Consider the following 144,179-nt stretch of genomic DNA (forward strand, 5'->3'; position numbering starts at 1 on the left):
CACAAGCACATCTTCTACCTGATAAGGGGTTAATAGCCAAACACACAAGGAACTCATGCAAATCTGTAGCAGAAAAACAGACTGTTCCACTTTTTTAAAAGAACAGAAGAACCGAATAGATATTTTTCCATAAAAGACAATTAAATGGCCCATAGATACATGAATGGTTCTCCACATCAGGAAAATGAAAACCAAAACCACAATCACATCGCTTTGCACCTGTTACAATGGCTACCATCAAAAAAACAAAAATAATAAGAAGTGGTGAGGGAACATTTCTGCATAGTTGGTGGGAATGGAAATTGGGGCAGCCACTATGAAAAGTCATATGGAAGTCCCTCAGAAAATTAAAACTGCAACGGCTGTTGTATCCAGCAAACAACTTCTAGGTACACGTCCAAAGGAAATGAAATCAGGATGTCTAAGAGATATGTAATCTCCCAAATTCATTGCAGGAGTATTTCCAATAGCCAAGCTATGAAAACAACATAAGGGTCCAAACAGATGAGTGGATAATTATGCTGTGGCATACATATCTCAGGGAATGTTATTCATCCAGGAGAAGGAATGATGGAATATTACTCAGCCATAAGAACAACATCTTCCATTTCTTTTTTTTTTTTTTTTTTGCCAATTTATTTATTTATTTATTATTTTTTTTTTTTGAGGTAGCTGAAGACTGGATTTTATTTTATTTTTTTTTTCAAATAGTTTATTGTCAAATTAGTTTCTACATAACACTCAGTGCTCATCCCCAAAGTGCCCTCCTTCATGCCCATCCCCCCCTTCCCCCCACATCCATCAGTCCTCAGTTTTTGTCAGCATTCAAGAGTCTCTCATGGTTTGCCTCTCTCCCTTTCCCCCACCATTTCCGCCCTTCTTCTCCCCCTTGGTCCTCCGTCAAGTTCCTCCTAATCCTCCTATACGTGCAAACATATGGTATTTGTCCTTCTCTGCCTGACTTATTTCGCTCAGCATAACACCCTCAAGGTCCATCCATGTTGCTACACATGGCCAGATTTCATTGTTTCTCATTGCCATGTAGTATTCCATGGTATAGATAAACCACATCTTCTTGATCCATTCATCTGTTGATGGACACTTAGGCTCTTTCCATGTTTTAGCTATTGTGGAGAGTGCTGCTATGAACATTGGGGTACATGTGCTCCTATGCCTCAGCATTTCTGTATCCCTTGGGTAAATTCCTAGCAGTGCTATTGCTGGGTCATAAGGGAGTTCTATTGTTAGTTTCCTGAGGAACCTCCACACTGTTTTCCAGAGGGGCTGTACCAGTTTACATTCCCACCAACAGTGCAGGAGGGTGCCCGTTTCTCCACATCCTCGCCAGCATCTAGAGTTCTCTGATTTGCTCATTTTAGCCACTCTGACTGGCGTGAGGTGGTATCTCAGTGTGGTTTTGATTTGTATTTCCCTGCAACATCTTCCATTTCAATGACATGGGTGGAGCTAGAGTGTATTATGCAAAGCAAATATAAGTCAGTCAGAGAAAGACCAATTTCACTCATATGTGGAATTTAAGAAACAAAACAAACTAGCGAAGTAAAACAGAGAGAGACAAACCAAGAAACAGACTCTTAACAATAGACAACACACTGATGGTCACCAGAGGGGCGGTGGCGGGGTGGTGAACTAGGTGATGGGCATTAAGGAAGGCACTGAGGTCATGAGCACTGGCTGATGTATGAAAGTGTTGAATCCCTAAATGGTACACTTGAAACCAACATTACCCTGTATGTTAACTATAATGAAAATAAACACTTAATTGTAAAAGCTAAAATAAGATACATAAAACAATTTCAAACAACAAAAAAAAATTAAAACGAGAAATTGTGTTTCATGTGAGTCTGACTGACATTTTGGTCTCTGCAATCACTCATTACCTGAGCTACGGTGCGCACCCTGTGTCCCTCAGAAGGCGTAAGTCCTGGAAGAATCCAGGAATCGCTCCTGAGCATAATGACAGCTCCGAGATCCAGATATAAAGACAGATGGAACAAAATAATTTAGCCAAGCCTTGGGCATAATCCCTACAACCATGCCACAGTAGTTGGTGAAAATTTAGTAGGAAACAGTCCAAATACTACTGGTGGCAATTCACACGACCCTATAGTCTGTTACAGACAAGCATGGAGAGCTTGGGGAGGCAGGTGCCAAACATTAGAAAAGTGTTACTAACAATTGTGAACTTGTGTTTGATCTCTTAAGTGATTTCTTTTTTATTTAGCAAGAATCTGAGAGATTTTTGTTACCTGTAATTTATTCCCATGTAATATAAACATCCAAATGCCATCCCAATATTCACTTAAAGGAAATAAATCTGCTCTGCTCCAGGGGTCTGTGTGTCCTTAAGAGCAGACAAGGAGCTGCTCAGCCAGAACAATAGGTCGTGTGGCTTTATAAGAACTTGAAGGATTCTGGACCAGAGAAATTTCACTTGAGGAATTTTTAATAAGACTTTCTCTTGAGAGAGGGGGGAGAGAATGAGAGTGTGTCAACAGGGGAAAGGGACAGAGCGGGGAGAGAGACAGAGTCCCAAGCACGCTCCATGCTAGGCACAGAGTCTGACACGGGGCTGTCCCACACCTGGGATCATTACCTGAGCTGAAATCAAGGTAAAAGCTCAACTGACTGAGCCACCCAAGTGCCCCTCAGGTGAGGAGTTACAAAGTGACTGTCTGGGTATAACTGTCAGGATATGGTTGAAAACTAATGGAGAGTGGGAAATTTGCCACCATTGAAGATAAAACGCATTATGAAACTGTTTTGGTACTCATATACATTCAGCATTATAAAGGTGTCAAAATATATCTCAAGTGTTGATTTCACTGTGGATACTCTTACACTGTTAGGGATGCAGACAGAACCCTGACCATGTGAGAATCTCCCCGAGCTGTCATTTCCAGCCTGCCTAATGCCGTCTCGGCTCTAAGATCACTTGTCACGGGCATGGGCAGCTCAGGGGGTTCAAGACCCAAGAGGATGCCCGTTAGCTGTCAGGAGAGAGAACAGTGTGATTGCTATGGATGTGTGTCCAGTCAAAGACACAAATACATTTACTTGCACTGAGCTACACATTGGGAAAACCTACCAAAAATCATAATCATTTCTACAGTGACGGCATTATCAAAGCTCCAAGCTCCGTAGGAAAACACAATATTCATGACAATAATTTTATAGAAAAATCTGGATCCAGACCCCAAAATACATTTATATGCAAACTGAGCTAGAGTGAAGATTTAAGGGCTAGAATGTCAGATTCAGTTGTTCTGGGATATATACAGAACTCATTCAGAATTGTATGACAGCTATTTCATAGTGAGATGGCTACATGTAAAGATAAGGCATATAGAAATTTCTAATAATCATACCAACTTTATTTTTTGTTTAAGTTTCCTCCTGACAGATCTGAGCAATGTGCTCAGAACATGGGAATCCTGGGAAACAGTGTAATAAGTCACTGCATTCCAAAATATGAGGCCCTCGGAGGATGTGAGATAATCAAGTCTTGATCAGTTGAAGCCTGAATAAAAGAATTTGTAAAATGGTATGAAGAGAGGATCCAAATACGTTTTACCCATTGGAAGTTTTGTTGCATTACTGTAGGTTAAGTAGGTAAAGTATAAAATAGTACTTGGGTCATGTACTGTTCCTATATGATAATGTCCCTAAAAGTCATTTTAATGAACAGCCTGGCTCACAAACTGTAACTCAGAACGTGCATACGTCACATTGGTGTTTCTCTGGCTTCACACAAAACTACACATAAGCACAGCCTGGCATGTTACCAGCTCATGTTCCCAATGTCACTGGCAGATATGCATCAGGCCCTCCCCCTCTGTGACGTGAAGGCTACATAAAAGCACTGTCACACCTGTGAGGTCACGCTAGGGCCTGATATCTGAATGGCTTTATCAGCACTGACATTGGTAGGGGTTTTATCTATAAAATTTGTTTTTCACAATGTTGCCCAACATGCTTCTGTGAAAAACCTTTGATATAGTCAACATATGGACCATGTAATAGAGCCATGATCAAAATATAAGAAAAATTGATATGCCTCCAGCAATTTCTAGAAAATACTGAAATAATAATATTTCTGCAGTGTCTGAGTGGCTCAGTCAGTTAGGCATCCAACTCTTGATTTCGGCACAAGTCATGTTCTTACAGTTTGGGAGTTTGAGATCCATGTCAGGCTCTCTGCTGGCAGCTCAGAGCTTGCTTGGCATTCTTTCTCTCTCTCCCTCTCTCTCTGCCCATTGCTCACTCATTCCTCTCTGAAAATAAGTAAGTAAACATTAAAGCAAATTTAATATACTAATATTTCTGACACTCTCAGTGGTTCATATTCTTATTTTACTGTGCTTTCATCCTATATACATAAATGTCTTTTTGCAATTAGAAATGGAATAGTGTTCTCCAAAGGGAGTGAAATAAGAAAATCCTCTGAGATTGTAGAAATAGTGATATGACTCAGATGCTCTAGAAGCATAAACTCAGCATCTCTAGAGGTTGTAATGAACCCATAAACCCAGAGCTTGAAACTCACTTGCATAAAAGAATGAATTAAAGAAATTCCCTTGAGAGCTGTCAGGGGAAATGTTGGATGACATGTGCAGGATACTAAATCTTGAAGGCTCTGACATTCAAAGGCTTTCATTAAATGGTCTTGACCCCAGTCATCTGGAGTCGTAGCCCCAACAGAACACCTTCTTCATTGCACCCATCACATCCTTGTTTCGCAGGGTATAGATGACGGGGTTAGACATGGGGATGATGATGGGATAGACGAGAGCAATGAACTTGTTCTGATCCCGGGAGTAATTGCTGCTGGGCTGCAGGTAAGTGTAGATGGCTGTGCCATAGAAAAGAGAGACCACCGTGAGGTGGGACCCACATGTCCCAAATGCTTTCTTCTGCCCTGTAGCTGACTTTATTCTTAACACTGCCCTGATAATCTGACCATAGGAGAATGTGATTAATGCCACAGGAATGAAGAGAATAATGACACCGACAAAGAAGATCTCAGACTCATACACAGTGGTGTCAACACAGGCAAGCTTGAGCAGTGGGGGGACATCACAAAAAAAGTGATCTATTTTATTTCTCCCACAAAGTGGTACAAGGAAAATGAGCACCGTCTGCAATGAGGAGTTGGCAAAACCAATGAACCACGATGCAGAAGCCATCAGGGCACAGAGACGAGGGTACATGATCACCGTGTAGTGCAGGGGCCTGCAGACGGCTGCGTAGCGGTCAAATGCCATCACCCCTAAGAGGATGCATTCTGTGCCTCCCAAACTTAGAACAAGGAACAGCTGAGCTACACAGCCAAAAAAGGTGATAGACTTGTCTGCTCTCCTGAGATGAACCAGGAGCTGAGGAACAGTGCTGGTCGTGTAACACAGGTCCAGAAAGCTTAGGTTGGAGAGGAAAAAGTACATGGGAGTGTGAAGGTGTGGGTCCAGGCGGGACAGTGCAATGATGGTCGTGTTTCCCAGCAGGGTGAGCAGATAGAAGATCAGAAGAACCACAAAGAGGACTCGCTCGAGTTGAGGCCAGTCAGAGAAGCCCAGCAGGATAAACCCAGTGAAGGAACTTCCATTTTTCGGTTCCATCCTTTCTTACCACATGTTTCCTGTCAAGACCAAGTATTTAGGAATTCTTTTTAAAAATATTCAAAACACAGAAGTTGGAAGCCTGTGGATATATCATGTTAAAGACAGGGAATTAGGATTTTATTACTAAGTATTTGAATAAATGATGTACTCACTGAAATTGTCATAGTTTATACCAATTTAGTTCCACATTTACACAAAAAGTCAATCACTGATATTTAATATAAGGAAAATCACATAATGGACATGTGTCTGCCTTGGTCATAGGTACAAAAGGCCTTTCTTTCTCAGCTCATTAGGCTTCAAAGACTGTAAAATGTGTGTACACTTCAGAGAAAATGGGAATGAGGGAAAAGAAGGAGAGGAACCAGAAAGAATCAGAGATTTAGAGAGAGGGAGACACATTATAAATGTGTATGTCAGGATTCTACACATCTGGATTTGTACACACCTCAGAAGCAATAGAATATAATACAACATTAACTTGAAAATGCATTCAGATATAGGAATAGGACCTAAAATGTACCTAGAGAAAAATTTCAATTACATTCTAAATACAGGTTCTGTGTATATACACTTTGGAAGAACTGCCTCTCTAAATAATTGTTATATTTGTGAAAGCTTCACCAGCTGCTTCTGTGTATGGCCAAACAATTAAATACTCAATCCGGGGGGAGTCCGGGTGGCTCAGTTGCTTACGTGTCTGACTTCGGCTCAGGTCATGATCTCGCAGTTCGTGAGTTCAGGCCCCACATCAGGCTGTGTGCTGACAGCTCAGAGCCTGGAGCTGCTTCAGATGCAGTGTCTCTCTCTCTCCCACTCTCTCTATCCCCGCCTCGCTCACGTTCTGTCTCTCTTTCTCTCAAAAATAAACATTGGAGGAGGAGAGGTGTGATGGGCATGGAGGAAGGCACTTGTGAGGATGAGCACTGGGTGTTATATGGAAACCAACTTGACAATAAACTATTAAAAAAATAAGCATTAATTTTTTAAAAAATTTAAATACTCAATTAGAACATGTGAATACTGCCATTCAGTTACAATGCTTAACTTTTCCCAAGTAGATGCTGAAAACCACCTTATCAATTCAACAGGAACTCTGAAAATTCCTTGGCTGTGCAGAGTCAGTTGGAATAAGAACTCTAAAATCCAGTGGCCAACAAGTTCCTCTTCCTTCTACAGATCTTGGATCCACACATTACACCCACTAGAGTTCATTAAATTCCTAAAAGAGGTAGGGCTACTCACTATCACCATTCTAATCAGAATAAATATTTAATGTTATCCAACTGTGTAATCTATGTACAGACTGCAAGGCTTTACACCACTCCCTATGATAAAATCAGTAAATAGATAAATACATAAAGACAGATTCTCAAAGGCAATGGCAGGTCAAAGTGCTATAATAGAAACCTTAAAGTAGTACAAGGAGGGGCAAAAAGAAAAGGATATTTTGATATTATACAAAATATCAGACAGCCATCTACATTAGGGGAAGCTACCTTTCTGGAAGCTACCCTGCAGAGTTAGTGACACTGGGTCAAACACACTGCCAGGTAAAAGGCAAGCCTGACGACTGTTTCCATCCAGCCACTTAGGACAGAGCACGCACAGTCATACACCGGCATGTATGAAACAAAACTAAACGATCATCCCACATCTCTCACGTTCAAACGGTTAGCCTATGGTACATTTCTTATTGTCCTAAGACGTTAGAAATCTAGCATCCAAAAATTCACAACAGGGGCACCTGGGTGGCTCAGTAATCGGTTGAGTGCCCGCCTTCGGCTCAGGTCATGATCTCCCTCATGGGTTCGAGCCCCGCGTTGGGCTCTGTGCTGACAGCTCAGAGCCTGAAGCCTGCTTCGGATTCTGTGTTCCCTCTCTCTCTGACCCTTCCCTGTTCTCTCTCTCTCCCTCACAGAAATAAATAAAACATTAAAAAATTAATTAATAATTAATTAATAACAGAGTTAATTAAAAAGATATTTGAGACAGTCCAATGTACAACAACAGGGAAGATCCTCTGACTCACACCTGCTCAGAAGAGCAAATAGAAACAAACCAGGCTTCGGGTGTCTGGGTGGCTCAGTTGGCTATACGGCCGACTCCTGCTCAGGGCTTGATCTCGCAGTTTGTTCCTTTGAGCCCATCTGAGGTCTGTGCTAGCAGCACAGAGACTACCTGGGATCCTCATTCTCCCCCTCTCTCTGCCCCTCCCCCACTTGTTCTCTCTTGCTGTCACAAATAAACAAGAAAAAAAGAGACCATGCTTCAGTCTCATGCACATATGCGCAAATATAGATACACATATGAAAGAAATTGCCGGCAAATTTTTAAATGTGCCTGATAAAGGAACCACTCACCAAAGTGAAGGAGGGCAAAATTAAAATGCTAAATCATTCCAAAAAAAAAAAAAAAACAAGAAACAACCCAGTATACTAATGCACCATTAGAATAAAATAAAGATATGTTTTCATATTATCACATCAATAAGGACTAAGACAGTGAGAAAAGGTAAAATCATCGTGAGATATATTTATACAAATGATTTGCTAGCTTACAAGGTTATACGTGTGTGTGTGTGTGTGTGTGTGTGTGTGTGTGTGTGTGTAAAAGAATACATACTGGTTATGTACCTGACAGGTATAAAAAAGATTATGATTTTCAGTTGAAAAATAGAATATCAGACAAAGAAGATGCACAGTAAAGCAGACACAAGACTGTCGTCCCTGTATGTTACTGTTGAGTCCAGGGTCTCATGGGAGAGCACAGGGGGAGGGAACTATGGTACTCATGTCATAGTCCATCATCTTACTGCTATTGTTTTTCTCATTACAATTCAGGAATATTATTATCCTTAGTAACACTGGGTAAGGGAGGGATCGGGCTGCGAAATGTATTCTCCCTTCGACTCTCAAGAGTATGATCTGCTGATCTGGGTCACTCTGTTCCTTCCTCCTGCCTTTCTCCGGATCCACCCCCCTTAAAGCTTGTGCACCACACAGAGCAATCTTCCAAGAGAAAGGATATCTTTCAACTGAGGTTAATTGGAAATTCCATTTCATTTCCTTCCCACCACATTTAAACACTGGTAAAATTAGACAAAGAACCATTATCTATGTTTGGTAAGCATCAAATGACTGAATGCAATAAGAGAGATGGATTCCGCTGAGACCAATTATGTAAATAATACTGGCTGGAAATATTGAACACATCCATTAGGTAAGGGAGCAAAGAATGGTGTGCCTGCAACTATAAGTCCAGTTATTAACTACACATAAATTATTATATTGCATGCAAAAAAATAAATACTGGAATAATCACATATATATAATTAGAGAGAGAAAAGGGAGAGGGAAACAGACAGAAATTTTATTAGGTAAAATAAAAATCACATATATATATTAGCTGTGATTACATATATATATGAGAGACAGACAGAGGGAGAGGGAAAGAGAGAGAAATCTTATTAGGTAAAATAAAAATAAATAGATTGTACAAAAAATGGTATTCAGTGTAATGATTACCATTAAAAAAAGGATATAATGAGAAATGAGAGCTCACAAGAACACAATTTTACAATAAGTAAGAGAACAGGCATCAAATGAAAGAGGTGAAATGCTTACTACTGACACATATAAAGTGATAGAGCAATTACCGTGTTCAATGCGACATATAACTAAAAATTTTAGAGCAAGAATCCATATTTCCACACAATTAGATGCTCAGTATGCACACTACACATTTTAAAGACAAAAGATCTCAAGATAATGACTCTATTTAAGATATTTCAAATATTTGACATTCACTGATACACTGACACACACACGCTGCCCTGTCCAGTTCCTGAATGAATCCTGAGAAAGTGCGGGCAAGATTTCCACAGCCTCAGTGCTAGGACAGAACCGCTACTGCTTTCATGATGCTTCCGTCTCATAGGTCTGAGCTGACCTCACATACAGGAGAACAGACCCCCGGTGACAATGGAGAACGAGCAAATGAGGGGTGCAGCCATCAGTAGACAGGAAATGAGAGCTGATGGACACTGACACTGCAGGTTCTAAGGACGAAGAGGGTGAAGTAGGAATTCCACTGCGTGTTGTTTATTCGGGGAATGCTCTCGGGATAAACAGGGCCAGGGAAGGAAAACAGAGAAGAGAATGTTGCTAAACAAGTATGTGGTCTCGAGTGGAACAGAGCATGAGCCTGATCCCATGAGAAGCTGGACAGAACTCTCCAGTAGAACCATCCAAGTGGGATGGTAGAAATACTGTGTCCTCACTACCAATACTGTACCCACTCTCCACCTGTCATCTCTGAGCAATTAAATGTCCTAGCTAAGAAACTGAATTTTGCCTTTTTTAAAATTTTAATGAATTTAAATGTAAATAGCTTCCTATGACTACTTACTAAAGCACTAGACAGCCCGGCTCTGGAGCATGAATTGCATCAGGTTCTGTCCTGCCTTGGCAGTGACAGCCTTTTGTGCATCCCATCAGTCTGTCACTGGCTGTGAGCTGCCCCCACCATGATCCCAGACCAACTGGCAACGTGGCTCCTTTCAGCTGAGGGCAATTCTCTCAAGAAGGGAATGGCTGTGAAGCTCAGAGCCCAACTCTTAACAAATCGTGTTTGCATTGGAGCACCAGCAGGTAAAGAGCGTCTGAGCAGGTCACCAGCAGCGTTCAGACAAGGGTCCATTCATGATCGTGTGCAAGGATGGAAGGACGGGACCTAGTGTACTTTATACATCACCTCAGTGCAGTCACACACACACACACACACAAACACACACAACTTGCCATTTGCTTAATTCATCAATTAAATAAACATTCAGGTTTCTTATTACTTTTCTCTTCATCATATTGCTATTTGTACTCACTTGAAGGATCTGTTTTTCTTATTAACCATAAAGTCAAAATGTAGATGAACTGACACAGTATTCTAAAAATGGAACTTCCCTGATGTAATTTTCAACATAGTATTTTTAGAACTCCATGCATATTTTAGACACGTTGGTAATTGGTAAGGAGAAAGTAAATATTCAAAATGAGAAATACTGACATAATTTTAGGAAAGAGAGGAAATATTCTCTAATTTCAGAGACATTATAGAACAAAGGAAATACAGGAGCATGTAGGCTGATAGTTTTATACATGTTCATACTCTCTTATTCTATTACTAAAGGCATAAGTTATTCCCACTAAACATGCTTATTTAATTATTTCCACATGTGTATACAGAGGTGTGATGCATGTACTACATAGAATCAAATGTCAAGGAATGACTTGGTGGCAGCCAGAATGAACAGTTACATTTAGTTCTTATATTTGGTGAACATCCACACTCTCTTATTTCAGATAATTGATCATACATGCAATCCATTTAGCTTTTTTTGTTGTTGTTTTAAGAGCAATTGCAACTGGAAATAAACTAACTTGCCAATTCCTAGAGCAACATGAGACCAAGTTATATTTCACTCACCTTTATTCACCTTCTCTGTGGATTCAAAGCTACTACCCTACTTCGTTCCAAGTTACTGCCTAAATACAGGTCTGGGGAAAGGACGAGGACACTTAGAATCAGTGTTAGCAGTAAACGCAAAGGTTGACTATACCAGCACTGACCCATCCGTACATTTTTCTTAAGCAAAAAGATACTTTCTCAGGATGACTTTGCAGGTCTTCACGTAGCACCAGAGATCTGCACTTTGCCTCTAGGAGGTGGAAGGTGAAGGCAGTCACAAACTCTCAGTACGGTTTCCTGAGTACTTGACCTGCCTGTGTGACAGTGAGACCCTAATGACCAGGCAAGAGGGTGTTGTGACTCTCAGCTGTGGCTGAGCTGGCACAGAGAAGAACCAAGTCCCTTCCCCTGCTGACGTCTCTGGGGAACAGATGTCCCACACTCTTAACAAGCCATGTCACTGAGCTGCCCGCACATGGCAGTCCTCAGGGACAATGACTATGGAGGACAATGCCAGAGGAGACCTAATCTGTCTCTTCTATTGGTTCACATATCGGAGAGATGACAAATAAGTCCAGAGACCTCCCCAGCTACACTAGTTCCCATCGGTGAACGACCTAAATGTTTTACAAAACACTTAAGATTTTTCTCTCACAATTGCCCAATACATTCATATATAAATATGTAAGGAAGAATCCATTCACTTACTTAAATTTAAATGTAAATATGTAAATACAGTCTTTATTTAATTTCATTCATAACCAATTATATAGAATCACAGAGCTAGTAACTAGGCACATTCTAATCTTTAGGTGTATATGTAAGAGGGCCACCAAGCTCTACCAATCTTCTAATGTGTCTAAGGAGGAAATTCTCAAATCCTCTAAAACACTGCAGAGTTTATAGCCTTTGGTTTTAATGGTGTACTCAAATAATTTCAAAAATCACCTGTGTTTTTAACAAAATGTACATGGCTTATTTGAAATCAGCTAGTCTTTTCATTTAAGTTCAAATTGATTTTATCAGGAGACTTATAACTTAATCAATTTAAAAAAGGAAGAAAATTGATGGGTGCTTTGTGGCTCTTTCTTGAAGATCTTTAACTTCCAGTTTCATTTATCATGTTTTGCCCAAGGAGATAAACTACCTCTTGCTAAAAATTTTCTTAGACTGGAATTTTATTCCCATACCAGGTAGATCCCATCCTGATAGTTATGTGGAGAACTGACAAAGACGCTACACTCTGGGTGTCCTGGAGAAGGAGGGAATTACAGACCTGTTACTATGATTTTCTTCCTGGGCCTCACTCAAGAGGCAAGAAAAGTCCCACATCCACAATCTAACCTTACACCTAAAGAAGGTAGAAAAGGAACAGCATAAAGCCTAAGGCCAGTACAAGAAGGAAAATAATAAAGATTAGAGCAGAAATAAATGATATAGAAACAAACAAACAAAAAACAGCCAAACAGTTCATTGAAACTAAGAGCTCCTTCTTTGGAAGAATAAACAAAGTTGATAAACCTCTAGCCAGGCTTATCAAAAAGAAGAGAGGGGAATCAAATAAAGAAATCATGAATCAAAGAGAAATCACAGCCAGCTTTGTAGAAATACAAACAATTATAACAGAATACTATGAAAAATTATATGCCAACAAACTGGCCATCTGAGATCTACTGACAAATTCCTAGAAATTCACAAACTACCAAAACAGAAACAGGAAGACATAGAAAATTTGACAGACCCATAACCAGTAAGAAATAGAATTTGTAATCACAACTCTCCCAACAAACAAGAGTCCTGGCTCAGATGGCTTCCCAGGGGAATTCTACCAGACATTTAAAGAGTTAATACCTATTCTCAAACTGTTGCGAGAAATAGAAATGGAAGGAGGGCTTCCAGTCTCATCCTATGAAGCCAGCATTACTTTGATTCCAAAAGTAAAGACCCCACTAAAAAGGAGAATTACAGGCCAGTATCTTGATGTACCTGGATGCAAAAAATCTCAACCAGATATAGCATATCGAATCCAACAGTACATTAAAGGAATTATTCACCAAGATTAAATGTGATTTACTTCTGGGCTGCAGGGCTGATTCACTATTTGCATATCAATCCACTATTCACATATCAGACAACGTGATATACTACATTAATTGAAGAAAGGATAAGAACCATATGATCCCGTCAATAGACGCAGAAAACTCATTAGACAAAATACAGCATCCATTCTTTTTTGGACATGGAGGAGGAAAACTATATTTTATTTATTTTTAGTTCTAAATTTTAATTGTAGCATGACTAACATACAGTGCTATAATACTTTAACGTATACAATATTACTGATTCAACAATTCTGTACTTTACTCAGAGTTCATCATGATAAATGTAATCTGAATCCCCTTCACCTATGTCACCCTCCCCCCACCCACCTTCCCTCTGATAGCCATCAGTTTGTTCTTTATATTTAAGTCTGGGGGGTTTGTCTCTTTTTATTTTGTTCTTTTGTTTATTAAATTCCACATATGAATGAAATCATATGACTTATGTCTTTCTCAGATGTATTTATTTCACTTAGCATTATACATTCTAGATCCATCCACGTTGTTTTCTTTAAATTTTAGTTAGTTAACATGCAGTGCAATACTGGTTTCAGGAATAGAATTCAGTGATTCATCACTCTCATATAACACCCACTGCTCATCACAACAAGTACCCTCCTTAGTACCCATCTCCATCTAGCCCGTCTCCCATCCATCTCCCTCCATCAACCCTCAATTTGATCTCTATCACTAAGGGTCTCTTGTGGTTTGCCTCCCTCCCTCTCTGTTTGTAGCTACTTTTCCCCTTCCTCTCTCCCATGGTCTTCTGTTAATTTCTCAACTTCCTCATATGAGTAAAAACATGATATCTGTCTTTGTCTGACTGACTTATTTCACTTAGCATAATACCTTCTAGTTCCATCCACGTTGCTGCAAATGGCAGGATTTCATTCTTTCTCATTGCCAAGTACTATTCCATTGTATATATAAACCACATCCTCTTTATCCATTCATCAGTTGATGGACATTAGGCTCTTTCCATATTTTGGCTATTGTTGAAAGCACCAGCATCCATTCTCAATAAAAACCACCAACCACATAGGAATAGATGGGGCACACCTCAACATTATGAAGGCCGTATATGAAAGACCCATAGCTAATGTCACCCTCAATGCGGTAAAACTGAGAGCCCTTCCCCTATGGTCAGGAATAAGACAAGGATGCCCAGTCTCACCATTCCTAAGACAGGACAGGAAGTTTTAGCCTCAACGACATACATCAAAAAGGGATAAAGGAATACACATGGGCTAGGGAGGAGTCAAACGTTCCCTGTCTGCAGATGACATGATACTCTATGTAGAAACCCAAAAGATTCCACCAAGAACTTGCTGGAACTAATACATGAATTCAGCGAAGTCGCAGGTTGCGAAATCAACATACAAAACTCTGTTGCATTTTTATACACCAACAAGAAAGCAGCTGAAAAAGAAGTCAAGGAATGGATCCCATTTACAATTGCACCAAAAACCATAAGATAACCTAGGAATAAAACTAACTAAAGAGGTAAAAGATCTGTACCCTGAAAACTGTAGAACACATATGAAGGAAACTAAAGAGGACACAAAGAAAGAGAACAATGTTCCATGCTCATGGATTGGAAGAACAAATATTGTTAAATATCTATAACACCAAAAGCAACTGACACATTTAATGCAAGCCTGATCAAAATAGCACCAACGTTTTTCACAGAGCTAGAACAAACAATCGTAAAATTTCTACGGAACCATAAAGACCCAGAAGTGCCAAAGCAACCCTGAGAAAGAAAAGCAAGGCCGGAGGTATCATGATTCTGGACTCAAGCTATTTTACAAAGTTGTAGTCATCAAGACAGTATGGTACTGCCATAATAAACAGACATGTAGATCATTGGAACAGAATAGAAAACCCAGAAATGGACCCACAAGAGTATGGCCAACTAATCTTTGACACAGCAGGAAAGAATATCCAATGGGAAAAGACATTCTCTTCAACGAATGGTGATGGGAAAACTGACAGCGATATGCGGAAGAATGAACCTGGACCACTTTCTTACACCAGACACAACAATAAATTTGAAATGGAGGAAACACCAAAATGTAAGGCAGAAAACCATCAAAATCCTAGAGGAGAACACAGACAACAACTTCTTTGACCCCGGCAGGAGCAACTTCTTACTAGACACGTCTCTGGCGTCAGGGGAAACAAAAGCGAAAATGAGAGGCTCCTGGGTGGCTCCGTCAGTTAAGTGTCTGACTCCTGATTTCAGCTCAGGTCATGATCTCATGGTTTGTGAGGTCCAGCCCCACATCAGGCTCTGCTCTGGAAGCATGGGGCCTGCTTGGGATTCTCTCTCTCCCTCTCTCTCTTTCTCTGACACTATTCTGCTCACACTGTGGCTGTCTCTCTCAAAATAAATGAGTAAACTTAAAAAAATAAAAAATGAGCTATTCAGGCTTCACCAAGATAAAAGTCTTCTGCACAGCAAAGGAAATAATCAAGAAAACTACAAGGCTTCTGACAAACAGAAGAGATACTTGAAAATGACATATTAGACAAAGGAATCGTATCCAAAATTTTTCAAGAACTTAACAAACTCAAATAATAATAATAAAAAAAAAAAAACACAAAAACAAAAACAAAAAAACCCCAAATAATCCAGGGGAAAAGTTGGCAGAAGACATGAATAGACATTTTTCCAAAGAAGACATCCAGATGAGTAAGAGACACATGAAAAGATGCTCAACATCACATCAAGGAAATACAAATCCAAGCCACAATGAGATACCACCTCACACTTGTCAGACTGGCTAAAATGAACAACTCTGGGGCTGCCAGGGAACTGTGACCACTTCCTGCCTCCTCAGTGAGCCTGGTCAGAGCAGGACTCTGGCAAACATTAGGGGCAAAATGTGCAGACTTGGAGACACAGGAGTTTCTTACAGGGGTGACTGCACTCTGATGACAGATCCAGTAGTGAGTGAGCAAGAGGTATAGGGTTTACTCACAGTGCAGTAACCCACACTATACACACTGTCGTTATGCAAACACACAACAGCCCTCAGACCAGAACAAGGTAGAGACACATAAAGTGAGGAACCCCATAACTTCTCTGTGCTGACATGGACCACACAGAAGACCCCACATTGGAGAAACAAAATGCTGTCCATTGTGGTGAGGGGGACCCCGGAGTTTGTCTGGCAGGTCTAGGGCTTCCAGGATACAGCATGTGCCTTCAGTATTTTGAAAAATCTTCTAGTTAGTAATAAATTTTCTGCTTGTTAAGAATTATGTTTCAGGGTAAGTCAGGCAGAGGACAAATATCATATGTTTGCACGTATAGGAGGATTAGGAGGAACTTAACGGAGGACCATGGAGGAGAAGGGTGGAAATGGTGGGGGAGAGGAGAGATGCAAACCATGAGAGACTTTTGAATGCTGAGAAACAAACTGAGGACTGATGGGGTGGAGGGAGGAGAGAGATGGGAATGGAGGGCAGCACTTATGGGGATGAGCACTGGGTGTTATATGGAAACCAACCTGACAATAAACTATTTGTAAAAATAAATAAATAAATAAATAGATAAATAAATAGATAAGTAAATAAATAAAATTAATTAAGCTCATCAAAAAAAAAGAAGAATTATGTTTCAGGGGCACCTGGGTGGCTCAGTCCCTTAAGTGTCTGATCTGATCACGATTTCAGCTCAGGTCATGATCTCACATCATAAGATGAGTCCCATTTGGGCTCTAGGCTGACAGCACGTAGCCTGCTTGCATTTCTCTTTCTTTGTCTCTCTGTCTCTGTCTCTCTGTCTCTGTCTCTCTTTCTAAAAAATAAATACATAAACTTAAAAAAAAAAGAATTGTGTTTCATGTGAGTTGGACTGACACTTCGTGTCTCTCCAATGTTTCATTACCTGAGCTATGGTGTATACCATGCCCCTCAGAAGGTAAGACCTAGAAGAATCCATGACCTGCTCTAGAGCAAAATGATAATCTGAAACTCCAAGTGCTAGAGACAGAAGGAATAAAATAATTTAGCCAAGACTTGGGCACAGTCCCTCTAGTCATGCCAGAGTTATTGGTGAAACTTCAAAGGAAACGTTTCAAATAATACTGGTGGTAATTTACACAACCCAGTAGCCTGTTATACACAAAGGACAGAGACCATCGGGAGGCACGTTCCCAATATTAGAAAAATGTTACAGGACAATACGGTTTGGTCTTAAGCGATTTCTTTTTTATTTAGCATGGACCTACAGATCTTTACTATCTGCAATTTATTTGCATGTAACATAAATATACAAATGCCATCAAACATTCACTTAGAGGAAATAAATCTGTTTCCAGAGGGTTCCCTGTGTCCTTAATCACAGAGAAGCAGTTGCTTAGCTAGAACATAAGGTTGTGTGGTTTCAAGAGATTTTGAGGGTTTTTACATCATGGAAAGTTCATTTGAGGGATTTTGAAGTGACCATTTGGTATAACTGTCAAGATGTGGTTGAAACATAATGGAGAGTGGGAAATTTATCAGCATCAGGAATAAACAGTATGACAAAAGTGTTTCTGTACTGGTGTTCATTCAGGATTACCATTACCATGGTGTCAAAATATACCCAAGTGTGGATACTCTTACCCTGTTAGGGATGAAGACAGACCCATGACTATGTGAGAATCTCCCCGAGCTGTCATTTCCAGCCTGCCTAATGCCGTCTCTGCTCCAAGATCACTTGTCACAAGCATGGGCAGCTCAGGGGGTTCAAGACCCAGGAGGATGCCCGTTAGCTGTCAGGAGAGGGAACAGTGTGATTAATATGGGTATGTGTCCAGTCAAAGACCAAATACATTTACCTGAGCTACACGTTGGGAAAATCTACCAAAAAAAAACAAAAAAAAAACACATTTCTTTGATGGTGGCATTGTCAAAACATCAAGCTCCACGAGAAAATGTACTGTTCATAACGATAAATATATACAAAAACCCAGATCCATACCCCCAAACATATTTATATGCAAACTGAGCTTGAGTTAAGATCTAAGGGCTACAATGTCACATTCACTTGTTATGGGATGTTTACATTTATAGCTCATAATTCAGAATTTATGACAGTTATTTCATAATGAGATGGCTATATGTAAAGCTTAGACATATTGAGATTTTTAATAATTAATATATGTTTTATTTCTTCCTTAAATTTTCTCCTGGTGAACCTAAATGAGCTCTATAGAACATGGAATTTTCTGGAAAATGGAAGTCGTTTTTCATATTTTTATAATATATCCCTGCTTTCAAATTGTATGGACTCCTTGGCAGATGTAATATACAAAAGCCTTGATCACTTCATGCCTGGATCAAAGAATTTATAAATTGGTATGAAGAAAGGATCAAAATATATTTTATCCTTGAAACATTTTCTGCTTACTGTATGTAAAAAAAAAAAACACGTTAAATATAAAATAGGACTTGTGTCATTCAAGGTACTCAAAAGTCATTTTTTAAAAATGTTTATTCATTTCACAAGTCATTTTTAATGAATGGGGTGGCTCATAAATTTAAGCGAGTGTCACACCTCACATGTGCAAGATACATATAAGCATCAGCTGCTTCACTGCTACCTGATGCTCCCACTGTTCCTGGGATGAGTGATCATGCCACCTCCCTCTGTGACATGAAGGCTACATAGAATTACTGTCACCCTGGGATGGTCACCTGGGGCCTAACATCTAAAAGCCTTTGTCAGGATTGTTCTTCCCAGAATTTTCTCTGAGCTAAATTTTGTCTTTCCCACAGTTACCAACTAATTCTGTGAAGAAGCTGTGATACAGTCAACTTACGGACCTTCTAACACAGCCATGATCAAAATGCAAGAATAAGTGATACGCTTCCAGAAGTCACTAGAAAGACTAAAATGTTAAACATTTCTTACACTGTTTTAGTGGTTCCTATTCTTATTTTGACTGTGCCTTTTTCGTATGTACATAAATGTCTTTTTGCAATTAGAACAGTATTCCCAAAGGGGGATGAAATAAGAAAAACCTGTGAAGATTTTTAAAATATTGATATGATACAGATACACTAGGACACTAAACCAGCCTCTCTGGAGGTTGCAATGAATCCATGAACTTAGATTTTGAATACTCATTGTATAAAAGAATGAGGTATGGGGGCACCTGGGTAGCTAAATCAGTTAAGCATCCAACACTTGATTTTGGCTCTGATCATGGTCTCACAGTTCGTGAGATTGAGCCCTGCATCAGGTTTCCTGGTAACAGTGCAGAGCCTTCTTAGAATTCTGTCTCTTTCCCTCTGTGATGATTCTTTCTCTCTCTCCCTATCTCTCTGTCCCTCCCCTATTCACTCTTGTTCTCTCTCTCTCAATAAATAAATAAACTTTTTTAAAGTTTAAAAAAAATGCTACTTGAAAAAAATGAACGAGGTAAGGAAATTCCCTTGAGAGTCGTCAGGGAAAATGTTGGAAGACACATGCAGGACACAAAATCTTAAAGGCTCTCACATTCAAAGTCTTCCGTCATCTGACACCCTAGTCATCTGGAGTCATAGCCCCGACAGAACACATTCTTCATTGCGCCCATCACATCCTTGTTCCGCAGGGTATAGATGAAGGGGTTGGCCATAGGGGTGACAATGGTATAGAAGAGAGAAATGAACTTGCCCTGATCCTGAGAATAGTTGTTGCTGGGTTGGAGGTAAGCACAGATGGCCGTGCCATAGAACAGGGAGACCACCGTGAAGTGGGACCCACATGTCCCAAACACTTTCCTCTGCCCTGCAGTTGACTTTATTCTTAACACTGCCCTGACAATCTGACCATACGAGAATGTGATCAATGCCACAGGTATGAAAAGAAAGATAATGCTGAAAAATAAGATCTCTGACTCAATCACAGTGGTGTCAACACAGGCAAGCTTGAGCAGTGGGGGAACCTCACAAAAGAAGTGATCTATTTTATTTCTCCCACAAAGTGGTACAAGGAAAATGAGCACCGTCTCCATTGAGGAGTTGGCAAAACCAGTGAACCATGACACAGATGCCATCAGGGCACAGAGACGAGGGTGCATGATCACCGTGTAGTGCAGGGGCCTGCAGACGGCTGCGTAGCGGTCAAATGCCATCACCCCTAAAAGGAAGCATTCTGTGCATCCCAACCCTAAAGAGAAGAACAGCTGAGCTACACAGCCGCCATAGGAGATAGACTTGTCTGCTCCCCTGAGATGAACCAGGAGCTGAGGAACAGTGCTGGTCGTGTAACACAGGTCCAGAAAGCTTAGGTTGGAGAGGAAAAAGTACATGGGAGTGTGAAGGTGTGGGTCCAGGCGGGACAGTGCAATGATGGTCGTGTTTCCCAGCAGGGTGAGCAGATAGAAGATCAGAAGAACCACAAAGAGGACTCGCTCGAGTTGAGGCCGGTCAGAGAAGCCCAGCAGGATAAACCCAGTGAAGGAACTTCCATTTTTCTGCTCCATCCTTTCTTACCACATGTTTCCTGTCAAGACCAAGTATTTAGCAATTTTTTAAAGAAATGTTAAAGAAACAAATGGCACAGGGTGGATATATCATGTTAAAAGACATGGCCATGGAATTTTGTCAGTAACTATTTGATAAATGGTGTACTTGTTGAAATTGACATAGCTTATGCCAATTTACTTCCACATTTTCAAAAAAGTAAATCATTAATATTTAATATAAGAAAAAGCAAATAATGGACCTTGTATTTGCATGAGTCATAGGTACAAAAGTTCTTTCAGTCTGATGGTAAAAGGACTGAAACTACTATGAAAATGTAGAGAAAATAGAGATGAATGACAAAGAGGGAGAACAATCAGAAAGAATCGGAATGAGATGCAGACAGAGGGAGATTCATTATTTTAAATATGTATCTCATAATTCCAGACAACTAGATTTGCAAACACCTCAGAGGCAGCACTTTATAATACAACATGATCTCATCAAACTGCATCCAGATATAGGAATTTATGACCTAAGTATACTTACACAAAAAAATTCAATTACATTCAAAATATCACTACTAGATCTGTATATAAACACACATTTGGGGGCTTCTTCCCCATGATAATAAAACAATTAAAGAACCAGAGAAGACCAGAAAATACCACCATTCAATTACAGTGCTTAACTTTTGTCCTAATGGTACTTAAAATTAGCATACCAATTTAACGAAACTCCAAAAATTCATTGGTGAAGAGAGTTTGTTGGTATCAGAACTCTAAAATCCAGTGCCCAACACTTTCCTCTTCCTTCTGCAGATTTGTTTCACACATTATACCAATTAGACTCTGTAAAATTCCTCAAAGATGTAGGATTATTCAGTATCAACATTCTAATCAGAATAAATATGTAAAAGTTATCCAACCATGTAATTATGTACAGACTGTAATGCTTTAAATCACTCCCTATAATTAAGTAAGTAAATAGATAAATACGTGGATACAAGGACAGAAACATTCTCAAAGCAATGACAGGTCAAGCACTATAATGTAAAACTTAATGTATATAAGGAAAGGCATAAACAAAATGTTATTTTGGTATTATACAAAATCCCAGACATCCATCCATATTAGGTTAATTATCACCTTTCTGGAAGTACCTTGCAGAGTTAGTGATACTGGACCAAATACATTGCCAAATATAAGGCTAGGTGATGACCATTTTCACCCAATGCTTACTACTGAAGAAGATGAACAGTTATACACTGACCAAAGAGGCATCGGAAAATGAATATTTCAGTTCTATCATATTCAAATTGTTGGGCATATAGTACATTTTTGTATTCTTCTAAGACTTTTAAAATCCAAATCGTGATTTGGGGTAGATCCACTGAGGGGTGAAAGAAATTGGTACAAAACTGGCATAAAATAAATGTCCATAAATTTTGAAAAAAGGATGTGGCATTTCACACTCTTTTATACCTCCTTTTCCTATAAGGATGTGATCAGTGATATCAGTGTTGTTTGTTTATCAGTGATAACAAAATCTATCCACATGGACCTTGAGGGTGTTATGCTGAGCGAAATAAGTCAGGCAGAGAAAGACAAATACCATATGATTGCACGTATAGGAGGAACTTAACGGAGGACCATGGGGGAGAAGAAGGGGGGAAATAGTGGGGGAGAGGGAGAGAGGCAAACCATGAGAGACTCTTGAATACTGAGAACAAACAGAGGACTGATGGGTGTGGGGGGGGAGAGATGGGCATGGATGAGGGCACTTGTGGGGATGAGCACTGGGTGTTTTATGGAAACCAACGTGACAATAAACTATTTGTAAAAAAAACAAAAACAAAAACAAAAAATTAAAAAATTAAAAGAAAATCTATCCACAAAAAATGTCTTAATAGAATTAATTACACAGGTGTTTGTGACAGCCTAAATGTGTGACACAAGACAATCACCTGACGCACACCTGCTCAGGAGACCAACAAAACCAAAAATGGTTGAGGGGCACCTGGGTGGCTCAGTCGGTTAAGCCTCCAACTCAGCTCAGGTCATGATCTTACGGTTCGTGGGTTCAAGCCCCGGGTCCGGCTCTGTGCTTACAGCTAGCTCAGAGCCTGGAACCTGTTTCAGGTTCTGTATCTCCCTCCCTCTCTGACACTTCCCTGCTCATGCTGTCTCTCTCAGAAATATAAAAAAAAACATTAAAAATTTTTTAATTAAAAAACTAAAGAATGTGGATGAACCTATCATGATATGATACAAGAAAGTCCATTTATAAAAATCATACCTAAATTTTTACTTCACATAAAAATAAATACTTGAAAAAAGCATGTGTGTGTGTGTGTGTGTGTATTAGGTAAAATAAAATAAAAATAACTAGATTTTACAAAACAAAAACAATGCCTTTATATATAATAATTTCCATCAAAACAGGATATAATGGGAAATGATATCTTGCAAGAACACAATTTTACAATAAAAATTAAGAAATAGGCATATGTAATGAAAGAGATTAAATGCTTACTACTGACACAAATAAGGAGATAGAGCAATTATCATAAGTGTTCAAAGCTGACACAAAACTCTTAAAATTGTAGTGGATGAATATATATTTCCAAAATCTAGACGCTCAGTATGAACACTACACATTCTAAAGATAAAATACAAGATAATGTCTCTATCTAAGAGGTTTCAAATAAACAACTTTCACTGATATACTGACACACACACGCTGTCCTGTCCAGTTCCAGAATGAATCCTGAGAAAGTGCGGGCAAGATTTCCACAGCCACAGTGCTACAACTGAACCGCTACTGCTCTCATGATGCTTCCGTCTCACAGGTCTGAGCTGACCTCACATATAGGAGAACAGACCCCCGGTGACAATGGAGGACGAGCAAGTGAGGGGCTGCAGCCATCACTAGACAGGAAATGAGAGCTGATGGACACTGACGCTGCCGTAGGGCAGGTTCTATGGACGATGAGGGTGAAGTAGGAATTCCACTGCGTGTTGTTTATTCAGGATATGCTCTCAGGATAAACGGGGTGAGGGAAGGAAAACAGAGCAGAGAATGCCGCTAAGCGAGGATGTGGTCTCGCGTGGAACAGAGCATGAGCCTGATCCCATGAGAAGCTGGACAGAATTCTCCAGTAGAACCATCCGTGATGATAGAAATACTGTGTCGTCACTCCCAATACTAGACCCACTCTCCACCTGTCATCCCTGAGCAAGTAAAATGTCCTAGCTAAGAAACTGAATTTTGCCTTTTATTTAATTTTAATGAATTTAAATTTAAATAGCTTCCTGTGACTACTTACTAAAGCACTAGACAGCCCGGCTCTGGAGCATGAATTGCATCAGATTCTGTCCTGCCTTGGCAGTGGCAGCCTTTTGTACACCCCTGAGTCTGTCACTGGCTGTGAGCTGCCCCCACCATGATCCGCAGACTTCCTGACAACGTGGCTCCTTTCAGCTGAGGGCAATTCTCTCAAGAAGGGAATGGCTGGGAAGCTCAGAGCCCATACTCGTAACAAATCGTGTTTGCATTGGAGCACCAGCAGGTAAAGAGCGTCTGAGCAGGTCACCAGCAGCGTTCAGACAAGAGTCCATTCATGATAGTGTGCAAGGATGGAAGGACGGGACCTAGTGTACTTTATACATCACCTCAGCGCGCGCACGCACACACACAGATACACACACACGCACTAGTCATTTGCCTAATCCACCAATTAAGTAAGTATTCAGGGGTACCTGGTGGCTTAGTCAGTTAAGCGTTCAACTTCAGCTCAGGTCATGATCTCACGTTCTGTGAGCTCAAGCCTGGCACAGGGCTCTCTGACAGCTCAGAGACCGGTGACTACTTCACATTCTGTGTGTGTCTCTCTCTCTGCCCCTCCCCTGCTCACACTCTGCCTCTCTCTCTCTAAAATAAGTAAACATTAAAAATGTAAATTTTTAAAAAGTAAGTATTCAGATTTCCTACGTTTGTCTTCTTCATGTTGGTATTTGTAGTCACAAGATCATCACTTCTTGTTAATGATAAAGTTAGAAACAAGATGCATTGACACTATATTCACAAATGGAACTTCCTTGTAATTTTCATGATAGTATTTTTAAAACTCCATACATATTTTAGATATTTTAAAATAATGGAGAAAGTGAGCATTTAGAAACTATAAATACTGATGAGTTTCTAAAAGGACAACAAACATTATCTCATTTCACAGACAATAAGGAACAAAAGGTGCAGCATGGAAATATGTAATCTAATACTTTTACACATATGCATAGATAGCATATTTTATTATCACCAAACATGCTATTTAAATTGTTTTCCACGTGTGCATACGGAAGTATAATAAACTCACTACACAGAAGGAAGTCTAGGAACGACGTGTTGATATCTATAAAAATTAAGTTTAGTTCTTCTATTTAGTAAACTTTCATAGTCTGTTCCTTTAAACAATTCACCACATATGCAAACCAATACAACTTTTTTATTTCGAGAACAACTGCAACGGAAAATAATTTAACTTCCCAATTCTTAAAGCAACACAGAGACTTAGTTCCTTTCACTCACCTTTACTCACCTACTCAGTTGGATCTAAGCTATTCCCCTGCCTCATTTCCAAGTTACTGCCTAAATACACTTCTGGTGATAGAAACATGGACATATAGAATCAGTGTTTGCAGTAAACGGAAAGGTTGACTATACCAGCACTGGGTCATCCATACATTTTTCTTAAGCAAAAGGACGCTTTCTCACAATGACTTCACAGGTCTTCATGTGATACCAGAAATCTACACTTTGCCTTCAGGAGATGGAAGATGAAGGCAGTCACAAACTCTCAGTATGGTTTCCTGAGTACAGTGACCTGCCTGTGTGACAGGGAGACCCTTATGAGCAGGTGAGAAAGTGCCATGACTCTGAGCTCTAGCTGTGCTGGCACATAGAACCAAGCCCCGACCCCTGCTGACATCTCTGGGGAACAGATGCTCCACACTCTTAATGAGCCCATGTCACTGAGCTGTATAGAGATGGCAATCCTCTGGGACAATGACTATGGAGGACAATGCCAGAGGAGACCTAATCTGTTTCTTTATTAGTTCACATATCTCACAGAGGACAATAACTCCCTAGACCTTCCCAGCCATCTTAGCTCCCATCTGTGAATGACGTACATGTTTTGCAAAACACTTAAGGTTTTTTTCCTCACAGTTGCCCAAACTATTTACATATAAGTATATAAGGAAGATTCTGTTCAGTTACTTAATTCTAAATATAAATATATGAGTGAATTCCTCATTTAAATTCATTCATTCATAACCAAGCAATATAGGATGACAGAGCTAATAATTAGGCATATTCTAATCTTTTTTTTTTTTTTTTTTTTTTTTTTTTTTTTTTTTTTTTTTTTTTTTTTTTTTTTTTTTGCACATTCTAATCTTTGGCTTGAATATAAAGGAGAGCAACCTAATTCCACCAAACTTCTAATGTGGCTGGGCGGGGGGAAGAGGGGGATCTCAAGTCCTCTAATACACTGTACAGTTTATATCCATAGGTTTTAATGGGTACTCAATTTTAAAAAAACTATCTATCCCTTCATAAAAATGTACATGGTTTATTTAAATTCAACTAGTCTTTGCATTTAAGGTTCAAGTGATTTTGAGTTACCAGGAGAGTTAAAATAATCACTAATAAAAATGGAAAGAAGTTGATGGGTGGTTTGTGGCTCTTTCTCCTAGATCCATACTTCAAATTTAATTTATCATGTTTACCCTTAAGAGATAAACTCTCCTGCTAAGATCATTCTTAGATTTCAACTTTCTCAGCTATTCCCATACCAGTTAGATCCCATCCTGATAGTTATTGGGAAACTGTACTTATATCAACAAAGTAGACTTTAAAACAAAGACTGTAACAGGAGATGACGTAGGGCGTAATATCATAAATAAGAGGTCTATCCATCAAGAAGAGCTAACAATTATACATATTTATGCCTCCAACATGGAACACCAAATGTATAAATCAATTAATAACAAACATAAGAAAACTTATTGATAATAATACCATAATTGTAGGACAATTATACCACTTACAGCAATGGACAGATTGTTTTAGCAGAAAATCAGCAGGGAAACAACCCTGGATGACACACTGGAACAGAGGGACTTAACAGATATATGCAAAACATTTCATCCTACAGCAGCAGAATACATATTCTTCTCAAGTACACATAGAATATTCTCTGGAATAGATCACATGGTGGGTCACAAATCAGCCTTCAAAAGGTACAAAAAGACTGAGATCATACCATGCGTATTTTCACATCACAATGCTATGATACATGGGACCAACCACAACAAAAGATTCCAGAAGCCCTCAGATACATGACGGTTAAAGAACATCTTACTAAAGAATGAATGAGTTAACTAGGAAATTAAAGAAGAAATTTAAAATTCACGGAAGCAAATGAAAATGAAAACACAAAAGTCAAAACCCGTTGGGGTGCAGCAAATGCAGCCCAAAGAGGAAAATACATGGCAATTCAAGGTTATCTCAAGAAGCAAGAAAGACCCCAAATACACAACCTAACCTTACACGTAAAGAGCTAGAAAAGGAGCAGCAAATAAAGCCAAGTCAGGAGAAGAATGTAAATAATAAAGAGTTGAGCAGAAATAAATGATAAGGAATTAAAAAAAACCCTCAGTGGAACAGATCAATGAAATTAAGTGTTCATTTTTTGAAAAAATAAACAAAATTGATAAACTCCTAGCCATACTTCTCAAAAAGAAAAGAAGGAGGACCCAAATAGATAAAATCACAAATGAAAGAGGACAGATCACAACCAACACCACAGAAATACAAACAATTATTAGAGAACACTATGAAAAATTATATAACAAACTGGACAATCTGGAAGAAATAGACAAATTCTTAGACACACACACTACTAAAACTCAAACATGAAGAAAGAGAAAATTTGAAGAAGCCCATAACCAGCAAAGAAATTGAATCAGTTATCAAAATTCTCCCAAGAAATAAGAACCCTGGGCCATATGGTTTCCCAGGGGAATTCTACCAGACATTTAAAGCAGAGATAATGCCTATTCTTCTCAAACTGTTCCCCACAAATAGAAATGGAAGGACAGCTTCCAAACTCACTTTATGGGGCCAGCATTACCTTGATTCCAAAACCAGGGGCGTCTGGGAGGCTCAGTCGGTTAAGCGTCCGACTTCGGCTCAGGTCACGATCTCACGGTTCCTGAGTTCAAGCCCCGTGTTGGGCTCTGTGCTGACAGCTCAGAGCCTGGAGCCTACTTCCGATTCTGTGTCTACCCCTCTCTCTGACCCTCCCCTGCTCATGCTGTCTCTCTCAGAAATAAACATTTAAAAAAAATTCAAAACCAAAGACCCCTCTAAAAAAGAAAACTACAGACCAATATCCCTGCAGAACATGGATGCAAAAATTCTCAAGAAGATAACAGCAAATCTAATTCAACAGTACATTAAAAGAATTATTCACCATGATCAAGCAGGACTGATTGCTCAGCTTCAGCGTTGGTTGAATATTCACAAATCAATCAACATGACACACCACATTAATAAAAGAAAAAATAAGATCCATATGATCCTTTCAATAGTTGCAGAAAAAGCATTAGACAAAATTCATAATCTTTCTTGATAAAACCCGCAAGAAAATCAGGATAGAAGAAACATACCTCAACATCATAAAAGCCATATATGAAAAGCCTACAGCTAATATCATCTTCAATGGCGACAAACTGAGAGCTTTCCCCCTGATATCAAGAACATGACAGGGATATCCACTCTCACCACTGTGGTTCAACATAGTACCGGAAGTCCTAGCCTCAGCAGTTAGAAAACAAAAAGAAATAAAAAGTATACAAATTGGCAAAGAATAAGTCAAACTCTCCCTCTTCACAGATGACATAATACACTATATGGAAAACTCAAAGACTCCACCAAAAAACCGCTAGAGCTGACGCATGAATTCAGCAAAATCGCAGGATATAAAATCAACATATAAAAATCATTTGTATTTCTATACCAATAATGAAACAGCGGAAAGGGAAATCAAGGAATTGATCCTATTTACAATTGCACCAAAAACCCTAAGATACCTAGGAATAAACCTTACCAAAGAGGTAAAAGATCTGTATGCTGAAAACTATAGAAGGCTGATGAAAGACATTGAAGAAAACAAAGAAATAGAAAAACATTCCATGCTCATGGATTGGAAGAACAAATATTGTTAAAATGTCCATACTATCCAATGCAATCTACATATTCAATGCAATCCCTATCAAAATAACACCAGCATTAGGGGCGGTTAAGCATCCAACTTCAGCTCAGGTCATGACTTCGCGGTCCATGAATTCGAGCCCCTAGTCAGGCTCTGTGCTGACAGCTCAGACCCTGGAGCCTGCTTCAGATTCTATGTCTCTCTCTCACTCTCTCTCTCTGCCCCTCCCACACTCACGCTTTGTCTCTGTCTCTGAAAAATAAACCTTAAAAATTAAAAAAATAAATAACACCAGCATTTTTCACAAAGCTACACCAATTAAGTCTAAAATTTGTATGGAAATACAAAAGACTTCTGATAGTAATGTTAAAACAAGAAAAGCAAAGCTGGATGCATCACACTTCCAGACTTCATGCAGTACTACAAAGCTGATATCATCAAGACAGTATGATATTGGGACAAAAACAGACACATAGATCAATGGAACAAAATAGAGAACCCGGAAATGGACACCAAAATGTGTGGTCAACTAATCTTAGACAAAGCAAAAAGAGTATCCCGTGGGGGGATAAACAGTCTCCTTAGCAAATGGCGCTGGGAAAACTGGACAGTGACAGGCAGAAGAATGAACCTGGACCACTTTCTTAAACCTGACACAAAAATCATTTCAAAATGAATAAAAGACCTAAATGTGAGACAGGAAACCATCAAATCCTAGAGGAGAAAGCAGGCAACAATCTCTTTCACCTTAACCATAGCAATTTCTTAGTTGACATGTCTCCAGAGGCAAGGGAAACAAAAGCAATAATGAACCATTGGGACCTTATCAAGATAAAAATCTTCTGTACAGCAAGGAAACAATCAGCAAACCTTAAAGGCAACCAACAGAATGGGAGAAAATATTTGCAAATGACATATCAGATAAAAGTAATCAAAAATCTATAAAAAACTTGCCAAACTCAACACCTGAAAAACTAAATAATCCAGTAAAGAAATGGGCAGAAGACATGAATAGACACTTTTCCAAAGAAGACATCCAGATGGCTAACAGACACATGAAAAGATACCCAACATCATTCATCATCAGGGGAATACAAATCAAAACCACAATAAAATACCACCTCACTCCTGTCAGAATGGCTAAAATTAACAACTCAGGAAACAAAAGTTGTTGCAGCAAAAGGAGAACCCTTTTGCACTGTTGGTGGGAATGCAAACTGGTGCAGCCATTCTGGAAAATACCGTGGAGGGTCCTCAAAAATTTTAAAACAGAAGTAGCCTACGACCCAGCAATTGCACTAGTAGGTATTTATCCAAAGGATACAAAAATGATTATTCGAAGGGGCACATGCACCCCAATGTTTACAGAAGCTCTGTCAACAGTGCCAAATTATGAAGAGAGCCCAAATGTCCATTGATCAATTAAAGGATAAAGAAGATGTGGGGCGCCTGGGTGGCTTAGTCGGTTAAGCATCAGACTTTCGCTTGGGTCATGATCTCGTGGTTCGTGGGTTCGAGGCCCGCGTCGGGCTCTGTGCTGACTGCCAGCTCGGAGCCTGGAGCCTGTTTCAGTCTGTGACTCCCTCTCTCTCTGACCCTCCCCTGCTCTCTCTCTCTCTCTCCTAGAAACAAATAAAACATTTAAAAAAAAAGGATAAAAAAGATGTACATATATATATATATACACAATGGAATTTTTTAAATGTTCATATTATTTTTGAGAGAGAAAGAGAAACAGAGCGCAAGCAGGGGAGGGGCAAAGAGAGAGGGAGACACAGAATCTGAAGCAGGCTCCAGGCTCTGAGCTGTGAGCACAGAGCCTGATGCGGGGCTCAAATCCACAAGCTGTGAGATCATGACCTGAGCCAAAGTCAGACCCTTAACCGACTGAGCCACTCTAGTGCCCCTACATACAATGGAATATTATTCAGCTACCAAAGAGAATGAAATAATGCCATTTGCAACACCATGGGTGGAACTAAAGAGTATTATGCTAAGTAAAATAAGTCACTTAGAGAAAAACAAATATCATATGATTTCACTCCTAGTGGAATTTAAGAAGCAAAACAGATTAACACAGGGGAAGGAAGTTAAAATAAGAAAAACAGAGAGGGACACAAACCATAAGAGACTCTTAAATACAGAGAACAAGTTAAGGGTTGCTGGTGGCGATGGGTTAAATGAGTGATGGGCACTAAGGAGGGAACTTCTTAGGATGAGCACTGGGTGTTATATGTAAAGGATGAATCACTAAATTCTGCTCCTGAAACCATTACTGCACTATATGTTAACTAACTTGATTTTCAATAAAATAACGATAGGGGCTCCTGGGTGGCTCAGTTGGTTAAGCATCCGACTTCAGCTCAGGTCATGATCTCCCGTTTCGTGAGTTTGAGCCCTGCGTCAGGCTCTGTGCTGACAGCTTGGAGCCTGCTGCAGATTCTGTGTCTCCTTCTCTCTCTGCCCCTCCCCTGCTCTCACTCTGTCTCTCTCTCAAAAATAAACAAACATTTAAAAAATTAATAAAATAATAATAATAATAAAGGTTTCTGCATAAGTACTTAGTGCAGAATGTGATTCAGATACAGCATCAGGAGTAAAAGAAGGGGAACACAGCATGGAAGAAAAGTAGGCTTGTCATCAAGTTTGCCACCAACGTAAGTGGCTGGGTGCTCAATCACATGTGTCCCCCTAAAGTATGTACTAGGAGATATTCCAAGGAGAAATAAAAGAGAAATAGCTACCCATCAGTCCCAATTCCCCATTGGTCAAATTTTCACTCCCTGAGGTCCTACCTGCCCCATGAGCGCTAAGCAGCCTCCTCACCCGCTTCCTGGGACTTGGTCGTAGCCTTAGAGAAGCTGTGGTGCAGAGGCACAGGCTGACTCCCTGGAAGGTGGCACGAACTACAGACAGAGCTCACAGCACTAACTACTGCAGCGGTGGCTGAAATAAGAACGAGGGGCCCCAGCGATCTGAGGTGGTGTTCAAGAGACTTCTGAGACGTTAAGATCCTTTAGTATCCAAGCAAACACGGAGTCCACTGCCAAGTGCCTGGCAGCACAACCTCTCTAAGATCTCAATGCAAGAGATTTAGTGGGGCGACCAGCTGGCTCAGGCAGTGTTGCATGCCACTCTTGGTATTGGTGTTGTGGTTTTGAGCCCCATGTTGGGTGTAGAGATTACTTAAAAATAAAATCTAAGCAAACAAACAAAAAGATTAGTAAAAAAATGCTACAATCTCACTGCTGCAAGCTGTTTAGAAGCTTGGGACCAAAAGTAGATTTCATTTCTCCTCAGCTGCCACCTTAGCTAGCCTGTGTTGTTTGCCTGGAAGCGTGATCCAGAAATTTATCCTCGAGGGAACTGCACCATTACTTGCCCCACTCTTGTGTGGTTATGGTTGCTGTGACTACACATTCACCCCCAGGATCCAGATATACTCCTTCCTTACCTTATGCTTACCATCCGCATGATCTACACAATCATCTACATGATAACCAAGGTCAATCACCCTCCACCAGAATAGTAACCCCTTTCTTCGCTTGCTGGTCCAGTGGCATGAGAAACCCAGAGTGGCCATGAGGTAGTCATAGCTTTGAGTTCACTAAAACCACTCCTGTGTTCCCTGATGGAATCACTCTCTTCCTTAGAACCAAATCTGGCTCATCTATGGGCATAGGGATCAAAAACACAAATCCCAAAAGCATATTGGTTGGATAAACGGTAAAAAATATATATATATGTTTTATTTATAGTTATCTATTTATATTTATATAATTTATATTTATATTTACAATGTATAATATAATTTAAATATATTAATTTTATTTATATTTACATATTTATATATGCAAATTTACTGTATGTAAATATAAATAAATATATATATCGTACTTCCATCCTTGGTTGATTGCACAACTGCCCACAATTTTTCACTCCTCCCTGAATCTATGTCTTTTTGGGTGTTTTATTTGTGTTTTTTTTATTTTACACATAGTTTATTATCAAGTTGGTTTCCATATAACACCCAATGCTCATCCCCACAAGTGCCCTCCTCCATGCCCATCTCCCCCTCCCCTCCCCACACCCATCAGTCCTTAGTTTGTTCTCAGCATTCAAGAGTCTCTCATAGTTTGCCTCTCTCCCTTTCCCCCACCATTTCCCCTCTTCTTCTCCACCACAGTCCTCCGTTACGTTCCTCCTAATCCTCCTTTATGTGCAAACATACGGTATTGGTCCTTCTTTGCCTGACTTATTTCGCTCAGCATAACACCCTCAAGGTCCATCCATGTTGCTACACATGGCCAGATTTCATTCTTTCTCATTATCATGTAGTATTCCATCATATAGATAAACCACATCTTCTTGATCCATTCGTTCGTTGATGAACACTTAGGCTCTTTCCATGTTTTGGCTATTGTTGAGAATCTATGTCTTTTTGAAATGTGACTTTGAAGCTCCTCCCAAGGGGTAGAGTCTTTCCCCATATTTTGAAACTGGGCTGGTCTCATGACTTGCATTGGCCAACAGAATACAGGAAAAGTGATGCTGTGCCACTTTTAAGCCTCAACTTCAGAGGCTTTTCATGGTTCTACTCTTCCTACCCACCTCCCTGCCTACACCGCATGAACAACTCAGGCTATCCTTCTGGAGGATGAGAGATCACATCCAGCACAAAGGAGTCATCCCAGCTGTGGCCGTTCTAGAACAGTGAGGCCTAAATGAACCCAGTAGCTAACTGCAGGGATTTGAATGAGTCTAGCCAAGACCAGAAGAGCTACCCATCTGAGCCTAGCGTAAATTGCTGACTCACATAAGTGTGAGATAAATAAATGTTTCGTGTTTAGGCTTCTAAGTTTTAGAGTCATTTGTTATATACAAAAAGCTAACAGTTATATACCCTTTGGCATCTAGACACATAGGTTGGCACTGGGGGCATACTACCATATATGGTCATTTTCCCATTTGCATATTCTGCATCCTGGAGCACAGCATCCCAAACTTTGGGTGGTGTCCCCAAGCTGACATATTAGCTGAAGCTTTAGGAGGCCATTTCACTGCTGTACCAGGCTGAGCACTTTGTGGAGTTAAGGTACATGACAAAACCAGTGAATCTTGATCATGTGCCCATTGTCTCAACTCCTTTGCCAAAAATGGACCTTCTTATCTCAGGCAATATTGATAAATCAACCATTTGTAAACCCAAAGGTGGTGTGGTTGACAGAGTAGTACAGTCAGGGAAGACAAATCCTATATTTAGAGAGCTAAGTCAGCTCACTCTGGAAAAGGTTATTTGTTATTGGTGTAATGTTCAATATTTGATGTTTGGGAGCCTCTTGGAAGGGGAAGGGGGAGACGTGTTACAATCCTTCCTGGGAGACTGAACAATTTCCAGACCTTTTAATTCCTTGAGTTTCCCTGGAGGATTATCTGCCAGATACATTATCCCTAGGGTTGCAATTGGGAAACCCACAAAGGGGATAAAGTAATTGTTACTCGAATTGAGGAAGCTTGGCAAGATTGGGTTTAGGTACTGCAAAGAAGCTGTAAACTCCAGAGCTGGGGAGTCCTGAGGTCATTCCAGCCCTCACTACACCAAATACACCTTCCCCCAGAAGTATCCCATCCCTCATCCTTGTACATCCTGGAGGAGGGGCAACAATCTCCTCCATTTTTTTTTTTTCCATTTTTCCCATTACCCTTGAGATGTAGAAGCTAAAGTCTCTTCTCAGAAGATTCTTGATATGAGCATCTGGTAAGTGTTGTGCAGATCTGAGAAAAAATGGAGGAAGCATGTCTTTACTTAGAGATAAGTAAAACAAGTTCAGGTTCTACTCAAGGTCACCAGGCATTGTCTAATATACAGTAGTGCCTAATACTATTTGTGGACTGGATGAATGAATTGATTAATAAATGGGAAACCTTCCTGTGAAGGTGTAAAATCTGAGACTTAGTAGGGGCTTAGTAAAAAGTTGACTAGATTTCAAATCAACTAACTCAGATACTGGCTCTACTAACACTCAGTGTCTATCTAATGAGGATATGTGACTTATATTATAGAGGTATTATGAGGATTAGCAAACTATGAAACATTTAGTGTGACATAGAGTATTTGATAGTGGTAAGCCTTGTCTTTATAGTTTTTCTATCTTTATGGAAATTGTATTATTTTTACACAATTATAGAATTTAGTCAGCTGATTTCCCGTGCTTTTCATTGTTTTATGATGTTTCCAAGAGTGAAAACATTTGGTCCTATAGAAAAGAGGAGGGGTGGGGTTTTCAACATTATCTGCCACTGCTGCTCCACCTTCATGCAAGGATGAAATCAATAAAATCTATGGTTATGCATCCAGGGTATATTTTCATATACCCATAACTCCTTCTTTATGTCTCCTATATATTATTGAAAAGCTCTTTCTGCTACCTCCAGAATATTTGTTTTCTGGAATATTCTTTGCATATTTTCTGCAAAGGAATGTTTCAATATTCAGATCAGTTCTTTATCAGAATCATAGAAGGAGCTTAGGATAACAGTTAACAATAGGCTTGGGTCAAAATGAAAGAATACTAGAAAAATATATACCTACGGTTGAAAGAGTTGGGTAAATGAGGACCAAAATACCAATGGGTATGAGCTTGGCCAAAGGTAGAAACAAAAAAGCAGGAATCTGTGTCTTCAGAACTGAGTTTAGGAAGAATTACTAGGTCTGGAAGGTCAAAGGTGCAAAGGTGGAAGGGAAAACAAATGACACCCTTTTATTTTATTTTTTTTTAAAAGATTTTTATTTTTTTTTTGAACATCACAATGGCTTTTATTTTTTTATTTATTTTTTTTTTACAAATAGTTTATTGTCAAATTAGTTTCCACATAACACTCAGTGCTCATCCCCAAAGTGCCCTCCTCCATGCCCATCCCCCCCCCCCCCCCACATCCATCAGTCCTCAGTTTTTGTCAGCATTCAAGAGTCTCTCATGGTTTGCCTCTCTCCCTTTCCCCCACCATTTCCACCCTTCTTCTCCCCCTTGTTCCTCCGTCAAGTTCCTCCTAATCCTCCTATATGTGCAAACATATGAAACGGGCACCCTCCTACACTGTTGGTGGGAATGTAAATTGGTACAGCCCCTCTGGAAAACAGTGTGGAGGTTCCTCAGGAAACTAACAATAGAACTCCCTTATGACCCAGCTATAGCACTGCTAGGAATTTACCCAAGGGATCCAGAAATGCTGAGGCATAGGAGCACATGTACCCCAATGTTCATAGCAGCACTCTCCACAATAGCTAAAACATGGAAAGAGCCTAAGTGTCCATCAACAGATGAATGGATCAAGAAGATGTGGTTTATCTATACCATGGAATACTACATGGCAATGAGAAACAATGAAATCTGGCCATGTGTAGCAACATGGATGGACCTTGAGGGTGTTATGCTGAGCGAAATAAGTCAGGCAGAGAAATGACACCCTTTTAGAAGGTCATTAAGAAATAAGTCAGGCAGAGAAGGACAAATATCATATGTTTGCACATATAGGAGGATTAGGAGGAACTTAACTGAGGAACAAGGGGGAGAAGAAGGGGGGAAATGGTGGGGGAAAGGGAGAGGCAAACCATGAGAGACTCTTGAATGCTAACAAAAACTGAGGACTGATGGATGTAGGAGGGAGGGGAGGATGGGCATGGAGGAGGGCACTCGTGGGGATGAGCACTGGGTGTTACGTGGAAACTAATTAGACAATAAACTATTTGTAAAAAAAAAAATTTCCATTCTGTTAATAAGAAAAAAAAAGAAAAGAAATGAGTCATTAAGAAATTTAGAAGCAATTAAGAAATGAGTCAGAGTTGAAGTAGAGCAAGCACTATGTGACTCTCCCCCTTTTTCTGAAAATCTACTTTATTCTTCTCTCTCTGCAGGCAGGTTTCCTTTGTTATTCAGTCCACATAGCATAAAGTGGCGATAGCCCAAATTCTAAATTTTTATATCTCTTCTATCCAAGAACTAAGTCACTTCACCTGGCCATTCCTCCACAATCTCCATGCTACTGAAGTGACAGGACAGAGACTTCAATGGAAGAAGAGAAGAGATTACAGGGGCCATTTTCTCATTCTCTTGTGAGTTTCTCTTTGGGTAGAAATGAAGGATCTACACACTAGTAGTAATTGTCGAGGCAGAGAGGCATTCTAAAACTTATGGGTAAAGTGGAGAAAGGCACTGGATTCAGAGAACCCAGAGCTCATTCACATTAGTGTGTAGAATGCCTTTCTCTTCCACTGAGTTTCACACTTCTCTTATTTGGTCATGAGAAAAGTAGTCCAACAGAGTTCCTTCATTTTCTTTTGTTTCTTCCACCAGACTCTCTACCGCTTTGGCTAAGATGCAAGACAACAGGGCTAGGTGAAGAAGCAAGAATAGAACCCCAGATGGTGTTGTCCTGCATCCTCTGGCATGTAGTTCATTCCACCTAAAAAAAGTCAGTCTGTCTTCACAGGGAAATATAAATCATTGTTCATAAAACTGGGTTTCCCTATGCAAAGGTGAATAAGATTCATTCTTGCTCCATGTTTTCATTAGTCCATGTGCTTTCCAAAATAAGTTGTAAGCTTATTTCCAAAATAAGCAAAACAAAAACTAATATATAAATATTTCTATCTATGTATGTATTCCTAAATGCTATATGGACTAGAAAAATAGTCACTATAAAGTGTACACTAAAACATACACACCTGAGTCTTTCATAGGTATATTCATGTCTTCGTCCAATACATATTTGATCTGTATATCTGATGTATTGTCAGGCAGTATTCTACACATACAGTGGTTTAAAAACAAGAGAAGTTTCCTGCTCTTATGGACCTTACATTTTATTGATAAAGATTAGAAAATAAATAAATTACGTTTTAGGAAACAAGAAAACTCCAGGTGATGGGAGTGATATGAATACAAAAAAAAAAAAAAAAAAAAACCCAACCAGAACAATGCAATAGAGAATGTCTTAAGGGAAACTTTAGGTATGGTGGTCAGAAGATTTCAAAGTGAGAAAAGCCAAAGAGACATAAAGTTTCAGTTGTCAGGAAATTCTAAGGGTGGGAAATTAGTCACAGCAAGAGATAAGACTAAATGGTAAGAAAGGGGTAATGAAGAAACTTGTGTGCCATGATAACTGGGAATTAGAGTTAAGGGCAGTTGAAAGCCACTGGAAATTTTTAAGAAGGGAAGGAGGAAAATTCTTGTTCTGCAAGAATAATTCTTTAAGAATTGTGAAGGAGAACTGAAAGGGGAAGATTGTAGGAAGACCAATTTGAGGGTTATTGCAAGTATCGAAAAAGGACATGATGAGAGTCTGATATGGGCATTATAATTAGGAACAAAGAAAAGCAGCATGGGTGTGACAAAAGTCAGAATCAACAGAGCTTGGTCATGAACTGGATGAGTCAAGAATAACTCTAAAGTTTCTGGCTTGGTTTAAAGCTCCTCAAGGGTAGGGATCATGTCTCTCTTATTCATTGTCCCCAATGCCTAGAACAGTGCTTTCAATGTGATTGATTTTAAAAATCTATTTGTTTAATAATAATACTCTGACTCCCAGAAAATGACATTGGTAGAGTTTAACGATTGGATGGATGTACAGGTAAACAGGTAAAGGAGAGGGAGAAACCTTGGGCTGACTCCCAAGTTTTCTTTTCTTGAACAATTGGATAAATTGTGGTGCTGTTTATTGATAAAGGGCACATGGAGGGATGAATGGTCTTTGAGCCAGGAGGAGAATGTGATGGATCCACTTCGGGAAGCAGTAGAGTAAGATGTCTGTGACATCCAAGTAGAAACATCCAGAGAGCACCAGGAATGAGTCTAGAGAAATAATTTAGGAGAGATTTGCATACAGATTGTATGAAAGCCATGGGAGTGAATAGAAACATTCAGGAACATGTGTAGGATGAAAACAATGTTTGGGGTGGCTCAGTTGGTTACACATCTAGCTGGCTGGGATCATGATACCAGGTTTGTGGGTTCAAGCCCCACATCAGGCTCTCTGCTAGGTCATTATCTCAGTTTGTGAATTTGAGCTCCACATTGAGCTGTCTGCTGCCAGCACGGAGTCTGCTTCAGATCCTCTGTCCTCTACTCTGTCTGTCCCTGCCCATTGGCACTCTTTCTCATAAATAAATAAGTAAACAGACAAATATTTAAAAAGAAAGCATAAGACAAAAACAACAATTAAAACAAACACAAAACAGAGAAATGCCAACATTTAACAGGCTGTCAAAGGAAGTGCATTTTGCAGAGGCAACTGTAAAGAAAAGGCCAGATGTGAGGAAATCCGAAAATAAATCCAAGGAAAAGACTTTCTCAAGGAAAGAATTCTAGGAAGTCAAAAACATAAGGATTGAGAAATGAACATTGGGTTTTTCAAGACTCCAAAGAACAATTCATTGGAGTGGCTGAGACAACAGAAAATTGGCATCTGGGTGTGAGGAAATGAAGTCTGTGAGGGGTTGGGCAGTGGGGAGACAATCACAGGGATGGCCAGAGGTAGACATGGACGTGGAAAGGGAAGCCAAAGGTAGGAGAGACGTCAGCTCAAAGTCGAGATCCAACAGAGCAGGAAAACATTTAAGTTACAGAAAGGAGGAGCTGGGGACACCTGGCTGGCTCAGTCCAAAGAGCATGCAACTCTTGATCTTGGAGTTGTGGGTCTGAGCCCCACATTGAGGGTAGACTTTACCTATTAAAAAAAAAAGGAGCAGCTGAGGCTCTGGAGAAGTGGGGGAAAGAAGGAAGGATGAGTGGAGATCCAGGTAAGTTTCCTGCATTGGTGGGAGAAGGTCGGACACGTCCATCAAACCCTGGTCCTACTTTCTCTATGAAAATAAGGGAAGTGATATGAAAGTACACACTGGACATTCGAGAAGGGAAGGTTTAAAACAGCCACTGTGGAGACTGAGGAAGAAACCTGACCTACTCAGTTCTGGCCTGATCACTGACAGCTTGCATTTATTGAGTAACCATTATTTGCTGAGTTTTGCACACATTAACTCATTTCATATTCACAATAGCCTTTAAGGCAGGTGCTATTATTTTCTTTTTCTTTTTAAATATAATTTATTGTCAAACTGGCTTACATACAACACCCAGTGCTCATCCCAACAAGTGCCCTCCTCCATGCCCATCACCCATTTCTCCCTCTCCCTTGACCCTCACCCTCCATCAATCCTCAGAATGTTCTCTGTATTTAAGAGTCTCTTATGGTTTGTCACCCTCCCTCTCTGTTTGAAACTATTTTCCCCCTTCTCTTCTCCCACGGTCTTCTGTTAAGTTTCTCAATATCCAAATATGAATGAAAACATATGATATCTGTCTTTCCCTGACTGACTTACTTCACTTAGCATAATATGCTCCAGTTCCATCCACGTTGTTGCAAATGGAAGGGTTCCATTCTTTCTCACTGCCATTGTATATATTCCATTGTATTTATTCCATTGTATATATAAACTACATCTTCTTGATCCATTCATCAGTTGATGGACATATGGGGTCTTTCCATAATTTCACTGTTGTTGATACTGCTGCTAAAACATTGTGCATGTGCCCCTATAAATCTGCACTCCTATATCCTTTGGATACATTCCTACTTATGCTTTTGCTAGGTCATAGGGTAATTCTATTTTTAATTTTGGGGGAACCTCCACACTGTTTTCCAGAGAAGCTACAACAGTTTGCATTCCCACCAACGGTGTAAGAGGGTTCCCATCTCTCCACATCCTCGCCAACATTTGGTGTTTCCTGAGTTGTTAATTTTAGCCACTCTGACCGGTGTGAGGTGTTACCTAAATGTGGTTTGGCTTGTATTCCCCTGATGATGAGAGATGTTGAGCACCTTTTCATGTGTCTGTTGATCATCTGGATGTCTTCTTTTTATTTTTAACTTTTTAAATGTTTTATTTATTTATTTATTTACTTACTTACTTACTTATTTTGAGAGAGAGAGACAGTGAGAGCAGGGGAGGGTCAGAGAGAGAGCGAGACACAGAATCCGAAGACAAGCTCCAGGCTCTGAGCTAGCTGTCAGCACAGAATCCGACACTGGGCTCGAACCCATGAAGCATGAGATCATGACCTGAGCTGAAGTTGGACGCTTAGCCAACTGAGCCACCCAGGCGCCCCTGGATGTCTTCTTTGAAAAAGTGTCTATTCATGTCGTCTGCCCATTTCTTCACTGGATTACTTGTTTTTCAGGTGTTGAGTTTGGTAAGTTCTTTATAGATTTTGGATACAAACTCTTTACCTGATATGTTATTTACAATTATCTTCTCCCATTCCGTCAGTTGCCTTTTAGTTTTCTTCATTGTTTCTTTCCTATTGCAGAAGTTTTTGTCTTGATGAGGTCCCAATAGTTCATTTTTTACCTTTTAATTCACTTGTCTTCAGGGACAGGTCGAACAAGAAATTGCTGCACCTGAGGTCCAAAGAGGTTTTTGCCTATTTTCTCCTCTAGGATTTTGATGGTTTCCTGTCTCACATTTGGGTCTTTCATCCATTTTGAATTTATCTTTGTGTATGGTGTAAGAAAGTGGCCCAGATTCATTCTTCTACAGGTTGCTGTCCAGTTTTCCCAGCACTATTTGCTAGAAAGACTGTCTTTTTGCCATTGGGTACTGTTTTCTGCTTTGTCAGATTAGTTGGCCATACATTTGTGGATCCAATTCTGGCTTCTCTGTTCTATTGCATTGGTCTATGTGCTTGTTTTTGTGCTAATACCATACTATCCTAGTTGATTAAAGCTTTGTAGTAGAGGCTAAAGTCTGGGATTGTTATGCCTCCCGCTTTGGTTTTCGTTTTCAACATTACTATGGGTATTCGGGGCCTTTTCTGGTTCCATATAAATTTGGGGATTGTTTGTTCTAGCTCTGAGAAGAATGCTGGTGCAATTTTGATTGGGATTGCATTGAATATGCAGATTGCTTTGGGTAGTATTGACATTTTAACAATATTTGTTCTTCCAATCCATGAGCATAGAATGTTTTTCCATATCTTTCTGTCTTCTTTAATTTCCTTCCTAACTTTCTATAGTTTTCAGCATACAGATATTTTACTCCTTTGGTTGGGTTTATTCCTAGGTTCTTGGTGCAATTGTAAATGGGATCAATTTCTTGATTTCTCTATTACCTCATTATTGGTGTATAGAAATGCAACTGATTTCTGTACATTGATTTTATATCCTGCAACTTTGCTGAATTCATGGATCACTTCTAGCAGCTTTTTGGTGGAGTCTTTCAGGTTTTCCATGTAGAGTATCATGTCCTCTATGAAAAGTGAAAGTTGACTTCTTCATTTCCAATTTAGATACCTTTTATTTCTTTTGTTGTCTGATTGCTGAGGCTAGGACATCCAACATTATGTTAAACAACATAGGTGGGAGTGGACATCCTTGTCATGTTCCTGATCTCAGGGGAAAAGCTCTCAGTTTTCCCCCATCGAGCATGATATTAGCCATGGGCTTTTCATATATGGCTTTTATGATGTTTAGGTATGTTCCTTCTATCCTGACTTTCTTCCTTTTTTTATCAAGAAAGGATGCTGTATTTTGTCAAATGCTTTTTCTATATCCATTGACAGGATCATATGGTTCTTATCCTTTCTTTTATTGATGTGATGTATCACATGGATTGATTTGTGAATATCGAGCCAGCCCTGCAGGCCAGGAAGGAATCCCACTTCGTCATGGTGAACAATACTTTTAATACGCTGTTGAATTTGATTTGCTAGTATTTTGTTGAGAATTTTTGCATCCATGTTCACCAGGGACATTGGCATGTAATTCTCCTTTTTTGTAGGGTCCCTGTCTGGCTTGGGAATCGGTAATGCTGGCTTTATAGAATGAGTCTGGAAGCTGTCCTTCCATTTCTATTTTTTGGAAGACGTTGAGAAGAAGAGGTATTAATTCTGCTTTAAATGCCTGGTAGAATTCCCCTGGGAAGCCATCTGACCCAGGACTCTTATGAGAGATTTTTGATAACTGATTCAATTTCTTCACTAGTAATGGGTCTGTTCAAATTTTCTATTTCTTCTTGTTTGAGTTTTGGTAGTGTGTGGGTATCTAAGAATTTGTCTATTTCTTCCAGGTTGTCCAGTTTTTTGGCATATAATTTTTCATAATATTCTCTAATAATTGCTGTATTTATGCAGTGTTGGTTGTGATCCCTACTCTTTCATTTGTTAATTTATATAGCTGAGTTCTCTCTCTTTTCTTTTTGAGAAGTCTGGCTGGGGGGTTACCAATTTTTTTTTCAAAAAAATTTTTTTTTTCTTAGAATCATTGATCTCTTCTACTGGTTTTTTTATTCTATATTGTTTATTTCTGCTCTAGTCTTTATTACTTCTCTTCTTCTCCTGGCTTTGAGGTTTCTTTGCTACTCTGCTTCTGGTTCCTTAAGGTGTACTGTTAGATTTTGTATTTGAGATTTTTCTTGTTTCTTGAGATAGGTTGCAATAGACTAAGGGAGGTGCTATTATTATACAGGGGAGAACTAAGATTTGGGGTGGCTAAGTACTCCAGCCTACAAGTGATGGGGTCTGCTTCCATCTGAGCCAACCAGATCCCACACTCTCCAAGACCTTTTTATGTCTCCCAGGGAGCCGCCCATGTCTGTGCAACTATCTCATCTGTGTATGTGAATGTTGGTATTATTCTTTTTAAATTTATTTATATGAGAGAGAGAGCACACGAGAGAGAGTGCTCACCTATGGGCGGTGGAGGGACAGAGAGAAAGGAAGAGAGAGAATCCTAAGTGGGTCTCTGTGCTACAACACATGACCTGAGCCAAAATCAGGAGTTGGATTCTCAACCAACTGAGCCATCCAGGCACCTCTAAATGTTTGCCTTCTTAATTGTTTTCCAGGATAGTATTTTTGGTCTACACCCGGATCCAAGTTTCAGGAATCCTTCCATTGCGTTATGTTTTCTACAACTCCAAGACAAGCAAGACCCAAAGTAATCATAATACCTTATAAAGGTCAACCCCCCCCCTTTTTTTTGTTTTGGTTAGAATAACACAAAACCATTAAAAGGACTCTTTTAATCCTTTCCTGTATTTTGACATAACTTTTTCTCTGTTCTCTTTTAGTTTTTTTTTAATGGTTATTTATTCTTGATAGACAGAGAGAGACAGAGCACAAGCCAGGGAAGGGCAGAGAGAGAGGGAGACACAGAATACGAAGCAGGCTCCAGGCTTCAAGCTGTCAGCATGAAGCCAGACGTGGGACTCGAACACACAAACCGCAAGATCATGACCTGAGTCGAAGTCAGACGCTCAACCCACTGAGGCACCCAGGTGCCCCTCTTTTAGTTTTATCAGCTTATATTATATAACTACATGTGTTATAGAACTTTTACCTTATTTGTAAATATTTTGCTATGTTGCCCGTAGTCTTCATGTAAACTATTTTGAGGAGGGTTGATGTTTTACACCGGTCAAGCATGTTACTGCATTTTTCTTTTGAATCTTAAAAAGATAGGATGGTTTATCTTCTCCTTATAAATTCTAAGTATTAACGTATAACTAGTTTCCAGGCGGGATGGTTCATAGGATGTTGGATAAGTATCTGGAAATTTTTTCTCATAAAATCTCAAAGTTTGGCACAGAGTTACTTAGTGTGTCAGACTCACGGATGTATTCCAACACACAACAGGCATCCAGGAAGGATGGTCAGATGCCCTAAAGAGAAAATATTTAGTAAACGGGACTAGGTGAATAGATAAAATATAAAAAGGGAAATTTTTTATGTCAAAAATATCTCATCCTCTGGGTCTTTACACAGAGATATCCAAGCAATGGAACAAGGAAACCAAACCAGTGCCTCTGAATTTCTCCTCTTGGGCTTTTCAAGTCGGCCAGAGTGGCAAGCTCTCCTCTTTGTACTTTTCCTGTGTCTCTACTTAACAGGGCTGCTTGGAAACTTGCTCTTCTTGCTGGCGATTGTCTCAGACCGCCGCCTCCACACACCTATGTATTTCCTCCTTGCCAATCTGTCTGTGGTAGACCTCTGCCTGCCTTCATCTACGGTCCCCAAGATGCTGCTGAACATCCAGGCACAGACTCAGACCATCTCCTATCCTGGATGCCTGGCTCAGATGTATTTCTGTATGATGTTTGCCAACATGGACAATTTCCTTCTCACGGTGATGGCATATGACCGTTACGTAGCCATCTGTCACCCTTTGCGCTACTCCACCATCATGACCCAGTGCCTTTGTGCCTCTCTGGTGGCTGTGCCATGGATCCTTGCCACTTTGAATCCTCTCTTGCACACCCTTATGCTGGCCCGTCTGCACTTCTGCTCTAACAACATCATCCACCATTTCTTCTGTGATATCAATTCTCTCCTCCCCCTCTCCTGTTCTGACACCAGTCTCAATCAGTTCATAGTTCTGGCTGCGGTAGGGCTGATCTTTGTGGTGCCCTCGGGGTGTATCCTGGCATCCTACAGCCTCATCATCTCTGCTGTGATGAAAATCCCTTCTGCCCAAGGAAAACTCAAAGCTTTCTCCACCTGTGGATCTCATCTTGCCTTGGTCGTTCTTTTCTATGGAGCAATCACAGGGGTCTATATGAGTCCCTCATCTAACCATTCAACTGAAAAAGACTCGGCTGCATCAGTGGTCTTCATGGTCATAGTCCCTATATTGAATCCCTTCATATACAGTCTAAGGAACAGTGAGCTGAAGGGAGCGTTAAAGAAGGTTGTGAGCCAGACCAAAACCTTCTCCCAGTAACTTGTACTGAATGAAAGACATTCAACAGGAGGCAAGTCCTCATTGGATCATTGTCATTCCAGTCACAGTTACAAAGCTGTCATCAAATATCTAATTAAACTTGGCAACGACCTAAATTTGTTACCTAATCACAGACCTTATCTATTTGAGCTCCCAAAGGTATTACTGTTGTTAGCAAACATGCAGACGATAAAGGCCCTGAAAACCACAGTGAAAATATGAAATCAACATTCAAATGCATCGATAAGAACTCCCGGATGGCTCAGATCAACACGGAAACGTACATGGGGAGTTGGGAATAGAGAACCTCCCTCCAGGGCTGCCTTCTTGGAGTACATAGAAGGGATGTACCCACATAACCACAACCACTGTTGTGCATGAAAAACAGTAGAGAATAAAATTACGATGTAATAAACGTTTCAAATCATAACTGCAATGAGAAGTTAAAGACAAAAGATAGTGATGAGGCTATAAGAGGTCAGGTAAACTTCAAGGAAAAAAAAAGCCACACATGATCTGGGTCCTAGACATAGGTGATTTTTACATACAAAGAATGAGAATATGCCAAATCCATGAGGAAGGCTTGTAGGTAGGAAGGAGCATGGTGTATGTGAGTAAATGTATTGAATAAATTAATCTGGATGAAGGGTCCATAAGAGCGATTACAGGGAATGAGGGATGAGTTGTTATTTCTTACTCTAATATTTTTATAGTCATATTTTATGACTGTATCATACGAATTCTCTATAACCTGTTTTTATCCCTTGTGTTTAAAGCAGCATTTATATCATCCTTGTGTAAATCTATAGAAATCTTCATGATGATCTACAGAGTATTGCCTGGAAGAGTACTGATCACAATTTTTAAACTTAAAACTCTGTACTATTATTTAGAGTTGTCTGTGGGAGAAGTGACCACACTAGCAATTCATAGCATATGCCTTTGAGATCTTTGATTTGGAACTCATAATTTATGTAACAGATCGTTTTCTGTGTCCATGGTGTCGCCCAGAGACCATATGACATATGTCCCATATATTAAGTCATACTATCCAAAACATCTCTTCAAAGTTAGTAGAAAAGTAAATAAAATGCTCAATCACTTTTATATATGTAATAATTGACAGGCAGAAATAAGGATAAAAAGAGTTTTTCTTAAACTTTGCTATAAATATTTTGTTTATGATGAGAAGACCTTCTATAAGTTACCCTTGATTTTACTTTTCTCCTATGAGATAGAGATCAGAAAATTTTGCTGGAGCTGATAAGGACCAATGCAAGTAACATTGGGTGGGTGAGAGAAGCAATGGTAATAATGGACCAATCAAATCCCAAATCTCTATCTCTTGAAAAATCATTATATGCATCAGATATCTTGGCTGAAAAGAAATACAAATCAATTCTGCTTCATTAAGCAGAAATAGAATTTAATAAAAGACAATTGGGTAGCTCACAAAATTACTAAAAAGCCTGGAGAACCAGACTCGGAGGCTCCCAACAAGACCACAACCAAACTAACATGCATAACCATCCTATAAGTTGACCAACATCACTGTCATTAAACATCAGATATTCAGCCTGACCACTGATGCTGCCCACCACAGGCACTGGCCACAGACACTGGCCTCCTCTGCTACTGACCTCAAAACTGGACATTTCTGCTACTGCCTCTGGATTGTGTATCACTAACTTTGATTCACTTGCAGGGAGGCTGTATCTGACTCATCAAACCTATCTGCACTTGCCCTAAGTACAAAGAAGATTGAGACAGAGAATATCTCAGAGTTCCCCCTGTACTGAACACTAGGCTATGCCTCCTTTACCCCCTTTCTGTACTAACAGACTAATTCTCCCAGTTGCTGGTAGTGTGCTGGCTGGTAGCCCTCAACCCCCTCCAGAAATTGCTCTCAGGTGGAAAGAAGAGCTGCGTCTAGGGTCATGACCCCTCACTAGGGGCCGGGTGCATCCTATGACTGGTCTCCTGAGAGGGTTTAAAAACCTTACCCCTCAGCCCAACTCAGGGCAACTCTGAAGGGCCACTGTTGTTCCTTAGTTGTCTGTCCATCACAACGCAACTTCTGCCACTCACAGGTGTCACTCCCTCACAGGTGTTATTCCCAAGATCGCTACATACAAGTTTCCTGCATACCATCCTGTATCTCAGAGTATGATTCTCTTGGAAGTCAACCTCTGACACCACTTATAACAACACAGTTAAAGCAATATTCTCTGAATGTCATTGAATAAAACTAAGTATTAATGACACGTTCAGAAACAGAAAAGTTCTCCACTTGGAATGTTTTAATTCTCTCTTAGGTAATGAGAGGTTCAAGGGGTAAATGTAAATACTTGAGAATATCTGGAATAATCAAAGATCATCAAAGCACTACATGTGAGCAAGTATGGGAATGACAGCCATGTGCACAGAGAATTCTTAGCCATAAACATGTAAATGGAACATAGAGAAATCTCATTAATTAATGATCCAACTGAGGGGCACCTTAATGACTCAGTCGGTTAAGCTTCCAGCTCTTGGTTTCAGCTCAGGTCATAATCTCACAATTCTTGAGCTCCAGCCCCATGTCAGGTTCTGTGCTGACAGTGCAGAGCCTGCTTGGGATTCTCTCCCCCCCCCCCCACCATGTTCCTCTAGTACTCACTCTCTCTCTCAAAATAAATAAATAAATAAACTTTAAAGATCCAACTGAAAAGTTAGAAAAGGAGAGCAGAGCAAAATAAATTGAAGGATTGCAACAGAAACCAATTATTTAGATAACAGGGGAAAAATCTTAAAAAATAAATCCAACTCCCTTCAGACATAAGAATCAATCTTCTGCACAACATATGATAGTGAAACTGGCAAATTACAAAGATAAAGAGAGAATTCTGAAAGCAGCCAGGGATAAACGGGACTTAACTTACAAGGGTAGACACATAAGTGTAGTAGCAGATCTGTCCACTGAAACTTGGCAAGCCCGAGGGAGTGGCAGGAAATATTCAATGTGCTGAATAGGAAAAATATGCACCCAAGAATCCTTTACCCAGCAAGGCTGTCATTCGAAATAGGAGAAAAAAATCTTTCCCAGACAAACAAAAAATGAAGGAGTTCATGACCACTAAACCAGCTCTGCAAGAGATCCTAAGGGGGACTCTGTGAGTGGATTTCTGCAAAGACTACAAGGACCAGAGACATCACCACAAGCATGCAGCCTACAGAAAACACAATGACTCTAAATCCATATCTTTCAATAATAAAGCTAAATGCAGATGAACTAAATTCTCCAATCGAAAGACACAGGGTATCAGAATGGATAAAAAAAAAAAAAAAAAACCCAAGGTCCATCTATATGCTATCTACAAGAGACTCATTTTAGATCTGAGGACACCTTCAGATTGAAAGTGAGGGGATGGAGAAACATCTATCGTGCTACTAGAAGTCAAAGGAAAGCTGGAATAGTTATACTTATAACATACAAATTAGATTCTAAATTAACAAGAGATGAAGAAGGGCATTATATCATAATTATGCAGTCTGCTCATCAAGAGGAGCTAACAGTTACAAATGTTTACACGCCCAATTTGAGTGCACCCAAATATACAAATGAATTAATCACAAATATAAGTAATCTTATTGATAAGAATACAGTAAGTACAGGTGACTTTAATACTCCACTTACAGCAATAGACAGATTATCTAGGCATAAAATCAATAAAGAAACAATGGCCCTAAATGTTATATTGGACCATATGGACTTGGCAGATATATTCAAAACTTTTCATCCAAAAGCAGCAGAATACACATTCTTCTCAAGTGCACATGGAACATTCTCCAAGATAGATCACATAACGAAACAACCTTCAATAAATTTAAAAGAACTGAGATCATGCCATGCATATTTTCAGATCACAATGCTATGAAGCTTGACATCAACCACAAGAAAAACTTCCAAATGCATAGAGGTTAAAGAACATCCTACTGAAGAATAATGCGTCAACCAGACAGTAAAAGAAGAAATTTAAAAATATATGGAAGCAAATGAAAATGAAAACAACAGTCCAAACCCTTTGGGATGTAGCAAAGGCAGTCCTAAGAGGAAAATACATTGCAATCCAGGCCTATCTCAATAAACAAGAAAATCCCACATACAAAATCTAACAGCACACCTAAAGGAACTAGAAGCAGAGCAGCAAAGAAACCCCAAAGCCAGCAGAGGAAGGGAAGTAATAAAGATTAGAGCAGAAATAAATAATATAAAATAAAAATACATAGAATATAGAATTTAAAAAACAGATTAATGAATCCAAGAGCTAATTTCTTAAAGGAATAAACAAAATTGATTACTCCCTAGCCAGACATCTCAAAAAGAGGCAGAACCCAAGTAGGTAAAATCACAAATGAAAAAGGACAGATCTCAATCATAAAAATACAAACAATTTTTAAAGAATCCTATGAAAAATTATATGGCAACAAACTTGACAATTTGGAAGTAATGGACAAATTCCTAGACACGCACACATTACCAAAACTCAAACAAGAAGAAATAGAAATTTTAAACAGACCCATAACTAGTGAAGAAATTGAATCAATTATTAAAAAACTCCCAACAAAAAAAGAGTCCTAGGCCAGATGGCTTCCCAGGGGAATTCTACCAGGCATTTAAAGCAGAGTTGATACCTATTCTTCTCAACCTCTTCCAAAAAATAGAAATGGAAGGACGGCTTCCAGACTCATTCTATAAAGCCAGCATTGGAGGGGGCAAGATGGCGGAGAAGCAAGGATTCCGTACTTGCACTCGCGCCCATACCTCACACGGAAAAGACCTGAAGCCATTGGAAACCTTACAAAACCTGAGAGATTGGGAGAAAAAAGATGCAGAATCCACTGAGAAAGGCTTCTAACGTGAGTGCGAACCGGGGAAGATAAAATCGGGCCGAGATCGTAGACTCCAGGGTGGGAGGCGATCCCCCTCTGCCCTCTACGGGGAGTGAGAGGGGAAAAGGAGAGAGTCGGAGACAGAAAAACCACTGCTGGGCGGGGGGTGGGGGGAGGACCTCCACTTGGGGCATAGAAAGACCATACTTGCCAAATACCTGCACACCAGGTCCATCGCGCCAACTGGTCCCGGGGGGCTGAGCGCACAGACTGGCTTTGTGCTGCTCCCGGCGGCTGGACGTCAGAGCAGCGGCGCGCCTGCCGCCATCGTCCTCCCGGGCGGCTGGGGCCCCTGGAAGAGCCGCGCGGACACCGGCGTCCGCCCTCCTGGCTGCCTGGGGCTCTGGAGGGAAGGCAGAGAGCTAAAAACTGGGAGATTTGCCTGTGAGTTCGTGTTTAGGGTGACGAGCATAGAGGGACCTGGTTTTCCTCACTCCAGCGGACTCGGCGCCCCCGGAAGGCAAGCCCCGCGCATGCGCGCCAGCCCGACCCAGAGAAGGAAGCAGCGATTCTGACTCCGCCCCCAGAGCTCGGCAGGGGGCCTGGAATTGCCCGAGGGGGTTGCCTGGGAAGCTGTGTCTACGGCAACTTCAGCGGGGCGCGCGGACTGGGATCTGGAGACTGGGACTGGCCTGGGTTGAAGAGCGCAAACAACCTTAACTGCGCCCCCAGTACAGGTAGTTTACACGCCCAAAAAAGCGAGGTGCAGCGCTTGGTTCAAGAAGGGACTGGAGCACCGTCACTCTCCTCCCCACAACCGCCAAGGCAGAGCTCCTGCCCGGGGCATTGGATCACGCCACGCCAATCCCTGCCTGAAAGCTGCCCTCATCCCCCTTTTTATGTTTTTTCCTTTTTCTTCTTCTTTCTCTTTTCTCTCTTTTTTCCCCAGAACACTGACCTGATTAACTGTGGTCGCCAGCTTGCTTCAACAATCACAACGAGTCCATTCTGTAAAAGTAAATTCTACAGCTACCGACATTTTCATCTCTTTCTCTCAGGAGTAATTAGATTATACAGTTTCTCTGGATAATACCACCATCCTTCTCTCACCTATCCAATCATATTCTACCCTTTACCTCTTTGAAAAAATCTTATCCCTTCTGCCTGTTCAATCTATTTCCAATTTTGCCTCATCCCGCCCTGCCTTCTCTCTCTTTCTCTATGCTCTTCAACCAGCACTACATACACGCGGCTATTTAACTGTAGCTGGGAAATCCAGTTATATGCTTTAAACTGTTCTTTGTCCATCGGTTTTCTTCTTTTTTCCTTTTGCCCTGTTTGACCCTTTTATGTATTTTATACTCCCTATTATTCGCCCTCCCTCCTCCATCTTTTCTCTTAACTTTTTTGTTTTCCCTCTCGCTTTGCATGAAAGTTGAATAAGACTGTGCGTTAGAGTGATCCTGCAAACTGTGTGTTTGTCTATCTGTTTTCTTTTCCAGGGCTACCTCAAGAAACAAGCCAGAGTACACAAGGTGGAGAGTCCCAAATATCACTACGAATAGGAAAATAAAATAACCAAGGTCCCAACAAGAGAGACCAAGAGATACCACTCAAAAAACACTCTCTGAAAGGATATGCCCTGGAAAGTCTAAAGGGTTCTTGGATATAGCAGCGCTATAGGTAGAGAGCATAACAGGTCTTTAAAACCAACAAGAGCCGGAAAGCTAACTAAAATGATGAAACGAAAGAGCTCTCCTTCAAAGAAACACCAAGAAGAAATGACAGCTAATGAACTGCTCAAAACAGATATCAGCAGCATAACTGAACAAGATTTTAGAATAATAATGGTAAAATTAATAGCTGGGCTTGAAAAAAACATAGGGGACATCAAAGAAACAATGGCTACAGACAGAATGGAAAATAAAAATAGGCATGAAGAATTAAAAAATGCCATAAATGAGATACATAATAAATTAGAGGCCTCCAATGCACAGATTGAAGAGGCAGAAAGGAGAATAAGTGATCTAGAAGACAACATTATAGAAAAACAAGAAGCTGACAAAAAAAGAGACAAACTGATCCAGGAACAGGAAAGAAGAATTCGAGAGCTCAGCGATACGGTCAAACCCAACAATATCCGTATCATAGGAATCCCAGAAGACGAAGAGAGAGGGAAAGGTGCTGAAGGAGTCCTGGAACAAATTATAGCAGAGAACTTCCCCGACCTGGGGAAGGAAGTGAATGTGGAAATACAAGAGTCTCAGAGGACTCCCCTCAGATGTAACTTGATTCGATCTTCTGCACGACATATCGTAGTAAAAATGGTAAAATACAGGGACAAAGAGAGAATTTTGAAAGCAGCTAGGGAGAAAAGGGCCCTAACATACATAGGGAAACCTATCAGAGTGGTAACAGACCTATCTACTGAAACTCGGCAGGCCAGAAAGGAATGTCAGGAGATCTTCAATGTGATGAACAGTAAAAATATGCAGCCAAGAATCCTCTATCCAGCAAGCCTGTCATTCAAAATAGAAGGAGAGATAAAAAGCTTTCCAAATAAACAGAAATCGAAATATTTGCCACCACTAAGCCAGCCCTACAAGAAATCCTGAGGGGGATGCTCTGAAGGAAAGGTTGCAAGGAACAAAATACTAGACCACCACCACAAACATGAACTCTACAAAAGATACAAAGACTCTAAACCCACATATTTCAATAATAACACTGAATGTAAATGGGCTGAATGCTCCAATCAAAAGACATAGGGTAGCAGAATGGATAAAAAACCAAAACCCATCTATAGGCTGTCTACAAGAAACTCATTTTAGACTGGAAGATACCTTCAGATTAAAAGTAAGAGGATGGAGAAATATATATCATGCTACAGGAAATCAAAAGAAAGCCAGAGTAGCTATACTTATATCAGACAAACTGGACTTTAAATTAAAGACAAATCACAAGAGATGAAGAAGGGCACTACATAATAATTACAGGATCCATCCATCAGGAAGTACTAACAATCATAAATGTATACGCACCGAATATGAGAGCACCTAAATATCTAAAACAATTAATCACAAACAGAAACAAGCTTATAGATAAGAATGTGCTAATAGCAGGGGACTTTAATACTCCGCTTACAGCAATGGATAGGTCAACCAGACAGAAAATCACTAAAGAAGAAATGGACTTGAAAGACACATTGGACCAGATGGATCTGATGGATATATTTAGAACTTTACATCCTGAGGCCAGGGAATTTACTTTCTTCTCAAGTGCGCACGGCACATTCTCCCAGATAGATCACATACTGGGACATAAAGCAGCCCTCAATTAAAAAGAAGAATAGAGATCATAGCATGCACACTGTCAGATCATAATGCTTTGAACCTTGAAATCAATTACAGGAAGAACTCTGGAAAATCTCCAAAAACATGGAGGTTAAAGAACACCCTTCTAAAGAATGAATGGGCCAATCAGGCAATTAGAGATGAAATTAAAAAATATATGGAAACAGGGGCGCCTGGGTGGCTTAGTCGGTTAAGCGTCCGACTTTCGCTTAGGTCATGATCTCGCGGTTCGTGTTCGAGCCCCGCGTCGGGCTCTGTGCTGACTGCCAGCTCGGAGCCTGGAGCCTGTTTCAGTCTGTGACTCCCTCTCTCTCTGACCCTCCCCTGCTCTCGCTGTCTCTCTCTCTCTCTCTCTCTCTCCTGGAAATAAATAAAACATTTAAAAAAAAATATATATGGAAACAAATGAAAATGAAAACACAACAATTCAAAATCTATGGGATGCGGCCAAGGCAGTCCTAAGAGGAAAGTACATTGCTCTCCAGGCCTATTTCAAGAAATTAGAAAAAGCACAAGTCCAAAATCTAACAGCTCACCTAAAGGAACTAGAGGCAGAGGAACAAGAATGCCCTAAACCCAGTAGAAGAAGAGAAATAGTAAAAATTAGAGCAGAAATAAACAACATAGAGACCAAAGAAACCATTGAACAGATCAATGAAACCAAGAGTTGGCTTTTAGAAAAAGTAAACAAAATTGACAAACCTCTAGCCAGACTTATCAAAAAGAAAAGAGAGAGCACCCAAATAGACAAAATGATGAATGAAAATGGACTTACTACAACCAACCCCTCAGAAATACAAGCCATTATCAGGGAATACTATGAAAAATTATATGCCAACAAATTGGACAACTGAGAAGAAATGGACAAATTCCTAAACACACACTCACTACCAAAATTCACACGGGAAGAAATAGAACCCCTGAACAGACCCATAATGAGTGAAGAAATTGAATCAGTGATCAAAAATCTCCCAACAAATAAAAGCCCTGGACCTGATGGCTTCCCTGGGGAATTCTACCAGACATTTAAAACAGAATGAATCCCAATTCTCCTCAAGCTATTCCAAAAAATAGAAATCGAAGGAAAATTCTCGGACTCATGTTATGAAGCCAGCATCACACTGATTCCCAAGCCAGACAGAGATCCAGCAAAAAAAGAGAACTATAGGCCAATATCCTTGATGAATACGGATGCAAAAATTCTCAACAAGATCCTTGCAAATCGAATCCAGCAGCATATAAAAAGAATCATCCACCAAAATCAAGTGGGATTCATTCCTGGGTTACAGGGTGGTTCAACATTCGCAAATCAATCAATGTGATACATCATATCAATAAAAGAAAAGATGAAAACCATGTGATCCTATCAATAGATGCAGAAAAAGCATTTGACAAAATACAGCATCCCTTCTTAATAAAGACTCTCGAGAAAGTTGCGATAGAAGGAACCTACTTAAACATCATCAAAGCCATCTATGAGAATCCTTCCGCTAACATCATCCTCAATGGGGAAAAACTGAGAGCTTTCCCCCTGAGATCAGGAACACGACAGGGATGTCCACTCTCACCACTGTTGTTTAACATAGTGCTGGAAGTCCTAGCATCAGCCATCAGACAACAAAAGGAAATCAAAGGCATCAGAATTGGCAAAGAGGAAGTCAAACGTTCACTCTTCGCAGATGACATGATACTCTACATAGAAAACCCGACAGACTCCACCAGAAGCCTACTAGAACTGATCCAAGAATTCAGCCAAGTTGCAGGGTACAAAATCAACGTACAGAAATCGGTTGCATTTTTATACACCAATAATGAAGCAACAGAAAGAGAAATCAAGAAACTGATCCCATTCACAATTGCACAAAAAACCATAAAATACCTCGGAATAAACCTAACCAAGGATACAAGAGATCTGTATGATGAAAACTATAGAAAACTTATGAAGGAAATTGAAGAAGACACAAAGAAATGGAAAAACATTCCATGCTCATGGATAGGAAGAATAAATATAGTTAAGATGTCATTACTACCTAAAGCACTCTACACATTCAATGCAATTCCAATCAAAATTGCACCAGCATACTTCTCAAAACTAGAACAAACTATCCAAAAATTTGTATGGAACCACAAAAGACCCCGAATAGCCAAAGTAATACTGAAAAATAAAACCAAAACGGGAGGTATCACCATCCCAGACTTCAGCCTCTACTACAAAGCTGTCATCCTCAAGACAGTATGGTATTGGCACAAAAACAGACACATAGACCAATGGAACAGAATTGAGAACTCAGAAGTGGACCCAAAAGTATACAGCCAACTGATCTTTGACAAAGCAGGAAAGAATATCCAATGGAAAAAAGACAGCCTTTTTAACAGATGGTGTTGGGAGAACTGGACAGCAACATGCAGAAGAATGAAACTAGATCATTTTCTCACACCATGCACAAAAATCAACTCAAAATGGATAAAGGACCTGAACGTGAGACAGGAAACTATCAACACCCTAGAGGAGAAAGCAGGAAACAACCTCCTTGACCTCCACCGCAGCAACTTCTTACTTGACACATCCCCAAAAGCAAGGGAATCAAGAGCAAAAATAAACTGTTGGGACCTCATCAAGATTAAAAGCTTCTGCACAGCCAAGGAAACAACCCAGAAAATTAATAGGCAACCAACGGAATGGGAAAAGATAGTTGCAAATGACATATCAGATAAAGGGTTAATATCCAGAATCTATAAGGAACTCACCAAACTACACGCCCGAAAAACAAACAACCCAGTGAAGAAATGGGCAGAAGACATGAACAGACACTTCTCCAAAGAGGACATCCAGATGGCCAACAGACACATGAAACGATGCTCAGCATCCCTCCTCATCAGGGAAATACAAATCAAAACCACACTGAGATACCACCTCACGCCAGTCAGAGTGGCTAAAATGAGCAAATCAGAGAACTCTAGATGCTGGCGAGGATGTGGAGAAACGGGCACCCTCCTACACTGTTGGTGGGAATGTAAACTGGTACAGCCCCTCTGGAAAACAGTGTGGAGGTTCCTCAGGAAACTAACAATAGAACTCCCTTATGACCCAGCAATAGCACTGCTAGGAATTTACCCAAGGGATACAGAAATGCTGAGGCATAGGAGCACATGTACCCCAATGTTCATAGCAGCACTCTCCACAATAGCTAAAACATGGAAAGAGCCTAAGTGTCCATCAATGGATGAATGGGTCAAGAAGATGTGGTTTATCTATACCATGGAATACTACATGGCAATGAGAAACAATGAAATCTGGCCATGTGTAGCAACATGGATGGACTTTGAGGATGTTATGCTGAGTGAAATAAGTCAGGCAGAGAAGGACAATTATCATATGTTTGCACGTATAGGAGGATTAGGAGGAACTTGACGGAGGAACAAGGGGAAGAAGAAGGGTGGAAATGGTGGGGGAAAGGGAGAGAGGCAAACCATGAGAGACTCTTGAATGCTGACAAAAACTGAGGGCTGATGGATGTGGGGGGGAGGAGGGATGGGCATGGAGAAGGGCACTTGTGAGGATGAGCACTGATGTTATATGGAAAGTAATTTGACAATAAACTATTTGTAAAAAAAAAAAAAAAAAAAAAAGCCAGCATTACCCTGATTCCCAAGCCAGACAGGGACCCTACAAAAAAGGAGAATTACATGCCAATGTCCCTGGTGAACATGGATGCAAAAATTCTCAACAAGATACTAGCAAGTCAAATTCAACAGCATGTGAAAAGTATTGTTCACCATGACGAAGTGGGATTCAATCCTGGCCAGCAGGGCTGGCTCGATATTCACAAATCAATCCATGTGATACATCACATCAATAAAAGAAAGGATAAGAACCATATGGTCCTGTCAATGGATGTAGAAAAAGCGTTTGACAAAATACAGCATCCTTTCTTAATAAAAACCCTCAAGAAAGTCGGGAAAGAAGGAACATACCTAAACTTCATAAAAGCCATATATGAAAAGCCCACGGCTAATATCATGCTCAATGGGGGAAAACTGAGAGCTTTTCCCCTGAGATCAGGAACATGACAAGGATGTCCACTGCCACCACTGTTGTTTAACATAGTGTTGGAAGTCCTAGCCTCAGCAATCAGACAACAAAATAAATAAAAGGCATCCAAATTGGCAAAGAAGTCAAACTTTCACTTTTTACAGAGGACATGGTATTCTACATGGAAAACCTGGAAGACTCCACCAGAAAGCTGCTAGAACTGATCCATGAATTCAACAAAGTTGCAGGATACAAAATCAATGTACAGAAATCAGTTGCATTTCTATACACCAATAATGAAGTAACAGAAATAGAAATCAAGAAATTGATCCCATTTACAATTGCACCAAGAACCATAAAATACCTAGGAATAAACCTAACCATAGAAGTAAAAGATCTGTATGCTGAAAACTATAGAAAACTTAGGAAGGAAATTAAAGAAGACAGAAAGATATGGAAAAATATTCTATGTTCATGGATTGGAAGAACAAATATTGTTAAAATGTCAATACTACCCAAAGCAATCTGCACATTCAATGCAATCCCAATCAAAATTGCACCAGCATTCTTCTCAGAGCTAGAACAAACAATCCCCAAATTTATATGGAACCAGAAAAGGCCCCGAATACCCATAGTAATGATGAAAAAGAAAACCAAAGCGGGAGGCATAACAATCCCAGACTTTAGCCTCTACTACAAAGCTGTAATCATGAACACAGTATGGTATTGGCACAAAAACAGACATATAGACCAATGCAATAGAACAGAGAAGCCAGAATTGGATCCACAAATGTATGGCCAACTAATCTTTGACAAAGCAGGAAACAGTACCCAATGGAAAAAAGACAGTCTTTCTAGCAAATGGTGCTGGGAGAACTGGACAGCAACATGCAGAAGAATGGAACTAGGCCACTTCCTTACACCATACTCAATAATAAACTCAAAATGGATGAAAGACCTAAATGTGAGACAGGAAACCACCAAAATCCTAGAAGAGAAAATAGTCAAAAACCTCTTTGACCTCGGGTGCAGCAATTTCTTGCTCGACCTGTCCTTGAAGGCAAACAAATTAAAAGCAAAAATGGACTATTGTGACCTCATCAAGACAAAAAGCTTCTGCAATACAAAAGAAACAATCAAGAAAACTAAAAGGCAGCTGACAGAATGGGAGAAGATATTTGCTAATGACGTATCAGATAAAGGTTAGTATCCAAAATCTATAAAGAACTTACCAAACTCAACACCTGAAAAACAAGTAATCGAGTGAAGAATAGGGCAGAATACACGAATAGACACTTTTCGAAAGAAGACATTCAGATGACAACAGTCACATGAAACAATGCTCAACATCACTCATCATCAGGGAAATACAAATCAAAACCACACTGAGATACCACCTCATACCAGTCAGAGTGGCTAAAATAGATGCTGGCGAGGATGTGGAGAAATGGGACCTCTCTTGCACTATTGATGGGAATGCAAACTGGTGCAGCTGCTCTGGAAAACAGTGTAGAGGTTCCTCAAAAGATTAAAAATAGACCTGTGCTATGACCCAGCAAGAGCACTACTAGGAATTTACCCAAGGGATACAGGAGCCTGATTCATAGGGGCACATGTACCCCAATGTTTATAGCAGCACTTTCAATAATAGCCAAATTATGGAAAGAGCCTAAATGTCCATCAACTGATGAATGGATAAAGAAGATGTGGTTTATATATACAATTGAATACTACTTGCTAATGAGAAAGAATGAAATCCTGCCATTTGCAACAATGTGGATGGAACCGGAGGGTATTATGCTAAGTGAAATAAGTCAGTCAGACAAGGACAGATATCCTATGTTTTCACTCATATGTGGATCTTGAGAAACTTAACAGAAGACCAGGGGGAGAGGAAGGGGGAAAATAGTTACAGAGAGAGAGGGAGGCAAACCATAAGAGACTCCTAAATACAGAGAACAAACTGAGAGTTGATGGAGGAAGGGTTGGGGGAGGGAGAAATGGGTGATGGCCATTGAGGAGGGCACTTGTTGGGATGCATACTGGGTGTGGTATGTAAGTGATGAATGACAAGAATCTACCCCAAAAACCAAAGGAACATTGTATATACTGTATGTTAGCCAACTTGACAATAAATTATACTTAAAAAATAATTTTAAAAAGACCAAAAAACTAAATAAATAAAATATCTGCTAATATAACTTGCCATAACACCAAAGAAATATATGACAGATAAATATATATTTATCCAAGATAAATATGAAGAAAATTTTAAACCACAACCGATGGAAACAAAGACTTGAATGAAAAATACAGCTCCATAAAAATGGTCAATTCTCCCTTAATAATTTATCAATTTAATGTAGTTCCCAAAATTACCAAGTTTTTTTTTTTAACTAGAAACAGGTACTAAAAATTTACAAGGAGAAAATACACAAATAAGCAGGTCAATAAGAGGGAAGCAGATGTATCATTTTTATTTTTTAAAAGTTTTTAATGTTTTTTCTTTCTTTCTGAGAGAGAGAGAGAGAGACAGCGTGAGCAGGGGAGTGTCAGAGAGTGAGATGCAGAATCGGAAACAGGCTCCAGGCTCTGAGCTAGCTGTCAGCACAGAGCTCGCCATGGGGCTTAAACCCACGAACTGTGAGATCATGACCTGAGCCGCAGTCAGACACTTAACCGACTGAGCCACCCAGGCGCTCCCCAGATGTATCATTTTTAAAATATTGCATGGAGGGGGGAGGCGTCTGGGTAGTTCAGTCGGCTAAGTGTCGGACTTCAGCTCAGGTCATGATCTCACGGTTCATGGGTTCAAGCCCCCCATCGGGCTCTGTGCTGACTGCTAGCCCAGAGCCTGGAGCCTGCGTCCGATTCGGTGTCTCCCTCCCTCTCTGACCCTCCCCTGCTCACACTGCCTCTCTCTCAGAAATAAATAAAACATTTTTAAAAAAGAAATAAATAAAATATTGCACTGGGGCCCCTGGCTGGCTCAGTCAGTAAGGCGTGCGACTCTTGATCTCAAGGTTTCATGTTCGAGCCCATGCTTTGTGTAGACATTACTTAAAAAAATAAAAAAATAAAAATAAACAAAATAAAATATTGCACAGCAGCAATAATTGTTTAACACTGATATTTGGCAAAACGTCAAAACCAAAGAACAGAATAGAAACTCTAGGAATCAAGCAACTATAAACAGGAAGGAGTTTACTGTAAATGTAAAAATATGGCAAATGATAAAAAGGGAAAATGTGCTCTTTAATAAGTGGCATAGGAATCTATTTGAAAAACGGAAATGGAATCTATTACTTACAGCTTTTGCCATGACAAAGAATAAGTGAATCAAAGATTTAAATGTAAAAAAGATGAAATAAGTGTACAATGACAAAACATAAGAGAATTCCTTTATCTTCAAAATCCAGAAGCCATAAAAGGAAAAGTTATATATTCAACTACGTAAGTTCTTTAAAAAAAAAAAAAAAGAAAGAAAGAAAAGAAAAGAAAAAAAGTAAAAATCACTGGGGCACCTGAGTGGCTCAGTCAGTTAAATGTCCAACTCTTAATTTCAGCTCAGATTATGATCTCACAGTTTATGAGTTCATGCCCGTGTCAGGCTCAGTGGTGACTGACAGTGCAGAGCCTGCTTGAGATTCTCCACCTCTCTCTCCCCCTTCCCAACTCGCACACTCTCCCTCTCTCTCTCTTAAAATAAATAAGCTTTTTAAAAATTAAAATAAAATAAAATAAAAACAACTTCTACATGTCAAAGATATCAAAAGGATTATCAAAAATGCAAAATATTTGCAACTCATCAAAGACAAAAAGCTAAGGTAAAGAGCTTCTAGAAGCAGATAAGGAAGAGACTAACACCTACTAGAAAAACGGCAAAGATATTAGTGGGTAATTCAAAGAAAAGAAAATGCAAATGACTCCTAAACACATGAATACTCAGTATCACTTATAAAAAGTAAAGCAAATTAAAATCGCAGTGAAATGTCTGCAGTGTCTTTTAAAATCATGAAATTATGTACTCTCTGTTAGTGCGACAATGGTCAAGAGGACACACAAGATATTATCATCCTAGTGTAAACTTGTACAATTACTATTATTGAAAATTGGCAGATGACAGACAGATAAACTGATAAATTGTAAATATAAGTGCATACATCCTTTGACTCAACAAGCTCACTTTTGAGAATTTACTCTTCAAATATAATTGGCTGTGAATGGAGGGGCACCTGGGTGACTCGGTTGGTTATGTGTCCGACTTCGGTTCAGGTCATGATCTTGGGGTTCATGAGTTTGAGCCCTACATTAGGTTCTGTGCGGACAGCTCAGAGCCTGGAGCCTGCTTGGATTCTGTGTCTCCCTAGCTCTCTGCCTTCCCCGGCTCGCGCGTGCCCTTTCTCTCTCTCCCAAAAGAAATAAACATTTAAAACAGTTTATATGATTAAAATGACTTGCAGATCAGTAGGAAACTTACATAGGCTTTTTCATAAGTACTACTAGAACAATCCGCATGTAAAATATATAAAATTGTATCTCTACATTTTACCACACACACACACCACACAAAATCTGCCCAGATAGATTCAGGTCCTAAATGTGAAAATCAAAACTTTAAAAATATGGAAGGATGTTCCAAATTTTTTTGTAAAAAAAAATTCTTTGTAAAATCAACTTACATGATTTAGTAAACAGTATCATTTTACACACATTAGATGGTAAAAATTAATAACCGAAAGAATCAAGTGTTGCTTGAGATATGGAATAATTGTAACTCTTACATGCAGCTAATGGGAGTGCCAGTTGATACACCTTTTGAGAACAATTTGGCAATATTATTAATGTTGAAGGTATTAATACTCTAAAATTTAATTTCTAGGTATATGTTCTAGAGAAATTCTCAGATATAAAGAAGATTCACAGCAGATTGTTTGTGTGGTCCAAAACTGAAGCATAATTTAATGTCTATTGCCAGTAACATAGATAAACTTATGATGTTAGAGTGTATTATTCCACATGTAGTAAAAGGCGAAAGATTTATGCTATCTGAAGAAGATGTAAAGTAATACTATTCTACAGATGGCAAATATTAGAAGCATAATTTTGACCTAGATCTTTTTCTCCTATGTATGTTCTCTCCTGTGTATATTCTCTGTATTCTCTTCTATACATACATATACTCTAGCAAAAAAAAAAAAAAAAAAAGGAGAGTGTATGTGTGTTAAATGTACACCATCAGGAAAACGGATTAACAGGGTAACTACATATTGGTGTATTAATATAATGAAATATTCTACTGTATTTAAAATGAATGAACTGGGTGCCTGCGTGGCTCAATCTGTTAAGTAGTCAAATCGTGAATTTGTCTTGGGTCATGATCTCACCATTCAGGAGATCCAGATCCACTTGGGATTCTCTCTCTCTCCCTCTGTCTCTCTGCCCCATACCTCACCTGCTTGTGCACTTCTGTCTCTCCCTCAAAAATAAATAAATAAAATTTTAAAAAACGAATGAATGAACAACATATAGATAGAAAAGTTTAAACATTTCAAAAATATAATGGTGAATGAAAAATCAAGTGTGAAAGAAAGTTGCAGTCCAGTTTCATTTAGATAGTTGTTAAAAACCCACAAAACACAACTACTTATGGCAAAATGAATACATATCAAAACTAGAATGTTAAACAGTGAATATATGTTGGGAGGGAGTTAAGGGGATGGAAGGCAGAAATGCAGAGAGGAGCTCACCTGCATCTATAATGTACACTTATTTTAAAAATAAAATACCTATCTAAGACAAATTGGGTATTGTGTTAAAAGTGGAAGAAGGTAGGTGTTGTGTACATGGAGTTTGTTATTATTTATTCTTGTCAATATATTTGAATCCAGTCACAACTTTTAGAAAACTGAAAAGAAGAAAAAAGGAGAAAATGTAAAGATCATGTAAAAAAAATATTTTGGGAAAATTTCCAGACCTGAATTCATGAATTATCAGACTGAGAGGTTCTACTGACTATGGTACTGTGAATGAACAAAAGACCTGCACCAGGACATATTACTGTGAAATCTGAGAACACTAAAAATAAAAGATTGTAAAAAGCTTCCAAAATGAATAGATTGTATTTTACATACAATGGATCTGGAATCAGAACGGCATTAGACTTGTTAACACAGAGCACCAGGAATTAAAATACAACAAAGAAATACCATAATACTTTTGAAGTAAATAATTTCAAATCTAGGATTCTTTACTCAGGCAAATATCAATTAAGTGTGAGAGCATGATAAGGACAACTTAACACCTGTAAGATCTCAAAAAATTTACCTTTCATGCATTCCTTGCTGAGAAACTTCTGGAACATGTTGTTCAGGGGTACCTGGGTGGCTCAGTAGGCTGAATGTCTTACTCTTGATCTCTGCTCAGGTCATGATCTCATGGTTCATGGGACTGAGCCCTGCATGGGGCTCTGCACTTGCAGCATGGAGCGTTGGGATTCTCTCTCCTGTCTCTCTCTGCCTCTCTACCACTCGTTCTTGTGTGCTAAATAAATAAACAAAAAATAAATGAAAATGTTCTCCAACAAACCAGTGAGTAAACCAAGACACAGATCGAAAAAATAGGGAATTCAGTACAGAAGTAGATGCCAACAGATTTTGGACTAACTAGTCTAAGCTCGCCATGGAAAAATACAAACAGGGGCCAATACACAAGGGCCATCTTTAACCCATTTTTATTTTTTATTTTTTACTGTTTTTTTTTTTTATTTTATTTCTAGGAGAGAGAGAGAGAGACAGCATGAGCAGGGGAGGGTCAGAGAGAGAGGGAGTCACAGACTGAAACAGGCTCCAGGCTCTGAGCTGGCAGTCAGCACAGAGCCCGACACGGGGCTCGAACCCACGAACCACGAGATCATGACCTAAGCGAAAGTCGGACGCTTAACCGACTAAGCCACCCAGGGGCCCCTAACCCATTTTTAATACAATATCCTGTTTCCAACCTGGCTGTGGAAACTTTCATTGTCACAATTTTAATAAATAGCATATTACTAGATGTTCTTTTTTAACCTTAATTTCTGAAAATCTCTTTTAATAAGAAGAATTTAACTCATGAATATTTATTTAAATTATTACATTACTGCCATATTATGGTTTTTGTTTGCTATGTTTTCTAGTTTTGTTTGTTTTATCTTCTTTATTGCTACATAGATAGACTATATGTGCTCAAAAATAAGGGGAAGCATTTTCCCTAAATCATCCCTTAGAAAATTAACCCTCAGAAAAGGGTAATTACCACTTATTAATTACCCTTATTAATTACCCTTACTAAACTCTTTACAAAGCCTCTCATGTTCCTGAATGCTCTGTCAATTATTTAATAACATATAAAGAGATATGTGTAGAATTCAAACTGGCCAAATCACTAAAAGAAAAAAGAAAAACAATGTACAGACATTTATTGGTTATTCTTAGGAATGTGATCTTATAAAGCATATTTCAGATATCAATGAAAAACTAATTTTAAACATATCTCTAAATATCTTAACATATATATTTTAACATATAAATATGTACTTGTGGTTGGATAAAATTTCCATATATCAGAACTGAATTCAAACTACACTATTCTCCAACATCTTAGGCAGAAATAAAGATGATGGAATTTTCTCTGAATATTTTGCTCTGAAATTAAATGAAAAGACTTTAAAAGCAGTTGCATGGAACACACAACACTGAGATCAAAGATGTACATGAAATGCACTTCAAACTTACAATGTCAATTATATCTCAAAAAAGATGTATATGAAAAATTATATTTATTTCATGAAATGTGAATAAAAAAGCTCATCTCTAAACTGATGCTAGTTTTACAATACATGATTTTAAATAAGTATATTTAAATATAAGTAAATATTGCAAGTAGGCATTTGACTGTTTCATATACATATTGAAAAGCTGTTATATTGTAGTTGACATATTATTCATCTTTTTCATTAGAAAAATGAGAAATTGCCTATAGTTATAGCCAAAATAAATTTAGGATAATAGTCATTTCTGCTACTATTTTCCTACAGTGACTAGTAAATTCTTCGTCCTGTTACTATGTTTCCTAATTATTCTTACATATGCATGAATACATTAGGGTTAATTAATATTTATGTCCTTCCCCAAAGAGAACAAGAAACTTAATATAGCTTTACTTATTTCCTCTCCCTCCCCGCTAAAAATTTCCATTTTAAGGTTGAAATTCAGATTTTTATTTCCCGATTACTATCAGTATAACTTTCTGATACAGTATAACAAGTATTATTTGCTTGTCTCCAAATGTCAGCTAACTTCCCAAAGGGAAGATAGATCAGGTTTGCAGCAGACCTATCCACAGAAATTTGGCAGGCCAGAAACGAGGGGCAGGATATATTCAATGTGCTGAATCAGAAAAATATGCAGCCAAAAATTCTTTATATAGCAAGGCTGTCATTAAAAATAGAAGGAGAGATCAAAAATTTCCCAGGAAAAAAAAAAGTTAAAGGAGTTCCTAAGCACTAACCCAGCCTTGCAAGAAATTTTAAGGGGGACTCCCTGAGGGGAGAAGAAAACGGAAAAAAGCAAAGCAAAGCAAAACAAAACAAAAAGATCAAAAGAAACAAAGACTAGGAAGGACCAGAGAACACCACCAGAAACTCCAATTCTACAGGCAACATCATGGCAATAAATTAATATCTTTCAGTACCCACTCTAAATGCTCCAATCAAAAGACATAGAGTAACAGAATGGGTAACAAAACAATACTCGTCTATATGCTGTTTACAAGAGACCCATTTTAGACCTAAAGTCACCTTCAGATTGGAAGTAAGAGAGTGGAGAACCATCTGTCATGCTAATGGTCGCCAAAAGAGAGTTGGAGTAGCCATACTTATATCAGAGACAGTTAAGATTTTAAAATAAAGACTGTAACAAGAGATCAAGCAGGGCATTATATTATAATTAAGTGATCTGTCCACCAAGAAGATCTAACAATTGTAAACATCTATGATCCAAACGTGAAAGCACCCAAATATATAAATCAGTTAATCACAAACATAAAGAAACTCATTGATAATAATGCCATAATATTAGGGGACTTCAATATCCCACTAACAGCAATGGACAGATCATCTAAACAGAAAATCAACACGGAAACAGTGGCTTTGAATGAAATACTGGACTGGTGGACTTAACAGAGAACATTTCATCCTAAAGCAGCAGAATACACATTCTTCTCCAGTGCACATGGAACATTCTCCAGAAGAGATCACATAGTGGACACAAATAAGCCCTCAACAAGTACAAAAGATCAAGATCATATCGTGCATAGTTTCAGACCACAACACTATGAAACTCAAAATCAACCACAAGAAAAAATGTGGAAAGATAACAAATACTTGGAGACTAAAGAACATCCTTCTAAAGAATGAATGGGCTAACCAGGAAGTTAAAGAGAAAATTAAAAAGTACATGGAAGCCAATGAAAATGATAACACCACAGCCCAAAACCTCTGGGACACAGCAAAAGTGGTCATAAGAAAGAATTATATAGCAACCCAGGGCTTCCTGGAAGCAAGAAAGGTCTCAGATACACAACCTAACCTTACACCTTAAGGAGATGGAAAAAGAACAGCAAATAAAACCCAAAACGAGTGGAAGACAGAAAAAATAAATTTTAGAGCAGAAATCAGTACTATTGAAACAAACGAACAAACAAAATAGAACAGATCAATGAAACTAAGAGCTGATTATTTGTAAGAATAAACAAAATTGATAAACTCCTAGCTAGTTTGGTCAAAAAGAAAAGGAAAGGACCCAAATAAATAAAATCAAGAATGAAAGAGGAGAGATCACAACCAACATAGCAGAAATACAAACAATAATAAGAGAACATTATGAGCAATTATATGCCGATAAAATGGGCAATATGGAAGACATGGACAAATTCCTAGAAATATATAAACTACCAAAACTGAAATAAGAAAAAATAGAAAATTTGAACAGACCCATAACCAGCAAAAAAAATCAAATTAGTAATTTTAAAAATCTCCCAAAAAACAAGAGTCCAGGGCTGAATCACTTTCTAGGGGAATTCTAACAGACATTTAAAGAGGAGTTAACACCGATTCTTTTGAAGCTGTTCCAAAAAATACGCATGGAAGGAAAATTCCAAACTCATTCTATGAAATCACTATTACCTTGATTCCAAAACCAGACAAAGATGGTATTAAAAAGGGAACTACAGACCAATTTCCCTGATGAACATAGATGCAAAAATCCTCAACAAGATACTAGCCACACCATGACCAAGTGGGATTTATACCTGGGAGGCAGGTTCAATATCCACAAATCAATCAATGTGATACATCACATCAATAGTAGAAAGGACAAGAACCACATGATCCTCTCAATAGAGGCAGAGAAAGCATTTGACAAAATACAGCATCCTTTCTTTATTAACACCCTCAGGAAAGTAGGGAAAGAAGGATCGTGCCTCATGATCATAAAAGCCATATATGAAAGACTCACCACTAATATCATCCTCAATGGGGAAAAACTGAGAGCTTTCCCCCTAAGGTCAGGAACATAACAGGGATGCCCACGCTCACCACTGTTATTCAACATAGTATTCAAAGTCTAGGCTCAGCAATCAGACAACACAAAGGAATAAAAGGCATCCAAATTGGCAAGGAGGAAGCCAAACTTTCACTCTTCACAAATGAAATGATACTCTATACTGAAAACCAAAAGATTCTCCAAAAAGCCTGCTAGAATTGATCCATGAATTAAGCAAAGTTGCCGGATATAAAATCAATGTACAGAAATTGATTGCATTCTTATATACTAATAATGAAGTAACAGAAAGAGAAATCAAGGAATTGGTCCCATTTACATTTGCACCAAAAACCATCATAAAATGCCTACATAGAAACCTAACCAAAGGGGCGCCTGGGTGGCTTAGTCGGTTAAGCGTCCGACTTTCGCTTAGGTCATGATCTCGCGGCTCGTGGGTTCGAGCCCCGCGTCGGGCTCTGTGCTGACTGCCAGCTCAGAGCCTGGAGCCTGTTTCAGTCTGTGACTCCTCTCTCTCTGACCCTCCCCTGCTCACGCTGTCTCTCTCTCTCTCCTAGAAATAAATAAAAATATTAAAAAAAAAAAAAGAAACCTAACCAAAGATGTGAAAAATCTATACACTGAAAACTATAGAAAGTTTATGAAAGAAATTGAAGACCAAAAAAATGGAAAAATATTCCATACTCCTGGATTGGAAGAACAAACATTGTTAAAATGTCAATACTACCCAAAGCAATCTACATAGTCAATGCACGTTCTATCAAAATAACACCAGCATTCTTCACAGAGCTAGAACAAACAATCCTAAAATTTGTATGGAACCAGAAAAGATCTCAAATAGCCAAAGCAATCTTGAAAAAGGAAACTGAACCTGGAAGCATCACAATCCTGGACTTCAACATATATTACAAAGCTGTAATCATCAACACAGTACGGTACTGGCACAAAAATAGACACTCAGATCAAGGGAACAGAATAGAGAACACAGACATGGACCCACAAACATATAGCCAACTGATCTTTGACAAAGCAGGAAACAGTATCCAATGGAAAAAAAGTCTCCTCAGGAAATGGTGCTGGGAAAACTGGACAGCAACATGCAGAAAAATGAACCTGGGCCACTTTCTTACACCATACACAAAGATAAGCTCAAAATGGATGAAAGACCTACATGTGAGACAGGAAACCATCAAAATCCTAGAGGAGAAAACAGGCAAAAACCTCTTTTACCTCAGTCACAGCAACTCCTTACTCCACACGTCTCTGGAGGCAACAGAAATAAAGGCAAAAATGAACTTTTGGGACCCCATCAAGATAAAAAGCTTCAGCACAGCAAACAAAACATCAGCAAAACTAAATAGCAACTGACAGAATGGGAGAAGATATTTGCAAATGACTTAAGAAATAAAGTGTTAGTATCCAAAACCTATAAAGAACTTCTCAAACTCAACACCCCCCAAAAAAAAAAACAAAAAACAAATACTCCAGTGAAGAAAAGGGCTAAAGAATAGACACTTCTCCAAAGAAGACATCCAGGTGGCTAACAGACACATGAAAAAATGCTCAACATCACTCACCATCAGGGAAATACAAATCAAAACCGCAATGAGGTACCACCTCACACCCATCAGAATGGCTAACATTAACAACTCAGGCAACAACAGATGCTGGCGAGGATGCAGAGAAAGAGGATCTCTTTTGCACTGCTGGTGGGAATGCAAACTGGTGCAGTCATTCTAGAAAACAGTGTGGAGGTTCCTCAAAAAGTTAAACATACAACTACCCTATGAGCCAGCAATTGCACTACTAGGTATTTATCCAACAAACATAGGTGTGCTGTTCAAAGGGGCACATGCACTCCAATGTTTATAGCAGCACTATCGACAGTAGCCAAAGTATGAAAAGAACCCAAATGTCCATCAAAGAAGTGGTATAAAGAATCAAACGAATGAAATCTTGCCATTTGCATCTATGTGGATGGAACTGTAGGGTATTATGCTACACGAGATTAGTCAGAAAAAGACAAATATTATATGACTTCACTCATATGAGGACTTTAAAATACAAAACAGATGAACATAAGGAAAGGGAAGCAAAAATAATATAAAAATAGGGAGGGGGACAAAACATAAGATACTCTTAAATACATAGAACAAACAGGGTTGCTGGAGGTGTTGTGGGAAGGGGGATGGGGTAAATGGATAAAGGGGATTCAGGAAATCTACTCCTGAAATCATTGCTGTACTCTATGCTAACTAACTTGGACATAAATTTTCAAATTAATTAAAATAAGTAAATAAAAATTAATAATTTTTAAAAAATTTTTAAAGGGGAGCCACTCCACAGTATGGACTGTTACCAGTCCCTTACTGATGGACTTTTGGGTTGTTTCTATTTTTTTTAATCATAAATGCTGCAGTTAATTATCTTATACATGCAATATGTTGAAAGTATTCAAATATATCTGCAGGAAATTTTCCCCAAATCTAATTGCTGGGTGAATGGACAAATTGAAAATATATTATCAAATAGACTTCCACAAAACGATACCAATTCCTGCATACTAATAACTTTAATGGCCTTGTTTTTCCATAGGAACTCTCACTAATGACAGTTTTATTTGAAACTTGGGGAAAAGATTGCTGATGATTGTCCTTCCTATGATTTACCTTTTTCTGTATGAAGACATTTCACAGTCCTTGACTTTTCCAAACTTTAATCTTTGTTGCAGTTTCTATGAGAATCTTCCTGATATTGCTGACATGGGATTTTGTTTATTCATAGAATTCCTGTTTAAGGAATGATCAATGATCCCCAGCCTTAAAATTTAAAACAATGGAAAATATAAACCTCAAATGTCCTGAGAGAAATAAAATTGCTTAAAAAAGGAATATTAAAAATAAGCAACACATTTTTTATTTAACTTTTTATTTCAGAATAGTTTTAGATTTATAGAATTACAAAGACTTCTTTTATATCAGTTCCCCTATTACTAGCATCTTACATAGTATGGTACATTTGTTGTAGTTGATGAATCAACACTAATACATTATTATTAAATAAAGTCTATACTTGACTCAGAGTCCCTGGGTTTTTGCAAAACATTTTTTTTTTTATTGTTCCAGGACCCCATCCAGGATACCACATTAGGCTCCCTAGGCTCCTCTTGATTGTGACAGTTTCTCAGACATTCCTTGTTTTTGTTTTGAGGAGTAATACGCAGGTGTTTCATAGAATGTCCATCTACTGGGATTTATATCATGTGGGTTTTTTTCATGATTAGAATGGAGCTATGGTGTTTTGGGGGGAAGACCACAGAGGTAAAGTGCCATCCTCACCACATTCTTTAAAGGGCATGTAATATCATGACAACATCACTTTGGTCTTAACTTTGATCAGATGGCTTAAATAGTGTTTGTCAAATTTCTCCATTGTAAAGGTACTCTTTTACTCCCTTTTCATATTGTACTTATGCACAGGAAGTCTTTACACACAGCCACATCTAAGGAGGGCACAGTATCTGCATAAATTAATTATTGTGCACAAGACATTTGCCTATCTTCTGCCATTTATTTATTCAATCATTTTTTGTATCAGTATGTGTTCATGGATATTTATCTTTTGGCTTATAATTCAAAACTACTTAGTTTTTTTTGCTCAAATTATGCAGGTTTGGCCACTGGATGCTCTTTCTCTTGGCTCCTGAGTACCTTTGATGTATCTCATCATTTTGGTTTTATCTGCTTGTTTTGTTTGTTTTTAAACTACTTATTTCTGAAACCATAAGATGCTCCTGGACTCATCTTTTATATTTCCTGTCAGCCCTAGAATAAGCCGTTTATCAATTACAGAGTCATGTTAGAAAACAAGATCTAGACACAAGGTGTGCTGGTTGCTACTGCACTGTAACTGCTTTAGACCATTTCATCTGACAGAGCAAGAAAATATATGTGTATACCAACCTGTGCATGTATACTTAACTATCCCTATTACCATGTGTTATCTGTATTAAGATAATCATAAGTTTATATTGACTCTACCTTTTTTTTCCTCACCTGATTGTCACCTCCTACTCCAACGGTGAGATACCTACCTCCCACTATCTGCCATCTATTTATTTAATCATTCAACTCTACCATAAATATGTGATGGTTTCAGAACTGCTAACCCACACTCCCACGAGAAACAACTGTATCAGCTAGAATGCTGTTAAGTACAGTTCCTTTTGTATTTATCATTACAGACTCTACTAATTTCCAATGTTATTTACATCAGTATCTTTTGGCTGTATCCCTACAGTGAGGTTGTTTTATGCATTTGTAACATGGTTAGGTAGTTTTGTCACATTCCACATTCCACCTTGGGATCCTTCAACCTCCTAAAACATGTTTTTAATTTGCATATATCGAGGTTCATTTTTTTGTCTTCTAACATTCAGTGGGGTTTGACAAGTAGCATCATGTATGCACCAGTACAGTAGCACACAGAGTAATTTTATTGCCAAAAGAATCCCCTGTGCTTCACTTGCTTAGCTCTCCTTGACCCCAGAACCCTAGCAACCACTGATCTGCTTACTTTGATTTGTCTTTTCCAGAACATCATATAAATGGAATCATGCAGTGTGTATCCTTTTTAGAACAGTTTCTTTCACTTAGCAGTATGTATTTGATTCATCCATGTTTTCATGTGGTTTGATAATTCATTATTGCTGAGTAATATTCCAGTGTATGGATGTATCACAATTTCTTAATTTATTTACAAGTTGAAGGACACCTGCGTTGCTTACACTTTTTGACAATTAAGAAGAAGCTGCTAGAAATATTCACCTGCAGGATTTTTTTCTTTTTTCTTTTTTTAGTAACTATATATTTTCAAAGTTGGTAAATACCTAAGAGTATGATTCCTGGACTGTATGGTAAGACTATGTTTAGCTTTGTAAGAACTGTCCAACCATCTGCCAAAGTGCCTGTACCTTTTTGCATTCCCATCAGCAATGAATAGAGTTCTTGGTCTGCATCCTCACCAACAATTGGTATTGTCAATTTTGTTTTTTTTTTAATTGAGGTATAATTGACATATAACATTATTTTAGTTTCAGGTGTACAACAGGATTTTATACTTGAATATAATACAAAATGACCAACTCAATAAATCTAGTTAATACTCACTGCCAGATATAGTTGCAAATCCTTTTTTCTTATGAAAAGTTTTAAGATCCACTCTCTTAGCAACTTTGAAATAAACATGCTATTACCAATTTTGCAAATGTTAGCCACTGATATGAACGTATGAATGTAGTGGTATTTCCTTCTTTTGACTTGCATTTTCCTGCTGCCAAATGATGTTGAATATCTTTTCATATGCTTTTCAGTCCACAGACATGGATTTTCCATCTGTAAATCTTTTTTTGGTGAAGAATCTGTTCATATATTTTGGCCTTTTTTCAGTTAAATTGTTCGTTTTCTTATTGTTGAATCTTAAGAGTTTCTTGCATATTTTCATATGTCTTTCCAAAGAAATGTGTTTGCATATACCTACTCCCATTCTGTGGTTTATCTTTTCATTCTTATGTCTTTCATAGAGAAAATGTTTTTATATTTAATAAATTCCAATTTATTTTTTCATGGATCACAGTTTGGGTTGGGTCATGTAGAATTCCTCCATGTTTTCTTCTAAAGGTTTTATAATTTTGGATTTTACATTTAGGTCTATTAGCCACTTTGAGTTAAGTCTGTGAAAGGCATATGATTTTCTTGCATATAAACATCTAATTGTTCCATTTGCTGAAAAAACTATCCTTTTTCCATTGAATTGCCTTTGTAGTTTTGTCAAATATCAGCTGACTATATTTGTTTGAGTTGATTTCTGGGCTCTATTCTGTTCCACTGATCTATGTGTCTATTGTTTTTCCAATTCCATGCCATCTTGACTACTATAGTTGTATAGCATGTCTTGAAATTATAGTGTTAATTCCCCAACTTTGTCTTTCTTTTTCAGTATTGTATTGGTTATTCTAGGTTTTTCCCTTTCCATATGAACATTAGAATTAGTTTGTAAGTATCTAAAAAATAGCTTGCTGTGATTTTTTGATTTGTTAATGTTGAATCAACAGATCGAGGTGGGAAGAACTGACATCTTAACAATATGTAAGCTTCCAATATGTTAACACAGAATCTCTCTTCATATGTTTGGGGCTGCTTTGAATTATTTCATCAATGTTTTGTAACTTTCTGCATACAAATCCTATATCTATTTTTTCAAGTCTATACTTAAGGATTTGTTTGTTTGTTTTTGTTTGGTTTTTGTTGTTGTTGTTTGATGCCATTATAAAAGGTAATTTCTCTTAGGGCACCTGGGTGGCTCAGTTGGTTAAGCATCCGACTCTTGATTTCAGTTTAAGTCATGATCTCCCAGTTTATGGGATCCAGCCCTGCATTGAATGCCCCTGCTTGGCATTCTCCCCTTCTCTCTCTGCCCCTCACCTATCTGCTCATGCTCTCTCTCTCTCAAAATAAGTATATAAACTTTAAAAATAAAAGGTAATTTCTTCTCATTTCAAATTCCAATTTTTCATTGCTGTTATGAAGGAAAGCAACTGACTTTCAGATATTGACCTTGTATCCTGCAACACTGCTGTAGTTGCTTGCTCCAGGTGATTTTTGTTTTGTTTTTTAGTCTTTGGAGTCTTCTACATAGAACGTTTATGTTATACATGAATAGACCTGTTCCTTAATTTCTGTACACCTTTTATTTATTGTCTTACTGTCCTAGTTAGGACTTCCACTATGGTGTGAAATAGGAGTAGTGAGAGAGGACTGCTTTGTCCAATTTCTACTCTTAGGAGGAAAATTCAGCTTCTCATTCATAAGTATGGAGTTAGCTGTGGTTTGCTGGGTGGGGTGGGATGGGTGTTTTTTGTAGATGTTCTTTTTCAAGTAGAGAAGTTCCCATCTACTACTAGTTTATTGAGAGTTTTCATCACAAATGGGTGTTGGATTTCGTGAAGTGCTTCCTCTAAACCAAAATGATCATGATTTTGCTTCTTTAGCCTGTCGATTATATTGATTTTCAAATGTTGAATCACTCTTGTGTCTGGAATAAGTCCCGCTTGGTTGTTGTACAGAATTCTTGTTGGGGTGCCTGGGTAGCTCAGTCTGTTAAGTGTCCGACTTCAGCTCAGGTCATGATCACATGGTTCGTGGGTTCAAGCCCCGCATCGGGCTCTGTGCTGACAGCTAGCTCAGAGCCTGGAGCCTGTTTCAGATTCTGTGTCTCCCTCTCTCTGCCCCTCCCCTGCTCATGCTGTCTCTTTCTCTCAGAAATAAATTAAAAATTAAAAAAAAAAAGAATTCTTGTTATTTACTGTTGGATTTGTTAATATTTTGTTTAAGGTTTCTGCATCTATGTTCATGAGCAATCTTGGTCTGTGAGGTTTTTTTCTTATGTCTTTATCTTGTTTTGGTATTAGGGTATTAGATGTAATAGAAAGTTGAGAAGTGTTCCCTCTGCTATTTTCAATAGATTGTGGTGAGATGGTATTATTTAGTCTTTACCTGCTTGATAGAATTCACTAGTGAAACTAGTGGGGTGGATTCTTTTACAGAAGGTGATTAATGAGGAAAAGCAAGGGAGTTCACTGCGGATGACAGAACATAATGAGCAAGGGAGAGAGTAATAGATTTGAGTATAGGTCATATGGGGTCTTATAGGCCATTTTAGGTACTTTGGGTTTTGCCTTGACTAAAATGGAGAGCTATTAAAAGGTTTTAAGCTGAGGGCTAGTTTAGGGGTTGAAAAATAATTTTCCCTCTACCATTCTAAGTTCTTAGTTGAAACCCCTGCAATAAAAAATAAAAAGAGAAAAATAGTTCATTAACATGTATACCTCATGAGTCCATAGGAAATACCTAGAGAAAAAAGAGCAACCAAGAAAGCAATGTTAGAATTTTCATCTTAATAGGGAAAGTGGATGGGAGATGTAGGCTTTTCAGGGGAGAGTAAATGATTTTTAGGAAAGGTGAAGGCCCCCACAGATGGGAAGTATGAGCATTTGTGACAAGTGTGTCAGAGTGTGGTGTCAACTTCTTTCCTATGATACAAGTCAATCTTCCTTGGCTGATGATGACAATGGAGTTTGTTCTGGAGGATCTGTCTGTAGGCAGATACAGGAAATCTGGAGAAAGCTTCTTTTTGCATTTGCTGTTTTTCAAGATCCTACAGCTCAAAATAATCAATATATCAAAGGGGCATATTTTGGGGAGGTGTGTTCTGCTACCCTTCAGTGGCATGCTAGAACTTATGCTACAACAGCATCACTATGACTCCTCTATTAAGAACAGACTATGAGTAAGGCACCTGGGTGGCTCAGTCAATTAAGCATCTGATGTCTGCTCAGGTAAGGATCTCACGCTTCATGAGTTCCAGTCCTGCATTGGGCTCTCTGCTGTCAGTACAGAACCTCCTTAGGATCCTCTGTTCCCCTATCTCTGCCCCTGCCCAACTTGCACACAAGCAGGAGAGCACTCTCTCTCCCAAAATAAATAAAACATTTAAAAAAGAAAAGGAATAGAGGCACCTGGGTGGCTTAATGGTTGAGTGCCCGAATTCAGCTCAGGTCATGATCTCACAGCTTATGGGTTCAAGTCCCATGTCCAGCTCTGTGCTGACAGCTCAGAGCCTGGAACCTGCTTTGGATTCTGTCTCCCCTTCTCTCTCTGCCCCCTGCTCATACGCTGTCTCTCTCTCAAAAATAAATAAACATTAAAAAAAAAAATAGACTGTGGGGAACACAGGTAGAAGCAGAAGGAACACTTAAGAGGTTTACTGCCATAACCCAGAAGAGAGGGAATACTGTATCAGCCCATTTTTAGGAGAATGGATGCAATGTTATATTCACAACTGGATTACTATACAGTAATGAAAATTAATTTTAACTCAACAACAGGGATCAATTTTAGTAACCTACTGTGAAGAGAAAAAAACATGTATCAGAAGATTATCTGATGGCATGATGGCTTTTAGAAAAAAATTAAACCATATAGTTTGGCCATGTATAGTCATCTAATTGAACTACCTTTTCAAAAAGAACAAGAATAAACACAAAATATATTTAAAAGAAAACCACAGGCCCAAGATGGAGTGAGTTATTTGTTCCCAGGACAGCAAACCAGGACATTACAACTGCAATCTCTCCAGGAGTGAAATTTTAGGGAAAAAAATCAAGAATTTTCTGGTCAGCACAAATAAGGTAATCTGTCACATGGGCTCTCTCCATTCCCTCCTCCCACCCCAAAGATGAGGTAACCTGCAAGATTAGACCACTGCTCAGCCCCCCTCCCAAGAGAAGGTGATCTTGCCTCGAGACAATGTTTTTTCTTTTGTCTAATAACTTCCTTGCCCCGCCTCCTTTCTACAAAAACCTTCTGTTTTTCTATCACTGGTCAGAGCTCCTCTCTGCTTATTATGGCTTAATAAAGATGATTAGATCTTCAAACTTACTTGGTTGAATTTGTGTTAACAGAAGTACAAGTGAAACGGCAACAGTAAACGTAAGTTACTGTCAAAGTTCTAGTTCTCACACATTGGCCCAGGGATTCAAGAGAGTTCACGTTTTTTTAGGGGCGCCTGCGTGGCTGAGTCGTTGGGCACCCAATTCTTGATTTTGGCTCAGGTCATCATCTTACGGTTCATGAGCTCGAGCTCCAGGCCGGGCTCTGCACAGTCAGTGTGGGGACTGCTGGGGATTCTGTCTCCCTTTCTCTAAGCCCCTCCCCAACTCGCACTCTCTCTCAAAATAAGCTTTTTTTAAAAAAATATAAGTTCACATTCTAGGGCACGCAGACCCCGCGTGCGCCAGGGTTATCCTCAGCCACCGTTTGTAAACCAGCGCTCCTGAAGGCCCAGGGAGGCTCTGCGGGGGTGAAGTCAGGGCGGCGCCCCCGCGGCGTAAGCTTCGGGTCCACTTCCCCGACTGGAGGCCGCGCGAGGCCTGCGGGCGCAGCAGGGCCGCGTTTCCCGCTACACGGGGGCGAGAGGAGCTCATCTCGGAGCTCGGTAACCTCGGGGATACCTGAGAGGCCGCCGGGTAAACGGACTCACAGCGCCGCAGGAGACGCCGGGGCTTCTGGGAGTCGCAGTCCGCGGCCCGACCGCCTTCTGCGCAGACTCAACGTCCAGAGCACGGAGGCTTTGAAAGAGGGGGCAGCGCCGTCCTCCCACCGGAAGTGTCCGATCGGAACCATCCTGTAGGAGAGGTGAGTCCGGGTCGGAGGACCCGAGGGTCCGACCCTTTGCCCCCTACAAGCAGCCGGTCTGTTCACTGTCCCTTCAGGCTTGCAGCAGCCCCGCCAGGACTGCGGAGGAATCCCGAGGAGAGGGGGAGGCAGGCGGGCGCGAGGCTCGGCGTTCGGAGGGCTTTGCTCACGCCTGCCTCCTGAGGGGCGGTGGTTTCCATGGTTACCCGCGCCGCGTGTGACGTCACCGCCGCGGGCGGGGCTGGGTCACTAGCAGGAAAGGCCAGCGCGGCTGCGGCCTCGGGCGGCAGCTTTCCGCGGGGAGGAGCTGCTCCGACGTCCGGCGGGAGGCGGAGCGGGACGGCCCCGCGTGCTGGTGGCGTGTGTCCACACTGTGGACGTTGGCTGTTTCTCACGTGTCCGGCACGCAGTGGGATCGTCAGAGGCCGTCCCCTAGGCCGGCCGGGCCAGGACAGCCAGCCGCCAGCCTCCGGACGACACTCGCTCCCCGCCCTGCCCCCGCGCCCCCTGCTGGTGCGCCGAGCCGCCCCCGCGCCGTCCTCCAGCCAAGCCCCCTCCAGCCCAGCCCACCCCAGTCCTTCAGCCGGGTGCCCCCCACCGCCCGGCCCCGTCCTGTCGCCAGGCCTGCCCCCAACCGAGAGCGGTCCTCTAGCCCAGCCCCCAGTTTTGCGGCCGAGCACTGCCCCCCCACCCCGTCCTGCTGCTTAGCGCTCCCTGTCCTTCAGCCCTGTACCTCCTTCCCTCCCTGTCCCCCTCCCCCTGCACACCCCGGCCTGCTTTCCTGGCAGTTACTCCTAAGAGCGTCTAGAGGCTTCTCAGGCTTTCCTTCCATCAACAAGTGTGAGAACGTAGAAAATAGCGCGTTGTGCTTAACCTACTGGAGTTCCAGCCAGTTGATAAAGAGAAACAGCCAAAGCTGAAAATTATACAGAATGATGACTTGTATTCACAGGTGTTCTGATTTAGGAACTGTAGGAGCTCAGGGCAGGGATGACAAATTACTAAGCAGAGGGAGCGGAGTTCTTAGTCACTCCGAATATTAGAGCGAGCTGCCAGCTGGCATCGCCGTCAATCTCCTGTTCGTTCCCACTTCCTAAACTTTTCTCCTGTCCCTTCCTTTTTGCCTTTTGAATATTTTTCATCTTTTATTGTCCAGTTTAAGCCCCATCAGCTCTAGGAAATGTTTCCTACCCTTTGCATGTAAACACACACAGGGTCTGCCTGTCCCAAAACGTTGGGATATTTGATGCCTCTCCCATACAACTTGTTTAGTACCTCAGCTTTTAGCATCTATCAGCATTTCAGTGTGTGTCATGTGAAACATAACTTATGTAGTTGCTTTTAACTCGTGTGTTTTATGTCATTTCTTTACAATTGTTTTGCAAACTATTTAATTCCTGACGGCTTTACATCAGAATATGGATTTTCCAGGTACACCCACACTAACTGCCACAGCGTCCCTAGTGTTCCTACCAAAGTTCCCACATGACGATAAGGCAATGAGTTCAGCTGGGAACCAACTCACTTTCGTGGAAATCATTGCTGTACAACTTCTAGCCCAGAGTTTGCCTGTGTTCAGATTCTTAGTTAATTACATGTCAATGCAACAATCAGCAATCAACTTGGTGAAACGTTTAGGAGAAGGATCTGAAAGATTGATATTTGCATTCTGCTCCTGTAGTCTACGGCTTCACAGCTAAATTCCTTTTACTCAGTTTTTCAGTTCAGAAACGAGACCGTTCCTGTGTGCTGAGACTTGAGGAAATGATATTTACTAACAAGACTTGTGGAAGATGGATAAGCAAGTCATGGTGCAGGCTTATTATATTTAACTTTGTGGTCCAATATACGACTGAGCCAGGAAACTGGGAAGGTAAAGAAGGAACTGTTGGGATAAAACAAACCTATTTGAGACCTTTCAGGAAGGAAATACTTAACATTGATTGAAACAGCCTTTTAACTAACTTGGATTTGAAAAAAAATTAATAAACATTAAAAGGTAATAACATAAAAAAAAAAGAGAGAAATGGTTAGCCTCTGGCTCTCAAGAAAAGTTGCCCTGTGGTGCCTAGCTAGCTCAGTCAAGGGAGCTTGCAACTCTTGATCTCAGGGTTGTATATTCAAGCCCTGCTCACTGCAGATTACTTAAAATCTTTTTTTAAAAGGGGGGAAAAAAGAAAAAATTGCCCTTATTTAAGAGATTTATAAGTAATCCTAGTTCCAGATTTTGATTGATAATTTTCATTCCAAGCTTGTATTTTCCTTACACTTGTACGAGCACAAGTGTGGCCTCTCTCTGTTTCTCTTTCCATATTGCAGTCCATCCTAGAAATTAAGAACATATTAATCTCCACAAACAGTATTTGTCAGGTCTTTCTGCTCAGAAGTTTCCCTAGGCTCCCTACTGCCTAAAACATAAATTCTAAATTCGGGATCTTGACATTTGAGGCTTTCTACATTAGGGCCCTTGCCTCTGCCTCTGTTATTTCCTTATACACACCTGCTGAACTTTTTGCTTTACACTTACATGATCCTACCATTAACCAGTTGTTCAGACTGTTTCCATGCTTGTGATTTCCTATTTGTCCCTCTCCCACATCCTTTCAAAATCCTTTCCATTCTTGAGAAGTTAATTCCTGAATTAAACTTTACCGGACATTACAAACTACTAGGCTCTCTTTGAATCTGCCATCTCTCTGAACCACTTTGTCATTTAACTATCCTGGTCCCTTTTTGTCTTTCTAACTTAAATATAATTTAATTCCATGTGGCATGTTAACATGTAGCATTGCCTTAAAGTTATAAGTTTTATATTTATTGTTTCTACCTTAAAGTATTTTGTTTTTAAATTTATTTTTTTAAATAGTTTATTGTCAAGTTGGTTTCCATATAATACCCTGCGCTCATCCCCACAAGTGCCCTCCTCCATGCCCATCCCCCTTCCCCTTCCCACTCTCCCCATCAGCCCTCAGTTTGTTCTCAGCATTCAAGACTCTCTCATGGTTTGCCTCTCTCCCTCTCCTCCATTATTTTTCCCCTTCTTCTCCCCCATGGTCCTCTGTTAAGTTCCTATTAATCCTGCTACACGTGCAAACATATGGTATCTGTCCTTCTCTGCCTGACTTATTTTACTCAGCATAACAACCTCAAGTTCCATACATGTTGCTACACGTGGCCAGATTTCATTCTTTCTCATTGCCATGTAGCATTCCATCGTATAGATAAACCACATCTTCTTGGTCCATTCGTCTGTTGATGGACACTTGGGCTCCTTCCATGTTTTGGCTATTGTTGAGAGTGCTGCTCTGAACATTGGGGTCCATGTGCCCCTATGCATCAGCACTCCTGTATCCCTTGGGTCAATTCCTAGCAGTGCTATTGCTGGGTCATTGGGGAGTTCTATTGTTAATTTTTTGAGGAACCTCCACACTGTTTTCCAGAGGGGCTGCACCAGTTTACATTCCCACCAACAGTGAAGGAGGGTGCCCGTTTCTCCACATCCTCGCCAGCATCTAGAGTACTCTGATTTGCTCATTTTAGCCACTCTGACTGGTGTGAGGTGGTATCTCAGTGTGGTTTTGATTTGTATTTCCCTGATGAGGAGGGATGCTGAGCATCATTTCATGTGTCTGTTGGCCATCTGGATGTCCTCTTTGGAGAAGTGTCTGTTCATGTCTTCTGCCCATTTCTTCACTGGGTTGTTTGTTTTTCGGGTGTGGAGTTTGGTGAGTTCCTTAGAGATTTTGGATACAAGCCCTTTATCTGATATGTCATTTGCAACTATCTTTTCCCATTCTGTCTAATGCCTATTAGATTTATGGATAATATCCTTTTCTGTGCAGAAGCTTTTAATCTTGATGAGGTCCCAATCGTTTATTTTTGCTCTTCATTCTTTTGCCTTTGGGGAAGTGTCAAGTAAGACATTGCTGCGGTGGAGGTCAAGGAGGTTGTTTCCTTCTTTCTCCTCTAGGGTTTTGATGGTTTCCTGTCTCACATTCAAGTCCTTTATCCATTTTGAGTTTATTTTTGTGTATGGTGTGAGAAAATGATCTAGTTTCATTTTTCTGGATGTTGCTGTCCAGTTCTCCCAGCACCATCTGTGAAAAAGGCTGTCTGTTTAACATCTAGATTGGATACTCTTTCCTGCTTTGTCAAAGATTAGTTGGCTGTACATTTTTGGGTCCAATTCTGAGTTCTCTATTCTATTCCATTGGTCTATGTGTCTGTTTTTGTGCCAATACCATACTGTCTTGATGATGACAGCTTTGTAGTAGAGGCGAAAGTCTGGGATGGTGATGCCTCACATTTTGGTTTTCTTCTTCAATATTCCTTTAGCTATTTGGGGTCTTTTGTGGTTCCATACAAATTTTAGGATACTTCTAGTTTTGAGAAGATTGCTGGTGCAATTTTGATTGGGATTGCATTGAATGTGTAGATTGCTTTGGGTAGTAATGACATTTTAACTGTATTATTCCAATCCATGAGCATGGAATGTTTTTCCATTTCTTTGTGTCTTCTTCAATTTCCTTCATAAGTTTTCTATAGTTTTCATCATACAGATCTCTTAAATCTTTTGTTAGGTTTATTCCTAGGTATTTTATGGTTTTTTGTGCAATTGTGAATGAGATCAGTTTCTTGATTTCTCTTTCGGTTGCTTCATTGTTGGTGTATAAAAATGCAACCGATTTCTGTACGTTGATTTTGTATCCCGGAACATTGCTGAATTCATGGGTTAGTTCTAGTAGACTTCCGGTGGAGTCTGTCGAGTTTTCTATGTAGAGCATCATGCCATCTGTGAAAAATGAAAGTTTGACTTCTTCTGTGTCAATTCTGATGCCTTTTATTTCCTTTTGTTGTCTGATGGCTGATGCTAGGACTTCCAGCACTATGTTAAACAACAGTGGTGAGAGTGGACATCCCTGTCGTGTTCCTGATGTCAGGGGGGAAAGCTCTCAGTTTTTCCCCATTGAGAAGGATGTTAGCTGAGGGCTTCTCATAGATGGCTTTTATGATGTAAATAAGTTCCTTCTATCCCCACTTTCTCGAGGGTCTTATCAAGAATGGATGCTGTATTTTGTCAAATGCTTTTTCTGCATCTATCGACAGGATCATATGGTTTTTATCTTTTCTTTTGTTGATGTGATGGATCACAATGATTGATGTGCGAATATTGAACCAGCCCTGTTACCCAAGAATGAATCCCACTTGATCTTGGTGGATAATTCTTTTTATGTGCTGTTGGATTTGATTTGCAAGTATCGTGTTGAGGATTTTTGTATCTGTATTCATCAAGGATATTGGCCTGTAGTTCTCTTTTTTGCTGGGTCTATGTCTGGCTTGGGAATCAAAGTGATGCTGGCTTCATAAAATGAGTCTTAAAGTTTTCTTTTGATTTCTATTTTTTGTAATAGCTTGAGAAGAATGGGTATTAATTATGTTTAAACGTCTGGTAGAATTCCCCAGGGAAGCCATCGGGCCCAGGGCTCTTATTTGTTGGGAGATTTTTGATAACTGATTCAACTTCTTCACTAGTTATGGGTCTGTTCAGATTTTCTGTCTCTTCCCGTGTGAATTTTGGTAGTGAGTGTGTGTTTAGGAATTTGTCCATTTCTTCTAAGTTGTCCAATTTGTTGGCATATAGTTTTTCATGGTATTCCCTGACAGTGGCTTGATTTTTGAGGGGTTGGTTGTAATTAGTCCATTTTCATTCATGATTTTGTCTATTTGAGTGCTCTCTCCTTTCTTTTTGAGAAGCCTGATTAGAGGTTTGTCAATTTTGTTTATTTTTTCAAAAAACCAACTCTTCGTTTCAGTTCTCTGTTCAACTGTTTCTTTGGTTTTTATATTGTTTATTTCTGCCCTGAGTTTTATTATGTGTCTTCTCCTAGTGGGTTTGGGGTGCTCTTGTCACTCGCCCTCTAGTTCCTTTAGGTGTGCTGTTAGATTTTGCACTTGCACTTTTTCTAATTTCTTGAAATAGGCCTGGAGCGCAATGTACTTTCCTCTTAGGACTGCCTTTACTGCATCCCATAGAGTTTGGATTGTTGTATTTTCATTTTCATTTGTTTCCATTTATTTTTAAATTTCTTCTCTAATTGCCTGATTGGCCCATTTATTCTTTAGTATGGTGTTCTTTAACCTCCATGTTTTTGGAGGTCTTCCAGACTTCTTCCTGTGGTTGATTTTGAGTTTCATAGTGTTGTGATCTGAAAGTGTGCATGGTATGATCTCAATTCTTTTATATATATTGAGGGCTACGTTATGTCCCAGTAAGTGATCTATCTTGGAGAATGTGCTGTGCGCACCTGAGAAGAAAGTGAATTCCATGGCCCCAGGATGTAGAGTTCTAAATATACCTGTCAAATCCATCGGGTCCAATGTGTCATTAAAGTCCATTTCTTCTTTAGTGATTTTCTGTCTGGTTGACCTATCCATTGCTGTAAGCGCAGTGTTAAAGTCCCCTGCTATTAGCACGTTCTTATCGGTAAGAGTGTTTCTGTTTGTGATTAATTGTTTTATATATTTAGGTGCTTCCATATTCGGTGCATAGACATTTATAATTGTTAGCTCTTCCTGATGGATAGACCCTGTAATTATTATATAATGCCCTTCTTCATCCTTTGTTACTGCCCTTACTTTAAAGCCCAGTTTGTCTGATATAAGTATAGCTACTCCAGCTTTCTTTTCACTTCCAGTAGCATGATATATATTTCTCCATCCCCTTACTTTCAATCTGAAGGTGTCCTCCAGTCTAAAATGAGTTTCTTGTAGACAGCAAATAGATGCATTTTGTTTGTTTTTTTAATCCATTCTGCTACCCTATGTCTTTTGATTGGAGCATTCAGCCCATTTACATTCAGTGTTATTATTGAAATATATGGGTTTAGAATCATCGTGTCCTTTATGGGATTTATGCTTGTGGTGGTGTCTCTTGTACCTTGCGTTCCTTGCAACATTTCCCTCATAGAGTTTCCCTCAGGATTTCTTGTAGGGCTGGGTTAGTGGTGATGAATTCTTTCAATTTTTGTTTATTTGGAAAGACTTTTATCTCTCCTTCTATTCTGAATGATAAATTTGCTGGATGGAAATTATTGGCTGCATATTTTTTCTGTTCATCACATTGAAGATTTCCTGCTATTCCTTTCTGGCCTGCCAAGTTTCAGTAGATAGGTCTGTCACCACTCTGTAGGTTTCCTTTTGTATGTTAGGGCCCTTTTCTCCCTAGCTGCTTTCAGAATTCTCTCTTCGTCCTTATATTTTGCCAGTTTCACTATGATATGTTGTGCAGAAGATTGATTCAAGTGATGTCTGAGGGGAGTTCTCTGTGCCTCTTGGATTTCAATGTCTGTTTCCTTCCCCAGATTGGGGAAGTTCTCTGCTATAATTGCTCAAGGACTCCTTCAGCACCTTTCCCTCTCTCTTCCTCTTCTGGAATTCCTATGATACAGATATTATTCCATTTGATTGTACTGCTGAGCTCCCAAATCTCCTGTCATGTTCCTGTATCAGTATATCTCTCTTTTTCTCAGCTTCCTCTTTTTCTAGAATTGTCTTCTAAATCACTTATTCTCCTTTCTGCCTCTTCAATCCATGCATTAGATGCCTCCATTTTATTTTACATCTCATTTATAGCATTTTTTAAATACATCACAACTATTTTTAAGCTCATAGTCTTTGTAGCAATAGTTTCTCTGATGTTTTCCATGCCTTTTTCAAGCCCAGCGATTAATTTTATGACTATTGTTCTAAATTATTGTTCAGTTATTTTGCTTATACCTGTTTTGAGCAGTTCTTTAGCTGTCAATTTTCCTGGAATTTCTTTGGAGGAGAGTTCTTCTGTTTCATCATTTTTGTTAGTTTTCTGTCGGTTGTTAGTTTTAAAAGCTTGTTATGCTCTCTGCACCTGCGAGCGCTGCTGTACCAAAGAAGGCTCTGTGACTGTCCAGGGCCTGTCCGTTCAGAAAGTGTTCTTAAATGGTGTGTCTTGGTCTCTCTTGTTGAGACCTTGGTTATTTTATTTTCCTACTCATAGTGGTATTTTGGACTCTCCACCGTGTGTACTTTGACTTGTTTCTTGAGGTAGCCCTGTCCACAGACGAGGCGTGCTCGCTGGCCAGAGCCCAGGGTGGGGCCGAGAGTTAGTGGTGACCAGGCGACCCGGGCAGTGGCAGAGACTGAGGCGCATGAGTCTGAGGCCACTGAGGCAGCGGTTGCTCTTAAATTTAAATTTTAAGCTGCTTTGAGGTAGAAATTATGTGACAGTTGTCTCCACAGAACAAGTATTTCAGCGTTTATACATATGCTAAATGCCCACTACACTTCCGTGTAATGGAAAATATGATTTCTGCAATGTGATATTTCATCTTTATAGACAGTAATAGTTATTTTATAAATAAAAATATATTTTTATTTTTATTTTAGAAGAGCTCTCGAAACTAAATAAGACCTCACACAAAGCAGCAGTGGATTTTCTGGGAATATATTTCATCCCAAAATGACGACAGAATCAAAGAAAGCTACAGCTCAGAACCCTCAGGACAATGCAGGACTTCTGATAGTGAAGATAGAAGAGGAAGATTTTGTCTGGAGGCAGGACACTTGCTTCCAGAGAAGCGACGGCCTCAGGCAAGAACTCTGCCGACAGCTTTTCAGGCAGTTCTGCTACCAGGATTCCCCCGGGCCCCGCGAGGCGCTTCGCCAGCTCCGCGAGCTGTGCCGCCAGTGGCTGCGGCCTGAGACGCACAGCAAGGAGCAGATCCTGGAGCTGCTGGTGCTGGAGCAGTTCCTGACCATCCTGCCCGCCGAGCTCCAGGCCCGGGTGCGGGAGCACCACCCAGAGAGCGGGGAAGAGGCGGTGACCATACTGGAAGATCTAGAGAGAGGCATTGATGACTCAGTAGTCCAGGTATGCCGGGGACAGGAGATCTAAGACCTCCAGAGGGCTGGATCCCACAGTGAGAGGAAGAGGCCTGAGATAGAACACCCCCAAGGAGACCTACAGGGGCTCTTCCTTCAGCATTTATGTCTCCTTTCCACTCCAGCTGGCGCTCTGTCACATTTCACAGTTGAGTCGGACTTAATCCATCCTTCTGCAGTTTTGTATTCCTGCAGAGGTTCTCTTTGTGTTTGGAGGATGTTCAGTTCCAACAGAGATTCTCTTACAAGCCCAAATGTACTTTATTTTTCTCAGGTTCCGGTCCTTGCACATGGACAAGAAATATTCAGGGGGAAGGTGGTGGTGCCTTCTGGACAAGCACTCAGTGCCCAGTTCTGGCCAATGGACCCTGAAGCCCTTCGTGATTCTTCAGCATCTCTTGTGCTGGACTGTGGTAAGGAGCAGTATTGCAGGCATTTCATGTCACCGAAGGAGTGGGGCTGTGAATCCGCCTTCTCAGAATAGTCTCAGTCACTATAGGTATCTTTCCCTTTATTACCCCATGAGAGGTATGGAACTCTTTTCCTGTGTGCCATTGGCCAATTAAACACACACACACACACACACTCACATACACACACACACACACACACACACACACACAGAATTTGGTTCCTAATCAAACATGTTATCATTTTCCCATTTGTTTTTTATCCAGAATATTTCCGAAACACAGGATATTTGTATGAGTAAATTAATGGAAAGAAAAATGAATGAGTGAGAAAATGTCAGAGAATGAGTAATGAAACAATAAGAGGAAGAAACACATCAAGAGAAATAAAACATGTTATTAAAGAAGCACATATAATGATAGAGAAGCAGATACATAGTGATATACTCAGAAATGGAATACAATTCAGATGCATACAACAAGATCCACACTATTGTCTTTTTTATTGTACTTTTGGTTTTACAAAGTTTTCACATTTTTATAGGAAGTTGGCTATACTTCTGGTGACCACCTCCATGGAATACTCATCACTATTTTAAAACTCATCTGTTTAAAATTTTTTTAAGTTTATTTTTATTTATTTTTGAGAGAAAGATAGAGAGCAAACAGGGGGAAAGGCAGAGAGAGAGAAAGACAGGATCCTGACATGGGGCTTGAACTCACAAACCATGAGAACATGACTTGAGGCGAGATCAAGAGTCTGAGACACTTAACTGACCAAGCCACCCAGGCACTCCTAAAACTCATTTGTTTAAAAAGTTCATGGACTCAGTATCACTTTAGGTGTGAATGAACTCAAAAATAAGCCCAAGAGTACATTACAGTCTATTTTTTAAAAAATACTGAAATTCTGCTTTCAAGTTTGTTCTGGAAAAGTTTCCATCCATCCTATCCAAAATCATACATTTCTCCCATGCTAAGACCAGCACTGCCTAACCACCTTTCCTATCGTAGAATATTCTAGAAAAAAGAAACCCAACAATAAAGACAAAATACATAATATAGGGTCATAAACATAGTATAAATTTGTGAGCCACAGGCAGGAATTGTGAGGACAAGATCATAAATGGATTCTGGAAACCAGATAGGAGAATTCAGGCAAGTTGTGGAAGAAAAGAGGGTGAAAGTTTCTGAGTAGGGTATAGGAGGTGACAGGGTTTTAAGGACAGTTAGTATGGTGAGAATATTCAGAGTAATTAGGAAGAAGAGCTCAGAGGCTGTGACAATCTCCTAGGTAAAAAGTAGTGACAAGGAGTGTGGTAGCAGAAATGTAAAGAAGGGGATTATTCAGGGGATAGTTAGCAGAAAGTGGTTACAGAATTTGATTAGCCATGCAAGATGAAGAAATGGGCGGGTGGATAGATGGATGGAGGTTTTCCCCTCCACATGCATTCTACTTGCTTTCGCCAGTTTCTCTCCTTTGTGTCCTTCAAGCCTTTAATTTGAAAGGCCACATTTGAAATTTTTAAAAAAATTTTTAAGTTTATTTTTGAGAGAGAAAGAGAGAGCACATGCACAGAAGTGAGGGAGGAGCAGAGAGAAAGGGAGAGAGAGAATCCCAAGTAGGCTCCACATTGTCAACAGAGTCAGATGCAGGCTCACACTCACCAACCATGAGATCATGACCTGAGTCGAAACCAGGAGTCAGCCGCTGAAGTGACTGAGCGTGCCAGGCACCCCTGAAAGGCTACATTTTCAGAGTAGCCAAGTGAAGTACCAATATGCAACAGTCTTGACTATTTCTTCCAACTCAGCAAACAGATATTTACCACTTTCTCATTGCATTATTTTAGATAATGAGAGTGAAAACAATGGATCCATGCCAAAGTTGGACATTTATGACAAAATCGAATCACAGAGAATTCTATCGGGAAGAATTTCAGAATTTGTGTCAGAAGGATCTGCTGAGCCTGAAGATATCTGTAAGTCTGCAGGCAGGTTAAAGAGACAATGGGAGAAAGAATCAGAAGGGTCTCAGAGATCATCATCTGCTAAGGATGGAAGTTTTAGTAAAATCCTTACCCACAAAAATACACTTACAGGTGAAATAAACCATGATGGATGTGACAGAAGCTTAAACCTGAACTCAAGTGAATTTACACACCAGAAATCTCGTAAACACAGTACCTATGACCAAAGTTTCCAATGGAATTCAGATTTTATTAAGCATCAAAGAATTTATGCTGGAGAAAAAATTCACCAATATGGAAAATCTCTCAAGAACCCAAACCATATTAAACAAGCAGCAATTTTTAGTGGGGAGAAAACCCACCAGTGTAATGAATGTGGGAAAGCTTTCAGACACAGCTCAAAGCTTATTAGGCATCAGAGAATCCACACTGGAGAGAGGCCCTATGAATGTAATGAGTGTGGGAAAGGCTTTGGGGGAAACTCAGATCTTATTAGACACCAGAGAATTCACACTGGGGAAAGACCCTTTGAATGCAAAGAATGTGGGCGAGCATTCAGCCTGAATTCACATCTCATCCTGCATCAGAGAATTCACACCAGAGAGAAACCCTATGAATGTAGTGAGTGTGGGAAAACCTTCAGAGTGAGTTCACACCTCATTCGACACCTGAGAATCCACACTGGAGAAAAACCCTATGAATGCAGTGAGTGTGGGAGAGCCTTCAGTCAGAGTTCACACCTTCGTCAACACCAAAGAATTCACAAGAGGGAAAACCTAATAATGTAAAGAACTTAAATTTTTATTGAAATGCTAAAGAAATAGCAAAACATGAAAAACACTGAATAAAAAATATTGAGATGAATGACTGAAAGGCCAGTGTCTCTTTTCTCTTGTTCTCTGACTTCTGTCCTACATATGGTCTTCACTGTGTGTGTGCTTTCTGTGAGACAGGATTTGCCTCTTCCCCCAGTGATTGACTGCTAAAGTCAAACCAGAAGAGCAGAATTTGGAGGCTGATAAATAGGTTCGTCTATGGCAATGGGGATGAAGGAAAAAGGGCCTCTGTTGGGAAGTAACCATAATTACAGCGTGGAAGGGAGAAGATTCAGGTAAAGAGGCTGATCATCAACACTAGTGAATGGTCCGCCACAAGAGGAGGTGAGCTAAGCTCTGAAGTGGAAATGGCCTGAGCAATACATGACAGCGCTTTCAGAACATTCCTTTAAATGAAGGCACAACAAAACTAAATTAGTCATGCCAGGGACGCCTGGGTGGCTCAGGTGGTTAGGAGACTCTTCGTTTTGGCTCAGGTCATCATCTCAGTTTGTGAATTCAAGCCCTTCGTCCTGCTCTGTGCTGCCACTGTGGAGCCTGCTTGGGATTCTCTCTCTCCCTCTCTCTTTGCCCCTGCCTCACTTGTGCCTTCTCTCTCTCAAAATAAATAAATAAACTTTAAAAAGGTGGGTGGGGGGAGAAGACCATGCCAAACACCAGGACCTACACAATGGTAGCATTCTAATATGTAGACCCAAATCTGTGGCCAGAGATCTTGCAGGAGGTAAGCCCGGAGAGCTTCCAAGGCAAGAGGCCAGAATCCAGAGATCCAAACAAGACAGGAGAGGAGAAATTGGGGGGGAAAAGGTGCTCAAACTGAACTGAACCTTGAGTTTGGAGGAAACAGTAACATACCCAGGATCTTCCTGCCCCATACGGGGGGAGGGAGGGAGTTGAGCACTTCCTTGGGGTGAATGGACCCAGACTGCAATTCTGGGGAGCTCTCTTGACAGAAAGAGGGTCTCAGGCTACTGACAATTATGGAAGAAGGCTGAGGGAATGAGCACTGGCTGCTCTTCTCTCCAGAAACGACCGGGTAGAAAGGGTTGGCATCTGAGTGGAGAGAGGAATCCAACAAGTAGGAACTCCACCAGTGATTTCATGACACGAAGACAAATCTGGCTCGACTTCTTTTACCTACTTGATGAGGCACATTTTCCCTAATGTGAGGATAAAAACGATATAAGGCTTATATATCCCACTGGATACAGAAGGTGTTTCTGTGAAAATTCTAGCAAACCACGCCCTTTGTAGAATTATGATAATCTAATGTACAAAATCTTCCATTAATAGGCTTTATAACAAATAACTTAGCATGTTTCTCAATTACCTTGAATTAGAAATGTCCTGATGGAATCTCAGTAACCCAATTCCTATATGGGGGAGGGGTTAACTACTGAACGCATAGTGTCTTTTCTGCGGGTGCTGTGTAATGCGGCCCCCGTCGTGACTGTAGAGCGCTGTTCCCCTCCCCATTCCGGGCCTGAGGAAACGGAGCCGGGGAGCGTCCTGCCCCACAGCCCACTGCGTGCAGGAACCTGGATGCAAACACACGCGCTGTTGCGGGACTCGGACTCAACCCTTAACCTTGATTACGTCACTAACAGTATCACGACGGGAGGGGACACCGGAAGCTTCAGAGTGGGGGACAGGGGTGCGAGCACCTTCAGTCTTTCGGAAGGACCACGTCCACACGCGCCTCGAGTCCGCGGCGCCGCCCCTCCGGGCCGCGCGAGGCCACCACCGAGAGGAGCGTGTCCCAGAGAGGCCGGAAGCGGCCGGCTTCCGCCCTCGGTGTCTACCCCGCTTCCGGCCGGGTGGTGTGGCGGCGGGAGGCGCTGTGCGTTGTCCGCAGCGCCCGGGTCTCACGTCTCTGCGGCTGCCGCTGAGGGTTACGAACGGAATTCCGAGATGAAGGCGGCGGCGCCAGGAGGAGCTGGGGTTTGGGACCAGCAGGTGCGCACCCCGCAGGCCCGGGAGGGAGCGAGGACGCCCCTTGCCGGTGTCGTCTCCCCTCTGGCGCCGGCTGTGCGAGGCTGTGGCTCCCGGGGCGGCCCTGGCGCGTGTCCTCAGAACGCTCGGAGCCGCGCTCAGTGTGGTCGTTTTCTAGAAAGGCGTGACCTGAAGTCTCTCCTGCGCGTTTGCTTGAACTGGAAAACTGCAGCGCGCTCGGTGTGCTAGTTTCCTTTCAGACCGTTTGTCGTCGAGCTTCACGTTCTCTCCGCATTACAGGGTTTACCCGACAGAGTTCACCGGCGTCGTCCGTTTTCCTTCGGATCTAGTATTTCCGTGCTTCACTCGGTGGGTTTCCAGCTGATGGGTCAGGTTTAACCCCAGTAAAAGTTTTCAGCAGCCTTTCGCATTTGTGTACGTTAGTGCCTCGTTTTGCCTTAGGAGTAGCCCCGAAACCACCCCCAAAGCCAGTCTCCCCCAAGCAGAGACTGCCACGTCCTCCAGCCTGTGCAATAAGCGTTTACTCAGTGACAGCCCGTACTGGCTGCACCTTGGCTGCTAAATCTCCCGACAGTGAAACAGCAGCACCACGCTTGGAGCCAAGAATGTGGGCTGTGCGGGGAGAACTCCCAACAAGCAGGACGCAGCCGCTGCTGCCCTACCGTTGGGCTTTTTTTTTTTTTTAATTTATTTCTAGGAGAGAGAGAGAGACAGCGTGAGCAGGGGAGGGTCAGAGAGAGAGGGAGTCACAGACTGAAACAGGCTCCAGGCTCCGAGCTGGCAGTCAGCACAGAGCCCGATGCGGGGCTCGAACCCACGAACGCGAGATCATGACCTAAGCGAAAGTCCGACGCTCAACCGACTAAGCCACCCAGGCGCCCCTCGTTGGGCATTTCTGTTACCAGGAGACGCCTGCACCTTGGGAGGCCCCGAACCAACTCCAGGAACTCTGCCGTCGGTTGGTGATGGGGCACCACGGAGCGGATCCTGACCATCCTGCCCGCGGAGCTGCAGGCTCGCGTGTTAGAGCATCAGCCCGAGAGCGGGGAGGAGGCTGCGATCCCATGGGGGGTTTGCAGAGAGAGCTCGAGGGAACAGGACGGCAGTTGTGATTAGGTAAGTGAATATTCCAACAGCATCTGTACAGCCGTGGAGCAAGGTTGCGGAGCTTCGGGCTCCACTTGAGCAGGCTCGGTGTATTCGTGTATGCGTTACTTACCTGGAATCTTTCTGTTTTTTCTTTTCTTTTCCTCTTCTCTTCTCTTCTCTTTCTTTTCTTTCTTATGTTTATTCATTTTTTGAGAGAGCCCAAGTGGGTGAGGGGTGAATCGGAAGCAAGCTCTAGGCTCCGAAGCTCAGAGCTCCACACTGGACTCAAGCTCCCAAACTGGGAGATTAGGACGCTTAACACCATAAGGTGTCATTCTAAGGTATTGGTTCAGTCATTGAGTCCTTCACAGACCCAACCTTAATCGTTTCCAGGTTGTAGCCACTACATGTGTAATGGGAGTGTGTTCAGAATTTCCTCACCAGGCAGCACAGAAGCTACCAACTATTCCACGCCAAGAAACGTCTAGACTTCCAGGCCATTCATGAGCAAGGTAAGCCTCAGAATGCATCTTTTTTTTTTTTTTTTTTTAATGTTTTTTAAGTTTATTTCTGAGAGAGACAGCATGAACAGGGGAGAGAGAGGGAGACACAGATTCCGAAACAGGCTCCAGGCTCTGAGCTAGCTGTCAGCACAGAGCCCGACCCAGAGCTCGAACCTATGAACCATGAGATCATGATCTGAGCTGAAATTGTACGCTCAACTGACTGAGCCCTCCAGGGCCCCACCCTCAGAATGCATCTTGAGAGAGGATAGTTGAAAGCTGTGCTGGCCTTCCAGATTCAAAAGCATGCGGAACACCTCAGACAGAAACGCAGCAAAGAATCCGACTGGATACCTGTCCTCTCAGGTGCAGACAGCATTCCAGCGTGGGCAGCACTGTCCAAGGATGACAATGCTGTCACTTCTGGTGGCAGACTCATGAGGAAGTTGTACACCAGCATTCCTGACCTCATTTAACAACCTTTTCAGACTGCTCTCATAAAGTGTATCTTAACTTAGACCTATTTATGTTTTCATCACATATAATATCATGGCCTAACTTGTACTGTACATTTAGTACTTTCTTTGTAAAATAGAACTCACTCTTTTGTCTTAAAATGACCTTTTCTAAATTTCCCGGATCCTTTAAAGCTATTTTGTACCTCTTTTCTGTTCCCCTGTAATGGCAGCTACATTACGTACCTCATCTTTCAGACTTATCAAACACTGTTTTTTCCTTTGATTTTTGCTGTCTTTAGTTAAGAGTGATTCTAAAATATCATAGATTTTTCTTTTTCAGTATTATCTCCTTATTGGCCCCATTTCCTCTAACCTCAGTACATTTGAATCTATCCAGACCATCAATTAAAAGCAAATTTTTTGGGGACGCTTGGATGGCTCAGTCAGTTGAGTGTCCGACTTCTCCTCAGGTCATGATCACACGGTTTGTGAGTTCAAGCCCCATGTCGGGCTCTGTGCTGACAGCTCAGAGCCTGGCACCTACTTCAGATTCTGTGTCTCCACCTCTCTCTGCTCCTCCCCGCTTGCACACTCTCTCACTCTCGATCAAAAATAAGCAAACATTAAAATTTTCTTTCTTTCTTTTTTAACTTTTTCTTTTTTTCGAGGCACCCAGGTGGCTCAGTTGGTTAAGTGTCCCAACTTTGGCTCAGGTCATGATCTCAGTTCATGAGTTCGACTCCTGCATTGGTCTCAGAACAGTCAGCGAGGGTATTCTCTGTCACCCTCTTTCTGCCCTCCCCACTTGTGTGTGCATGCTCCCCCCAACAAAATAAGCTTTAAAGAAAAAAAGAAAAATATTATTTTTCTTTGTCATTTTCCTCTGAGGTCCCCAGACTTTCTATGTATTTGCATTGTCTTCTATTTTTGACGCTCATTGTTACTCTCATTATTCAGTCCAACTCCCTTTTTGATTGTCACTCTATTTATCTCTTTCCTTGCCCACCTCATCCCCTAACTGTTCCTACAGAATGGGAGAAAATATTAAAACACAGGTGGGGCACCTGGCCGCCTCAGTTGGTAGAGCTTGCGATTCTTGATCTCAAGATCTTAAGTTCAAGGCCCACATTAGGCACAGAGCCTATACTTAAAAAAATAAATAAAGCACAGGCAGAGGAGGTGAACAGACATTTTTCCAAAGAAGACAAGATGGCCAAGAGATACAAATCATCAGGGAAATGCAAATCAAAACCACAATGGGATATTACCTTGTGCCAGTCAGAATGACTGGTATCAAAAAGACAAGAAATAACAAGTGTTGATGAGAATGTGGAGGAAAGGGAATCCTCATGCACTGTTGGTAGGAATGTAAATTAGTGTAGCCACTGTGGAAAACAGTATGGAGGTTACTTAAAAATTTTAAAAAAGAACTACCATATAATCTATCAATCCTACACCTGTATATATATCTGAAGTCAATGAAAACAGGCTATCACAAAAGCTATCTACACTCTTATGTTTAGTGCAGCATTCACAATAGCCGAGATAAGGAAACAACCAAGTGTCCATCAATAGATGAATAAAGTGTGGTGTATATATACAACGGAATATTATTCAGCCATGAGAAAGAAGGAAATCCTGCCATTTGTGACAACATAGGTGGAACTTGAGATAAGTCAGAGAAAGATGTTGTATGATATCACTTATATGTGGAATCTAAAAAAAGCTGAACTCATAAAAACGGGAATGGTTGTTACTCGCTGCAGAGTGGGGGAATTAGGAAGATGTTGGTCAAAGGGTACAATCTTGCAGTTAGAAAATGAGTCAGTTTAGGGCCATAATGCACAGAATTGTGATTGTAGTACTGATAAGTACTGTATCACACACGAAAGTTGCTGAGAGACTAGATCTTAAATGTGTTCATCATAAAATACAATTATGTGACATGATGGAGGTGTTAGCTAATGCTAATCGTATTGTAACATATAAGTGTTACTGAGTCAGTGCTGTGTACCTTACACTTATAGAATGTTATATGTCAGTTATATCTGATTTAAAAAATAGAACTTTTGTATTTTTATTAAAAAATTTTTTTAATGTTTATTTATTTTTGAGAGAGAGACAGACAGAGTACGAGGGTGGAAGGGCAGAGAGGGAGACACAGAATCCAAAGCAGGCTCCAGGCCCCAAGCTGCAAGCACAGAGCTACCAGCACAGAGCCCAATGTGGGGCTCAAACTCACAGACTGTGAGATCATGACCTGAGCCGAAATCAGACGCTTAACCAACTGAGCACCCAAGTGCCCCGAGAACTTTTTGAAATGTCAGCATCTTGAAATGGACTCATCCTGACATGAAATTTATTTTTCCAAATCTTACTATCCATGTCATGATTTTTATCTTTTAGATTAATAATAATGGTGATAAAATAGAATTTTTAATTCATGATATACAACAAAATTGGATTCAAAAATGATTCCTTCTTCTTTTCATTTCAACTCATAGTTTCTCTGTTTCAAACATAATTTCTTCTAGGCCCAAGTTTTGTTTTACTTTCTGAAATTAAAAAAGTCTTTAAAAAAAAATCTTAAAATTTGAAAGCTCCTTTCTCCCATCTGAAAGCACTGATATTACACATTTAAAAAAAATTTTTTTAATGTTTATTTTTGAGAGAGAGCGTGAGCTGGGAAGAGGCAATAAGAGGGAGAGAGAGGATCCAAAGTGGGCTTCTTGCTGACAGCAAAGAGCTTGATGTGGGGGTCAGACTCAAAAATTGTGAGGTCATGACCTGAGCCAAAGTCAGATGCCTCACCAACTGAGCCACCCAGGTGCCCTGATATTCCACATTTTTTTAAACGTTTATTTATTTTTTAGAGAGAGAGAGAGACACACAGAGTGTGAGCAGGGGAGGGGCAGAGAGAGAGGGAGATACCGAATCTGAAGCAGGCTTTAGGCTCTGAGATGTTGGCACAGAGCCTGACATGGGGCTCGAACCCATGAACTGTGAGATCATGAACTGAGCTGAAGTTGGATGCTTAACCACCTGAGCCACCTAGGTGCCCTTTGATACTCCACATTTTTAAAAGAAAGAGTATTTGGTTGCAAAGACAGTAAAGTTTATGTCTTTTGAATCTGCAACTTTTATAAAAGTATAACAATAAGTATTTATAATAAATATTTTGGGGAAAAGATTTGGATTCATATCCTGGAAACAATTGTAATGTGTTTCTCAGGTGATATTTGTGAGGTTTTAGTATCTTTCTTATTTCTCCTTTTTATAGTCATACTCTTTGTTTTGGTGTTCTATTTTGATGTGGCAGAATCAATACTCACCGGTAGCACAACTTCTCATATCAACACAGAAATACATATATTCAAAATGCTTTCTAGTTGTTAACTTCTTTTTATCTTCATAATATCCTTAATAGCTATTATCCACATTTTATTGAAGAAAATTCTGGGTATAAAGAAGTTAAATAACTTGTCAACAGTTGTAAGGTTATGAGGTGAAGATGCAGGATTCTCCAAATCAACAGTTTATTCATCCAGAGACAATGGGTAACCCTTTATACTATTGCTGTGTAGGTACTGCAAAGAATATTTATGAGGGTTTAACTAGAAAAGGGTTTTTTTTTTAATTCATATCTATTTTTTTATTCAAGTGTAGTTAACATACAGTGCAGTGTTAGTTTCAGATGCACAATATGATTCAACAGTTCTGTACATTACTCAGTGTTCATAAGTCAGTGAGAAAAAGACAATTACCAGAAATGGCTATGTTAAAGGATCATCTCCATACAAGGGTCTGACATTAGAAAAAAAACTGCCATGTCAGGAGGAAAAGACCATGAAGCTTTTCTCATGCTTCTTTCCATAGAATCCTTTTCCAAACATATTATCTGTTGAAAGAGGCCTGAATTCTTAATAAAATTGCCTGAATATGTTGCCCATTATTAGAGCTTCTTATCCACAGGAGTAGTCTGAGGCCTTACCAGAGACGAACTCACCTGAAAAGCTCTCCCACATTTATTACACTCATTGGGTTTCTGTAATACTGAATAAAGCTAGTGTTGGCACTGGAAGTTTTCTCATGTTCTTTACATTTTTTTTAAAGTTTACTTATTTTTGAGAGAGAGAGAGAGAGAATGAATCCCAAGCAGGCTCTATGCTCTCAGCACAGAGCCCAACATGAGCCTCAAATTCACAAACCTTGAGATCCTGACCTGAGCCAAAATCCAGAGTTGAACACTTACCTGACTGAGCCACCCGCAGGTCCCACACTCTTTACGTTTATAGGTTTCACTCCAGCAAGGATTTTCAAGTGACCAGCAAGATGAAAGCATTAAATAAAAGCTTTCTCCCACTTACTGCAGTGATAACAATTTCTCCCCAGAGTGGGTTCTCTGATGTTCAGAAAGGGGGGAGAGATGAATAAAGGCTTTCCCATACTCAGAGCAGCTCTAAGGTTTTGCCCTGTGTTCCAGGGGATATTTCTCCTACGTGTATCACCTGTGTGTTGGAAGACTTCTTCACAACTGCTTTCCCTGTAAGTCTCCCCAGTGAGTCTCCTAGATAGGCAGTGCTAGCTTCAAAGCTGTGGAACCGAGGCAGTCACACAGGGCCCTAGCGCTCAGAAGGTCCTGCTTTCAGTAGGCCTTAACTTGGTTTAATATGCTCTGTTGTCACAGTCTTGAGATTCTAAATTTTATCTTTGAACTCATGTTCTATAAGTAAAACAGGACAGTAATACATGCACCTACGCAAAGGGTTTGTCTGGCCTTTCCATACAGCGTTTATAATCCCCCAAGAACACAAAATTCCAATGGACCTGTGATTCATGAGAGTTGGTGAGATTCAAAGTAACTATGAAGGGGAGCAGAATAGGCTGCCCCAAAATGCACGACTTTGACACATGGATTATTTTGAGCTGTAGTCATTCAAGACCCAGAAGACTCGGAAAAACATTTACCTCTCCATTAACTACCTAAAATAATTTAGATAGGGGGCCTGTACCAGAAAAAGAGCTATTACCAGACATAACTTTTTCATCTGAAAGACTCAACCACACGCCATGGCAAATGTCTGGTTACCAAGCATCTGCTCTTAGCACCCTGTGAATTACCTTCCTCTCCTTTAAAGTCCCAGGTCTCTGGCCTATTCCTTGATTCAGGATGGCATATAAACCTCAATTGCCTGAATTGCCTAGGGGTTTTATATCTTTAGGATTCCTACATGTACATAGTTAAATTTTTCTCCTGTTTATCAGTCTCATGTCAATTTAATTACTAGACCAGAAGGAGAGAAACTTTGCCTCTACATTTACAGAGTAAGCATGTTATATGTGCAGCTGAGAAAGCTGGGGTGCTGACAGCCAGGTGAGACCCTATTTCCTGCCAGAACCATAATTTGTTCAGAATTTAGAATGCTGGCGAATGGCAGCGTCCAAGAAACAGGAACAACAAGAAACCCCACCACGTTCTTATTTGTGTTACTTCCCTGGGCTAGGCAGCTGCTTACTGGAAATGATGGCAGGAAGCGAAAGGAGAGAGAGCAACCAGCTGTCCCTTTCTTTTTCTTCCTCCTTACTCATCAGAAGCTAAAGGTAGAGGGGCGCCTGGGGGGGCTCAGTTGGTTAAGCCTCCAACTTCGGCTCAGGTCATGATCTCATGGTTCGTGAGTTTGAGCCCCACATTGGGCTCTGTGCTGATGGCTCAGAGCCTGGAGCCTGCTTCAGATTCTGTGTCTCCTCTCTCTCTGCTGCTCCCACACTTATACTCTGTCTCAATAGTAAACATTAAAAAACAAAAAAACAACTAAAGATAGAGTTCTGGTAGAATGTGTACCTGTCAGCTTCGTACACTGTTACCACAGATCAGATATACGTATGCACACAGGAGCTATAATATTAATTGTGTGTAATTTGGTGAATCCAGATGCTTTTTATACTTGCATTTAAAACTGACATTGTACTGGGCGAGGCGGGGGGGACCTTGCTGGCTCACTTGGTAGAGCATAGGACTTTATAAGTAATCTCTACCCCAAATGTGGGGCTCGAATCCATGACCGTGAGGTCAAGAGTCACATGCTCTACTGACTGAGCCAGCCAGGTGCCTCACAACTCTTAATCTTGGGGTCATTGAGGTTAAGCCCCATGTTGGCCGTCGAGCCACAATGAAATGCGATGAAATGAGATGAAAATTTAAAAATTAAATAAAACTGACATTGTGCAATATAAAACTCAAAATTTTAATACTTGTTTACTTTAAATGGCATTAAATAACAAAAACACCATGGTGGGTTACGAGACAGCAGATGGTAGAAGATAAAAAGGGCTTATATTTTAATATCTTTAACAGTGTTTTTCCTGCTTTTTGAAGAAGGGGCCCCACATTTTCATTTTGCACGAGCCCTGCAGATTACTTAGCTGTACTGTCTAGGTGGGTGTATTTCTCTAAATAGTTGCTTAAAAAGAGCAAAGTACTTACTAGTACTACTTTTGTCACCAAAAGAAAAAGACTACACAGATATAACTTATTATCTGAGAGAGACACGTAAGGGAAAGAGCAAAGGATGATTTAAGCATGCCCCAGACTGTGTACTATGGGTTCACATAATCAAGCACAGATAACCAGGTCAGTTTGGGGGAGATAACACACAATAGAGATCCAGGACACAGATGAGAATAGTAGATTTTTGGCAGTAATTGCAGTGAAAATTATGAGAGTATTAAAGAGTTACAACATACATAAAGCACTTTTGAAAGACACCTTCATTTAACCTTATAAGTCATTCCTCTAAGATAGATTTTACTTTCGTCCCCCATTTACAGGTGAAGAAATAGAAGTTCATAGAGGTTAAAAAACTTGCCTGTGGTGGTTTAAAATATAACCACAAATTCTTTGACACAACTCCATCTAAAAGATGGAGCCTAATTTCCCTCCCCTGGAGTCTTGGCTGAACCTAGTGACATACTTCCAAAAATCAGAATATGGTGGAAGCAGCAGTATGAAACTAGACCACAGAAGGCACTGCAGCCTCCTTGGTCTTTCTCCTGGATCACTCATTTTGGGAGAAACCAGCTGCCATACTGTGAAGACACTCCGGCAGCCCCACAGAGAGGTCCCCGTGTTAAAGAACTGACACATCCCGCCAATAGTCATGTGAGGGAAGGATCTTGAAAGCAGATCCTCAGCTTTCCTCAGATGACTGCAGCCCAGCCAATTACCTCTTTTTTATTTTTAATGTTTGTTTATTTTTGAGAGAAAATGAAAGTGGGTAACAGGCAGAGAGAGGGACAGAGGATCCAAGGATCCAAAGTAGACTCCATGCTGACAGCAGTGAACCCAATGCAGGGCTCAAACTTATGAACCATGAGATCATGACCTGAGCCAAAGTCAGATGCTCAACTGACTGAGCCATCCAGGGACTCCTTAACCACTATCTCTTGAGAATACCTTGAACCAGAACATTCTGCCAAGCCCCTTCAAATTCCTGACCCACAGAAACCATGGGTATGTGTTAAGATGGTACATTTTGGGGTAATTTGTTACATAGCAATAAATGTGAAGAGAAAATGACCACATTAGGAATTTTTAGAGAAAGAATAAATAGCATTCTCTGCTGGTGCACTGTACCTAAAATGTCTGCTAAGTCACAGACCCCAGTACCAGATATTCTGACTCCAAAACCTACTTCTTTACTAGATTATTCTACTCATTATAAGGATGAGAAAAGAATGAGAAGAGAATCAAAGGAAAATGTAGAATTGGAAGTAGAGTGAACACAAATGGGAGAGAATTCATGAGAGCTGTAAGTGTTAGACTAAATCCATCACCAAAAGTCAATGAAACATCAGAGGGACTGAAGAGGAAGAGACTGTGAACTGGATAAAGTGGGGACAATGGCCATTGATAATAATATGCTCCAAAAGGGTCACCTAGTTGGGGCTTAGTTGGTTAAGCGTCTGGCTCCTGGTTTCAGCTCAGGTCATGATCTCAAGGTTCATGAGTTAAGACCCACATTGGGCTCCACTCTGACAGTGTAGAACCTGCTTGGGATTCTCTCCCCAACTCGTGCTAGTGCATACGTGCGCTCTCGCTCTCTCTCTTTCTCTCTCTCTCAAATAAACCTTAAAGAACTTACCAAACTCAATACTCAAAAAACGTAATCCAGTGAAGAAATGGGCAAAAGACATGAATACACACTTTTCCAAAGAAGACATCCAGATGGTTAATAGACACATGAAAAGATGCTCAACATCACTCATCATTGGGGAAATACAAATCAAAACCACAATGAGATACCACATTACACCCATCAGAATGGCTAAAATTAACAATTCACGAAATAACAGATGCTGGTGAGGATGTGGAGAAAGGGGAACCCTTTTGCACTATTGGTGGGAATGCAAACTGGTGCAACCACTCTAGAAAAACAGTATGGAGATTCCTCAAAAAATTGAAAATAGAACTGCCCTACAACCCAGCAATTGCACTACTAGTTATTTATCCAAAGGACACAAAAATGCTGATTCGAAGGGATACATGCACCTCAATGTTACAGAAACACTATCAACAGTAGTCAAATTGTGGAAAGAGCCCAAATGTCCATCAGCTGATGAATGGATAAAGAAGATGTGCTGTGTGTATATGTATACACAATGGAATACTATTGGGCAATGAAAGAGAATGAAATCTTGCATTTACAACAACACAGATGGCATAGAGTGTATTATGCTAAGTGAAGTAAGTCAGAGAAAGACAAGTATATAGTTTCACTCATGGAATCTGAGAAATACAACAGGTGAACACAGGGGAAGGGAAGGAAAAATAAGATAAAAACAGAGAGGGAGGCAAATCATAATAAACTCTTAAATACAGAGAACAAACAGGATTGCTGAAGGAAGAGGGTTAGGAGGATGGGTTAAATGGGTGATGGGAATTAAGGAGGGCACTTTTTGGGTTGAGCATTGGGTGTCATATGTAAGACAGGAATCATTGGGTTCTTTTTTTTTTAATGTTTTATTTACTTTTGTGAGAGAGAGAGAGAGAGACAGACAACAAGTGTGTATGAGCAGGGAAGGGGTAGAGAGGGAGGGAGGGAGGAAGGGAGGAAGACACAGAATGAGAAGCAGGCTCCAGGCTCTGAGCTGTCAGCACAGAGCCCGATGTGGGGCTTGAACTCACGAACTGTGAGATCATGACCTGAGTCAGATGCTTAACCGACTGAGCCACCCAGGTACCCCATGAATCATTGGGTTCTATTCCTGAAGGCAAGACTACACTGTTAACTAACTTGAATTTAAATTAAAAAAAAACCAACTATCCACTTCAATCAATGAATAAACCTTAAAAACTAATATGCTCCAATAGAAATCTGAGAAAAGATTGAACACTCAAAAACCAGGGGAAAGTCTTATTCAATACTGAAGATGGTGCTGAAACAACCTGTGGCCAGAGTTTTTAGGAGGATAGAGACAGATCTACAGTGATTTGGGAAGGCACTAAATACAGAAGACCCTCAACGTTTCAGGTGAGCACAAGGGACTCCAAGCATCCATCCAGGTCTCCATTTCTCATTTAACTGAGTCACAAATACTTTTAAGACTGGAGTGCCAGAAGTTATTACACCAGTGAGAGAATCCAGTTTCCACATTTTAATAAGTTTTCACTATTCTCTGCTGATTCAATAAGTCATTAAGTCTGATGAGTTTACTTAAGTGTTTCAGTTACATTTTAGTTTTATGGAGGACATACACCGATCACTCGATTTTCTAAATTCTTGCTCCCCAGATGATTCTCCTTCCATTTGTTCTAAGGCCCACTGTCCATTTAAAGCTCAGTGACTCCCGCGAAACCTTCACCGACCACCCCAGGGCAGAGTAAAAGTATCCATTGTTTTACTTCCTGACTACAGCTTTGACAAATAAAAAAAATGGGTGCCAGGAAAAGTGCTCTGGAGAGATGGTCTGACTAAGTGAATTCTGCTCTTACCTTCCTGGTAGCACACTGAATTTCTAAGATTGATGGCATAGCTGGATTCCTATAAGCCAGAGTTGGAAACTTCTGTTTAAAAGACATTTCCTGGGGCGCCTGGGTGGCTTAGTCGGTTAAGTGCCCGACTTTCCCTTAGGTCATGATCTCGCGGTTCGTGGGTTCGAGCCCTGCGTCGGGCTCTGTGCTGACTGCCAGCTCAGAGCCTGGAGCCTGTTTCAGTCTGTGACTCCCTCTCTCTCTGACCGTCCCCTGCTCACGCTGTCTCTCTCTCTCTCTCTCTCTCCTAGAAATAAATAAAAATATTTAAAAAAAAAAAAGACATTTCCTGTACAAGGCAATAACATAGGACCTGGAGAAAATCAGATTCAGTTGAGCTTGTGAGGGAACCACAATGGGAATTGGAAATAGAACTTCAGAAAATACATCACAGGTAGTGTAACCAAGGGACACAGAACAGGAGACCTAGGAACAAGAAGCTCAAGTATAGGAAAGCAGATAGCAGGAGTAAGAGACAGACTTGGAACCACAGAGATTTTAGCTCAGTAATGATCTACTCATTCCAGTTTTGCATCCTTGTTCCCTCCCCACCATCCTCAACTATCCTACCCAGATTATAGCTCTTTTTTTAATCCAGTCTCCTAGATCATCAAACTCCTTCCCCAAGGCTTCCTAGTACACTCACTTCCTCCACATTATGGTTGCTTCTTGTGCACACAGGCCTGGAGCTCTTTGGACAGGATGGTCAAGAACTATTTCAGCACCAGCACCTTTAGAATCTGCTTCTTAATGTGTATCTTGAACCTCCGCCACTAACAGCAAAGTTCCTGGAGTTGGCTCAGGGATTTTGGGGCCCTGGGTATCCATTTCCCACTAACATTACTTCCTAGAGCACTGGCAAAAGTTATTGTCAATAGATTTACTCCATTTCTGCCAGGATTCTTGCACCCTCTGCCCCCCCCCCGTTTTTTTTTTTTTTTTTTTTATTAATAGAGGTTTGTGGCTTTTGGAGACTATCTTAGGTGTCAAGGTTGCTAAACCCTTCAACTCCTTAGCGATCATGATCTTGAATGGATCTGTGGTTCAAAAAGATTCCTCTGAATCTTTTGGGAGAATTCCTAAATGCAGGGAAAACTTAACATTTCCCTGATACAGTTGTCACATACCCTAGTTTTGTGTAAGGTTTCATTACAACACTGCAAAATAAAATCTTGTTTTCGGGCTTAGGTAATGCTTTTGTAAAGCTATACAGGTAATCCTTTTTCCCTCCACAATGTCCTCAAAATTTTCAGGCTTTAATGTCAACCAACCAACTAAAAACCCATTTGTTAATCATTTACATACAAACTCAGCAGATAATAAAAAGGAAGATTAAGATAGATCCCTGTCATCCAGATGCTGATAATCTTCCAGAAATAATACTTCTGCCCTAGGAAGAGAAAGCCTTTGGTATGGGCAGACTGGGTACCAGATAAGAAAGAGAACAGAATTTAAAAGGAAGAAAGCAAAATCAAAGAAAAGCAATCAAATCCCAGCTAAAGGACATCTGTCTTGGAGCAACTGGCTCCAAGGATTTAGAGGAGCCGAAAGAGAAAGCCGGAGAAGGAGATGCACTTTCCTTCTGGAACCTGAGCTCCTTCCGCACCAGGGCAGGTGCTCATTCTCACCCATCTCAAACTCTGGAATACCCTCAACACCAGCCCCACCCCCCCCGCGTTAATGCCATCAGTCTTCAGTTCTATCATAACCATCTTTACAATAGATCTCTGTTCCTACAAGGGTGATCTGCTTTGCCACAGATCATCTATGTTTGCCTCCTCAAGACTGAAGTCGTATTCATTTTCTCCCTCTTAGGCAGGTTCTCTGCTAGTCCTTTAAGTTAGCAAAAGCACCTCGGTGCTTCTCTGCCTCCCACTCCACCCACTAATTTAAAGAACCTCCAGAGTGGAAGCTTCTTGTACAAGCTGCAGCGCATCAGCTGTTAAATTTTCCAGTACTCTGTTTTCCACCTGAGATTCCGATTTTCTTAAACCTTTTGTAGTGTCTGGAAGTCCCCCTCACGCCCCGGCTCGCCGGCTCCCTCGCCTCCGCGTCGCGAGTCGTCGCCGCCGCCTCGGGCGAGCGCACAGTAGGGGCCGCCGGAAGCGGCGCGGGCCGGGCCGGATTCGCGGGCGCACGTCCGCCTTCCCCGGACCCGGGTAAGACTCGCGACCGGGGACCCCCGGGTCGGCGACAGGGAGTAGGGGAGAGTCTCCCTCCCGTCGGGGTCTGTGCGGACGTCCCGGGCCTGCGGGGACTGCTGCGGTTGTTCGTAGACGCGGTGTCGGTGGGGCTGGGCGGCCGGGTGACGGGAAAGGGGTTTGCGGTCCGGCTGCTCGGCTCCCCGCGGGCCGTTACTCTTCGGAAGGTGTCAACTCCTGGAAGTCCCGGCGTCCTGTGTTCTGAATGATCCCTACAACTGGAGAACCCCCTAAATCCATCGTTAGGGCGGGGGAGGTGGGGGTGTGTGTGAAGGACGCCCAGAGGGTCAGGTGCTGGGCCCCGTGCCCAGATAGCCCGGCGGGGCCGCGCGGGCCTGGGCTCCCGAGGCGCGGGCTGCGGCCCCTCACCGAGGGCTCTCGGGGGCCAGGCCCCGAATCACCGACGGCCGTCGGTGCCCCGAACCGCCCTACACCGTTTTTCCCGGGCCGTGGTTTTGTAAAATGTTATCCAGGGGGAACCAGGAGGAACGGTGCACGGACTCTTCTGTTCCATTTTGGGAAATTTTCTTTAAAGGTGTTTCAAAACCATACGCAAAAAAAAAAAAAAAAGGGGGTAAGATGTTTACAGAGGGCGAAGTAGAGGTTTAGAGAGGTGAAGCCGTACACATAAGAGAACACGACAGGATTCAGGCCCAGGTCCTTCACCACCACCCACCGTGCGCGTGGATTAGTCCCCGTTCACTTAAACGGGTAGGCTTGCTTACGTCCACGTCCACGAGGAAAACTGAAGCCATCAGCACCCACACAGCCTACTGCCTGCCTTAAGGTGATTCTATTCATTTGTCTTCACTTGATGTGACACTTAGTTCCACTATTTTTATCAACATGACATTACTATTCCAGGAAATTCTTGCCCTAGAAGATAAAGCCGCAAATAATATTTGCTTCAAGAAATGACCCCTCAAAAAATCCACTCAAATGAGTACCAGACTCCCAACTTTCCATGGATAGGATCCAGACTTTTTGAAACCCTCAACTCAAAACTTTGACCTTGTTGTATCCATCTCTAAACTATGGTGTCATGATCTTTACCCAATCTTTTTCCTGCCTCAAGAGGTGTGCCTTAAGCAGCCGAAACCTCATAAAAATCCTGACCTTTGCCTTACCCCTGGGAGATTTGCTAAGACTCTGCCAAGGTAGTGCTAGCACTCATAGCAATAATTTCCTTGGTGTTATCAATTATTTTGGTGTTATTTTTGGAAAGCAGAGATCCAACAATATTCTCACTATTATAAAAAATGCTGTTTCTCGATAAACATTCCTTCTATTTGGAAAAAGGTTTGGATTCTCTTAAATATATTTTTTTCAATTCTCTTTAATTTTGGGTGGAGGCTTCTTTCTCTTCGGAACAGAAACATTAGACTTGGTGAGTTCACCTATTTAATTAGCATGTGTGTGTGTGTGTGTGTGTGTGTGTGTGTGTGTGTGTACCTTCTTAACAGTGGTTTCTGTAACCTCAGGAGTGTGTCCTGAAGGGTCACACGTTTGTTGCCCTCCTCTCTGACCATTGGAGCGCGAATGGCTGCAGCATTCCTTCCACGGGCTCCTGAGGAGTCAGAGGGGCTCTTTGGAGTAAACAACAAAAAATGGCCTGCCAAGGTTCGGGGATCTGGCTCACAGTGGAACAGCCCAAACAACCAGGAAGTATTCCGCCAGCGCTTCCGGCAGTTCTGCTACAAGGAGACCCCTGGGCCCCGTGAGGCCTTGAGCCAGCTCTGGGTATTCTGCTGTGAGTGGTTAAGGCCTGAGATACGCACCAAGGAGCAGATCCTGGAGCTGCTGGTGCTGGAGCAGTTCCTGACCATCCTGCCCGCGGAGCTCCAGGCCTGGGTGCGGGAGCACCATCCAGAGAGTGGGGAGCAGGCCGTGGCTGTGCTGGAGGATCTAGAGAAGGAGCTGGACGAACCAGGCCAGCAGGTAGAAAAAGTGCTCATGCGGGATGGTTGGGAGTGGGCAGCAGGCTGATGCTTTGTGGGCTCTTGGGATCATCGCTTCTCGGCCTTTTGGCTAACATCAAGTGTGGGCTCTTGGGATCATGTGCGCTGTGAGCCCTTCAGATGCCCAGACGGGCCTGCTTGTTCTCAGGTTTCAACCCAGACCTGTGCACAGGAAATGCTTTCTGAGACATCGGTGCCTCTGGATCCAGCTAAGGAAGCAACATATCTCCAGACTCAACCCATGGAGATCCAGCCTAAGGGTGACTCTCAGGACCCTCAACACCAACAGGATTGTGGTTAGTGTTGACACGGGTCATATGACTCCCCTGGAGACCTTAGAAGCATTCATCATTTAACAAATACATGTTGAATACTTACTATGTGCCAGACACCATGCAAGGCACTAGGTATAGTGAACAGAACAGACATGATCTGGCTTCCATGGGTCTTACAGTAGTCTGGTGACAGAGGCATTAAATAAATACACAAATGTACCATAACAGACTGCGTGTGGGGGAAGAAGGTAGAGAAGGACTTTTTGAGGAAGTAACATGGGAGCTAAATCCTAAAAGTAGAGTAGAAATTAGCCATAAACAGAAAAGCAATGCAAGCCTAACAGCATGTGCAAAAACAGGTGGGAAAGAAATGGATTTGAAAGGCCAGGATGACTGGAGCACGGAGAGACAGAAGAGCAGAGAGAAGGTGGCCAGGGGCCAGAACACAGGGCTGTGCGTGACCAGCTAAGGAGTCTGTACATCTTTAACTTTCACCGTGTGTAAGACTAGCCTCTGGATCCTGCGAAAATCCCAGCCCTAGGAAATGTTGAGTAAAGGTGAGCGATGAAGTCCAAGCAGAGGGATAACGCACGATCAGAGGATGTGGGTGGGTCCATCTGGCTGAGAGGAGCAGTGGTTGGAACAAAATGAGAGCCTGAGAACTTTTTCGGTTTTTGATTAGGAACTAACAGGTGCTGTATAAGCTGAACATAAGCCAGATCAGAGAAGGAGAAGAAAGACCACTTTGAAGACTTGCTGTAGCTTAAGTCGACGTTATGAGGGCCAAAAGTGGGGCAGTTTTGAAAGGTGACGGAAGGAAGGGAGGGATGAAGAGAGATCACGTGTCCTAAAACCCTGGGAGGTGCTGAAAAGACCACAGAGTTGCTCTTTCTGACCCCTCGCCTGGCTGGAACAAAGAATCCCAGGTTCAGAGTTGGAACATTCCTACATCTGATAGGTGGAAGTGATGCCCGCTCTTCCCAAGGGAAAATGAAGAATGTCGTTAGAAATGTGTCAGCTATACAACCTGAGTTAGACTTTCTCTGTTGTCTTTGTTATGCTGAGGGAGACTGTTAAAGGCTGCAGAGTACTTTTTACATATAGGTAGGAGTGCGTGAAATTCATGTTTTCCAAAGTTAAGGTGTTTGACGTAGGGTTTTCCTAAAGAACTGAAGCTTGCTGTGTGAAGGTCAAAACCTGATTGTGTTCGCCTATTAATGGACATCTTACCGATATGAGTAAGAAATGCTTGTAAGCTGAACACAGCCTGTCCTTTTCTTGAAGATAGAAGTTCATCATTATGATTAATGACTCAGGCCTGCTGATCACTGCTGCTCTTGGAGGCTTTTGGGTAGGAGGGGCCACGGCTTGTATCCTAAAATGACACCAGACTGTCATGCCAGTAAATGACAGATGTGTGATTTAAATATAGCCGTCTCCAGGGCCCATGTTCTTAATTCCTGAGTACTGATGAGGAAGATGGAAAGTTACAGGAAATGAAACTGAAAAGGTAGGCAGGGACATTTTTAGCTTCACTGTGCATCTGGATAACTAAAATACATCAATGCCTCAGAAATTGGCTTTTGATTGGACTGCGGTGAGGCCCTAGCATAAGCTTTTTTTTTTTTCCCCCAACTCTCCAGGTGATTCACATGTGTAGCCAGCTAAGGTCAAGAACCCAGTGGCTCGTGAAGGGCTTATGTACTCAACAGATGAGTTTAGATTTTATTTTGTGGGGAAATTAAAGTTAGGTATTCAGAACTTTAGGTCCGTGGGCAGTTTTAAAACTTCGTAATTTAAACTCTAAGTGTGGTAGGTACAATCTACAAATGGCATGTGAAGTCAGAATAATTTTTAAAACAATACAAAACTGCACACTTCAGTACAGCCACTGTAGAAATTGGAACAGTGTGGGCCATCTGATCATGTAGCTCCTGGAAAGTAAATGGCTACAGTCACCTGAACTCTAAGTTCCACTAAGGATCATAGTTTCTTAAAAAAAAACAAACACAACAAACAAAAAAACATGTCTTTAATTCTCTAAAGAGGTCTGGTAGTAACAAAGTCAGTATCAGTGTACATGTCTTAGACCACTTTTGAAAACCTTTCATGGGGTTAATTATACATTGAGAGCACAGTGACTTTTTTTTAATGTTTGTTTATTTATTTTGAGAGAAAGAGCATTGGGGAGGAGCAGAGAGAATCTCAGGCAGGCTCTGCCCTGTCAGTACAGAGCCTGATGAGGAGCTTAAACTCATGAACTGTGAGATCATGACGTAAGGCTACATCAAGAGTTGGACGCTTAACTGACTGAGCCACCCAGGTGCCCCCAAACCAGCTTCTTTTTAAAATGTGAAATGGGCCTAGAGCATTACAAAGATTTACTTAAATCACAAAATTATTGCTTAAAGAAACACTGGATTTGGAAAAAGAACGGAAGTTCTGCAATGACTAGGCTTTCTGAAGAAGACATGACCTCTTGCATTCCTTTAACAAATACTGTCTACAAAGTATATATTTATGTCACACTTTTTTATATGTATAGAAATATAAATGTGATCTAATCATAAAAAAAATAATAATAAAAAAAAAATAAAATGTGAAATGGGGCACCTGGGTGGTTCAGTTGGTTAAACGTGCAACTCTTGATTTCAGCTCAGGTCATCATCTCACGGTTCCTAAGTTCTAGCCCCACATCAAGCCTGCTTGGGATTCTGCCTCCGTCTCTCTCTGCCCCTCCCCGCACTCACTCTCTCTCTCTCTCAAAATAAATAAAAGTAAACTTTAAGAATAAAATGTAAAATCAATTTTCTATGGTAAGTTTATGACATATCAGTTACCAAGGCAACATTCCGTATGCCAGCACTTTCCTGTGGGTTCAGTCTCACTGAAGTTCATTCTTTAATAATTATTTTAGGCTCTTTGTGAGTAGACTGTCTTTGCTTGTCTGAAAATAGCTGAATTTTGTCCTTCCTTTTTAATCCCAATTTAAGCTAGAGTAAAATTCGAAATGACAGGTTTTTTCCTTAGGATTTGAAGGTACTGCTAGTACTATTGCTTCTAGTAGCTACTCTCCTAGCTTCTGTAATTTGCTTGTAAGTGCTCCTGTCAGTCTCAGTGCTTTTGTAACTTAGCTACTTTTTGTAACACTACTTTTCTCATTGATAGTGTTTATATTTACTCTTAACTTTTATGAGCTAAAGTTTCACTAGAAATTGTGTCCTGATAGGATTTTATTTTTTATATATTTTTATATTTTGCTTGGCCCATAAATGTCCTATTGTTCTAAGGACCCATGTTTTTCTTCAGTTCTGGAAAATTCTCAGCTATCAGTTCCTTTTTTTTTTATTAAAAAAAAATTTTATAAATTTTTTTTAATGTTTATTTATTTTTGAGAGACAGAGACAGAGCATGAGTGAGGGAGGAGGAGAGAGAAAGGGAGACACAGAATCCGAGCCGTCAGCACAGAGCCTGACGCGGGACTTGAACTCAGAACAGTGAGATCATGACCTGAGCCGAAGCTGGACGCTCAGCCAAGTGAGCCACCCAGGTGCCCCTATCAGTTCTTTAAATAATGTGGTAGTTAGTTTGTTTGTTCCTTATGTATTTCCTTCTGGGACTCCCAGAACATACTGGTGAGGACCTATTTATCATCTGTTCATTTTGTTTGGTTGCTTTTTCATATACTTTATTTCTTTGCCTCTGTGGTGCATCCCAGGGGAGTCCTGTTATGTTCCAGTTGATTCTCTCAGTCTCCGGTTTATCCACTTCTAAAATCTCTATCCAGTTTTTGTAGTGTCTATTCCGTTTTTGTTGTGTTTTGTTCCATTTTTGCTGATTTTACTTCATAATTCTGTGCTTATGCGACATGGATACTGTGTCGTCAGCTGTCTCTTTTAGGTATCTTTCATCTTTTCAGGATTTTGTTGAGAATAATTTCATCTGGATCGGAGTCGATGTTCCAAGTGGCGACTTTGTACTCATCTTTTCCTAGTATCCTGTTCACTTGTTTTGACATGTTCACCTCTGGGCTCATTTTGAGTTCATTCTGATCTGCCTCACGTTCTCCCTTCCATAGCAATTCTGTGGTTACCTGTGGCCCCTCCTACCCCAGAACCAGGGCTCCAGTGTCATGCAGGGAAACACAGACCATCAGTGTCCCCACAAATGTCCCCACAAGTGTCCCCACAGGTGTCCCTACAGGATTGTTGGCCGCAGTGCTGTCCACGGGCTTATGTGTGTGCCTGTGTCCCATGCAGACTCTGGCGTCAGCCGTGAGCTATAACCAAGCCCATGGCTTCAACTGTAGCTGCTATTCTGTGATTTTGTCCCCTTTTGGTCCACAGAGATGTTTGTCTTGTTTTTGTAGCACAGACATGTTTTAGATTAATTTTTCTTTTTATCACTCCGTGTATGTGGAGCTGAAGCATGAAGTCATTGTGTTGTCCGGACTAAAAAGCACACCTTTTTCCCTTATGTTTGGGGCACCTGGGTCAGTCGGTTAAGCGTCCGACTTCGGCTCAGGTCATGATCTCACAGTTCCTGGGTTCGAGCGCCGCATCAGGCTCTGTGCTGACAGCTTAGAGCCTGGAGCCTGCTTCCGACTCTGTGTCTCCCTCTCTCTCTGACCCTCCCCTGCTCACGCTCTCTCTCTATCTATCTATCTCTCAGAAATAAATAAAACATTAAAAAATTTTTTTAAAAAACAGTTATGTTTCTATGCTATGCTTTTTCTTTTCTTAACTTTTTGACGTTTTCATTTTTGAGAGACAATGCAAGCAGGGATGGGGCAGAGAGGGAGACACAGAATCCAAAGCAGGTTCCAGCCTCTGAATTGTCAGCACAGAGCCTGATGCAGGGCTCGAACTCATGAATTATGAAATCATGACCTGAGCTGAAGTCAGATGCTTACTGACTGAGGCACCCAGGTGCCCCGCCTATGCAGTGCTTTTTAGTAATAATCTATAAATTTTCTTCTCATGCTGATACGAGTTTTAGTTCTGTTATATGTGCCGTGATGTTTGGATCTCATCCACAGTACATTTTATATTTGGTAATGGCTTTAAAAGACCATGTTCTTCGAGCACCTGGGTGGCTTAGTCGGTTAACTGTCCGACTCCGGCGCAGGTCATGATCTTACGGTTCGTGTGTTTGAGCCCCGCATTGGGCTCTGTGCTGACAGCTCGGAGCCTGGAGCTTGCTTGAAATTCTGTCTCTCTCTCTCTCTCTCAAAAATAAAAACATTTGGGGCACCTGGGTGGCTCAGTCAGTTAAGCATCTTGTTACAGCTCAGGTCATGATCTCAGGGTTGGTGGGTTCGAGTCCTGCATCGGGCTCTGTGCTGATAGCCCAGATCCTGCTTCAGATTCTGTGTCTCCCTCTCTCTGCCACTCCCCTGCTCATGCTGTCTCTCTCTCTAAGAATAAGTGAACATTAAAAACATTTTTTTAGAGGCGCCTGGGTGGCTTAGTCGGTTAAGCGTCCGACTTTTGCTTAGGTCATGATCTCGCGGTTCGTGGGTTCGAGCCCCGCGTCGGGCTCTGTGCTGACTGCCAGCTTAGAGTCTGGAGCCTGTTTCAGTCTGTGACTCCCTCTCTCTCTCTGACCTTCCCCTGCGCACGCTCTCTCTCTCTCTCTCCTAGAAATAAATAAAAAACATTAAAAAAATTTAAAAAATTTTTTAATAAATAGAAGCATTTTTAAATTTCTAAAAAATAAAATTAAAAGACCATGTTCTTGCATGAATGTGTACTTTGTGTAATTTTCCTTTGAATTCTGCACACAGATGTGTCTAAGGTAGACATAAGGTTTTAAAGTGTCCCAAAACTTTATGATAACCACACATCACCAGGGACATGAGACCTTTCTCACCAGTGTGGCAGAGTGGTCTGGGGAGTCATGATTGCAGACCCTGGTCCTAAAAGGAGGCCCAGGAAAAGGCTCCTGTCGCTCTAGGCAGCTTGCTTCTCAGCTTTGCCTCATCTCTGGGTTTCTGCCCTTTCTACAGTGGGCACCCTGACCCCCAGGGCAGCTATCACCTTCCTCAGCAGGGTGCCAATGAGAGATCTCATGTCTGCTGTTGGACCTTGGCTCCTTCCCACCCTGCTCCCAAAATCTCCTTAAGCTGACCCATTTTGGCAGTTGGCCAGTGCCTCTGCCTAGGATTAGGTCTGCCCTTCACCCTGGGTCCTAAAATGGGGTTACTTTACAGAGAATCTGCCTTGAGTGGGACAGTCTCACTGTTTTCCAGAAAGTGCCGAGCACTGAGGAAGTGGCCACATCTCCCACCCGGGAGGAGTGGGGTTGTCAGGATGCTGCGCGAGGCACCTCTGTAAGAGCAGGCAGGGCAGTTGTGGGACTTCCCTGAGTCGGGACGCTGGGAGAGGGCAGACCTGTTTCAGACCGGCTCTGTGTTGGTGACTGTTTGCCTGGGGTGTCTCACGTGACCCACGGAGCGTAGCTTCGGGCCTGACAGACTCCCAGGTTTTCCTTCTCAAGAAGCGTAGATCTGTCTTTGGGGCCACATGAGTTTCTGTCTCCACATGAGAACAGCGTCTTGTGTCCCGTGTGTCCAGACACGCTTGTTCTGCGTACTTGGAAATAGGATACTTTTCTGTGCTCAGACTCCTCAGTTTTCAGTTCTCCAGGGGCTTTCAGAGCCACCTGCACGAGCTGCTCCTCAGCTCCACGTCCGCACGGCCCCGTGAGCTTCCCTCCTCCCACAGCCCTGCGCCTTCACCCACCTGTACCGTGCTGTGGCCTGGGCCTCTTCTGTCATTGACTCACGCCCCACTGACCGTCTCCATCCGCACAAGCCACCCCCGGCCAGTGCAGCCACTCCTGGTCCCCTCTTCCTTCGCTCTCCCCCACGGTCTTCCTCACATGGTGTGGAACGGTTTTGTTGGTATAGTTAAGCTGTGTACTTCTAGTAGATGTGTTTAATTTTACTTCCTGTGTGTTCCCGTGACATTTGAAATCTCTCCTTTGTGTTTCAGGTAACGTAATCGGAATTGAGAAAGGAGAATCGATTCAAAAGCAGGAGCTTACCATTGATACGGAGTCTCCAAAAAAGTCTTCTGGCCAAATCAGTGGAAAAGTCCCTCAATGCAAAGAAACCCAAGAACCTGAAGGACGGACAAAGAGATACCAGAGAAACTCTCTAACCGAGAGAAGATACAAGTGTGATGAGTGTGGGAGAAGATTCACTCAAAACTCAAGTCTCATTAGACATAAGAGAATCCATACTGGAGACAGACCCTATTCATGTAATGTGTGCGGCAAAACTTTCATCCAGAGTTCGCAACTTATTGACCATCAGAGAATACATAACCGATTAAAGCCGTATCAGTGTGATGAGTGTGGAAAAGCCTTTTATTATAGTTCACACCTCGTTCCGCATCAAAGGACCCACACTGGAGAAAAACCTTTCCAGTGCAGTGAGTGTGGGAAAGCCTTTCACTACAGCTCTGGACTCGTTCGGCACCAGAGGACCCACACAGGAGAGAAGCCCTACAGGTGTCACGTCTGTGGAAAGGCTTTCTGTCTGAGCTCACACCTGATCCAGCACCAGCGAGTGCACACTGGGGAGAAACCGTACCGGTGCAGCGAGTGTGGGAAAAGCTTCAGCCAGAGCTCAGGCCTCTTCCATCACCACAGGATCCACAGTGGGGAGAAGCCCTATGAGTGTGACGAATGTGGAAAGGCCTTCAGTCACAGCTCAGCCCTGGTTGGGCACCAGCGAATCCACAGTGGGGAGAGGCCCTATGAGTGTGACGTGTGCGGGAAAGCTTTCTGGCGGAGCTCACACCTCCTGGTACATCAGCGAATACACACCGCAGAGAAGTCCTGGGGACGTAGGCAATGGTGCAGAATTGTCCATCTGTGCTCGCTCCTGCAGAACTTCAGAGAGGGACACCGCCGTGATGGGGAAGTCAGGCATTCTCTGATCCCCATTGTGGTTTCCGCAGTCATTTGAAAATACTTCTGGAGGCTGAGACAGGCAGTCACCTGACAGCTTGCCAAGCAAGCATGTTATCTGATACCTGGGACCTTGGAGGGGCGAGTTCCACATTCTCACACTTTCCTCCTCGAAGCAGGGGCTCAGGAAATCTCCGGAATCCATTACATATGTACCCGGAGGTTGTAGAGATGCTGTCCCCCATTCTCCCCCATCTTCCTTGTGAAGTGTGAATTTAGACTTATCTGATTTGCATTTTTTTAAATCCTGAATTTTTGGTTAGCTTGATAAAAGATCTCAGCCTATTGATTGTCTACACTAAAAACATAAATACAAAAACCACTTTGTAATTTGGTATGAACGTTTGGGTGGGCAGGAAGCTTCCGTGGGGTGGAGCGGGAAGGCTGATCACACACGTCACAGGAGGGTGACCTTTCACATCTTCCCCAGAGGTGGCAAACAGGCCAGGGCGCTGTATTTGGCCTGCACATGGGTTTTTCCCACATAGTATGTTTTTTGATAATATAAAATTATTTCAGCTTTTAAAAATCTGGAGAGTTCACAGCGAATCTGACTTTCCAGATTCTCTTACAAAAACGCGTGATGTGGCAATACTAGTTGCCACATTCCCACAAAGCAAGAGTTGACTAGAGCGGATTGTCACAAACTGCAGATGGATACGGTCCACTACCACACAGCTTCCTATGCTCCCTGACCACCCCCTGCTCCCCCTCCCTGTGTGAGCCCTGCCCTGTCCTCTGGGCTTCTCGGGGCCACCTTGCCACCGAAACACTGCGCCTTAGCTTTACGCGCTGGCCCCCAAGAAGATACTCTCTGAAGAAAAGGCTTTCTGCTAACAAAAGTTTGAAGATTTACAATAAAAAATTTAAGGAGCACCTGGGTGGCTTAGTCAGTTAGGCATCTGACTCTTGATCTCTGCTCAGGTCTTGATCTCAGGGTAGTGAGTTCAAGCCCCTTCTTATGCACTGCACTGGGCATGAAGCCTACTTAAAATAAATAAATAAATTTCAAAATGTATGCCTGAAAGTAGAGGAAAGTCCCTTTAAAATTTTCCTTAGATTGAATGTACAGGGAATTGTTGAAAGTCAACTGTAACGGCTTCTAGCCAGACCCATGGAGACTAGTTCTTCAGATGAGATGGAAGCACAGCATGCATGATGGGAGTTGTCACTAATGTAAGAATGAACAAGCTCAGGGCCCAAAGCAGAGGTGCAGCTGGGGAAGAGAAGCTTGAGATTTGAAGCATTTAGTGATGGGAGCGGCTGTGGGAAGGCCGCGGGATGAGGCCCAAATGGGAGAGTGGGGAGAGGTGAGAAGAAAAGGCTGTGAATAGGGAGGGTTGAGGATGAACAGGGAGGAAGGTCAGAGACGCCAGAAAAACCAACTGCAAACAGGAAGTGGAAGTAAAGGCAGTGAAAACATTCATGAAAGACCTAGAGGCTGGAGTATTAATCCACCCTTCATTTCTATGCCATGGAGGCCAAATCCCTGATATGAAGGACTCGCACCCAATCCTAGCTCACTGCTGTTTGTACTGCGCCCCTGGCCTTGTGTGGGCCTCTAGGTGGTGGGACACAGGACACCTATATCCTATGGAAAAGCCGTGTTCCAGGGCTTTGTAGCAAAACCAGCCAAGCAGAAGGATTCTCCCCAGGAGAAGGAACACATTCTTGGCTTCTCTGGAAGGCGTGTGATCTGCCCATTCCTCCTAAAGAGGAAAAGTGTGGTGTGAACTAGCAGTACCCATTTTGTACTAAATAAATGATAAGGTAAAAGGAAAAGTCTTTTGCAAACTGACAATCGTGGCTGCTATTTGTTGGAACACCAGTTGTGCCCAGCATCTTGTATCTCATGTCAACCTCCCAACTGTTCTGTAAGATATGATTTATTATCTTAAACAGTGTGCACATATAATTTATTCTTAAGAAAGGCTTATAATGAAAAATTTTTATTATGTTTAAATGTTAAACAGCCTATACAAGTATTTTTAGAATATGATAACTGTAAAACAGTCTTAAGATACTAAAAATTGGAAATAATAAAATATCAACAGTGTGTTTAGGTCATGAAAAGGGAGTGATTCTCACCTTTTCTTTCTACTTCTCTGTGTATTCCAAATGGAAATGTTAGAATTCATCATACAAAAAAAAAAAATTCATCATACACATCTGGTAAGTACTTTTTAGAAATTAAAATACTACAGCATTGAGCCTTTCTGGAATGATTCTTTGATGCCTTTTTCAATTATTTCTTTTAGGATTGGTTTATTCGGGTTTTTCCACCTTTTTTTTTTTTTTTTTTTTTTTTTTAAGTAATCTCTGCACTCACCGTGGGGCTGGAAACTGCATCCCTGAGATCGAGTCTTATGCTCCACTGACTGAACCAGCCAGGTGCACCTAGATTTTTCTACTGATTTTTAAATTTTATTTATTTTGAGAAAGAGCGAGCCTGTGCACATGAGGGGGGTGGGGAGGAGAGAGACAGACAGAGACAGAGAGAGAATCCCAAGCAGGCTCTACACTGTCACCACAGAGCCTGATTTGGGCTTGAACTCAAACTGTGAAATCATGACCTGAGCCAAAATCAAGAGTGGGATGCTTAACTGGCAGCCACCTGGGTGCCCCAATTTTTCTACTTCTTGAATAAATTTTGGAACTAAAGGTTCTTTCCTAGAAAATCCCCATCATTGAGATTTTTTAAAATTTTGATAGCATATTTTCTTCTTCATCTGCTATTTGTCATTTACAGTTTTTAATTTTTTCTCAGTTGGATTTACCATAGGTTTGTTGTTTTTAATGGGCTTGCTTACAAATAGTTCATTCTTGGACCTATTAATGCCACTTTTTCTATTTTCTAATTAATTCTGCTTTTTATTTCTTTTCTAACCTTTTCCTTGGGTGTTTCTTTTTCTAATTCCTTGAATGCTTAGTGATGTGGGGAATGAAGGCAAAAGGAATTGTAGATAAAATTTAATTTCCTTATAAGCTGCAGCCATTAACAAATACTTGAGTCAGGAAGAGTATAACATTTCTCCAGGAACTCCCTACTGTCTTAATGTTAATGCCTCACTCGAGAGAAAAACAACTTTAACTTGACCATAGCCAGGCCTGCAGGATCCTTTGAGTCTTTAACACATGAAAATCCTTTGGAAACTTTGTCTTTACCTCCCCTAACTCCCAAGTAGATAATCAATTGGTCTTCACAATCCCAGGTGGCTCTTGCTGCCCACAGGTCTGGTTCCTGTACTGTAATAAAGCCACCTTTTTAAGCAGAAGATGTCTCAAGAAATCTCTCCTTACCACATCATTTTGTTCATTTATTTTCTCCCTTTTTAAATAATTAAAGCAAGTGAGAATATATATCCATCAAATACTGTTGTTTTGAAATAGTATACCAGGGGGGCGCCTGGGTGGCTCAGTCATTAAGCAACTGACTTTGGCTCAGGTCATGATCTCGCTGTTCATGGGTTTGAGCCCCGCATTGGGCTCTCTCCTGTCAGCTCTGAGCCAGCTTTAGACCCTCTGTCTCTGCCCCTCTCTGCTCACTTTTCTCTCCTGCTGTCTCTCTCAAAAATAGATAAAAATGTTTAATAAAATAATAAAATATTAAAAAAAAAACAATCCAATAGTGTTTTTGTGGGTTTTTTTTTGGGGCGGGGGTAAGCTTTGGAACAAAGAAGTAGAGAAGAGGGCCCTGTTGTCATACACTGGACTGTCTGCTTATGCGTCAATAGTGAGGGCAGAGAAGTTCTGTGCAGGTAGAGGAAGGACATAAGTAAGCCAAGGACCAGAGCAGGGTTTTACCATGCTCTGTGACAAAGCCTTGTTTTGGCTAGTATTCAACCACTCACATTACCACAGCCAGGTAGGTGCTCCCCAAGGCTCTGGTGATTGAAGTTGATGGCTGTCTGAAGCTGGGGCATACATACTGTAAGGTTTTTGAGTGAAAAAAGACTCCAAGGCAAAAAGTTCCGCAGAAGGAGTTTTATTGCCTGCACCCTCGGCCAAGGCGAGAGAATTTACGGGGACAGTTTTATTACCTGTGTCCCCGGGCGAGGTTCCGCGACTCCAGAGAGAGGGGAGTCGGGGAAGTCGTGGCCTGGTTGGGTGGTGGTGGGGTTTTGTAGCCCGTTAGTGGGGGTTCCGATAACAGGGGTAGTCTCTTGACTGGAAAGTCCAGGGTTGGAAGGTTTAAATTTCTGTTTCCCGCCGATGTAGTAACAGCCACTGATGTAGTGGCGGGAAGGTCAGCCAGCCTAAGAAGGTCTGCCATTCTGTGGCGTCTCTGCCCCACCTCTCAGCCCGCCCAACACATTCCTGAAGAATATTTGGGATTATTGAAGTTCAGGACCTGGGGCTCCTGGGTGGCTCAGTTACTTAAGCTTCTGACTCTTCATTTTGGCTCAGGTCATGATTGTTCGGCTAGTGAGTTCAAGCCTCATGTCAGGCTTTGCTTTATGGCGCAGAGCCTGCTTGGGATTTTCTCTCGGGCAAAGAGAAAGAAAGAAAAAGGAAGGAAGAAAACAAGAAAAGAAAGAAATTTATTTAAAAAACAAAAAAACAAAGAAGAAGTTCAGGACCTGGAGCAGAGTTCGTATTTAGAACCTGGTGAGTGAATTTGATATGAGACGTTAGATGAGGGAAAAACTCACTGAAGGGGGCAGCAGGGAATAGTCGAAATTCGTCTGCAGTCTGAAAATGCTCATTTCTGCATGTCCTAAATGTCCCACCCGGGTTTATTTAATCAGTTGTATCTGCCCTTTGAAGCACAGTGATATTGGCTCTGATCTTCATCTTAAAGGAATTATATAGCGTTTTACTGGATGAACCGCCAGGCAAAGAATTCCATAGAGAAAAGGGATATCGGTGACATTTCCCAAACAGGAAAATTGTTTGTAGGTTGTGAAGCACAAATGAGGTTTTAAAATAATTCTTTCCTGGTTACACCATCAGAAGTAAATTTGTGTAGAAAGTTACATTTTACAGGGGTGCCTGGCTGGCTTTGTTGGTAGATCTACAACTCTTGATCTCAGGGTCATGAGTTCAAGCCCCATGTTGTTGCAGGATTCTCACACAGAGAGTCGTGACGCCAAGGCTTTTCTTTCCAGGAAGTAACTTTATTTGTGCCGGCACCGCTCAGTTGGGTTCGTACCCAAAGAACCGAGCGGCCCACATCACATGGCATAGTTTTTTTTTTTAATGCATTTTCTATTTCTTTGTCTCCCATATATGGTAACACACATAAACATGCAGTTTGATTAAGTTGTCTCCCTTTACAAGGCCATGGGGGATGTAGGCACCTGGGTGCATATCTAGGTGACCTTGAAGTCTTCTCTTTTTCTCTCTCTTTAGGAAAGGGTTCCTACACAATGTTAGGTGTACAGATTACTTAAAAATAAAATCTCTTTTTAAATAGTTACATTTTGAGGCACCTGCCTGACTTAGTCCGTTAAGCAGTTAAGCGTCTGACTTCAGCTCAGGTTATGATCTCCTAGTTTGTGAGTTCAAGCCCCACATCAGGCTCTGTGCTGATAGTTCAGCACGTCAACACAGAGCCTGGAGTCCGCTTTGAATTCTGTGTCTCCCTCTCAGCCCCTCCCCTGCTCACGCTCTGTCTCTCATTCTCTTAAAAGTAAATAAACATTTAAAATTTTTAATTAAAAATAAGTTAAATTTTTTTAAAAAGTTACATTTTACTGAAATATGTAATGGATAAAATCAAGTTCCCTGTAAGTTTATCTGAAGTGATAATTGCTTAGAGAACAATTATTCTGTAAAAACAGTACTCTATACTGTTTCGTAACTTACTTTTTTTACTCAATTTGCCTTTGGTATCTTTTAGTTTTTAGCATTAAAAAGATTGGCATATAAAAATTTAAATTCCCAAATGTGGACATTTGGGTTTCCCACTTCAAATAAACAATGTTTATTTGTGTATGTTTGAACATTTGTGTAAATATTTCTACATGAATAATTCTAAGAAACTCAGTTGCTGGATCAGGGGATATGGACATAGTAATTTTAAAAAGTCTTGCTTTCCAAAAATTGTAATACAAAGTAAGAATGCCTGTATTTTCACATACTTTCCAATACTGAATATGACCAATCTTTCTGTTTTTAGTAATTTGAACAATTTAAAAAAGGTTTGTTATTATTTTAATTTAAATTCTTTGTGAACTTGAGAACCTTTTCATATTATTGTCTATTAATATTTGTGTACTATAAATGTCTATTTAAGTTTGCCAATTTTTCTATTGGTTTGTTGATATTTTTCTTATTTTTTTTGTAAGAAGTCTGTGTGTGTTAGGAAAATCAATCCTGTGTCTTTTTGATGGGTGGCATGTGTTACTCTGAGCTCAGTTATTTTCTTCGTTTGAAATTTCATATTTTAACATCACCAGTTCCATTCATCTTTTCCTTTATGAGTTTTCAGTTATGTCTTTAGAGTTTTATATCATGCTCAGAACCCTCCCCACTCCAAGGTAGCAATAGCTTTTGAACCTCCCTCCCTGCTTCTGCCTTTGTCCAATCTCCTTCACTTACAAGTTTATTTTTAACACGATAGTCTTTTCAGTACCTGTATCTGAACTTGTTACTTCTCTGCTCAATGGCTTCCCAAGAGTAAAAAACAAGATCCTTGAACTCACCCAAGACCCTCATATCTCTCTCTCTCTCTACCCCCAACACCATTTTCTTCCCTTAGCTCTGGACACACACGCCTCCTCCCTGTACCCAGAATATTTCAAACACACCACTCCAGCCTGTGCATTTGCTGTTCTCTCCCTGAGACAGCTTTACCCCTGATGACACATTCATCTCCCTCAATCTTTGCTTAAATGTCAATGTATTAGTGAGGTCGTCCGTGAGCACCCTACTTAAATTGCATTACTTGTTTCTCCCTCCAAACTTCAGATTTCATTTATTTTCTCCTTGGCACTAACATCCCCCATCTAATACACTATACATTTTTCTCATTTTTTTAATTGCCTGCCTCCCTAGCTTGTATGTACAAGCACACACACTAAATTATAAAATCCATGAAGGCAAGGGCATTTATAGTTACAGCTTCCAGAACAGTGACTGGCATGGTAGATAAATAATCAGTGTTTGTATAAGAAAAGGAAAGGGGGGGGGGGGGGATCCATGCATTTCTGACCCAACAGATTACCAAACATCAAAATATTTTACAAGACTGTGTTAACACATACAGATAAATCAGAACATCTCTAATAGCTTCTATGACTGGTAATTTGGCAGTAACAAAAGTACAAATACCCCTCCTCGATACTCCAGTAATTCTACTTCTAGGAATATATACGATGGAAATACCCTTACACATGAGGCAGAAGTAGGTTTACAGTAACTTATTGCTGCAGCGTTTGTAAAAGATTGGAAACAACCTACATGACTATCAATGGGGTAATTTTTAATAAACAACGGCACATGCGAATAATTGAGTACAATGCAGTTGTTTAAATAGGGGGTGGGGGAGCAAGCCGGAGGCTGGAGGAAGCCCTTTATGCACAGTCTCCAGTATTAGTTGGTAGGAGGAGACAGGCGAGGAACACGCATCTGCCCGATGTGTCTACGCACCCGTGCGCGTGTCCCGAAAAACACTGTGGAAGTAGATGCTGGAGAACACTTACTCGTTTTAAATACTGAACTATGTGAACGCACTATTTTTTCATACCACGTATTTAACAAGTGAACCTAAAAATTCTTGAAAGGGAAAAAGTCTAAGAAGCACAGCGGGGAGCACGCGCCCACGGGCCTCGCGCAGGGGCGGGTGGTCCGCCCGGTGCTCCCCGGAAGGCTGGCGGCGTGAACGCGCTGCCGCCACCGAGGCGAGGCTGCCTAGAGCGGCCGGAAGTGCCCGCGGCCGACGCCATTGGCCGGCCCGAGTCCAGCCTCGGTTCCGGGCCGCCGGGAGGACGCGGTGGCGGCCCCTGTGCGTGTGCGCGCACGAGGTGAGTCCCCCCTGGGTCCCGGGTCCTGTGCGGGGGAGGGGCCGGGGCGGGCGGGTCCCCCGCAGCGGCGGAGCCCCGGGGGACGCGGCTTTCTGGGCGGCCGCCGCGCGTGCTCCCGGGTGACCTGCACACCGCCCGGCGAGCGGCACGACCTTCGTGCAGGTGAGCACCCGCGGCCCCGGTGTGCGTAAGCGCCGTGCGCCGCCCCAGAGCCCCGACGGGAGGCCAGCCCTGGTCGGCGAGCTTCTCCGCAGCCTCCGAGGACGCGGGCAGCCTGGGGTAGCGGGGTTGGCGCTCGCCGCACCGTCCGTCGCTTCTCCGCCTGCAGCTTTCTCAAGAGACCGGCCTGGATTCCGCGCCAGAGACGGTTCTCCTCCCGCACAGCCCAGAATGGCCGCAGCCCTGGAGCCCGAGGAACAAAGAGGACTTGGCGTAGCGAAGGCGGAAGGCCGTTGCCGGGGACGAGACTGCGGCCCACAAAACTACAGTCCCCGCAGGAGGGAAGTCTTCCGGCAGCACTTCCGGAGGCTCTGCTACCGGGACGCCCCCGGGCCCCGGGAGGCTCTCGCCCGGCTGTGGGAGCTGTGCCGCCGGTGGCTGAGGCCGGAGTGCCACACCAAGGAGCAGATTTTAGACCTTCTGGTGCTGGAGCAGTTCCTGAGCATTCTTCCCAGGGACCTGCAGCGCTGGGTGCAGGCGCACCACCCGAACACCGGGGAGGAGGCGGTGAGCGTGCTGGAGGACCTGGAGAGACAGCCGGACGAGCCGCGGAAGCAGGTGGGAAGGGGGCCGTGAGAGAGGAGGGTGTGTGGACCGAGCCAAAGCCGAAAAGGCATGTGAAAGGTCACCTGACGGTATTTCGCAGTCATCCTAGAGAAGAACAAGGCTGAGGGAGGCACCTGGTGTCGGTGCCGGTGTCGAGTAACTCAAGTGTATTCAGTAAAGACACAGGGGACGGATTCCGAGTCAGGTTGGAAGGCAGATAGGTATCAGAGGTAAAGAAGTCTCCAACGAATGGGCTACCTGGTAATAGAAAACAAAAACAAAAACAAAAACTCTCCCTTTTCATAGGAAAATAGTCAAGGTGGGTTTAAGTAGATATCAAGGGTGTTACAGAACAGCACTGTCCAATAGAATTTTCTTAAAAATTTTTTCTACATTTATTTATTTTTGAGAGAGAGAGTGCGTGAGTGGGGAGGGGCAGAGAGAGAGGGAGACACAGAATCCGAAGCCGCTCCAGGCTCTGAGCTGTCAGCACAGAGCCCGATGCTGGGCTCGAACCCACAAACCGCGAGATCATGACCTGAGCTGAAGTCCGACACTCGAATGACTGAGCCACCCAGGTGCCCCCCAATAGAATTGTAATGTGAGCTACATATGTAGTTAAAAGTTTTCTAGTAGCCACGTTTTAAAAAATAGAAACAAGTTAAATTAAGTATATTGAACCCAAAGCTGGGCACTTGGGCGGCTCAGTTGGTTAAGCATCTGGCTTCAGCTCAGGTCATGATATCTCGGTTTGTGAGCTCCTCCTCTGCCTCTGTGGTGACAGTGCAGATCCTGGAACCTGCTTCAGATTCTGTCTCCCTTTCTCAACCTCTCCCCTGCTCATACTTTATCTTTCTAAAATATAAATACTAATATTTATTTTTGAGACAGAAACAGACCATGAGCAGGGGAGGGCCAGACAGACAGAGAGAGAGGGAGGCACAAAATCTGAAACAGGTTCCAGGCTCTGAGCTCCCAGCACAGAGCCTGATGCGGGGCTTGAACCCATGAACTGCGAGATCATGACCTGAGCTGAAGTTGGATGCTTAACTAACTGAGCCACCCAGGCACCCCATAAAAAATTCTTAAATATACACATATATTTAACCCAAAGTAATCATGTAGTCATTACAAAAAATAAGGTATTTTACATTCTTTTTTGTATTATTTTGAAAATTCATATTTTACACTATCTCAGTTCCTACTAACCACATTTCAAGTGCTCAGTAAGCACATTGTGCTTGTGGCTATCATATTGGACAGTGGAGTTATAGAAGAAGTGGAAGTTGGGCTAGATAATTTTTAAGGTTCTTTCCACATCCAACATTCTGATCCTGCGCTTATATGGATCCTTGTGAGAAATTCATTTTCCAGTGGCCTGAAGTATAGAGATTAGTTTCCACCTCTTCTTTTTTAGTCATTGTTGCCATTTGCAGTTTAATGAGAATTTTTCCCTTTTGTGTTCCTGTCCCTGGCAAATGCTTCTTTTGATCTTTTCTCTAAAGGTCTTTTAGTTCTTTCACAAAATCTGCCTTTTGCCAGCCTGATCATATTTCATTGTTTCCAGGTCCCAGCCAGTTCAGAAAGACAGGACACACTCTTGGACAAGCTGCCTCCCTTGGGGAGTCCCCATGAGTCACTGACTGCCCAGCTCCATCCCGAGAAGATCCACAAGGAGCAGGACTCTGGGGACCCCCAGAGGAATGGTAAGGAGCAAGACTTTATATGTGTGCAGGAAGGTGTGGTTCCTTGTGGTAGACAGGAACTTTCTCACTTTGATCTTCTCCTTCTCAAGTTTTCCTGCTTATCCTCCACCTCATTCTAGAAAATGTTATCTCCCTTCCTACTGTTGCCTCATCATGGAAAGAATTATGTTTTGATTTTTCATTACACTTAAGAGCTGTTATTTGGCCCAGTGGATGGGGGATGGAATTTAAATACTCATTCAAGTTAATAATACCTTACATTTCTGGGACACCTGGGTGGCTTGGTCGGTTAAGCATCCAACTTCTGATTTTAGCTTAGGTCATGATCTCATGGTCATGGGATCAAGTACTGCCCAGGGTGCAGAGCCTGTTTAGGATTCTCTCTCTCTGCCCCTCTACCCTGCTCATGCTCGCTCTCTCTTAAAATATTTAAAATGGTAATGATAATTATTTTTAAGTTTCTGTTGGTCGTTACGATTCTAGTTCTGAATTCTCTTAAATTTACATTTGAGCAGGAGAATTTGTATGACACTCTGTATTAGTCTAGTTGGGCTCCTGAAACAGAATACCACAATTTCTGTGTGCCTTACACACAGAAATTTATTTTCTCATCATTCTGGAGGCTGGAAAGTCCAAGATCAAGATGTCACCGGGCTTGGTTTCTGGTGAGACCTCTCTCCTTGACTCACAGACTTGCTGTGTCTTCACATGGCCTTTTCTGTGTGCATGCGTACTCTTGGCATCTCTTCCTCTTAGGTGAGGATGCCCATCCTATAGGATGAGGACCCCACCCCTATAGCCTCGATTATCCTTAGCTACTTTTTTAAAAGTTTATTTATTTTGAGAGAGGGAGCATGGGCAAGTGGGGGAGGGGCAGAGAGAGAGGGAGACAGAGTCCGAAGCAGGACCTGCACTGTCAGCACAGAGCCTAATGTGGGGCTCAAAGTCAGGAACCGTGAGATCATGACCTGAGCTGAAATCAAGAGTTGGTTGCTCAACCAACTAAGCCTCCTTGGCACCCAAAAGTAAAACTTTAAATCCCAGTTTTCCCCGAACACTGGTTTTTGTTTGTTTTTGTTTTTGTTTTTGTTTCCACTGCTCCCTGTCCTTCCTCAAGACACATTTCCCCCCCCCGGGTAGTATTTATGCTCTGGCCTATTATGGATTCATTCTCACTGCTATAAATTTTACCAGTATGGTTCTTTCATTCTATAGGCTCCCTGCCAGGTGATTTGTCTAATCTGAAAAATGATTTTAAGTGAAGATATTTCTAGCTGATAACTAGAAAGATGGTATTCAATTATGTGTAACTTAAAGGAGTCTTTTAGTGCTTTCCAGTGTAGTGTAGGTTATTGGTTAGCTTTAGAGGTGAGGCTGAGACTCCTTCTGTTCATTCTTCTTTTATTAGCATCGTTGAGCAGCCACGAAGTGGCAGGCGCCATACTAGATGTAGGGAATACAAGGGTGAGACTCCTTTTCAAGAAACAGAAAGGAGCAGTTATGCTATAACTTGCCCCAAACAGGACAGCTGTCCCTGTGGCTGGACAATAGGAGTTCAGAGTGGGTTTACTTAAGCCGAGATGGTCACATGAGTGGGAACGGGAACATTCCAGGCAGAGAGAAAAGTGCAGGGAGAGTGGGGGGCAGCATGCAAGCAGCATTCTAAGAACAGCAGTTGCTCTGAGGTTCTGAGGTGTTTTTTTTGATGAAGCGAACTTTGTAGAAGGGGAAAATCCAAAGCCAGTGGTGAAGGTTCCTGGATACCATGCTGAGAAACAGAACTTCATCCTATCAGACGGAGGTCTGTTACTTACATGAAATAGAGAAGTAGGTGATACAGATTTGTGTTTTTAAAAATCACTATCAGTGATTCTACTTTTTTAAAGTTACAAAGAGAAACATTGGGAGGATATCTCCAGATGTAGACAAAAATTATTTGAAGCTTATTCTCTGTTTTCCAAAGTCTGTAAGTGAGTAAGTGAGTGAGCACACAACTGTAGTAAGGAGAAAAGAAATCAACACGGGGCAGGGTGAAGGAAGACCACTTTCAGATATAAAGCATGGTAGACTAAGGCTGGAGAGAGGAAGGAGAAAATTCAAGAGATCCATATTATTCATTGATTAATGAACATATCTGACTGGTGGAGGGCTGTTTTAATAAAAGCCAAGTTTACAACTTGGGCAACTGGCAGATAATGGTGTCAGTAAGTGAGAGAAAAATCAGAAGGTGGAATGTTATCTATGTGTGAAGACTTAGGAGCGGATTCAGTTTTTATACATGCAAATTTGCTGTGTCTCCGAAACATCCAAATACAATCCAGTAATCAGTACGATTTAAAATATGATTCTAGATATAGGAGGAAGATGTGGGAGCAGATAAGAGATTGGGGAATCGTCCCTGGGTAGATGATAGAAGACATGGCTGTAGATGAAATTGACCAAGACGAATGTATCAAGTGAAGAGAAGAGAGGCACGTGCAAATTTTTGAGGCATGCCACCGTGTGAAGTTTGGGTGGAGGAAGAGGATTCTGTGAAGGAGACAGAGCAGGGACTGTCAGAAAGGTAAGAGACACAGAAGAGGGTGGTGTCCCTGGACAACAGGAGCTTCAGCCAGCTGTAGCCAGTGCTAACGAGACACAGGACAAGAACTGATAAGAATCAGGGCACCTGGGTGGCTCAGTGGGTTAAGCTCCTGACTCTGGATTTCAGTTCAGGCTATGCTCTTACAGTTTGTGGGATCAAGACCCGCATCAGGCTCTGTACTGACAATGGAGCCTGCTTGGGATTCCCTCTCTCTCTCCCCCTAAATAAGTAAGTAAATTAGGGGTAGGGGGAAGAATTGGTGTGCCTTGGTGGCTCAGTCAGTTAAGCATCCAGCTTCAGCTCAGGTCATGATCTCATGGTTGGTGAGTTTGAGCCCCACATCAGGCTCACTGCTGTCAGCACAGAGCCTGCTTCAGATTCTGTGTCTCTGTCTCTCTCTGCCCCTCCCCAACTTGAACTGTCTCTCAAAAATAAATAATAAACAGTAAAAAGAATAAAAAAGAACTTAAAAGAGTCCACTCACTAGTTCATGGCATTTAATAGTTAATGATAGTCAAGAAGAGTTGCAGAAGGCAGAAGCTAAAAGATGCAGGCTGTTTTAGTAAGCTTAACTAGTGGAGTCTTCCCCTTTTTTCTGTGAGGAGGCATACTCTAAGAAATTTCTCTCCCAACCTTTGGGAGGAGACAGGACATGTAGTCAGTCATAAAATAGGTCACAAGGACTCCTGGGTGGCTCAGTTGGTTAAGTGTCCACCTCTTGATTTTGACTGTGGTCATGATCTTATGATTTGTGAGATCAAGCCCCTTGTTGGGCTCTGCACTGACAGCAAGGAGCCTTCCTGGGATTCTCTCTCTCTCCTCTCTCTGCCCCTCCCCCGCTCTCTTCTACCTCTACCTCTCTCTCTCTTTCTCAAAATAAATTAAAAAACATTTTTGGGGCGCCTGGGTGGCTTAGTCGGTTGAGCGTCCGACTTTCGCTTAGGTCATGATCTCGCGGTTCGTGGGTTCGAGCCCCGCGTCAGGCTCTGTGCTGACTGCCGGCTCAGAGCCTGGAGCCTGTTTCAGTCTGTGACTCCCTCTCTCTCTGACCCTCCCCTGCTCGCGCTGTCTCTCTCTCCTAGAAATAAATAAAACATTAAAAAAAAAAAAAAAATTTTTTTTTAAATCTTTAAAATTTAACAAATAGGTCATAGGAATATTTCAACATGCTAAATTCTCAGTGTAGAACACGGAATTATTGCTTATGACTAATGGATAGTCTGCAAAACTTTAAGTTCTAGATGGTCCTTCCTTGTTTTTTTGATGATATATCTGGAGTACTTTCACTCTACTTCATGTTATAAATTCAGAAAAATACACAGTTCCTATAAGTAAAATTGTAGAGGCTTACAGACGTGCGGCTATCAAAATAACTTGTCAAGGGAAAATATAAACTGTCTTCCCTTAATCTAATCTACTGACAAAGTACTTAATGAAATCTAGCTATCCTGGGGCGCCTGGGTGGCTTAGTCGGTTGGGCGTCCGACTTTCGCTTGGGTCATGGTCTCGCGGTTCGTGGGTTCGGGCCCCGCGTCGGGCTCTGTGCTGACTGCCAGCTCAGAGCCTGGAGCCTGTTTCAGTCTGTGACTCCCTCTCTCTCTGATCCTCCCCTGCTCACGCTGTCTGTCTCTCTCTCCTGGAAATAAATAAAACATTAAAAAAAATTAAAAAAAAAAAAGAAATCTAGCTATCCTATGAGGCCTGAGATTTCTTACAGAATCCCTTTTGTCTGCACTGAACAGTATAAGTAGGACTTTTCTCCTAAAATACAGCACCAAGAGCCGTACACAATTTTTATCTGTGTCCCCACCACCACACTGCCCAAAACTGACAAGCAAAAAACAAACAAAACCCACTAAAACAATAAAAAAAAAAAAAACCTGCAGAAATCATAACACATTTTAAGACCTGTCTCTCAACTTTATTAAAAGCATGTGATGTCTGGTCGAAATCTTCATTTTACAGTTGAAGACATATACTCACAGAGGTTGTGACTTGTCTGAGTTTCCAGAGTTAGCAGCAGAGCTGAGATTACAGTCAGAGCCTGGGGCTCCTGGCTGCTGGTCCCGAACAGTTGTTAAAAGTCATCACAATAATGTACCCCAAAGCCACCATCTTTTAAAAATAATTTATTGTGAAACACTTTTTTTCTTTCATTTTTTAATTTTTAATTTTTTTTTTATTTTTTGAGAGAAATAGTGCAAGCGGAGGACAGGCACACAGAGAAGGAGACACAGAATCCGAAGCAGGCTCCAGGCTCTGAGCTGGCTGTCAGCACAGAGCCTGATGCGGGGCTCGAACCCACGAACCTGAGCCGAAGTCAGATGCTCAACCCATGCCACCCAGGGCCCCCCCAGATGCCCCTTTTTGTAATACGTCTTATTATTTTTTTAATTTATTTTTTAACGTTTATTTATCATTGAGAGACAGAAACAGAACATGATCATGGGAAGGGCAGAGAGGGAGGGAAACACAGAATCAGAAGCAGGCTCCAGGCTCTGAACTGTCAGCACAGAGTCCGATGCGGGGCTCAGACTCACAAACCACGAGACCATGACCTGAGCCGAAGTCAGGCGCTCAATGAACTGAGCCACCCAGACGGCCCTGTAACACATTTTAAAAGTATTTCATTTTGAAGCATTGGACATGCTATTAACCCATAGCACTGACTCTCCATTAGCAATAAATGACAGCCTGTTCAGTTTCACTCAGCATGTAACCTCGTTCTTTCTCCCTAGATTGTCAAGTAAGCTGTACATGTGGTGATCAAATGACCTTGTGGACATCTCCTGTCAGACCAGCAGGGCTGGACGAATCTTGAATTGTAACTGACAGGGACTCTAGATACTACACGTGCCACAATAACATTGGAAGGACGTCCCTGGCAAAAGGTGTCAGAACCCAGTAGTTTTCATTTTGTCCATTCTGAAAGGGGGTCGCTTGGGAACCCTGCTAGCCTGGGACTAGCACTGTGAAGAGACACGTAAACAAGACCCTGAAACTCCAGCTGACCAGGAAGTAGACTGAGGTCCTTGAGATGAGAAGAGCTCACACTTGACAGCATCCATACGATATTCTTTACATTGTTCAGTTGCAGATCTAAGGGAGAGGGTTATAATTTCAGTTGCTGACCAAGAAAAACTGACCTTGTATTTAAAAAAAACAAAACCTTTTGAAGTCCTGATGAGATTTTTCTCTAGATTCCTCCCAAAGCTGTGGGAGAGAGACTCCTCCTGAGCATGGTAAACTGGCCGTTTAGGGCAAATGGTCTGTCTTTTTTTTAAATACTCATCTTCATCGGTAAGCCACAGGAAAGCAGCCTGTGGTGACAGCTGGAGGTACAGAAGCTGTTGCGCCTAATGCTTATGTTTGGAAACACTTCTCTTAATGGGACGGAGGCACCTCTGATTTCCATGACTTGATCATTGTTACCCTACTAACCTAGCGATACTTCTGTCACACGTTACACTTTTGCAAATGCTTTATCATACATTCCCTCATCTGATCAAACAATAGGTAAAGAGGGCACAGAGGTGAGAAGGAAACCAAAATAGTTATCATCTGCTAAAATTTAAACAATTATCAGACAGTTTCAGGACTGGAATCTATATCTTCTGGCTCTAATTTAGTCCTTGTAATTTCTAGCCAAAGATAACCTGACATTTAGATTCCAAAACAGTATCATCTTAGAGCAGATATCCAGATTTGGGGCAAGTCTACTGCCTGATTTAAATAAATTGTTAGGAGGAACGGAAGATTGGGAACAAGGGGGACATGGCAAGGACAGCGCAGAGTGACCTTCGTGGCTCGGCACCCAGTGAGCCATGTGAGCCAGGATTTTCCAGCCCAGCCCAGGCGCTGAGATGCCCTGGCAGCACTTGCTGCTGCGTCCCGCAGGCCACGTGAGCCCCTAAGAACTAAGGAAATGGCAGCTGCACAGCTAGGATTCCTAGGTTCTTTGAGATGGTGGTCACAGTGGGACCAAAGAGGTGACACTTTCTACCCCCTCCAGATAACCAAAACAGGCATTTTCTAATACAGTGCAACTCAAATATTTACCGAGTACTTGCTATTATGTGCTATTCTATGCAAAGCTTGGGGTTGAGGCCATAGGGATCAGGAAGAGGGAAAGAGCTGATTTGGGAGATTTAAGACTCCCTGGAGGAGAGAGCATTTGAGATGGACCTTGAAAAATACCTAGGCTGATGGTTCTCAAAGTGTCTCTGGATCAGTAGTATGTAGCACACCAGGAAACTTGTTAGAAATGAATGGTCTGGAGCTCTACTCCAGCCTTATCAGATCGCAGGTTCTGGCAGTGGGAAGACTAGTAGTCTGGTTTAAGAAGCCAACCAGGTGATTCTGATGCAAATCAAGCTTGAGGACCAGCACTGGAGGAGACGATAATGAGGACATACACCAGACCATCCACTGTCCCTTCTATTTATCCTGCCCTGAATGGTCTCAGCCTGCTTTTAACTGATTATCCTTCATACGGTTCCCTTCTTTGACGGTTCCTACTCACTACATTCCATTCAGATCCCTAACCCCACTGTCTTCTCCTGTTTTACTCCCCCTTAACCACCTATGTTTCAGGCCCTCACATGTTTCTCCCAAACTTTCACCTCTCTCCCCATCTCTGTTCTCTGACCCCCTGTCTGTCTGTCTTCATTATCCTCAGCATATCCGTAGTCGTCATTTAGCACTCACCACTCTGCCTGTGCACAGGATTGCCAGGTGACCCTTGGATCCACATCACTTAATCTGTTCCCAAATAATGAACCCTGCCACTGGCTTCCCTGCTGGCCTCTTAATTTCTTATTTATGTCGTCAGTATGATTTGCTGGTGCCAGATCTCTAGTTTGTGCATTGTATGTGACTTTTTTATAACACTCAGAGCGTTTGTGTGTTCCTTCTCAAACCTAGAGTGGGACACGTTTGTGTTCTCTCTGTTACAGGTGATGAAACCAGAACTCAGAATGAAGTGTTGTCCCAGGAGGAAGGTACACCCAAGGACACACAGTTCCTTGGCGAGGTAAATGGCAGACTTGACGAAGACATTCCTCTGCCTCCTGAATCCAGAGATGCTACTGAAAGCGAGGGCAGAGTGGCGTGGCCACAGAGGGAAAGAAGGCGCTATGCATGTGAGGACTGCGGGAAGAGTTTCAGCCACAGCTCAGACCTCAGCAAACACAGGAGAACTCACACTGGAGAGAAGCCCTACAAGTGTGATGAATGTGGGAAAGCCTTCATTCAGCGCTCGCATCTCATCGGACATCACAGAGTACACACTGGAGTGAAACCTTATAAATGTGAAGAGTGTGGGAAAGATTTTAGTGGCCGCACAGGTCTCATTCAGCATCAGAGAATCCACACAGGTGAAAAGCCCTATGAATGTGAGGAGTGCGGGAGGCCTTTCCGTGTGAGTTCGGCCCTGATCAGGCATCAGAGAATTCATACAGCAAATCAGCTCTACTAATACAGTGAAGAGACCGTTCTTAGGTCCTCAGGCCTCATTAGTTCCCAGAGAATCTGCTGTAGAGACTGAGTAGCCTGAATGCAGGCGACACTTCAGTCATCAACTATTTCTCCAGCACCAGAGAATCTACCTGAGAATATTTCCTTTTATTTCTAAATTACTTCAGTTTCTTGGGAAGAATTAAGAGTTCTTTCAGAAAGCCTTGTCTGTTGACATACTGCTCACCTACAGCCCAAAATAACCATGTTTCTTGGTTGAAAGGCACTGAGTGCTACTTCTCAGCTCTCCTTTTTCCTTGACCATTCAGTGTATGACTTAGGCAAACATTTGCTTTTTTTTTTTTTTTAAGTGTATTTATTTTGAGAGAAACAGATCTGAAGCAGGCACACGCACACAAGTGGAAAGGAGCAGAGAGGGGGAGAGAGAAACTCCCAAGCAGGCTCTGCGCCGTCAGTGCAGAGCCCGACACAGGACTCAAACTCATGAACCATGAGATCATGACCTGAGCCAAAGTCAAAATCAGATACTCAACCGACTGAATCTCTCAGGTGCCCCTAAACATTTATATTTTTCTCTGCCTTCCATTTCTCCATCCATAGCGTGCAGAGGACAGCGGATGCTTGCCAGGTGTATTATGTCAAGGTAAAAGCTGCTTTTGAAATTCTTAACTAAAACAATACTAAGTATTTGTTTTCCACCACTACTGCTAGAGTGGCCTAAATATTAATCTCCTTTTTACCTTAAAGTAGGGAATGTAATCGTTTTATGGAATTTGTTTGCCAGTGCTGAAAAAGAAGAAACCATCAGGAAAGACAGCAGGCTAAGGAAAACATTCCAGTGGAAAGGAGAGCAGTTAAGTAATGAGTAGAAGCTGTTGGGAAGGCGGGGGGAACGGTGTGTTAGGGATCTGTAATGTGGATAAATCATTCCTCTTCTGAGTCTCCCGTCACTGTAAACTGGGGGACATGGGGAGAGATCAGTCTAGAACTGCGCTGTCCAGTATAGTAGCCAGTCATCCACACATGGCTGTATAAATTTAAATTAACTCAAGTAAAATAGAAAATTCTATTCCTTTGAGACATTTTAAGTACTCAACAGCCACATGTGGCTAGTAGCTACTGGATTGGACAACAGATGTAGACCTTTCTTTTTATCTGCAGAAAGTCTAAGGGATATTGTCCTAATCTATCATTGGTAAGGTATCTTCCAGCTTTGACATCCGTGTGATTCTGAGTTTAGGAAGGTAGTAAAAGAGACACCTGAGGAGGCTACAGTAGCAACAGAAGATAAAATACAAACACCATAAAAAAGTAATTTAGTAATAACTTTGTAGCACTTTTTCAGCCTTAGAAAAATATAGTTGGATATTTGATTAACCAACTTAGATTATAGTTGGATAATTGAAGATTATTAAATACAGTAACCTAATGTAAATCGAAAGCTTAAATTTTTTTTTCTTTTTTCTTTTTTCGGCTTGGAAATATACTAGCAGTTCATGTAACAACTTTACATCCCTAGTTTGAGAATTTTATAACATGACAGAAATTGTGGCCAGAGGCCCAGCACATTCAGATTCACACCATCAAACTGCCCTGAATCACTGGTTCTAGGAATCGCCTCACCAGAACAACCAGACAGTGATTGCCCCTCTTCCTGAAGACAGTAATCACACATACTTGCTTTCATATTATGATTGACTAATTAAACTACCACAGTCATACTGTGTCTCTGCTACTATTTGGGAGATGAATCTTAAATCATTCCTTGTAGCACCACAAAGATAAACTGGGCTTTTAGGTCTTTTGAACATAATTGATAAAAAAATTTAAAACCTGAAGCTTCACACTCCTTGTTTTTCTAACAATTATCTGGGCAATATTTCAAAGCATTTAAAACAGATTTTTTTTTAAGTGGTCATAAAGGAAAAACTAAAGCATTAAATCTCTAGTTTTAGAAACATCCTATTTTGAAAATAAAGCTAGATGCTTACTGAATGATAGCTCTTCCCGCTTTACCTTTTGTCTCGCGGAGAATCATGCATAGAAGCTATTGAAAGTTTCCGATCTTTATTAAATTTAGAGAGGCTTCTGCAGTGGTATGAAAGATGATCCTGGCTGCTACAAGGTTAGGGTAAAGACATGACAGACCGACCGATTTTCCTTTATCCTTGTATGCTAGAACATTCTATTCAGATATTTGTGAATACCTGTAGTGCAAAGAATCGTTGGTTACCTCTAAAGGCTGAGTGAAGACTAGTTTGGAGCACTGACAGCATGCTACCCTTTTCTAGGCTTGGTGTTGATTCCAAATTGCCACAGCAGTGTCCACCATCTGACACCAGAGGGACAGTAAGAGTCCAGGAGGGACAAATATAAGGGCCTAGAAATGGCCCAGTGTGCTGCAGCAAGAGAAGAAAGGCCAGTGGACCCTGGCATAACCCAGGCATAAGGCAGAGGAGGCGTGAGGTTAAAGGAGGTCTGAGTTGCTGGTACCATGAAGAAGCCGGCATTGTCCCAGTAAATGCGCGGAAGTCTGAGGGAAAAAAAAAGGTCAGGGTGCAACCAGTTGGAAGAAGAGCTGTGCTCAAGCCCAGCCAGTTTCCTGAAGAGAAGTAATCTGCTAGACACTAATCAGAACCACCAGGTCCCTGCGGAGCCACCCTCTGTGCACAGCACCTGTTCTAGAAGAATCCGGGCTTCTCAGTTACGGCAGAAGCACGTGCATTGCTCCTTCCATCTTTTTCAAGAGAGAATGATTTTATTTTTTTGGAAAGCGGTGAGGATTGTAGTCTGAAGCTTTTGTGAACTGGCAGGACAGCTGTGATCGTACGAGGCACTTAAAGGGAGGTGGAGGCAGCCCTCAGCCACAGATGGAGGTGGCAGTGAACTGGGGATTCGGAATGAGGAGCCAGCAGCTTTAAGGGGAGGAAATGGACAAGTGCGGGGGGTGCGGGGTTCTAGGAGGAATGGATGGGCATCGGCGAAGGGGGAGAACTAAGATTGCAGAGATGGATGGAAGGAAGAGAGTAAAAAGGAACAAGGGTGTAGGGAAAAGAACAAAGACCAAATGAGAGATGGTGATAGGAAGGAGAAGAGCGTGGCAAGTAATCTAATACTGGCATCGGTCACCTTTGAGCCTGGGTCATAGGATACAAGCCGTACAAAGGTACATGGAGCGTTAGGAGCACAGTGTATACTATTTATCGAACAAGCCTCCGTTCTCATCCTAAGCATGAAATTATTTACAATCAAAAGTCCATCAATAGTGAAAACACAACTAGAAAGTTTGAATAACTTGAACAAAACAAGCTGTTCTGTTACTGATCCCACAAGAGAGTTGGATATACTGAGGTTCTCAGTCTTACTCAGATCCTCTACAGCAAGGTTTCCCAGGCTTGTTGTATTAACATTTTCAGCCAGACAGTTCCCTGTGGTGCCCTGTCCCCTGGATTGTAGGACTTTCCCTGGCTTCCACCCACAGGATACTACTACCACCCCCTACTTGTGACAAGCAAAAAAAATTTAGGTGGATGAGCAAATGCCCCAGTTGAGAACAGCTGATCTATAGGAAAATAATCTGATTTCCATGACTGTTCCTTATCAGACACAGTAAGATTCTACTTAGAGATAGTACATGTGACCCCAGCATTGCTAGACCCTTTTCCCACCCCCAAAAATGATTCCTGGAAAACATAAAATCTAAACAGCAATTATGCTAAATTGCTTTAGGAAGCCATACCTTACTGCTGAGGACCAGAGGAATCTGCCCTCCAGTGTGACTTGGATAAAGGGCTCACACTGCATTTTTTAGGACTTTACACTTGTCTGCCTGCCAAGTGTGTGGTGCTGCCCTCTCCTTTGCCCGCTGACCTACCATGAGTAGAGACTTTGTAATTGAGGTCTGCACTGTCCACTGTAGTAGCCACCAGTGGCTATGCAGCTAAGGAACTGCGATTTTAATTTTAATTAAATTTTAAAACTGATAATTTCAGTTACTGGAAAACCTTTAGATATATGTATAGTTTGGATATGTGAATCTACTTTTAACATTTTAAATTTTGCATAATCTCAATATAGATTATTTTCAGTGAAAATTTATCTGAATTGATATGTGCAATAAGTAGGAACATATAAGCTTTCAAAGATTTAGTATGAAAAAATGAATAAGATATTTGGTTACTTTTTATATTGACTCGATGTTAATATTTTGGATATACTGGCTTAAATAAAATATATTACTGAAATTAGTTTCACCTGTCTTTTTTACTGTGGCTGCTAGAAGACTTCACATAGGTGGATCACGTTATAGTCCTACTTATTGTACACCCTCATCAAGATCTCACCCTTGGGGTCCCTCCCCATTCTCCAGGTTCCAAACCACTTTAATTCTGTGAGAGTAAGTTCTATGATGCAAAGGACTTTTTACCTGTTCTTAACTGATTTGTTCAAAAGTCAAGTATTTATTGAGCACATGCTATGTTCCACAGGGGACAAGGGTAGGCTGCTCCAAAATGTACCGCCGTGGCACACTGATTTTTTTGGTTTGTTTATTTTGAGACAGCGTGAGCAGGGGAGGGTCCATGAGGAGTTAAGTGGCGCTTGGAATGAAAACGACAGACGGAGCAGCAGCAGGGGTCGTGGGAGCAGGTCTTCGGAAGCTGGGGACTGCGGCAGGGACTCCGGGCGCAGGGAACCCTGGGCGCGGGCTCCACGGACCCCCGAGCCGCGGCCCCGAGCGCTACGAAGGCGGTCAGCGTCCTGCTCGGCGCTCCCGAGACCCCGCAGCTGGTTCGTATCCACGCGCCGCGTTCCGAGTCGCTGCTGCGCCCCGGTGTGTTCACAGTACCCGCCCTGTTCACCACGACCTCACACCGCGCGGTCGCGGACACCCGGCCCCGGCCCTCCCCACAAGCCCCGCCCGCCGCTCCGGAACCGCTCGCGGCCGGAAGTGGCTGGCAGTCGCGAGAGCGCCGGGAAACTGGTCCGCTCTTCCCCGACGGCACAAACGCTCGGCTTCGGGCCCGAAAGAGCCCCGGGGCCCCAGGTGCAGGCAGGAAGCGGGTGAGGGGGGCGCCCGAAGGCTCTCTCCCGGCTGCAGGGACACTCCCGGAAAGTCGCTGGGCCGCGGGCCTGGGCAAACCTCCAGGATTCCGCAGGAGGCCCGATGGTGACTGTGGGGACAACCCGCTGCCCACCCTCAACCCCACAACCTCTCATCTGGAGGAATAGTGAAGGGGAGCAGATTTTGCCGCCCCCCAAAATGCCTCTTAGATAGGATTATTTCAGGATGATTGGTTAAAAAAAAACAACAACGGATAGGAGCTCTGAAAACCAAGTAAAAGTTACCCTTTCGTAGGAAATACTCGCATTTTTTAAGGGAATACCCATTTGTAAGTGTGTCTCCCCAGGAAGAGAAGGAAGGACTCCAAAACTCAAGAAACTCTTTGTCATTGACAAAGTAACAACAAATCTGATAATAATCTCATCCTTCTTTACTGTGCTTCACCCGAAAGCCCCCAAAATCTTCATTTGCCTACAGGTGGACATTCTACTTAAGGTGGTGGCTTGGGGCATTTCAAGGAGTGACTCCGATTTCCTGGTTCTCCCCATGTGTACAGGAGGTATATCTGTTACTAAACGTTTTTTACCCTGTTAATCTGTCTTTTTTTTTTTTTTTTTTTTTTGGGTGTTGGGGGGACCTCAGCCAAAAACCTAGAAGGGTGGCTTGGAAGTTATTTTGACTCCCCCATAAAAGTAAAGTGCAAGACTGGAGTAAGAGAGAAACCATGAAGAATGGAAAAGGTTGTGGTCATCATGAGCGTCCTATAGCTGCTCATCTCAGCATCCTCACCAAACTTGGTACCTGGCACAAGTGAGCTCTTGAGAAGTAGTTACCTGGATGAATAAGGACTGATTTCAGGGAAAGGAATTAATAGAAAAGAAAGGAGAAGGTGAATCAGATCGACTAAATTTAGCTACTCGACAAAACAACTCAAACCATTTTTCCTGTCTGAAATATATGGCACACCTGCATATTTTAAGGGCTGCTACATACTGGAAGTGGGAGAGAGATCTCAGAATAAATACTAGCTGAGGAAGTTTATACTCTGGTTAAGAGAAACTCGGGGCGCCTGGGTGGCTTAGTCGGTTAAGCGTCCGACTTTCGCTCAGGTCATGATCTCGCGGTTCGTGGGTTCGAGCCCCACGTCGGGCTCTGTGCTGAGTGCCAGCTCAGAGCCTGGAGCCTGTTTCAGTCTGTGACTCCATCTCTCTCTGACCCTCCCCTGATCAGCTGTCTCTCTCTCTCTCTCCTAGAAATAAATAAATTTAAAAAAAAACCATTAAAAAAAAAAGAAACTCAATAATAGCAAGTAATATAAAGTAGAATGTGATAAATAGATTGATAAAACCCTCAGAAGAGAGACCAGTTATTAGAATAACAGACTAGTGTTTAGAATGAGTAGGAAACAGTGAGACAAATCCTTGACTTGAGAGGACTCAGGAAACTCAGTGATTCTGGGGTGGGGAGAGGGACATTCTAGAGGACAGTGAGGCGGATAGGATTGCTAATGGTAGAAAGAAAGGAAAAAATCTAAATGTCTATCAATAGGGGGGACTGAAAGTCTCTACATCAGCTCAGGGGATGCACATTTGTTCCAATCAGACTACTTTTTGCCTTACGTGGGCATCGGGGATGTCAGGATAAGGCTGTAACCTCTGTAGCACTTAGCCAATGAGGAACCAGGGGAGGGACTTGAATACTAGGAGATAAATTGTCTGCTTCAACTGTTCTGAGTGTGCGTGTCCATCTGACACCCACCCTTGCAAGAATGTTGGTTAAAGCCTTGCTTCACTGTGCTCCAAGTCTCTGCATCCCTCCTTTGATTCAGTTGATGGGCTTATTTCTAACAATCTTTATTATGCTTGTCAGGAAATAAATCTGCTCCAAAAGGAGATACATCTTTGAAAAGATGAACTGAAAGAAAATTTGTCAGAAGACTTGGAGAAATGTGAGAAATCCTTGGAGGATTGTTTCCCAGCATTCTAGGTAATAGCATTAGGGGGTAAAGGAAATGTCAGCTATTTATTTGTTTGTTTAATATTTTTGTGTTTGCTTTATATACATGTAGATTCTCACTTTTATCATATTTTTCATATTTTAAAATGTAATAAAAAACAAAAGGGAAACAAAGAAGTTTACAGTTGTTGTTTTATAAGAGGTAAGAAGCCACTCAGGGTCAGTGATTGGGGAAATGATACTTAAGGAACCTGAATCTAGTAACCATATCTAGGATAGAGTAGAGGTATGAAGACTATCTCAAGGCTGCAATCATGTAGGTATGGGGTAACTGGAACTGAAAATAGTGATTATGTTAATGGAAAAGAGCAATATTTCAAAGGAGAACTCTCCTGGCTCTCATGATTTCTCCTTTATCTCCATTTTTCACCAGGGTAAGTTAAGAAAGCCTCTCAAGATAGCATAAGTTGGAGATTGATTATATTGTTAGTAAGATCCAATGGTGTTTGCATGGAGAATTGAATTTAAGAAAGATAAAGAAATTTCCAAGTCCAGATGGTTTCACTGTAGAGTTCCACCAAACATTCAAAGAGTTAGTTATTCCTATCTTTTTCAACCTTTCCAGAATACAAAGATCAGATTATATTCCACTTATTTTGAGGGTAGCATGTCTTTGATTCCAAACCTGACTTGGACAGTCTCATTCATGAACATAGCTACAAAAGTCCAAAAATAAATATTAAATAAAATCCAATATATTGGAAGGATGACACATGTCATGACCGAGTTGGGTTTATTCCAGGACTGCAAGGTTGAATTAACACTAGAGAAAGTCAACATAATTCACCTTAACATCATAAAGGAAGAAAATCATACAATCATTCCATAGTTTTAGGAAAGGGGATAAAATTTAACATCCATTCATAATTTCTTAAATTAGCAAATTAAGTAATTAAAGAAGAGTTATTAAGTTTTTTTGAGAGAGAGTTCTTAATCTGATAAGGAATATCTACAAAACCTACCACAGAAACAATGTTTCTGAGCCACACCCCCAAGTCTCATTATGTATCTGTTGCTGATGGGGTTCAGGGCAGGCTGCCCCCAAATATGCCATATTTATTATTTTGAATTAAAGTTGCTTAAGAAACAGCCAGTAAGTACCAAAAGGACACGATGACTCTCTTTTGTCCCCCTGAAAGTAGAAAATAAATCTCCCATGTGGAAGGCACCCTCCCTCTACCAGCAGGTAGAGATAGGGAATTCAGGGCTGAAAAGGCCATA

General features: G+C 41.4%; 7 protein-coding genes across 10 annotated transcripts; 5 read left to right on the plus strand and 2 right to left on the minus strand.

Annotated features, from left to right (window-relative positions):
- Nucleotides 1–4,697: 4,697 nt before the first annotated feature.
- Nucleotides 4,698–5,636, minus strand: LOC120249088 (putative olfactory receptor 2B8). The gene has a single exon (XM_039257589.1). It carries the CDS (start codon nucleotides 5,634–5,636, stop codon nucleotides 4,698–4,700), a length of 939 nt encoding a protein of 312 aa, XP_039113520.1.
- A 13,985-nt stretch (nucleotides 5,637–19,621) lies between these two features.
- On the minus strand, nucleotides 19,622–64,366 carry LOC120249054 (putative olfactory receptor 2B8). Its single transcript, XM_039257539.1, has 2 exons — nucleotides 64,284–64,366; nucleotides 19,622–20,687 (listed from the first exon to the last, which is right to left on the minus strand). The coding sequence occupies exon 2, from the start codon at nucleotides 20,665–20,667 to the stop codon at nucleotides 19,729–19,731; it is 939 nt and encodes a 312-aa protein (XP_039113470.1). The 5' UTR covers nucleotides 20,668–20,687; nucleotides 64,284–64,366; the 3' UTR covers nucleotides 19,622–19,728.
- On the plus strand, nucleotides 44,757–45,698 carry LOC120249064 (olfactory receptor 1F12). Its single transcript, XM_039257549.1, has one exon. The coding sequence runs from the start codon at nucleotides 44,757–44,759 to the stop codon at nucleotides 45,696–45,698; it is 942 nt and encodes a 313-aa protein (XP_039113480.1).
- Nucleotides 64,367–78,505: 14,139 nt separating the features above from the next.
- Nucleotides 78,506–90,940, plus strand: ZNF165 (zinc finger protein 165). Its single transcript, XM_039257568.1, has 4 exons — nucleotides 78,506–78,807; nucleotides 87,229–87,712; nucleotides 87,998–88,136; nucleotides 89,987–90,940. Exons 2-4 carry the CDS (start codon nucleotides 87,302–87,304, stop codon nucleotides 90,889–90,891), a joined length of 1,455 nt encoding a protein of 484 aa, XP_039113499.1. The 5' UTR covers nucleotides 78,506–78,807; nucleotides 87,229–87,301; the 3' UTR covers nucleotides 90,892–90,940.
- A 1,818-nt stretch (nucleotides 90,941–92,758) lies between these two features.
- On the plus strand, nucleotides 92,759–116,432 carry LOC120249083 (zinc finger and SCAN domain-containing protein 23-like). 2 transcript variants are annotated; one of them, XM_039257587.1, is made up of 6 exons: nucleotides 92,759–92,895; nucleotides 93,172–93,240; nucleotides 93,798–94,008; nucleotides 94,375–94,493; nucleotides 108,655–109,111; nucleotides 116,402–116,432. In XM_039257587.1, the coding sequence occupies exons 5-6, from the start codon at nucleotides 108,713–108,715 to the stop codon at nucleotides 116,408–116,410; spliced, it is 408 nt and encodes a 135-aa protein (XP_039113518.1). In that variant the 5' UTR covers nucleotides 92,759–92,895; nucleotides 93,172–93,240; nucleotides 93,798–94,008; nucleotides 94,375–94,493; nucleotides 108,655–108,712; the 3' UTR covers nucleotides 116,411–116,432. The 2 variants fall into 2 exon arrangements, 1 of the variants encoding a protein (XP_039113518.1); XR_005532772.1 differs by lacking the exons at nucleotides 108,655–109,111; nucleotides 116,402–116,432 and having other exon boundaries at nucleotides 92,759–93,240; nucleotides 94,375–94,558.
- Nucleotides 116,433–116,590: 158 nt separating this feature from the next.
- On the plus strand, nucleotides 116,591–117,381 carry LOC120249056 (zinc finger protein 3-like). Its single transcript, XM_039257541.1, has 2 exons — nucleotides 116,591–116,596; nucleotides 116,701–117,381. The coding sequence occupies exons 1-2, from the start codon at nucleotides 116,591–116,593 to the stop codon at nucleotides 117,379–117,381; spliced, it is 687 nt and encodes a 228-aa protein (XP_039113472.1).
- A 7,882-nt stretch (nucleotides 117,382–125,263) lies between these two features.
- On the plus strand, nucleotides 125,264–136,283 carry ZSCAN16 (zinc finger and SCAN domain containing 16). 3 transcript variants are annotated; one of them, XR_005532767.1, is made up of 5 exons: nucleotides 125,264–125,350; nucleotides 125,679–126,127; nucleotides 127,683–127,821; nucleotides 130,173–130,384; nucleotides 135,361–135,448. XR_005532767.1 is itself a non-coding variant. In XM_039257579.1 (4 exons), the coding sequence occupies exons 2-4, from the start codon at nucleotides 125,741–125,743 to the stop codon at nucleotides 135,879–135,881; spliced, it is 1,047 nt and encodes a 348-aa protein (XP_039113510.1). In that variant the 5' UTR covers nucleotides 125,264–125,350; nucleotides 125,679–125,740; the 3' UTR covers nucleotides 135,882–136,283. The 3 variants fall into 3 exon arrangements, 2 of the variants coding, with proteins under 2 accessions (XP_039113510.1, XP_039113512.1); XM_039257579.1 differs by lacking the exon at nucleotides 130,173–130,384 and having other exon boundaries at nucleotides 135,361–136,283; XM_039257581.1 differs by lacking the exon at nucleotides 130,173–130,384 and having other exon boundaries at nucleotides 125,679–126,076; nucleotides 135,361–136,283.
- Nucleotides 136,284–144,179: the final 7,896 nt, after the last annotated feature.

Source organism: Hyaena hyaena, unplaced genomic scaffold (assembly GCF_003009895.1).
Source record: "Hyaena hyaena isolate Hyena2069 unplaced genomic scaffold, ASM300989v1 scaffold_637, whole genome shotgun sequence".
In the NCBI taxonomy this organism is placed as follows: Eukaryota; Metazoa; Chordata; class Mammalia; order Carnivora; family Hyaenidae; genus Hyaena; species Hyaena hyaena.

Coding starts and splice junctions, on each gene's coding strand:
- LOC120249088 (XM_039257589.1), bottom strand. CDS start 5,636: ATGGAACCGAAAAATGGAAGTTCCTTCACTGGGTTTATCCTGCTGGGC.
- LOC120249054 (XM_039257539.1), bottom strand. CDS start 20,667: ATGGAGCAGAAAAATGGAAGTTCCTTCACTGGGTTTATCCTGCTGGGC.
- LOC120249064 (XM_039257549.1), top strand. CDS start 44,757: ATGGAACAAGGAAACCAAACCAGTGCCTCTGAATTTCTCCTCTTGGGC.
- ZNF165 (XM_039257568.1), top strand. CDS start 87,302: ATGACGACAGAATCAAAGAAAGCTACAGCTCAGAACCCTCAGGACAAT. Junction 87,713..87,997: donor TTGATGACTCAGTAGTCCAG/GTATGCCGGGGA, acceptor TATTTTTCTCAG/GTTCCGGTCCTTGCACATGG. Junction 88,137..89,986: donor ATCTCTTGTGCTGGACTGTG/GTAAGGAGCAGT, acceptor GCATTATTTTAG/ATAATGAGAGTGAAAACAAT.
- LOC120249083 (XM_039257587.1), top strand. CDS start 108,713: ATGGCTGCAGCATTCCTTCCACGGGCTCCTGAGGAGTCAGAGGGGCTC.
- ZSCAN16 (XM_039257579.1), top strand. CDS start 125,741: ATGGCCGCAGCCCTGGAGCCCGAGGAACAAAGAGGACTTGGCGTAGCG. Junction 126,128..127,682: donor CGGACGAGCCGCGGAAGCAG/GTGGGAAGGGGG, acceptor CATTGTTTCCAG/GTCCCAGCCAGTTCAGAAAG. Junction 127,822..135,360: donor TGGGGACCCCCAGAGGAATG/GTAAGGAGCAAG, acceptor TCTCTGTTACAG/GTGATGAAACCAGAACTCAG.